General features: G+C 43.8%; 1 protein-coding gene across 7 annotated transcripts; it reads left to right on the top strand.

Annotated features, from left to right (window-relative positions):
* Nucleotides 1-17,047: 17,047 nt before the first annotated feature.
* On the top strand, nucleotides 17,048-96,798 carry rtkna (rhotekin a). Of its 7 annotated transcripts, XM_066711926.1 has the most exons (13): nucleotides 17,050-17,425; nucleotides 69,245-69,444; nucleotides 70,109-70,170; nucleotides 71,404-71,457; nucleotides 72,444-72,561; nucleotides 72,704-72,928; nucleotides 73,104-73,198; nucleotides 73,703-73,809; nucleotides 74,014-74,145; nucleotides 76,227-76,392; nucleotides 82,512-82,616; nucleotides 87,536-87,635; nucleotides 94,496-94,608. In XM_066711926.1, the coding sequence occupies exons 1-13, from the start codon at nucleotides 17,315-17,317 to the stop codon at nucleotides 94,500-94,502; spliced, it is 1,482 nt and encodes a 493-aa protein (XP_066568023.1). In that variant the 5' UTR covers nucleotides 17,050-17,314; the 3' UTR covers nucleotides 94,503-94,608. The 7 variants fall into 7 exon arrangements, with proteins under 7 accessions (XP_066568025.1, XP_066568020.1, XP_066568024.1 ...); XM_066711928.1 differs by lacking the exon at nucleotides 94,496-94,608 and having other exon boundaries at nucleotides 17,048-17,425; nucleotides 74,017-74,145; nucleotides 87,536-87,639; XM_066711923.1 differs by lacking the exon at nucleotides 87,536-87,635 and having other exon boundaries at nucleotides 17,049-17,425; nucleotides 74,017-74,145; nucleotides 94,496-96,798.
* The last annotated feature ends 16,296 nt before the right edge of the window (nucleotides 96,799-113,094 follow it).

Below are 113,094 nucleotides of genomic sequence, written 5' to 3' on the forward strand. Positions count from 1 at the left end.
AAGCATACACTCTGGTGCAAAAGTGGTAGGACTGATGTCCATCTCTTTCAACTTCAGGCATACTGACAGCACCCCTCTTCAAAAGACCTCTGATCAACAAGGACTGGGACTCTCCATCCTGGACTAAATACATTTTTATCACAATTTAACTATGACTCTCATTGAGAAAAAGAACCAGTTACAAAACTTGTACTTATCATTGGAATAAAGTATGCATTGCCAGACTAGTCTGCTCAAAGGGGTTTCAGAACTCACCTGACATTACAGGCACGTCTTTGTTTCTTTGCTATATAACTTCCATCTTAAACCACAAATCAGACAAAGTGCATACTATACTGGCAAAAATACTTTGCACTTTGAAGTTTCCCCAACCCCTGGTTAATAACAATAATGACAATTGGAACACAGATTGAGAAGTCAGTCTATTTTTTTCTGCACATCTTGTGAGGATCTTGTGACAAAGAAATGTGTCAGATTTAGCTATCCTGGGAACAAAGGAGCCTGTGTTAATTAGATTCTGGTGATGCACTGAACAAGGTTGCAGGGGAGATAAAAGATTAATCTGTGCTCTTACAGTGTGCTGGATCCTGAGACCAAAGAACAGTGATTATTTATAGGTACTTATAAATGTGGGTGTATATAGTCTGACATTTTTTTTCTTTTTGATTAAACTCTGCAATGGAATTGGGATGTGTACCTGAGCAATACAGACCATCCGAGAAGAATCCTCAATCAGACAAGCTTTGCTGTCTAGTTACTGCATTAATACTGGAAAATGTTACAGATTGTCAAAGCGCGTTGCTCCACTTTTTTTCCAGCTCCAATTAAACTCTAGCTAATGTTGTGAAGTGAGAACATATATCAATTTCATTTCATTGCTTTTTTTATTGTGGCTAGATTTGCACTTTCAACTTTCACAATGCACTGTGGAGTTAAACAAACAGGGAACTCATCCTGAAAATAATACATTAATACTCAGTGATTCAATGCTTCTGCTGCGGGAAGCCCTAACCAAAGTAGACATTAAATCAATATATTTAGAATAATTTCTGCTCCAGTTTTCTCAGTGAGTTTTTCTTTTTCGGTTGTCAAAGATGTTGCTGTGGTGTTGGCAGGGGCAGATCCAGGTGTTGCCAGATGTGTTGTTTCGGGTTCATGTCAGGGCTAAGGCAGCCACAGGGGAGGGCTACTGGCCTCCCTCTTGCTGTTCTTGGGCACTTGTTGTTTTCGGTACTTTGTTTCAGTGTGAATGTACAGTTTAACTGTGAGCGAAATGTGCATTACAAAACAAAAGCTGAAACAGCCTGGAAGGAGATTCTTAACACCAAAAAGTGTTCTGTTAAATCCCACATTGTTTTGAACAGTCACTTCCAATCTATTTGCAGAACATGTTTGTATGTCTGCCATCAGACACAATGGCAAAAATTTGCAAACTGATTCCCCAGACCTCAGTTTCCTTTACAGTTTGTACAGCTGGCATTAACTTCATCGCCTGCTGTGATCTCGTGTGTGCTTATGACCCACAATTCGAATGGCAGTAATCCCTTGCATTACCAATTGAAGCCACAAGAGGGAATCTCTGTCCTTATGTTGTACTGAGAACAAACAGAATACAGGGTGGATAGTATTGGGCCATGTTAAACAATGCAAAAATATGTGTCTTCACCCCCACAGATTAAAATCTTGTATGTTTTTTTTTTTCAATAACAATAATATTTACTTTTTACATGTATAAATATTATATTTTTTAAATGAATTCATACTTATATAAATGTGCTAAATCTCACTTTTGAAAAACATACATATTTTCAGTTTGAATAAAGATGTAACTAAATCCCAAATCAGGGTTTTGCATAATATATTTAGCTTTGACATACATTTAGCTTAAATCATTTTAATTTTAATTTTGCCAAAAAAAAGAAAATGGTATTTAGCCAGTATTCAAAGGAGCCCCACCCATTTCCCACCCACCTGTGACTCATAGGATGTTTAAGAAGCTCGGGGGAATGATTCAGTCTTGAAAGCTGCTATTTGTGTTTTTGTTTTTATTTTTTGGGGAGGAGGAACAAAACAATTATCTTCTTTATTCCAACCCTTGGCAGTACATTAATGTGTTTCTACTGATTATCACTATAACATTTAATACAGAACAAACTTTTTATTTCAATCTGTCCATATACTGCATGTGTATTGGAAATTAAACAAATGCCCTTAACAAAAGTCCTCTGCAGTCCAGGGGCAGCTCTCCAGCTCTGAAGGAAGATTGTGATTCACAAACCCTAGGTCCCATCACTCCTACGTTCTGTGTTGAGACTTGCTGCAAAATTACACGGTGGCGGAGTGAAGACAGCTTAAATACAGGGCTAAACTGTTAGTCTTAAAGAACTTTATCTTAGGGCATCACCAGAGAGACTCGCCTGTGACAGTTCACACAATCTTAACTGCCCTAGTGTTTAATTAAAGAGCTGTGGCAAAGAGAAAGTGCTTATTTGTCGTGACTAGTTCAGTAATAAACAACCCTGTCTTTGTAACTAATAGATAAATATCTGGGACTGCCTAGGAAAGTGCTCTGCAATATTGTCACTCTGATGACTTACTGCATGAACACATCAGAAAATGTAATAAAAGTAAAATAAAGGAACAATTGTCTCCAAATGTATTCTGGTACACTGGTCAGGGATAAGGGATAAGAAGAAAGTGGAAACATGTTCTGCGCCAGAATCGACACGGAGTCTGAATTTCTCCTACACAGCAGGTCTGTTTAAAGTGCAGTTTTGATTTGATTAACTCGATTAAACATTCTACAGACAAAATAAGCCACTTATTGGGGCCAAAGTCCTCCTGGTGTTTAATCACAAATGGGGGTGTCTCCTCTGTTACTGAAATGCTGACGAAGAATGTAGCTGTTAACATTATGCAGTGATGTGGAGCGAGACAAGATATTCCAGTTAAAAGTTAAAAACTGGCTTTGGTCAAATTTAAGAACAACTTGTGTTTGTGGCTAATCAGTCAATATATAATCTTGAGCAAAGGGCAGCCATATATTTTACAGTAAAAACGCAACTTGGACTGGCCTAAAATATTCCACTTTACAAATGAGTTATACCCAGTGAGCCATTATACGACTCTGTGACATGAAGTACTGTGTGATTTATTGATTTCAACTGCATTCATGGTTTTGTGAATTAACTTCCAAGCCCTACATTTAAATGCACCATGTTAGGATAGGTGACTTTGTATCTAATATTACATGTAGGTCTAATTCCATTGCCAGTGGTGATTACAAGACCATCTTGTTCCCAGAACTACACCCAAACTGAAAATGACAACACTTACGACAGTATACAAATGGATTCAATTCCCACAATGGCCAACAAGCTCTCAATTATAGACCTGGTTCCAGAGTTTTCAATATTCACTTATTTTGCTGAGTTTTGACACTACTCATAAGCATTACAGTGAGGGAAAAAAGTATTTGATCCCCTGCTGATTTTGTACGTTTGCCCACTGACAAAGAAATGATCAGTCTATAATTTTAATGGTAGGTGTATTTTAACAGTGAGAGACAGAATAACAACAACAAAATCCAGAAAAACGCATTTCAAAAAAGTTATAAATTGATTTGCATGTTAATGAGGGAAATAAGTATTTGATCCCCTATCAATCAGCAAGATTTCTGGCTCCCAGGTGTCTTTTATACAGGTAACGAGCTGAGATTAGGAGCACTCTCTTAAAGGGAGTGCTCCTAATCTCAGCTCATTACCTGTATAAAAGACACCTGTCCACAGAAGCAATCAATCAATCAGATTCCAAACTCTCCACCATGGCCAAGACCAAAGAGCTGTCCAGGGATGTCAGGGACAAGATTGTAGACCTACACAAGGCTGGAATGGGCTACAAGACCATCGCCAAGCAGCTTGGTGAGAAGGTGACAACAGTTGGTGCGATTATTCGCAAATGGAAGAAACACAAAATAACTGTCAGTCTCCCTCGGTCTGGGGCTCCATGCAAGATCTCACCTCGTGGAGTTTCAATGAACATGAGAACAGTGAGGAATCAGCCCAGAACTACACGGGAGGATCTTGTTAATGATCTCAAGGCAGCTGGGACCGTAGTCACCAAGAAAACAATTGGTAACACACTATGCCGTGAAGGACTGAAATCCTGCAGTGCCCGTAAGGTCCCCCTGCTCAAGAAAGCACATGTACAGACCAGTCTGAAGTTTGCCAATGAACATCTGAATGATTCAGAGGAGAACTGAGTGAAAGTGTTGTGGTCAGATGAGACCAAAATCAAGCTCTTTGGCATCAACTCAACTCGCCGTGTTTGGAGGAGGAGGAATGCTGCCTATGACCCCAAGAACACCATCCCCACCGTCAAACATGGAGGTGGAAACATTATGCTTTGGGGGTGTTTTTCTGCTAAGGGGACGGGACAACTGCACCGCATCAAAGGGACGATGGACGGGGCCATGTACCGTCAAATCTTGGGTGAGAACCTCCTTCCCTCAGCCAGGGCATTGAAAATGGGTCGTGGATGGGTATTCCAGCATGACAATGACCCAAAACACACAGCCAAGGCAACAAATGAGTGGCTCAAGAAGAAGCACATTAAGGTCCTGGAGTGGCCTAGCCAGTCTCCAGACCTTAATCCCATAGAAAATCTGTGGAGGGAGCTGAAGGTTCGAGTTGTCAAACGTCAGCCTCGAAACCTTAATGACTTGGAGAGGATCTGCAAAGAGGAGTGGGACAAAATCCCTCCTGAGATGTGTGCAAACCTGGTGGCCAACTACAAGAAACGTCTGACCTCTGTGATTGCCAACAAGGTTTTTGCCACCAAGTACTAAGTTGAAGGGGTTAAATACTTATTTCACTCATTAACATGCAAATCAAGTTATAACTTTTTTGAAATGCGTTTTTCTGGATTTTTTTGTTGTTATTCTGTCTCTCACTGTTAAAATACACCTACCATTAAAATTATAGACTGATCATTTCTTTGTCAGTGGGCAAACGTACAAAATCAGCAGGGGATCAAATACTTTTTTCCCTCACTGTATATAAGTGGAAATCAGAGAATGAGTTTTCCTAGAAATCCAGGCAACTTACAGTAATGTGGTGAAAAAAGTGATGCGCAGTATTTTACTTTAAATAATACAGTAACATACAAGCATATTTACACTACTTTTTCCACAGTGTATCATTTACACATGCAACAAGCAATTTGTCCTATGTTAACCACTTCAGCTGCAGGACATTCACATGGAAAGTAAGTTTGTTTTTTGAGTTTATTCAATGGGGTTTATTCTTCACCTTCATTGTAAATCTACATCAAAACGATATTTGATGTGACCACCCTTGAAGAAGAATTGATGCTGTTTTTAAGGCAAAGGGTGGTCACACCAAATATGGATTTGATCGAGATGTTTCTTCTGTTCACTCACTTTGCATTTAGTTAATTGATAAATATAATCTATTAACATGTCTATTTTTGAAACCATTTTTACTTTACAGCATTTTTTCACACCTGCCTAAAACTTTTGTACAGTACTGTACAAATATATATATATATAGATGTATATATTTTATAATAATATGCTTCATATTATCTGCTTATTGTCTAACATTATAATCCTTCCTCCTAGAATAAGTGCTCCCTGTGAATTTCCCTTTCTTACAGATGCGTGTCGAAGCAAGAGCTCTGCTTACCGTGGTCTTCCTCATTTGTCAATCTGAAGAAAGTCAGCTGGAAGATTCTTCTAAAACCTGTGTGGCCGGGATACCAGGGCTTCCAGGGTCTCCTGGACATCCTGGACCAGCAGGCAGGGATGGCAGAGACGGGCATGAAGGACAGAGAGGAGAAAAAGGAGAAAAGGGTACCTGTACTGATGGCTTAGCTAGCTCTGTGATTACTGTAATGTGGCCAAGGGCCTCAAAGTCTAATGAAATTATGGTTAATATCACATAGAGCCACCAATTTGTATTTTAAATTATGAGTAGGACGCACTCACAGAAAGCAGCTCCAGTTATTGGATGTCGGCTGCCTCTTGCTGAGTCTGTATTTTCTTTCTCATGCCTGAAGGCCACCAGGGAGAGACAGGGGCCCCTGGAATACCAGGGAAATTCGGACCCCTGGGAATGAAAGGAGACAAAGGAGAAGCAGGTAAGAGTGGATGACAACCGTCCACATAGACACAACTGGACAGAAGGCAAGACTATATGCAATGGACAATATTCATTTCACAGATTATATATTTTAAATTAATAGGTTTAGATTTTTTTTCTCACCTCAATGTGAACAACTCTGCATAATAGATATATCTAACAGAGGTAGATGTTACGTTGCATTCATCACTGTCTGGTTAAAGGGAACTACACAATCCATATTTTCTCAGGTTATTCTGTAAGTAGAAACATATTCTGTGCAGTGAGATTTTCATGTCCAGCTCATTCTATGTACCACAAATCAGAGATTGATAAATATTCCTGGTTACAGCGATGTGTGAACTTCACACGTGCGGGGATTCCCCTTCGGAGAACATGTGTTGTAGCAGTGCCTGAAATAAAATAAGCATGTAAAATAAGAGCGACAGTTCATTTTATGACTACAGACCAATGGATCTTTCGGAAAAATAGGGTGCCATCGAATGTGCATAAAATATAATTTTTTATAGATTTTCATTACTTTTCTGATTTTCCCCATTGAATTCCAGCAAAGCAGCTCCAGATTTCGCACCCCGTGACATCATGGCATATTTTTCGATCTCTGATTTCTGGTACATAGAATGAGCTGGACATAAAAAAGTCACTGCACATAGTATGTTTCTACGTATAGAATAACCTGAGAGAATATGGATTTTCAGCGGAGTTCCCCTTTAAAGGAGTAGTTACTGTTTGTGAGACCTACATGTATGCTCAACAAGGCCAAACCATCTCAAGGGTGGCTGTAGTAATGAATCGGAAAACAATAAGAAAAAATATGCTTAAATATAATTTGGGACACAATAGGCTGATTTGATTTGGGTTTAATTCTATTTTTCATGCATTTTATTTTCTCAGAAATGGGAATTATAATAAATAAGTAAATCTTAACTAATGGTAGAAGCCACTTCATGTGTCAGCCTCTAAGAAAATACACACAAGAGCCAGCACACCTCAAAGTGTAAAGCAGGCTACACAGTAACTCAGTCGTTACCTTTCCTTTCCTAACAGGACCATGCAGCTTTCCTGGAGTGTCCGAAAAGAAAGTCGCTTTCCATGTTGGCCTGACAACTAAGTTTCCTCCTCTCGACTCTCCCATTAAATTCACTAAGATTTTCTACAATGACCAGCAGGCCTATATTGACACAACAGGACAGTTTACTGCCCCTTGGAAGGGACTGTACTACTTCACTTACCACCTAACAGTGTATAACAAAGATGACAAAGTTACCCTGAGGAAGAATGGAGATATTGTACAGTACACACAGTTTGATCATGTATCAGAGAAAACCCAACAGAGCTCGGGAGCGGCTCTGCTGGTGTTGGATAAATCTGATACAGTTCACTTGCAAGGGCATGAAGCCAGTGGTATCTATAGTGACAGTGACGATGACTCCACTTTCACTGGCTTCCTTCTGTATGTATTGTAATGAATCCTGTGAAATTAAAATTAAAAACAGTGGCATTTAAATGGTTGGACATTTGTAAGCTAACTTATTTTTCCCCCTCCAAGCTTTCAACATAAGGAAGAAAAAAAAAAAAAACTTCTCAAAAACAAATATAGATTTTATGAGCCCCCCAACAAAACAGATTTGGACAAGAACAGTTCTCTCTCTTTTTGGTCACTTCTATGTTTGCAATAATTTATAATATAATTTAACATATAATTATGTATTCCAGGTGTTATTTATGAGGTTTTCATACACCAGAAACCCACAGAGTTAATAATTCAAGAGTCAGTCAGGGAATTTCAGAAGTTGATTCCGGTACTGTTAATAATTACATTTCCGGAAAGTTATCTTTGTAATTCCTAAACAAAACACTTCTCGTGTCCAGTTAATGCTAAGAGAGATCAGCAGGACTGGATTCATTCCGACACTATAAAAGCTTTGAGATACTTGTGATAGACACTCCAAGGAAGCTAAAGGGGCTAAAGAAAAAAAACAAAATGGTAAGAACAAATCACATTATAAGGCTTAATCACAAATTATTGTTATACGTCTTACTGTTTACATTCTCATTTTAAATAATTACACATATATGATCAGTAGAGTTTTATGATTTAATGAAATCCTTTAATAATATACTAACCAATATCAGGAATCACATTAACAGGATCTAAACACTCAACAATGTCTCTCAGTGTTTCTGTTTTTGGTCCATACTTTATCAATAATGGATTTTGTTTATTTAAAAAAAAAAAACTTAAAGTAAGTTAAAGAAATGCCTCCTGAAATGTAAACTACATTTCTGTAAAATTCACCAGACACTATGGCAAGCTGTTGTGACATTTAATCTATAATTGCTGATATCCAGAATTGAATTTCTGATATCAAAAATGCATACTAATTAACATCCGGTTAAGGATTAAATGTCTCAACGGCGTACCATGAATTGCTGATATCAGCAATTATTGATTAAATGTCACAACGGCTTGCCATAAGACACAGAGATACAGTTCCTGAGTCTTTCACAATGATAAAACTGCTGCAAAATTAATTTAGATCAAGTTCCTTATAACATGCTTAACTCCAGTTCTCCAATTGCCTTTTTATTTGAAGCTGTGCAGAAAATAGAGGCTGGGCATCTAAACAGGATGATTGAATGACAGTGCATGTAGTCCCCAGAAAAACCTGGAAACTCTGCTTCTGATTTTTTTAAACCATAATAATCTCACACCATTCATAACATGACAACAGCGCAATTTAAAATTATATGTCAGTGTATTTCCATGTTTACACTGAGGGAGTCCTTAAGCTTGGTAAATTAGGAGAATGTATATTAGTCAGGCCTGCTAATTGATCATGACATATATATTACATGTTCTTAGGCAGTGAAGGGGACTCCCACCCACCAGAAAATGTTAGAAAATCATGTACATCACAGAAGCCCCACTTCTGTGCCTTTCATCTAATTAAGGGCTTGCGTGTTGGCAGAGGGTGCTGTGGGCTTTGCCATTGTTCAGTGTGTTGCTGCTAGACGCCGTTGTGATGCTCTCCGCGGTGGAGACTCCAATCTGCCTGCAGGGGCCCCCGGGATCCCCCGGACTGCCAGGGCCACAAGGAAGAGACGGCAGAGATGCTGCCCTTTGCTCGAAGGGGGAGAAAGGGGACCCAGGTATGAACAAATGACCAGAGCTTGTCTACACCTGTGTTTTTAAATTGATGATCATTTTATATTTTTAGGTACACAACAGGTAATCTTATTGAAGGATTTTCAGCAGCCTTCTCTCCCTGCTCTTTCTGGTGCACCAAGTCTCTGCTTTTAACATCTCAACATCAGTGAAGCTTTCTGCAATTCTTCTTGGCTTTGTTGAAGTGGTGTTGTTTTGTGGTCTGTTGATGTGATCTTAATTGCTTAATTGAATCTTTAGTCCTTAATAATGACCCAACAATGCAATATAAGGCTCAATTATGTAAGTAAACCAGCACAGCAGGTGGTACTCTAGGACCAATTTGGGAATCCCTGCTCTTTGGGAAGGGAGACAGATGCTGTCTTTATTTAGGTATTTAAGGTAAATTTGCCTAGAGATGGCAGCTGAATTCTTACACTATTAGAACAATCTTATCTGCAATTATTAGGACTTGTATTAACTGTATATTTTCTTATGCACTTATGTATTTTTGAACTTGTAAATTGTACTATGCCTTGACCAGTATCTCTAGACTGTATTGCACCTTTATAAGAGCATCTGGTAATAAATAATCATAATAAAAATAACAATGAATATCAATGTTGCAGGTGAAGAACCTTTATTTTTCATTGTATTGTTTAGGCCCAACAGGTCTACAGGGTGTAAGGGGTCCTCCGGGAAAAATTGGACCCCCTGGATCCATAACATCTTGCTGCGAGGAAAACCGCAGCGCTTTCCATGTGGGTCTGGAGAAGTCTTTCCCAGAGCCTGATTCACCCATCAAATTCAAAAAAGAGTTTTACAACGATCGCCAAGTTTATAACCCCAGCACTGGTAAATTCACTGCTCCAGTAAAGGGGCTCTATTTCTTCACGTACCACTTTACGTGTTATCAAAAGGATGTGTGGGTGACGCTAAGGAAGAATGCGGACATCGTCCAGTTCACTTTCATGAACCATCTTCAGAACACCGTGCAGTCGTCGGGCTCGGCGGTTGTGCCCCTGGCCTCTGACGACGAGGTCTGGCTGCAAGTGCACAGCTCAAGCAACGGGCTGTACGCCGACTCCGATGATGACAGCACCTTCTCCGGCTTTCTCCTGTAGCAGCTGCAGCACTGGACTGCGCCAAGTCTGCGGGCCGCGTTCGTGTTGCTCAGATTTCCGCAGTTCTGCGCGGCTCCACCAATGGGAGTGGTGGAATTCTGTAGATCTGCGCAGAACTGCGGAACTTTGTGCTCCAAGAATGAACGCAACACATATTGATTATACTGTACAATGCTTCTATATTAAGGGTCTTTATTGACCGCAAACTTTCTAATTAAAAGAATGACAATATACAGTTTACTCTCCGTTTTATGTATAATAGAAAGTATAATTACTACAATACACTCACCTAAAGGATTATTAGGAACACCATACTAATACTGTGTTTGACCCCCTTTCGCCTTCAGAACTGCCTTAATTCTACGTGGCATTGATTCAACAAGGTGCTGAAAGCATTCTTTAGAAATGTTGGCCCATATTGATAGGATAGCATCTTGCAGTTGATGGAGATTTGTGGGATGCACATCCAGGGCACGAAGCTCCCGTTCCACCACATCCCAAAGATGCTCTATTGGGTTGAGATCTGGTGACTGTGGGGGCCAGTTTAGTACAGTGAACTCATTGTCATGTTCAACAAACCAATTTGAAATGACTCGACCTTTGTGACATGGTGCATTATCCTGCTGGAAGTAGCCATCAGAGGATGGGTACATGGTGGTCATAAAGGGATGGACATGGTCAGAAACAATGCTCAGGTAGGCCGTGGCATTTAAACGATACCCAATTGGCACTAAGGGGCCTAAAGTGTGCCAAGAAAACATCCCCCACACCATTACACCACCACCACCAGCCTGCAGAGTGGTAACAAGGCATGATGGATCCATGTTCTCATTCTGTTTACGCCAAATTCTGACTCTACCATCTGAATGTCTCAACAGAAATCGAGACTCATCAGAGCAGGCAACATTTTTCCAGTCTTCAACTGTCCAATTTTGGTGAGCTTGTGCAAATTGTAGCCTCTTTTTCCTATTTGTAGTGGAGATGAGTGGTACCCGGTGGGGTCTTCTGCTGTTGTATCCCATCCGCCTCAAGGTTGTAGGTGTTGTGGCTTCACAAATGCTTTGCTGCATACCTCGGTTGTAACGAGTGGTTATTTCAGTCAAAGTTGCTCTTCTATCAGCTTGAATCAGTTGGCCCATTCTCCTCTGACCTCTAGCATCAACAAGGCATTTTCTCCCACAGGACTGCCGCATACTGGATGTTTTCCCTTTTCACACCATTCTTTGTAAACCCTAGAAATGGTTGTGCGTGAAAATCCCAGTAACTGAGCAGATTGTGAAATACTCAGACCGGCCCGTCTGGCACCAACAACCATGCCACGCTCAAAATTGCTTAAATCACCTTTCTTTCCCATTCAGACATTCAGTTTGGAGTTCAGGAGATTGTCTTGACCAGGACCACACCCCTAAATGCATTGAAGCAACTGCCATGTGATTGGTTGGTTAGATAATTGCATTAATGAGAAATTGAACAGGTGTTCCTAATAATCCTTTAGGTGAGTGTATGAATATACTTTATATAACATGATGACCAAACTCAAATGAATTCATTAAAATATGGCCTACTATGTTGAAAGTGATGTGTTTTTTTCTTGTCATTGTCTCAAACATTGTCATGTTTCATCTGTTACAAAGTATCATTACAGATTAGAAATAAACATACAGAATAACATACACTAGGCTGGGGCTTGCTACACCACAAGGAAGGAAATGCATTTCCTCAGTGTCCTGTTTTATGGGGTAAATTACTTCACAAACAGGACGAACCCTACAGTGACACAAAGGTGTAAAGGACACAGCACTATATGCGAAAACCTATATTTATATTTTTGGGAGGGTATTGGTTGAATAGTAATAATACATTATAACACATTAATTGACAGTCTACTCTGTTACTAATTAAGATAAACCCTTAGCCTTTGTGCCTCATGGATAACTGATCAGATCTAACGGTGATTATAAGAGCTGCCACGAGAGGGCGCTGTTGCTCAAACATTCAGTGCAAAATGTACTGGAACTGGGTTTCTCTTGCCCAAATCTTTAACTTGTTCCTCATATACATATTGACTTATGTTTAACTCATTTTTTTGTTCATGTTGATGGAAAAAATAATACTGATTGAATTAACTATACAAACAATATCAATTTACCATCAGTTTGAGGGTTGGGGTTGGGGGTGATGTTAGAATTAGGTTAATGATAAGAATAATTAGATATTTTCCAATACCTGGGGACCCTGAAACAATAGCAATTCATGGAAAGTTTGCACTCAGACAGCGATGGAGGTGCACTGAGCTCATATCTACAAAGATTTGTCTTTATTTGTTATCTTGCTTTCATTCTCTGAGCACAGAGAGGTTTTGATCTCATTATTATCTTGGAACAACGGAAGGGGTTTAATCTTGCCTGGGAAAGAAGCAAAATGTTTGAATTTGATGTAAGTTTGACACAAATCCAAAACCATATTTAGAAGTGAATTATAATAAAACACATTGCCTGTTATTAATCATGAGACGATCTTCAGTCTACAGAAAGAGCGGCACCTGCATCTCTGTATAAACAGCCGCATTACACCTCAATAACATTCTCCCATCTCTCTTCCCAGTTAGGATTAGGGATCACTCTATGGTTAGGGTTAGCACTGAAGAGCGGTGTGTCCTGCACCTGCCAGTTATGCGTATGATTATACTTCTTAGCAGACACCCTTACCCAACTTACAATTGTTACTATATATATATATATTTTTTTTTTTGTTTGTTTTGTTATTTACATAGTTGTTGTGTGTGCTGTTATGAGGAAAACCTGCCTTTGTAGGTTCATTTCCCTCAGATAACACCCTGACTGGCTTAAGAAGGAGTCCATTGTCTCGGAGGAACCGTTGACCTTGCACTGAGGGGGCCGGACTGGCAGAGTACCAGGCGGTGGCAGGCGGAGCTGCAGTGGACATGTGGGCTGGGGAGAGAGAGGCATTTCTCCCAGCTGCTCTGAGCATCTTCAGCATGGTGGTGGGGTCTTGGGGCCGTGTGTGTGTGCGCGCTGACCCAGACTGTGCCTGGGAAACTTCTGTCCTGTGTTGACTTCCCAAGATGTAAATAAAACACTTTAGTCACTCGTGTGTGGTCCTCAGGGGTTTCTTATGTACACACTGTCTCTGTGCTTTCAGAAACCACAGGCAGTGTATTTTAGTGATATTTGCATGTTGTTCTACCATGCAAAGCTTAATGAGATGCACCAGGATCTCAGTGGCCTAGTGCGTTTGCCAGAAGTTTCCCATGATTGACCCACACAGCAGTGTTTTTCTGTAGTAATCTCTTCAAGTTGGCTGACCACCACTAACATGCTGGTCAGTGCTCCTCCTTCACAACACTGCCATTGCACACAATAAGTGATCTATCTGGAACTCTCACAGAGAAGGCAGGGAAATGAACTCAAGGAATGCATGGAGTCAGAGGTCCTTTAGAGATAGTGTTATGAAAGTACACAAGAATCACAATGTGATTGTTAGTGATTTACGAATGCAGGATGGGACTTTACAGGAATCCGAATGCCAGCAATTGAGCTCTCTGTTCTTCAGTATCCTCACTGCTGGCCTCCTCTTCAGTGCTGAGTTGGCATCGGGTCAAAGCCAGTGCCTTGAGTCCCACACAGCTGATAAATGGGCCAAAAGCAACCCAAGCTTTGATTCCAGTGACCAAAGCTGCTGGGTGTGATGGTGATGGGTGCGACACTCCACAAAACTGAATGTCCCACTTAACTGGAATCAGAGCAGCACGGCATTCCAGTCCCCACACAAAACAACAGGAATGTCCGATCTGACACTCCGCTTCCGCCCACACTGAGACGTGCTGGTGCGCTCCACATGGGGAGAGGGAGGGCCCTTGTGCTTTTAATGGAGTGCACATTCCTTTTTCTTTATGGGCCATTAAAAGCAGTAATGAATCCCATGCTTTTGGATCCTGCGGCCTCCACATCTACAGCTCCACAGTTCTGAGGACTGGGCTACTGTGGCTATGTCTCTCCAATGAGCTTTGCAAGCCATGTGCTGTGATATATAGAGGCCCACCACATTATAATTAGCACCCACGATCCAGTGATGTTCCTGTGGTGTTATTATCAGCCTCCTGCACGACCGTCTGCATCAGCCCCTGAGTGCCACCTGGAGCTACCCTGGAGCAATTTTAGTACATACCCTGTTTTTGTAACTGTTTTTATTGGAATAGAGACATTGTGTACACACACAAGCAGAAATGCATGTAAATAACTCATCCTTGTGACTACTTGAGTGATCCCAAATACATTATTTATAAATAAAGTACATGCTCCCTTTTATGCTTTGTGTTGTATCACATCGATACAGTTAGGTCCATACATATTTGGACAGTGACACAATTGTCATCATTTTGGCTCTGTACTCCACCACAATGGATGTGAAATGAAACAATTAAGATGTGCTTTAAATGTAGATAATGTAGGCTTTCATCTTTAATTTGATGGTAGTTACATCCAAATTGGGTGAACGGTGTAGGAATTACATCATTTTTTAATATATGTTCCCCCCAATTTTAGGGGCTCAAAAGTAATTGAAGAATTGGCTGCTCAGCTGTCTCAGCTGTTCCATGGCCAGGTGTGTGTTATTCCCTCATTAGTTAAATTACAGGTAAGCAGATAAAGGTCTAGATTTGATTTCAAGTGTGCCATTTGCATTTGGAATCTGTTGCTGGTAACCCTCAATATGAAGTCCAAAGAGCTGCCACTGCGAGTGAAGCAAGACATCATTAGGATGAGAAATCAAAACAAACCAATCAGAGAGAGAGCAAAAACATTAGGTATGGCCAAATCAACTATTTCATACATTCTTAAAAAGAAAGAACGCACTTGTGAGCTCAGGAACACCAAAAGGCCCGGAAGACCATGGAAAACATCTGTGGTGGATGACAGAAGAATTCTTTCACTGGTGCAGAAAAACCCCTTCACAACAGTTGGCCAGATCAAGAACACCCTCCAGGAGGTAGGCGTATCTGTGTCAAAGTCAACAATCAAGAGAAGACTTCACCAGAGTAAATACAGAGGGTTTACCACAAGATGTAAACCATTAGTAAGCCCCAAAAACAGGAAGACCAGATTAGAGTTTGCCAAAAAACATCTGAAGAACCCTGTACAGTTCTGGAACAACATCCTATGGACAGATGAGACAAAGATCAACTTGTACCAGAATGATGGGAAGAGAAGAGTATGGAGAAGGGAAGGAACTGCTCATGATCTGAAGCATACCACCTCATCTGTGAAGCATGTTATGGCATGGGCATGTATGGCTGCTAAGGGAACTGTCCCTTGTATGTATTGATGGTGTGACTGCTGACAAAAGCAGCAGGATGAATTCTGAAGTGTTTAGGGCTATATTATCTGCTCAGATTCAGCCAAATGCTTCAAAACTCACTGGACGGTTCTTCACAGTGCAGATGGACAATGACCCAAAGCATACTGCGAAAGCAACCCAAGACTTTTTTTAAGGTGAAGAAGTGAAATGTTCTGCAATGGCCGAGTCAATCACCTGACCTGAATCCAATTGATCAGCATTTCACTTGCTGAGGGCAAAACTGAAGGCAAAACACCCCAAGAACAAGCAGGAACTAAAGACAGCTGCAATGCAGGCCTGGCAGAGCATCACCAGGGAAGAAACCCAGACTTCCAGACTTCAGGCAGTCATTGACTGCAAAGGATTTGCAACCAAGTATTGAAACTCAATTACTAAAATTGGGGAGACCACATATAAAAATGGGTGTAATTCCTACATCGTTCACCCAATTTGGATGTAACTACCCTCACAGTAAAGATGAAAGTCTACACTACAAATCCATTGTGGTGGCGTACAAAGCCAAAATGTCACTGTCCAAATATTATTGGACCTAACTGTATGTATTAATCTGTAAGTTGAGGCTGCATGTTTTAACATGACAGGTTTTTTTTTTTTTTTGATGGTCAAGAGGTGCAGACATTGTCTCGTCCCGAGGTGTCTGTTGGTCAGAACAGGTCAGCCAGGGCTCCAGATCAAATGATGCTTTGATAAATGTATTTCCCAAGAACTCCTTCACACAATCCGCTCTGCCTCAAAGTACTTTTCACAAAGTGTCTTGTTTCACAGCAGCTAAGCCTAAAATGAAAATGATGGACTGTATTTGACTTTGGACAGCCCCAGTTCCATTGTATTGTCTCTTCTTTAATGGATCATCTAACTCATGCCAGTTTGTGGCTCAGGGTCCGGGGACTCTACTGTACCATTGCCTGCAGCTGGTGGGCCCTGGAGTGACTGCAGTTTATTTAAAGGACGGGGGTCAGTGAATGTGCTTTGTGGACATCTCGCATATCTTTGCAGTTCATGGCTACTGAGCAGCATGCACGGCCAATACAAGGTAAATGGATCGCCCTCCTGGTTATTCTGTACAAAGTACAATTCATTATGTGTTACACACGTGAAAATGACATCATTGCATTGTATTTGTAACAGACCAAACGTAACGAACGCTACACAGTAAGTCACAGATCTTACACGGGGCGCGCAGTGCCGGGTTGGGCCGGGCGGGGGCGCTCTGCGGGCTGCGGCGGGCTGTCCGGGATTCGCGCTGGGGCTCCGGGGAGTCGCGTCTGCTCGGGAGATGCGGGAGCGGAAGAGGACGCTGCGCTCGCCTGCTGTGGCCGCGGTTTATTACCGAGCGCTTCCCGAGTAATACCAGCGCCACAGAGCGGGGGACCAGCGGGAGCGCCGCCTGCGCCGCTCGGACCGGGGTTTCTGTTATACAGTGCTTGTCCTGCCTTTTCCCCAGAGGATCAGTGCCGAGGGTACACATTCAGCGGGACAGAAAGAAGACGACAACAGCGAGCGCGATGTTTTGTCGAAACCAGACGACCAGGGCTACGGTGGCCAGGGGCTCAGCCTTGGAAATGGAGATCCGGCGGGGGAAGTTCAGACGGAGCATATTCCTGGACACGCTGCAGGTAGGCTGGGGGTGCCAGGACAGCGGGGTGCGGGGCAGTTTGGTTAAAGAAAGAAAGACAACAATCTCTGTAACAGGTGACATCTTTGTGTGGGATTGGCGATGTTCCCGGTGGTGTTGTCTCCCCCGCTAAGGTGAAGTGCACTGGGCAGACTGGGCAGACTGGGCAGAAAAGCGACTTCTGGGGTCAGACCCGAGTGGGGGTGTGGGAATCAAACAAACCACGCGTTTAGATGTTGGCTGTGATTTCTGCTACATATGGATACTGACTCAATGGGAACTTCAGGAGTTTAGCAACCTGTTCCAGTATCCGGGATGTGCAGGACTGAAGCCCGCCGAGTCGACCGCACTCTGCACCTATATGGTCGCGTTGTTGTAGCGCAGATGTCCGCAGTTCTGCGCATAGGTGCACAATCGCACCGATCCCATTGGAGGAGCCGCGCAGATCTGCGGAAATCTGCGCTGCACGAACACGACCTGTTGCAAAAACTCAATATATGCGATTCAATACTGCTTTTAGCAGGGGAAGAAGAGCCCTCCCACTAAATGTTGGTTTGCCACTGAACGGAGCTACCGCTACATGCGGTCGGCTGAGCTGGCGGGTTGTGCCTTTCATTAAACCCAAACCACTTCCCAACGATGCTAAAATATAGGAAGACAAACTGTGTTTATCCGACGTATGTTAGTCGGGCGGCGCACTGCATGAGACTGTTATGCTGAGAAATGGAGAGTAGAGAGAGAGAAATAATCCAGGAGCACTGAGGCATGTTTTGAGGCTATCATTGCTAAACTCACAAGCGCAATGGTCTGGTCCTTCACATACCAGAGATGATATGGACCTGAGGTTTGAAATGTGGCAGTGGCTTTTTTGGACTGCAGTTTTCCAAAAGCACTGAAAATGGGTCACCCACTTCAGAGCAATCCATGCTCAGCACTCCCTCAGAGCCACTGTGACCACAGTAGGGGGGTGTAGTCCTCAGACCCGGTCATTATTGTGGAGGTAGGATATCATTAAGCTCTACAAGCCACTTTGTCCACAGGCCCGTTCAAGCTAAGCACTTTATATATCCGTGCTGGTACTGAAACTCATTGTCTCGTTCTATTTTTGAAGTGGTCTGAACTTTTTTTTTTTTCCCTTTTCCTTCTTCAGCTTGGGTCCTACAGTGGAAACAGTTTCATTGAGCAGCTGCTCGTGATTAGTGTTGTTTGAAAGTAACAGGCCATCCTCGAAGCGCCTCTTACCCTCTAATTAGTTTTTGTGTGTCTAAACATATATTCTGCTTCGCTGCAAGAAGCCCAGTCTGGTGGAAAAATAAGACTGTGTGTGCCAGAGTGAATTCTTGTGCACATGGTCTAGTTTGTGGGTGTGATATTATGATGTGAGTTCATCGAGCCTGAGCCCTTGGTCAGTGTGGACATGTGGATGGGATGGAGAGAGTTATTTATGGTCACCCTACTCTCCTTTTAACTCGTAACACATTTCTGTTACTCTGAGCCTGTTTATTGATGGGTAGATAGGAGAGAGAGACACGCACACAGAGAGAGAGCTGGCAAACATTAAAGGAACGAGAAGTGAAATGTGGATTCAACCAGCTGAGGATGATGAATCTCTCAGTGTGGTTCCATACTGTTACGTGGTTTGGAGCTGGTTGGGGAGGAACCACACGATGCAGTGTAATACTGTATTGCAAACCATGGTTGGACTCAAAGAGTCATTTGGGGAAGTGTAGGATGAGCTGTTGTGTGTTTTAGAAGCAGTTGTTACAAAAGGTACATTGTATTTTCTATTTTTGGATGCAGTCTTTGATCTTTTAAGTTGGTTTTTGGGAAGCGGTATTGCTGAACTTTACCTAGATTGCTCCAGTAAATGTGATAAAATAATGTGATATCTTGTAACAATTGTAAGTCACCCTGGATAAGGGTGTCTCAGAAAATCCAGTAATAATGAATGAGTCGCTGCAGCTGGCTGTGTCTGGGAGCAGTAGGCTGTGGGTAGGACTGTGGCTGCAGGCTGTCTAGAGCTGGACTGGTGATTGTGCCACAAAACCCAGCCCTGGCAGCCAATCACTTTCCCCCTCAAACCTGCCTCGCCACTCCCTGATAAACACACTTTTTACTCTCAAGAGTTGGGATAAAAACAGACGGCAATATCCTCTGAGACACCCTTGGCCCAAAAATAAACAAACAGTGAACCTGTTGTCTGCTCACTACTGAAGTTTGTGTATGTGTGTGTCTTGTCTGTTGTGTAGTGTAGGTCTGTACTCTGTAGACTTTCTGCGCCCTGTGCTCAGGAGTCCGTGTATCCACTGTGTTATTTCATCTGGATTGTCTATTCAGACCCGGTCTGATGGATTGGTTTATTTTTTTGGCCTCAGCAAATTAAATCAAATAAATTGTTACCAATCATTTTTAGACTCGCGCTCGGATTCAGGAAGTGGTTGTGTTGGTGCTGATAATAGCGCAGGACTGTCCTCAACGGTGAAAGGCCATTTGGCCCACCTAGAATCATTAGCTTTGATGCTTGACTGCTTCTCTAACACATGGGTTAAGGTGGCTTGGGTCTATATCTCTTTGTAGTCCATTGTAAGGGTATAATTCAAAATATTGTAGCCAGTATCACCTCCTATCTGCCTTTCTGCTCTCCTGTTGGAGACAGTTTTCTAGGGTAGGAAATTCATCCAGCGCTAGCACTTTGAGTGTCCCCCCTTCCCCAGCCCCCTCTGGAAATATTTACACTGCATGTCTGTAAAAGTATTACAAAATGTTTTAATATGCGAGTCTAGTGTTTATATTGGTCCTGTGCAGACTTGCATGTTGCGATATTGTGAGATCAGTGTTTCCGCATGGCCGAATGTTTTTCTTATTAGGTAAACCTGTGTGTTTCAGCCAGGCGGAGCTGGCATCGAAGGCATTGACTACATCTGTATGATTGAGCAATGGCTCCAACCAGACAGAACACATGTGCCCCACTCCCCGGCCTTTGGCCCAGTCCTGGCCCGCCCCCCCCCACCCCCCTCCAACAGCCTCCAGCCTGTGCTGTATAGACCCGAACCCAAGGCTCCAACACTCATATACACCCCACTGCCCTGCCCCCTCTGCACTTATTCACTAGTGAAACTGCATGGCCTTTGAGAGACTCACGCCTCCAGGGAAGATTCTAGTTCAGTCATTGTGTCAGTCCCTCACCCCACCCCCTACCCCGTGGCATCAGGCTACAACTTGGCATTTATACTGGAGGTGTCGGGTCGCAGATGTCCAGAGAGTATCGGACTGCAGGCATGTCCTATGGGGGCTATCTGTCTTTCTCTCCCTACATACGTTCATATCCATTAAACCACTCCGAGTACAAACAGAGCCACGGGCATTGATTAATGGATTCTGCTGTCATTTGCTGGTGGGCTTCTGTTCGAATCCTCAGTACAGTAAGGCAAATAATCCCCCCAAATAGAAAAATGCTTGTAGATGAGGCAAGACCGTTCTCCCCCTACGAACAGCCCTGTTGCTGGCGTGTGCAGGCGAGCTGGACTCTCCCTCCTGTGTGTGTTGAGAGAGCGCTGGCTACACGCGGAGGGCATGTGCCCGTCTGAGGGAGGGCAATGGGGGAAGCTCTCACAAAAATGAACAGAGCCGAAAGACTCGCAGAAGGGCTGTGTGCAGAGGAGTCGTTGCAGAGAGCAGAACAATCAAAGGATTTCTTTAAAACCCACGAATAACAACATCCTGTCATTGTCTGTCGTTTGGAGGGTGAAATAAACAGTTTTTAAATAGAAGGCAAACAAAATGAAAACAAAATCCAGGAGCCATCATTACTAAGGCCATGCCTCACTAGAGACACAAGCCCTGTTCTGACCGAGTCGTCACAAGTGGTTTCAAGTCAGGGTCAGCCGGGGAGGAAGCAGTGATGCTGGACTGAGCAGCACTAGAAACTCACTCTCCTCTCCCTGCTGCTGGAGGGGTGGACTAACAACGAGGAAAATGAGCCTGTCAGCTTTCTATGCAACGGTCTGCTGAAGATAGATGACAGTGATCTCTTTTAGTTCTCTGAGTGACATTTCAGAGCCTGGAATCCTTACTGCTCTCTCTCTCTCTCTCTCTCTCTCGTCTCTGCGTTGGTTTCGCCCTGCTGTGTGTCTGTCAGTGCTGCAGTGTTTGTGCAGTGCGCTTCCCCTCTCTCTCTCTCTCTCTCTCTCTCTCTCTCTCTCCACCGGTCCATTTCTCCTGGCTCTGCCCTCCGACCCTCTCCTGGCACGCTGAACGCAACCTCTAGCTTCCTTATTGACGGCGGGGGTGACGCTGACAGGATACCCCGACAAATCCTAGAATCTCTGCAAGGCTTCCAAGGTGACGGAAAGAGATGCCGTTTGGACCTGCACACTCCCGAATTGCCACGATTAGTCCTGACCTTTGTGAGAGGTGGCAGCAGTGTGCCTTGCACAGTATCTGTGCATTTTAGTGTCGATTAGGATGAGAGAGGGTTGAGCAGGGAAACTGGTGTCTGTGGTCCAGTGTGCCCTGGGCTCGCTGGTTTAAGGCTGGCAATACAAAGTTGAGCATGCTAGCGACTGGAGTCAAGTTTGTGGAGACTTGTGGCATGTTTTCATGTTATAGTCCTCTTTGAAAGTGATCTAAACTGTGGTGAAAATGTGGCACTCATGTGATGGGATGCAGCCACATGATGTGCTACACACATGCTTTATAGCTTTTCAAACGGGAGAAAATCTGTGGTTTTTACATTATCTCCGGATGGCTTAGTGGTGGTGTTGTTTTTATTAATGTTATTTTCGTGCTTCCACTCATTGGCTCCGCCCCAGATGCCGTGTGGGTGAGTGGTTAACTCTGAGCTGCTGTAGAGACTGTAGAGTCACTCTGGCTGTGGTCCCACACCCTCCGCACACTGGCTGCGAACGGAGCCAGTGCAATGCGCACACACTTCACTGAGCTCTGGGTACGCTGTTGTCACAGAGACCTTGAGAGGGCTGCCAAAAAGACAGCGGTGCCAGGATCCACTTCAGACCGCTCCGGGAGCTGAGACGCCTCCCCAGCTAATTGAGATAACGAGCTGGAGCGATCCCGGAGCTCGGAGAGAACTTAATGTTCTGTGGACGGATTACTTTAATATCCCTCATTAATTCCGAATGAGCAGCCTTTGATTTGGGTAATCCTCTGAGCAAAGCCAGCCCGGAAATGCCACACTTTCACAGGCTCCTTAAACCCTGACCGCTGCTTGGAAAGCCTTTTGTTTTTCCAACACCGTATGATCGCTGCAGCAGTAACAGCAGACTTGGAAAATGACTTGTGACTGAGTGAAGCAGTTTCCCATCACACTCACCGCGGTATTCAGATTTTTGTGCTCCTAAGCAGAAATATGGGGTGCTGAATGGAAATGGGCTCTGGGGAGCTTCCTTCGTGTGGTTTCTACCATTCTAACATGCGGGGTCATGCATCTCTCGTTAAAGCCCTAGTCACAGCACAGTGGCAGGAAGTGTAGAGAGGAAGCTAATCAGCGCCGCACACAGCTGTTTGTTACCATCACGTTTCCTCACATTGAGCTGGAAACACCCTCTTCAGACTTCTCCTGCATAAGCACCATTCTCTTACAGTAGAAACAGTGCCCTTATATTCCCGTTGTTGTGCTTTGGGTTGGAAGTTGATTGTCCACTTTCCCACGAGTTAATTCAAATTCCATGTGACCTTCACAGTCCTAAAACTCCCAAGTACAAATGAATGGGTGATGAACACATAAAGTGAATACTTAACTCCACCCCAGTATCCACCCCCGATCTCCTGAACAACCTGAATGTGTTTCTTCTGTTCCCATTCTGAAGTTCCACATAATCTGTGATATCTCCATTTCACCATGCAGGTAATTAGAAGCTTCCCAACATGCATCTTATCAATGGCATCGTGTTCTCCTCGGGGGCGGTACCAAACGGATGAGGTAATGATCCAGTCTGGCTTGCTTCTCCTCAACCGGTCATTTGTTGACTTTTAGGGAAACAAGTCTGCCTTTGTGGTCGTCATTATGGCAGTGTTGCAGGGGAGAGAGGGGACAGTGCGGGACCCAGTCCAGAGGGCAGTATTGTTCTGTCTCCACAGCAAGCCACTTCATGGAAATGCTATAACAGCAGCTTATTAATAGAAGAGCGCGTGTTCCCTGAAGTCAATTGGTTATGAGCACAGTTACTGGTGCCGATCTCTTTGTGCACAACAGCTCCCTTCTCTTTGAACCCCAAACAAACAGTGAAAGACCTGTATCTGTTGAAAGCTCTCCTTCTCTCCTCCCCCACTCTTGTAGATGTGGGGTGATTGTGCTGGTCAGCTTTTCCCTGGCTGTGGTGGAAAGCGCTGGGCAGAGCAGGGCAGAGCCAGCTCGAGGAATGATTGAATCAGCCCAGCTTAAAACGTGAACGTTTTTCTCCAAAGTTAGTGTTGGCGGTGACATCAGGCTTCAAAACCTGTCCTGCTTTAAAGTCTTCTGGGATTCCAGGCCCAGGATGTTGCCCAAACATAAAAGCTTAAGCACTATTCACCTGGGAGTCAGAGAGGCACACAAACGCAGCCCAACTGGACCGTACAGACATTTATAATCACTCCCCCACCACAACCATTCTCTCCCACACTCCTAGATATCTGGGACATCCTGCGCCACTCGCCAGTATTGCAAATCAAATTACCACACATTCCCCTACAGACTCATAGCATCAGTTGGCACGGGTTTAACCCCGTAGGGAAAACCAGCTATGTACAAGCTATGTAAATACCATAGTAATGCATAAGCAAATTCTCACTCCAATTATCAGCTCCCCCCACTTCCTTTTTTAAAAGAAATTAGTGTGGTAGAGTCACGCTTTGCAGATGTTTGCATGCACAGCAGGGGGATATGCTTATATGCTCCTGCAGAAGCTTACCTTGGGATTCTTGGTGTACTAGGCTTGTAAAATAACGAAGCACTGCATGTCTAATTTAGATGTTTAACTATAATGTAGCTAAGCCATTTCGCTAGGTCTGCTTAGATGCAGAAAATTGCTGATGCCTGTGTGATGCACTTATCATATGAATCCCAAGCTGGATAGCTTTGTCAGTTTTTATATCAGGTACTTACTCACTTGCTCATGCTCTTCAGCTAAGCCACTAAGAGAAAAGCAAAACCTGTCATATTCATAAAGCATTTGCCACCATACAAATTTGTTATGGCTTTTTATTTTACTCCTAATATTATTAAATACAAAATGAAACCCCTCATTTAAGAACTTGTAAATGAATATTAATATGATGCTGCTTTCCTATTAGTGAAAAACAACACACACAAAACACATCAGATAAACATTGGTACATTTTTAATGCATCCAGTCAACGGAGGCATTCACACGGCCAGGGATCTGTGATTAAAACTCAGAGAGCTAAGCCGGGGCTCTTGCCAGTGCGTTTGTTCACAGGGAGACATTCGGTCATCCCGGGTGCAGAGGAGGGAGGGAGTGACGGAGCTGTGAACAGTCTGCCCTTGCACTGTGTGAGTGACAAGGTACTGGGTATTTGTTGGTTGGTTGATTTGTTGTGCATGTTTTGTTGTTGTTGTTGCTTGAAGACTGGCCTGTGTGGTCATCATTCGTTTTTTTTTTTGTTGTGCCTGTTGTTAGTGCCATGCTTTTGGATGTTAAGCATAGTGTATTTGAATTGTTCACCATTACAGCAGGAATGTCTGGGCAGCACATGGGAATCCCATGTAAGGCTTTTCTGAACCAGTGAAAGCGTTTTCTAACCCCAGTGTTTGCTAATGAGATCCTTAATTAGAGCCGAGAGCACAGCCTGTTCAACTGGATTACTGTGTCTGGAAAGAATGTGAGCTTTCGTTAATATTTAACCTTGCTGGTTAATAATAAGCAGTTCCAACCCTACCTGTGTCAAGATGGGGACAGGTGGGCTGTTTCCAAATGGCGAGAGCACCCATTAGCAGTGTGTTTATTTGCAATAGAATGAAATCAATGGAATTTAATGTATTAAAAAAGCAAAACATTTGTGGTGAATATTAGAAAAGTTAGGGAAATCTGTTCGGATCTCCTTGTTTATTAAAACCATCATCTCAAAGTAATCCAAAAATAAATTAGCAATGAATGCAACACAAAACTCATGGTCACACATGCAAATTAATATATTGTTTCTTCCTGTGACATCATAGGTCGTTGCTGCTGTGTTTTGCATGTTCAGGGCTGTGGGCAATAATAAACACGCCAAGGTCTGCTGGTTTTTGTTTGGGCTGTGACACATGTGGTGCTCATTTACTCCTTACCTTTCACAAGAACAAGCCTTTCATCTTTCTTTTCATGAGGGTGTTGTGCACTCCTGTATACAGTGCAACAACACAGTGTTTGTTCAGTTTGGACTTTCTATCTCCAGGTGAACAGACAGTGGAAATATGACCCTGTCAGGGGCCTCTGCTGTGATTCTAGACGTCAATGGAGCCTTTTCTGAGAAGATTGCTCTTTCCTTGCTTTGTTTTCTCTGTGTTTGCTGAGCATAATTGTTCTCCACATGAATTTTTGTGGTTGGCCAGTGTGTAGTGAGGAAGCTTAAAGTGGAGACCAGCACGACTGGGCTTGTATCTCCATCACCTCGGCTGCTGGGAAATAGTCTGAGGTTCAAGATCTCTATGGTTCCAGACATTGTCAAGTCAAGGAAACCACCTGATGCAATCGGAGTATTGTGGTGTATATGTATTTAGTTATTTTCTCTATGGGTTTTTATTGTATCCTGTAAATTTCTATAATATAATTTTTTTAGAGCTCATATATATTCAACTAGTGGGTTTGACTAACTTAAGCACCATTGAAAAAGCTAGAATACTCTTCATATGGACATATGGGTGGGACTCATTTGAGGAAGGGTCCCCAGCCCAGTTCTTTAACTGGAGATGCAGCCCTGTGTAGATAGTAGTTTTTGGAGCTGCTGACACAAAAAACTACACGGTGTTAAGGAGATTAAGAACTGTGAAAGCAGCAGTAATAATAGGGAATTTAGGCCTAAGGCAGGGAAGTTGTTTGTGATTTTATTTTATTTTATTTTGGGCTACCAAGTCAGTTTTCACTTGTTTATTTAATCCGTAAATAAAAGTTCCTCTCATTTGATCTGACTATTTCACCTGTCCATCTCTCTTCAATCCCCCTTAGTAAACAGACAATCCATTTTGAATAGGGGGGTGGGTTTTGTTGTGCCAGTTTGGGTTATTTCACAGGAAGCAGGAAAATGAAACAAATCAAAAAGCTTTACTGAACTAGAGCACAAAAGGCAAACGTGTTCACGGCTTACCACGGCACAGCATGAAAACACACTACGAAGTGTGCACATGCATCAGTATGTAGACGGCAGCAATATCAATATTTATCTTTAAAACAACTCGTACAATAATAAAAATGTTGCTTAACAAATGAGAATAGTTGGTACTGAGTGCTTCAGGGACCTTTAATCCTAACTTGCTCGGGCTGGAAGCCGTCTGTGTTGTGTAAGACGAGAAACCGGAGATCAAGGGGTGTGACAGGCCTGTTGCAGAAATCGCAACTATTCAGTGTAAAAACCTCAGCCTGAGGCGCTGCAAAAAACATTGATCTCAATCCAGCAGTGAACAAATACCAAGACACAAGTTGTGAAAAAAAACAATGAATAGTGCTGGGGGAGCGACTACTTTTCCTCCCCAGAAGCCACCTCTCACTGCCCAGGCGTCCAACACCATCTGGACACCCCCAGCATGATCAGCCCTAGACCTCACTCCGACTTCTGGCTGCGGAGAGGCTGGTAGAGTTAGGGCAACGGGAGCCCTCCGCTTCTGCGCAGACAGAGACGTAGAGGGAGAGGGAGGAATGAGGCTCTGCTTGCTTTATAGGAGAGCGGTGGAGAGGGAGATGAGTCCACTTGCTTCTTTCCACAGAGGCAGAGAGAGAGAGAGGGGGGGAGAAGGCCTGGCTTTCTTGATGTCGAGAGGCAGGCCTTGCATAGAGCCCGTTCCCCGAAGCAGAGTGGAAGCTGATTCATAACTATTTGGGAAGAAATGGCTTAGTGGTGTGTGTGAGTCAGAGCGAGTGGCTAACATGGACTGAGTATGAGTCCTGGCCTCTTCTCTTACCCCTCCTGTCTTGGGTTATTTTCTCCTGATCCCCAGAACAATGGAGTGACTGTTTATTTTTTGAGCTCCACACCCTCGGACCACATGGCAGTGTTGCTCTTCATTCTTGCTCGTTCCACTGTGCCTGTTCGCTCATTCACGTTTCAGGTGGAGAATTTCGGCTCATTGTGACGCATTACCTGTAGATCTTGTGAAATAAGCCTTGATTACACTCCGTGGAGTTGCTCAAACCATGCCCAGAGCAGAGGGGAATTTATAGACTGTGGTCTAGGTGGCTGGGGAAGGATACAGAGGTGGGGAGGAGCAGGGGGTGGTGGTGAAGTCATCGTTTTGTGTGGAACTCTCAGCAGGACCCTCCCCTGCCTTGATTGGTCGGAGATGACATCACTGAGTTTGCTGAGCTCAGTCACCTGTGGCTCTGGATTCCTTTGTCTCTGAGGTGCTCTCACCTGCGCCCTCCCTCCCTCCCTCCCTCTCTCTCTCTCTCTCTCTCCATGACTGTTCCCTTGGGGAGCACTGGGTCGTCTTGTGTGTCTCCTGATCCCACTGGCAGGGCTGTGCCGATCCCTTAGTGACCCTGCAGCCCTGACTATATCCGTGGAGCTGTGACGTGTTTAGGGGATTTGCTCTTTGTTCTCTGTGAAAGCCAGGTGTTGCCTGTTGGAGAATGGATGGTTAGGTGGAGCCCTGAACAGACGTAATGGAAACCTCTTGGTAATCTAAGCAGTATTGTAGTGGGCTGATGTTGTTTGCTGGTGGCCTTGTCGGCCCAAGCTACCACACCGAGGGAAGGTTAAAACATGAGAGCACAACCCTATTCCTGGAGAGTCATAGTCATGGAGGTGTTTTAGCCTATATGAGAGAAACATATCGTCTACTGTTTTATATAAGATTATATACGACTATGATCCTTATAGTTTTCAGATACCAAAACTGTCCTCTTATCTGCTTCCCAGTCGATCCCAAAACCTTGCCCAGCTGTAAACGGCACTGTCTGAGCCTCTCTTCAATCTCTTATTGGGGGCAACATGAGCCATCCAGCCCTCGAAGGTGGGGGCAGGGTAATTACCACCCGACAGGAACGTGTCAGCCTGCTGGCACTGAGGCTGCCTCCCGCTGTGAGCTGCAGGGGGTCGTCCATGAAGCAGGGTCCTTTAAAACCACTGCACTTTCACAAATGCTAGTAGGCTGCATGCACTGCTTGAAAGTGGGCCAGTGCTTTCAGAGAGAAATGGGGCAAACCCTTTCCAGAGATCACAGTGCACAGTACAATTCCCCACGACTTTATTTGTGCTGAACACAGGGACGGGGGAGGCCTGGATTTAGGATGTGGTGGAACTGCCTCTATCATGGGCACTTCCCAGTCGTCTCCACAGGTCTCTTGTGTTGTGGAGGAATTTCCCACAGAAACATCTGGCCAGTTTGTTGGTTTGTTTTTGTTTTTTCTCCACCTGTGGTCTGAAACAAGAATGCTGCCCGGTGCAATTTTTGGGAGAGCCGTAAACCCTCATCCCTGGCGAGACACGGGCCTCACGCTGAGACAGGAATTCACTAGATCGCTTTGGCAGGTTTTTGACTTTTATAGCTACTGTATGGGAAGGCAAGGATGGACAGACATTTCAATTAGGATAACAGACCTGTTTAAAGAGGAAGCAGATCACTAATGTCTGCTCCGCCCAGCAGTGCTGAAGGTCGGGCCTCACACTTGAACACAAAGCAACGTGATCAGAGTGCCACCCTCCGCAGAAGTACATTACGCAGATGCCTGGCGGCTCAGATAATGTCTGAGAGCTTCCATGGTCATGTGATCAACCTTGTGCAGAAAAGTGATTCAGTCTTTCTCTGCTGTGTCACTTTTCTTACATGAATGGCCCAAAAGTTAGATTAATACTTCTCCCATATAATGTAACCTTGATGTGACCTTCTCCAGGGAATACTCTATAAAAGTATAAGAAGTGACTGAGGCTGTTTTAACATTGAAGTTAAACTCTAAAATGCAGGTGGTGTGGCTTGCCTTGTGTGTCTGGTTTTTAATGCCAGTTTAGTTGCGAATCTGTGTTGAAATATCCCAGTGAATCAGAGTCCACAGCCTGATTAGGATATTTTCAATGAAAGCTCTTTTGTGTCTAGACTCTAGAGCAACCCCTTCTGTCCTCACTTTCTAGGTCTACTGATGACTGGTCTAGAAGCTGCTCAGATCCCTTCAACTCATGCTGGTATCCCACCTTCTATTTATTTATGTATTTATTATGTAAATTAATTTTCAGCATGTTTTCATAGAGCAGCCTGTGGCTATCAGTTCTGCTCTTGTTCCGGTCTATTCAGAGCAAGGTTGCATTGCAGATCGTTCACCGCCCGGTCACTGCTGACTCCCTGCGAATCAGGGACAGAATGTGCAGACCGTGTCCTGACTGAGACGGTATGTGAGCCTGTGTCACAACCCTCCGGGGGGCTCCTCTTACCCTCGCACGCTGCTGTGCCACTGTGACTCACCCTTCCATCGCACCACATCCGGAGACTGCATAGGATTCCAGCACCTCTAACAACATTAGGATGTGGCCTGGATACAGCTAGGATATGGCCCCCTCTGGTGCTTGTCATTTGTCATGACATCCATTTGCTCAATTTCACTTTAAGAGCTGTAGTAGTAATTTTTTCTACTGAAATGGGGATTCATCTACAAATTAAGTTTTTGGAAGATTCCTCATGCACCCATTCTTTACATGCCTCTTCCAGATTTATATACAGACTTTGAAGACATGAAGTGGTTTCTATCCGGTGCAAAAGTCCATTATTCTCGGCTAGATTAATTTCAGCCTTAGTGCTACAATACTATTTAATATATATTGCAATATTACGCACTTGAAGCAGCCTTGGGCATAACTTTAAAAGTGTGGGCTGCTAATTATACATTTTAATGGAGCTGTTCTCTTAGAGTTTCCAGATCTGTCCAGCAGAGGGCACTATAGGCTTGCTTCGTTTGCAGGCGGCTCTGAGATTGTTTCCGGAAGGCCCCGAGTATTCATTAAATACTGTGCACTCTGTGTATACAAATACTCATTTGGCATATATGTCTTTATGTATTTAAGGACAGGAGCTGCTGAGATTCATTTTCTTTGTTCATGGGTTTCGGTCAGATAATAACTGCAGTCACAGGGACAGAAATGTAGCGCCAGGGCACACTAGACCCGTATGCAGCCTCTCTGTAAGCAACAAATTAATAAAACATCAGGACTCTGCGGCCAATTACTCTGGGCTCGGATCTACAGCGTAGTGCACTCCCGGGGACTGCAGTCTGTGAGCTGGAAAGTGCCTTTGACTGTATGTAAATATTGGCCTGCACTGTACTCTTTATCTGCTTCATTTGTGTCTGCACTGTATAAACTTCACACTGTAAATTATTTCATTCCTATGACTACAAAGGATCTCCTTGCCTTCGTAATGTGTAGCAGTTTGATTCTCTAGAACTCTTGTACAACAATTTGGATGAGTGTATCAACCAACAGAAAACACTCAAATAAAATGTGGTTTCCATGTGACGGTTATTGTTTGGGGTTGGTGGGAATGTGTGTTCAGCTGATTCCATGAAGGCTGGATGGTTTTCTTCCTGGAGAGTCAACTGGCCATGAGCAAATCTCAGCCATTTGTGTGTCGCTGGTGGCTGGGTTAGACCAGGGCCGACTGGTTGGGGAGTTTTTGTGGACTCTTGAAAAGCAGGACTATTTTTGAGTTCCGAGACAAAGGCGAGTTCACGGAGATGTTGTTTATCTAGGTCTGAGCGATCTTGTGGCATTGGAGGATGTACAGTCTTTAAAGGTATTTGTCCTTGAGAGACTGCGACGCCATCGGGAAGGAAGGGAGGTTTTTCTTCTCCCAGATATGAATAGTTTCCAAATGTCTGCTGGATAGCGAAACGTCTGGGATGACTGACCACAGACGTACTGCAGACAACTACTCTGAGGTGCTCCTGTTGAGGCACAATCCGTTTGAAATGCTTCGAACTCATTCAAAACAGAGGTCTATAGCTTGTGCCGCAACAGAGAAACGCAGGATCTGAAATCAAATTAAGAAACTAAGATGCAAATTATGATTGATTAAAGTTCTGTGGGAAGTTAGTGTAGCTCCAATACTTTGGAAATGGAGAGCACCCCTAGTCTGTTTGACTAACCCTGGTTGTCCCCGGCTCCAAAAGGGGGACTTCAAGGGGAGCATTGTGAGAGATGCAAAGAGTTTTTTGATATTCAATTTTTCCGCTGTCTGGAATCTGGAGTTTGTTTCATCGTACTTCCTGTCCTAGATATTTGGATTTCTGCAGCCTTGGTCATTTCCTCATCACCTGCTTGCGTGTCACATTGGAACAGCTGGAGAGAGAGAGATGGAGGGAGGGACAAAGTATTGTGTGTGTGAGTGAGAGTGAGAGAGAGAGAGAGAGAGAGAGAGAACAGGCTCAAAGCTTTGGATTGTAGAGATCTTGTAATCTAACCAGTGTTTTTTTACACAAGGGGAGATGTAATCTTGTCCAAAATGATGTGTGTGTCTGTTTGTACACCTGCAATGTGCATCTTTGTCAGTTCTCACCCTGCTTGGAGATTGGAGCAGGATTTCTGGTGCCTCTGTGTCTCTGTTCAAGTGCCTACACTTCAGAGATGTGTGTGTGTCTCTGCGAATGAGTGATGGCGGCCGAGAGAGTGCCTCTGTATAGGCAGCATCTCTGATTTATTGCACGAGTCTGTCTTTCATTTAATATCTGACTGTCTTCCAGTAAGTGCATGTGAACCCCTGTGATTGGAATAGAGAGTGCTTAACTGTTTCGAACGGTATGCGTCTGTCTTTTAGCTGAACTCTGAATTTGTGTGTGTGTATGCATTGCTCTGTGTTTGAGTTTGTGTTTTTGTCTGAATAAAGACTCTGCTCCACCTTCTAGTCACGGGAGCTCCCGCAGCTCGCTCGAACTTCCCAACCCTTGTTAATCCTTAATTAAACACTTTTTTTTTTTTTTGTCGTCGTCTTTTCTTCTCAATGGTTTTATTTCACTAAGAGTGCAATTACAATCGATCTAAACATGTTATATCTTGAAACCTCTGACTGTTTATGAGCAGTAAGTGGCCATAAAAGTGTAATTAAGCAAATTAGCTCAGGGGTTGATATAAGTGCATAAGAATTTAGCTGGAATTAAAATAAATAAAACCAACACAAACCAAACCAATACTACTCACACCAGCTGAGGATTTGTATCTGCCCATTGTGATATAATAACATGGTGCCAGTTGTGTGAAAATGTAATGTTCATGTTAGATGGTGCAGCACTTTGGAATCTTTTATGTGTAATGAAAAATGACAAGTTAACATTTGTGTAAATTTGTCTGCAAGAAATGATTTTTGTGGGGAACATCTTTTGGTCAAACATCGCCCTGTGTTTTCAAGGGTCAGTTAGGGATATATATATAATAAATGGCAGTTGAATACAGGGAGTCTGCCTTCCAGTTGCCACCTGCTTTCATAAACTCGGAAAGCCTCTCCCAGAGCGATTCGGTTTGTGTTTGTTCCTTTCACCCGTCTCGACCCCCCCCCCCCAGAAGGAAAGGATAAATCAGTTGGGTTTGCTGTGTGAAGCATTTGAATGTGTTGGCAGAGGAAAGGTCAAGTCATTGAAATATATACAACCTGGAGACTCAGACCCTTAGTGGCAGTATAGGGAGTGTGTAACTTTGTGTGCCTCTCTCTGCATGTGGGAGTGTGTGGTTGTGATGTTTTATTAGTGTAGTGTTAGTACCTGAGTGTGCATTCTTCTGCTCTACAACCCTGCAGAGGGGTGAGTGTGTACATTTAGTAATGTTGGTGTGTGAGTGCCTCAGGCATGCGTGTTTGTAGAGTCAGATTGAGTTTAATGGTCCTGGGACGAGCTGGGTCTGCGTGACGCCAGTTTCCTGTGAGCGGCATGGGCGAGTGTTACTCCTGCGCTCCGCTGCCTTTTGGTGCCGGAGAGACCGACTCGCACAGACGCACAGGGCTTTAAAGCGCACAAACCAGCAACTTGAACAAGAGACTTGAATCCCAACCAAGTACAGATACGCGAGCTGTGTATTTGTATTTCTTTTTTGTACTAAGGTGAATGCAGCATTTTGGAAATCCACGGGACTCGCTATCAACCCGTATAATGGAAAGCATGAACAATCCTGGCATCAAGAGGAATTCAACGCGATGTGATGCAGTTTCAGCACTTCAGCCCAGAGGAAACGCGCTCTAAATAACGTGTGGGGGGAAATGTACCCCAGTAGGGGCCGGCGATGCAGAATTAAGTCAAAGTCGCACTGAAAACGGGACGAGGAGCCCGTCGACCCGCCCTGCCCGCCGCTGCCCGTGTGGGCTTTTCAGAGAGGACCACGGCCGGGACGGGACTCGGTGCCCCTCGCCCAGCACTTTGCGGACGCGGACGATCTGGCCAGTCCTGGAGAGCAGCCCCTCGCCAGTCTTTCATGGGCAAAGTATGCGCAGTGATCTTGTTCTCAGGTTTGACAGGCTTCACAAAAGCGGAGGAAAACGCACTGCCTCTTCCTAATTGCACTATATATCTGTCTGGATACATTGTTCCCATACAGAACGTTCCACCCGCCACGTTTACGGGCATTATTATTATTCACGGTGTAATTATTATTATTATTATTATTATTATTATTATTCTGTTTTGCAATAAACGAATGACTTAATGTGTGTGTCTGCCTCCTGCCAGCAAGTGTGACCCGGCAGATTGATGGGGTATCCCCCCTCCAGCAGTACTGCGGCGGGGTCACTGTTAAATTGGCACCGGCCGCCTCCTGCGCCAGTATGAATTATTGAGGCACGCTGGGAGACTGATACTCCGGGTGGCACCCGGGAGCCAAAATTGGCAACAAAGGCGAAAGCTGGTCACAAGGGCAGTCTTGTGACCCTGTGAACTATACACTACTGACGACCCTTCTATTGCATATTAATAATAATACATATCCGTAAAAGTAAGGATGTATGTGAATGATATGCATGCACTTATTGTATATATAATTGATAAAGTAAGATCATATTAGTTTTACGAATAATATTTAATATCTTGCAAAAGATTAAAAAAAAAGTTACAATATAAGTAAAAGGTTTACAATTGGTGCTTTCTAATATATACAATTGTTCCTTTTTAAAAAGTGTTGCAGCCCCATGATGCGCTCCTTGGTGGTTAATTTAGCGCTAAACGAGTTTAGGTGGGACTCTCCCCAGTCCGGACAGATGGGGTCTTTGTTTCTTGTGGTTTAAAGTGCATTTAGCAGGGCAGCGCCGTTTTGGGGCAGTTACTGTAACACTACAGCACCGAAAGCAAACTCGCACTTAGTGTGAAGCGTTTCAAAATGTAAGTATAAAAGAACATTTTGTAATAGGATGCCTAGAAGTGAGACGTGCGATTGATCATATTAAACAAAGAGCAATCGGCAATCACTTGTAAAGGGATTTCTATAGCTGCTGCAGCAAACGAAAACCAAACCGCAGCTTCAGATCTGCAATATGTAGCTTTGCGTTTATTTTGTAATAGCGGGTGTCCTTGCATTGCACAGGGAGCCTGAGCTTAAAAAGCAAAAAACACAGCAAAGTTTAACAGACCGTGATAATGCGCTGTCTGACTGTGCTGTAGGGGATCTGACACGATGTTTTAATTTCAGCTCTTTGGTCTCTCCTTTCCAATTACGCCGTTTGTGAGCGATGTTATTGCTGCTAATTGGCAGTTTTTCCGCTTTTGTTGGGGTCTGAGGCCGTGGGGTCTGCGAGGTTTTGCGTTTCTGGTGCGATTCCCGCACTGCCAGACGCGCACAGAGGGGAGCTGGTGATGTCCTGTCAGGCGGACAGACGGCACTCACACGGGGACTGACCGACACAAAGAGCTGCAATACATTAAACAGGACCTTTTCTGTTTCTCAGCAGCTGGGGAGGGAGAGAGGGAGGTGTGGGCGCGTCAGAAGCCCATTGTTCTGGTAAGAACAGAGCAGCGTGGATCTGGAAGGGAATCTGGATTATTAATAACAGCACGGATTAAAGGAGTCGGGAGGTTTCCCATACCGTCCCGGGACAGCCTGCATGCGTGTGCGGTGCAGGGAAGAACTTCTCCACTAACCATAAAGTTGCTCTCTGGGTAGCGAGCAAGGACACTGCAACTCCAAGGCGATGCTTCTTGAAGTCCCGCATTGGAGATCCTTCAAGTCTTGAAGAACACGTGAAGCTAGTTGTACCCGTTTCATTTCTACAATTATTTTTCATATTTGTTTTTATTCATCTCTTACATTTTTATAAAAGCATTAAATGACCTGGACCTGATCTGATCATTGCCTAATATGATGGATATCTATAACCGCCTTGTTCTGGAATCTTTCTAACGTCCTTTCCAAAAAAAGACGCACACAAATAAGAAACTCAATATTTAGCCTATCTGCTCTACTGTGGTCTAAATAAGGAGTGGTGGACTTCAGGACAGTTTAAGGACAAGATAGCAACATTGTGGAATTAAGTCTTCACTTGACCCATGGATTGATCTTCAAGGGATGCCAGTGGAGAGGTTCATAGAAATGGAGGAGAAACTGCGAATCCTGGAGGATCTGAACATGATCTACATTCGGCAGATTGCCTTGAGTTTACAGGTAAAGCAGCCTTTACAATATCATAGCTTCACCCAAACAGCTTGGCCAATTTGTATTGATAAAACCACTGATTAAGAGTGTTTTGGGTCAAAACCAGCTCTTAAAGAGATATTTGTAGTATTAGTTAATTGCCTTTAATTGAAAAACAAAACCAATCTAAATGAAAAAAAAACATGAAATGTAGGGGAGACCGGTTGAAAGATTGTTTTATTTAAAGCATTTAAAATGTCAAACTTCACTGGGAGTGAATGAAATTGCTTGACTAGACTGCAGTTTTTGCAGAGCTGGAGAAATTGATGTGATGGTCAATGTGAATTTTGGGGTTTCAGCTTTGAGGTCTTGGGTTTTGCAGCTTTTGCAGCTTTTGCAACTGTATGTGATACAAAGACACTTCATGCAGGGTCTTTTCTATGGAGGCACCTCAAGACAGATGCAGAAATTGTGAGGTATTGTGGAATAGTGGAGCCAGATTCCTAATAGTTTCCTAATGTTTCCTGTAGGAATATTTAATATGTCCTGTGGTGAAAGGACCAAAGGAATCCTGCAGGATTATTTTCGGGAACCTTAAACGTGGGTTTAGTAGATCACTGGGAAATACACTTTTCAGTGAAGTATGAACAGATACTACACACACAATTAACAACCAGCCCTACTGTGTTTGAACCTGGTCTGATTCTTAAAAAATACAAAACAAAACGCACTTGTGTTTTGATTGATTCTGGACAGATTAGCTGGGATTATGTTGTTTCCTTTGAATGCATGATTCTATATTATTGTAGTCCTTCAGATCCTCCTAAAGCACCGTCTCAGAGTCCCTCCCCAGCATACAAGATAATAATCCTGTATCTTTGATGCAGAGAATAAAGGGTTAAATAAGCTACTTCAAAGCGAGGAGGCTTAGTGGAAGAAGAGAAGCTAAGTGGTCAGTGAAATCATAGTGAGATTGAACATTTCAAAGGATTTGAACAGATTTTTCTTTCCCAGAAACCATTTTGCCTTTTGGTCCACAGCTGTGGTGTGTTATAGATGGATGGGATTTGGGAACTTCTATAAGTTTCATATTCTGCACCTCTGTTGCCAATATTTCGTTCCTAAAATGTGCATGCAGAGGCACTTATTCCTTTTGCATTTTAATAGTGTTCAGATGAATAAAACCTGATCTGTCTCAGGGTGAGGGAAGTGGGAGGGCAGTGTCTCAGGGTGGGGTGCTCTTTCTAAACCAGAGTGTGTCTGCACTTTCAAACCCCTTGAAATACACTGTCTTATTCATTTGAACCAAGCATATCCTGGGACTGCTTTCAGCTGAGGATGTTTTTCCATTAAACATCCAAAGCATCCTTTGTGCCACAGTGTTGCTCATCTATGGAGGGACACGGCTGCCTGTCCCACACAAGGAACCCACCAGACTGGCTTGGTGCCGCAAATGGAAAAGACCTTTGCATACTGAACACTTAGAGATGAGGAATTCAGTCAGCTAGAGTCATACATGCATAGGACTACCTTAAGCCATGAGACAAAGTAGAATATTCACATTAACTCCCAGCTTCAAGACAACAAGTTACATTATTATATAGATTTGTTTAAGTGAATGAGAATGCAGTCCTTTTTCATCAGCTGTGAAGGAATCCAACTGTTTGCACGAATACAACATTTTTGCATTCAGCTAGACACGGGCAGCAAAATTTTTGCGGTAAAAATTGTCGGCCATCCTAATTTTGCCCTAATGGAGTTAACCGCATTAGCTAAGCGATCCCCGCTCCGTGCCCTTTTTGGTGTCCATCTCGAACACTAACTCATTGTGTCCCATGACGCAGCGCAGCCCACAGTGTCTCCAGAGGAATTTTGTCCAGAGAGCGGAGACTTGGCTTTTCTCACCCGGAAACTCGGCTTAGGGCACTGGGCGGTGTCAGGCCTCTGCAGATGTCACGGCTTCAGTGTAGACCATTTTCCACAGCGGCTGCCCTGTCTGTACTGCTCCCCTGTGTTCTGTACTGTCAGTCCCACTTAGAGCACAGGTACGGCACGGTATGGGCTGCACACTGACCCGAGCTGGCCTTCTTGTATCCGGAAGGGCAGTTTGAACCCTTTCAGGATTTACAAGCTACAGGCTATTATAAGGCAACACTAGGCGCTTAATATTTGACGTTTTGGTGTGGTTTGGAAGCTACACAGTTAAAATGCGGTCTGTTGCTTTCCTGCTGCAGTAGAATGTAAACAAGTTCCTGAAGCATTAAAACCTTACACGCGTGAGACAGAGATGCAGTGCGATTCTTTGGTTGCTGCTCTACAGTAAAATTAGGAATCACTGCCAAAATGAAGCCTGCAGAGCCCAGATTGTGCAGCTGTGTAGGCTCTCTTCTTAAGTTCTTTAGTTCTGGTCTAGCTCAGGTTTTTGCAGAGGCCTGAGTCAATTAGCTTTAGCAGCCTGGCCTGACCACTGGACTGGAATGGCTCCTAAAGATTGTGGAGCCGAGAGAGATTGTGTGTGTGTGTGTGTGTGTGTGTGTGTTTGTGTTCAGGAGGCCTTTATCCCTGGCTTGTCAGACAGTACATTCCATTAGGTCTGATTTAATGTAGGAATTAGCGTGTTAATGGTGCAGCTGGGCGGACGATTTCCTTCACGATGCTCTTGCCGTTCATAAAATTAGAATTAACAACTTATTGGGCATTACAGAGCTCCCTGCCTGCTCTGCTGTCACACGGGTATGCCCGGGCTGCGCGTGGCAGAGGAGAGTGTGCGCCTGATTGAGTGGCTTTTCAGTGAGCCTGATTCACGGCCCGGCACCCCTCCCTGCTAGACCACAGTGACAGTCGCATTAGGAAGTGATTCATGCCTGGCTCTCCACTGTCCCCTTATTGGATGCAGCTCGCTCAGAGAGCTGAGGGGAGCTGGCAGTCCGAGCTGCAGCAGCCGTCCCCTGTGATTTGCAAGGAAGACGTCAACCATCCACAGGGATAGACACCTTGCAAACACATAGCACCCTCCGGGTTGCATTGTAAAACCCATTTGGGTCTACTTCCCATGGGAATTTCTCTTTCCACTGGAGAGTAACCCTTTGCCCGCTGTATTATGTTTTACCGGCCTAGTATTGGTAATTGGCATGGTTGTAATTCACTTTAGCGAGTCTGATCAGGATATTGGCTCTTGGCAGTCTTTTCTATCAATGAAAGGACCGATTAGCCTACTGGTGGACCACTAATTTGTGGTATTCTTATTAGTCTGTCATTAGAGTTCTAATTATGTGTGATTAAGGTCTGCATTATATCCAAACTTTGAGCCACCCACCAGTTTTCAAATGTAATAAACCTAGAACCTAGTTGCGGCTTTTTTTGTCTGTCGACTCATAACTACGCTTGTAACTTGTCCGCAAGTTTTTTTTTTTTTTTTATGTATTCCTTTCCATTATTTTTGTTTTAAAATTGAACTGTTTTAGTCAGAGTAGAACAACTCCACTCAGTTCATAGCGTCAGTGATATTTGCTTTCTGCCATGTCCCAATTTTAAATTCAAATGACTTCGAGAACTACTCGGCCCTGTGTATCCTGCAGGGCTCAGTGCAAGCGCTTCGGTAAAAGTCTGATATTTATACCCTGGGGACGTTTCGTGGGACAGTTCATATATGTTCAGGAATGCTCATTTTGATATTACAGGGCTGTGCATTACAGTCTGTGGAGCTGATGAGATGCTTTGAGGTCTGACAGGATTATTCATTCCTTCTCCCTGGATTTCATTAGCATCCTAACCAGCTGCTGCAGGAGAGTTAGTCTGCAGTTGCCTGTGGAATCTTTGCTGCAAAATTAATTCAAAAATATTAACAACCAAAACGACCATTCACATAATTCATATGCCCACAGTGTACACCCACCCATATACACACTGTGAAACACAATGCAAGACCCTATTGGCATGCTATGAGTTTGCATCTGACATTATTGTTGTAATGGTTATTATTATTGTCATTATATATTTTAATACATTTCTTTTGCTGTTAAGTAGTGTTTTGTTTTTTTTGGTTAGTAAAATTCTGCCGTGTTTCTGCCTATAAATGGAGTGTGAGCCGTCTGGTCTGAGCACACGTTCACTATGACCCGTGTCCTCCCCAGGGCTCGCATGCAAGGTCACTTGGAGACGGCCGCAGTTGTCCCCACTTAAAGAGTTTGGGTGACACCGTAATTGTGTTTTGCAAACAGCCCGAGTGGAAATGTGACGGTGCGTCATCTGCCTGGTGAGGCGCCCGAAGGTGAATGCCGCGGTGTTAATGCAGCTGCTCGGGAGCGGTATATAAAGCTTGGTCCGGACAGCGGATACAGCTGACCCCGGCTCCCCGCACGCCCCGGCACCGGCGGCCCAGAGCCGTGTGGATGTTCAGCTGTTTCACAAGTCGTCGGAATCCGGCTGGATTTTCAGCTGATTCATAGCTGTGCTCTGAGCTAACACTTTAAATACTGCAGGCATGGGCGGCGTGACTGTGGAGGGGAGGCTGCAGCTCTCTGTATGGCACTGGCATCCCATCAGTCAGGGAGTGTCACAGCCTCGTGCTCCGAAGACCTCGGCTGCGGATATATATATTCTTTGGTTCATTGGTGGCCTGTGTTCACTGGGGGCTGAAGTAGTAGTTGTAGGTGTGCCAGGAGGTAAACTTGGCAGCCATAGTGGGTCTTTGCCTCCTGTGCTTAGTGGATATAGAAATGCATAAGTGATGTGCGACTTTTGGAGAAGGAAAGCCTTTTGGAGAGAGTTGTTTAGTTTCCAAAACCATCTGCATGTATCTTGTAACTGTGTCCTTTTTTATTAAGTGTTGACAGGTTCAAATACGGACTTATCCTGAACGACGTATGTTCCCAACTGTGTGTGAGTGTGCGTGTGTGGCTGTGTTTTCTGCAGGCTGGAAGTGTGAATGTGGGTTGCTATATGGCTTTGGCAATGTCTGTTGAAGGGGTATTAGGGGAGTGGTGGGTGGATGGGAGGGCACAGTTTGCTGGAGAAAGGGGGCTTTGTATTCATGCGGTGCTGTCACCCTCCCCCCTCCTATAGGAACTGCACTGAATGGCCACTCTGTCCAGGAGCCTCGATCTGCCGCCAGAGAAAACTCACTTATGGGCAGCTTCTATTGGAAAACCAACAGAGAGGCACTGGGGGCAGTAGGACCGAGGCCCATCTTTGCCTTCTTAGGGGGACGGAAGTTTGTCCTTTTGTTTCTGAGAAAACGGGCACCGAGAGTTAGCTGCAACTGTGGAAGGAAACTCAACCCTTTTAATAAAAGGCCAGTTTCCTTCTAAACATACAATGTTCTGCCATGTTTTTAAATGACGCAATACCTGGAAGTAAAGGCTGCCGAGATAAAGACCTTTGTTGCTGAAACTGCTCAGTGTGACTCCGGTGTGATTTGTGGGTTCCAGGAGGGCGGGTGTGGGTGAACGTGGGTCAGGTCCAAGTGACAGTGTGCCGGAAACCTTGTGTGTTGTGGTGAGTGTGCAGATTGAGTCGGACAAGACCTCAAGCAGAAATCTGCAAGGGACACTGACTGTACAATAAGCACGGGGCAACACTTCAAGAGTCTTAACATTGCAAACTGTTGCTCGCGTGTCGATTCCTACTGGAGTGAATGTTGAAAACTGGTGCAGTGTGCTTTTTCACTCATGCGCTCAACCTAATCATGCCTGAGTCCATAGTGACCCGTGCAGGCTGTCTGCGCACTTCCCGTGTCCTGGATCACGCTGTGTTCACAGCTCCTCTGAGTGAGTTTTTCTTCTCTGTGATTATTCTTTTCTGTTTGTTTGCATCTTTCCTGCTGCTGCTGTTTGAATGGCCCTGCACACCCTTGGGAGTTGAGGTGTTTGTACAGTACTCCCTACCGGGGGCATAAGGAAGAGGGAGTCAGCGCTGTTTATTTTCATGAAGACCCATTACAAAAGCATGAAGGAGCGCTAATACAGTAAGGAGACTTTAGTGTTATAATTCAATGCATGATGCAGTATTCAGAAGACGGCAGCGTGTCTCCTGCCTGTAAAGCTGCATCTCAGTCCCTGTACTTTTTCAGCTCTATTTATGTGAAGCACACATGTGGCCGTAATTGCTGTTTTGCGTCTTCAGGAAGCCTGTGTCAGGGTGGGAAGGCCTATAATTTGCGAAGTGCCTGTTTTCTTGGCAGCGTGTCTGCCCCTCGGATTCGCCACTGCAGGCTGAGCAAAAGGAAACAAATCACGGGGGCTGCGAAATAAACAAACCCCCCGTCATGAAAAATAGCTCTCTCCTGCTGCTGCTTCACATGGTCAAATCATAACGTCGTTTTAATTTTCGGCAGCACCGAACTGTAACAACTTGAAACGCAGCCAGGGCTGATTTCAAACCACACTTCGATGGTCCGGCCTAGAATGGTCTCCCTCCTGGAGTTGACAACATGCCAGGGTGTATAAGCGAATAATGCCCGGCTTTTCTGTAGAACAGTGTTTATAAACAGCAGGAGGGTTGTTTTAGCACAAATAACAACCCCCCTCCCCTGCTGAGGGCTGAGCCTGTGATTATTGATTTTCGTTTCTCAGATTTGTGTCTGAATTCAAGAATAACATTCTTATTCGGTTTTAAGTTGGCCGAAGTCTGAAGTAGTGTACAGAGGGGCAATTTTCCTACCCGTTGATCCAGTTGAACTCAAGTCTGAATATTTAGCAAGTAAGCAAATAACTGTTGCAAGTCACTGTACAAAAGACAGTCAGTTGATGCTCAGCCACCGTCCTCTGGCTTCCTAGCCTGGTTTCCATGTCCAGAGAAGTGGGGAAATCGCTCAGCTTTTCTTTTTTTCTTTTTTTTTTTTTTTTTTTTTTTGCATCTTGATGTTGTTGCTTCAAGAAGAAAATTTGAGCTTTCCTATCGCCATGAAACCCAGTGAATCGGTTCCCTGTTTTGGCCTGGGCTGGGGCACTGGTTTCAGTGATTCACAGTACACCTCTTTCTTCCAAGTTAAATGTCAAACAGCTAGAGAGTATTGGGAATAACCAGTCACCACATTTTACGCTAAAGGGTCCGGACCCAGCAGGTTCTCGTAAACACAGCCCTACTTCCTTCCCAGAAAGCAGCGTTCACAATGGTGTTATCCGTGGTCGTCATCACTGCTGCCTTTACTGTGCCCAGCTTATTATAATCTGAAAAAGTCAACGCAACACTTAGTGATTTGTGTGTAAACAAACCAAACAATCTGAAGACGTGAGGAAGCTATTTAGGTTGCATTCATCTTTTAAAAAAATGTGTTGCCCCTCCTTGAAATGGATGTGAAATTGATGTGAAATGGATGATAGTGGGGAATTGTTTTCAGAGTTCGTGGTGAAAAGCGGCTTTGTTGTGAAGTGCCGAGAGACGGAGACGGCCTGCTCGGGCTGGTGATGTAAGGGAGTCTCACTGGGGGTGATGTCACACTTTCCCAGTAGCTCCTCTTACAGCAAGACCGAGAGGGGCAGAGGTCAGGATGGAGAGTCTGTTTGGGGACCAGCGCACAGTTTGTTGTTCACAATTCTGAGACTCCGCCCCCTCCTCTGTCTGGATGCTCTTTCATGTTGTCTAGCTGCATGTTGGGTGCAATGTGGCTAGTGTTGTAGCCTCAGTGGAAGGCTGTTAATCCATCTGGAGCGTGCGTTAGTGTGAAGTTCTTTTTAATTATGATGGAAGACATTAAGCGGGGGGGGGAAAAAAACATGTCTTGTTACTTTTGATGGTATTAATAGCACACTTCAGAAGCCAGGTTGCATCCAGACCTGTGCACTATCTAATTAAATCTGCTTTTAGAGGCAGTCTGGTTAGCACATTTGGCAACCCCCCAACCCCCTGCCTCCCTCCACCACACAGTCGTCTCTGGAGTCTAAAAGGTTAAGCTTACTTAGTATTGGATGAGGAAACCCATTGCACAGCCAAAATAATCTGGAGCTCACCCTCGTTATCTCTCTAGCTGATCAGAACACGGTCAGAGACTTCGAGCTTATGTTTTCATTACATGTTTTTTAGTCCTCTGTCATCCGATACCTTGTTAACAGTGATGCCCTGGTTGCAGCAGCAGCAGTGTGAGAAATCGATTACAATTGGAAAATGGAAGGTTAGAGGTCTTTTCGAAGATGTTCACGACACTAGCATTATATTGATTTAATAAGTGTGCTCTCTCTCTCTCTCTCTCTCTCCCCTACCCAATCTAAACATGTCTGTTCTTCACAGGCCTCTTGAAAGAGTTGAGGACTGCACACTTCCAGCCTATCTGGCGTTTACTCTGACCAGTAGTTATTTTTTATGCTGCAATTGTAGGGCACACGCTGTGGGATCTGGGCTGCAGCCCATTCAACCCCACCCGTCTTCAGCAGCAGTTGTCCGTGATGTCTGGCAGTACCATGGATTGGAATGTGCCTCTGCATGTGAATATGGACACGGGTCTGTGGCGTTCGGCACTGTTTATATTTCAGAGACTGGGAGAGAGGCACAGAGAGAGAACGAAACGGAGAAAGATAGACTTAGAGAGACGCAGAGAGAGGTGTGGCCGAGCCAGGGGGCATCCCAGAATGGAGGGTCAGAGAGCAGCTTCTCTCAGTAAGGCAGATAACCGCAATGATTGTAGGCGCATTAGTCTGCTTCCTGTCCCAACAAAGCTCTTCCTCCAAGGAAAAGGAGCTTTCCTCATCAGACTGGAGGCTTGCTTGTATCGGGGAGTAAAATAAACAAACCAAAAAAAACCTTAAAGCATTTTGCAGTAGAGGGTTGGTGCCCACGTGATGGGTGATGTATTCTGTGAGGAAGGAAAGGCGCACTAGAGAGAGAAGATAATCACAAGAAAAGTCTTTTAATCAGAAGAAACTTCGCCAGAATGCTGCTGCTGAAATACAATTTCAATGTGTATCAAACGCTTTCCCACAGAAGGACTATGTGCATGTACACGCGTGTCTGTTTGTAATTTAAGTTGTTGGTCAGATCCCATCTTTACCTCCGAGTGAGGGTGGACATTGGGGACGTGCACTCAACACAGTCTGAGATGGGAAGGGATCTGCAGTGTGGGATTGTGTGAATGAATCCCTGGATTGCGGGAAAAGCTGGTTTACCGCAGCATTCTGCCTAAAAGCTGCCTGTTTTTCACATGCTCAGCACAAAGGCCTTTTCTGGAGAGCTTTGGGTAGAACGAACTGGCCACACTTCGCAGGCCTGCATCTCTGTGCTGAATTGATTTCACTTATTTATTTGCTGAAAGGAAGGACGTGAAAAAATGAGTCAGGAATTTATTCCGGCTCTATTCAGTTAACTCGGCTTTTGGTTTTGGTGGCCTGCTCTGTGTGCGCACGCTGTGAAGTGAATTAATATCACAAGAACCGTGCTGCGTAGGGTTCTAGGTATTTGCAGCTTTTTTTGTGTGTGTATTTCTTCAAATATATGCCCAGGGCGTAGAGAACTTTCCCTTGGCGACTGTCACAGTGAACTGTTCAAGAGTGTTTCTGAGTCCTGGCTATTTATAGCAGAGGCCCTGCAAAACTCGGAGGCATGGAAACGACTTGACTAGCTGGTAATCTAAAGAATGCTTAAGTAACTTACTTGCACTACGGTTAAATAGTCCCCACAATCAATGCACGTTTGAGCTTTTCTGCTTAACGCATCAAGCTCAGTTGATTTTGTGTCAAAAACCGCACAACAATTTGATTGGAATATCTTTTCCCAGATCAGGAAATAAATGAATCAATAATCAATAATGCAGGGAGATAGATGTCTTTTCAAAAGCAGGGTGTTTGCTCTTAATTGACATCTGTCTATGCAAACTCCCAAGAGGAAAAAACAAATCAACTATAAAAGCATGAAGTTGTATTTTAATATGATAGATTTCGAAATAAATCTCAATTTAGATTTGTGCTATACGTCTCTGTCCCACTGTCCTGTGTTTTGCTTCATGTATGACCCCACCTTGCTGTCCCTGGGTGTCTGCCTCTAAGCCGATTTGCTGGAGTATATTTATTGTATGGAGTCCCAAGGTGAACCTGTCTGATCCATAAGCCTCCAACCCACACACAGTCACCAGGTCCTGCATTTATGCAATAACTTATGTCACACACAATTAAGTGGTGTACTGTTTGGCCACTTAAGTGTTTATTTATATGATATGGAATTCTGAAAAACGTCTTGACTTAAGTAATGTTATTTTTTCTCTGCTTAACATTGAGACACATAATCTTAAGTAGAACAAGTGTGAAGATGTATGATTGTTGCTTCTTGATGATGCATGTACTGATGATTTTAGTTCTGGAAAGTAGGACTATACTAAGAAATGTGGGGAGCTTTTTTCCATTGATTAAATGCACTTGACATTGACAGCGAAGAGATGTATCAAATATCTGGAGTGGACAGTTTAGGTGATCTTTTACAAGACTCATTTCCCCCAGTCACCCAAAGAAATCGGACCATCCTTCCTGCTCTGAAAATTATTGTTGTGCTGCTCGTCTAATTCAGTGACTGGTGGAAACTAGCATCAGCAGGAGGAAAATGATCTCATGAAAGAAAGTGGTCAACTGTTAATAGTAGGACTTACTGTTATTTGAAGATGTAAACAATATTTTAATATGGTATTTGTGCAAGTAATAGTTGATGGCTATAGTATAGTTGTGTAGTTATAGTTTGCCTATACATGTGTTTGTGTGATCGTTTAGCAATTAAAATCTTCATACTGTGGAATAAATTGCTGTTTTTGATTACTCACCCTTGTATTGTATGTATGTATGTATGTATGTATGTATGCATTTATTAGCAGACCTCCTTACTCAAGGTGACTTGCAGTGGTCAGTTGTTGGCTACTTCCTGTATTCCTTCATCATAGCGCAGCACATTTTCTACCACTCTTCAATTTGTGGCACTGAACAATGCACAGCTGGGCTTAAGATGTTAAATGTTGCTTATTTCCAACACAAGCATTATGCTGCATTCTTTGTCATTGTATAGCAAAATTTCTGATAAGCGTTGTATTTTTTTTTTTTTATTCCTCAATTAAAGTACATTTCAAACATTCAGGAAAATTGGGATTCTCATTTTCCAATCAGGTTGCGTTGTGGTTAACACAACAGAGGTATGAAAAATAAAAAATATTTCGGAGTACAGTTTAGCGTATGCTGAAATTCTTAGCAACTGATAGTGTGGTGCCAAGTTAAGCAGTGCACTTACGAATGTTTATGAATACACAACTTAGAGAGGCACTTATCTCGGTAAGATACTTGGTAGTTTGGTGAACTTAAAATAAGACTGGGCCCAGACTCTCTCTGTCTCCTCTGTTGGAACAATTCCCCTTCCCTCTGTGCTGCCATGACTAACTCAAAACTATGAGACTGATGGAGGGGGGTTGATTTGTTGTCTAACAAAATAAATTCTGTCACTGTTGAGGACGTGTCTCAGTGTTTTCCACCCATCGATGTGCTTTTAAGAGGAAACGCAAAAATCTTTATTATGCAGGCTATTCTCATGCTTGTAATGAGATGATGCACGTACAGCATTACTCCGTTCACACTGTGATGTATTGTGTCTCACAAGCAAGAGGTGTTTTATGTCAATGGGTTCACCAAGGACATCTAATTAACCTTTTAGGTGATTTATTATGCCTCCCAGTGTCATTCACAGCATCAAGGTCAACCCATCATCAGGTAGAATGGTGGAAAAAGCTGAAGTAGTCTCTGCTTTAGGAAAACAATTTCTTCTATATGTTGGCCATCTCGTCATTGTGCTCCTGCCGGCGCTGGTGTCTGAGGTTGGAGGTGATGGTGAAAATCTCCCCTGCGATTCCATTTCTTTGTCAGAGCAGTGAAAATTGGGTTTTCTCTTGCCTTCTCTGTACAATGCAGCAAGGTCACTTTTTCCTTCTTATATTGCCCTCTTTTTACTGGCAAAGGATACAACAGTTAATTGGAGGTGACTGGAATTGAAGATGCCATCCCAGTATCCCCTTCCCTGCAGCTTCCCTCTCTCAAGCTGCTCCCAGACCATTCCAGGTTTTGTCTCTCCATGATGAATCTCCTCATTATCCTCCTTCTGAAACGCATGTTAAAAGGGGTAAGAAAGCAGTAGGCCACATTATATTCTGCCAAATCAACCATTTCAATTTAATCTCTGTTTACTCTGAATTCTGGAGAAATGCTCTAACACCTGCACCAACCAATGTTAAATACATCTTTATTATAATAATATCATACTGTTTGATATGCATGGGATGAAGTAACAGACTTTTGGGACCCATTTTAATGTCTATTTCTTGTGCATCTGCCCTTGTGCAGCTCTCTGATTGTGACAAGGTTACATCGAGGAGTTAATGAAGAGATTTATCATCAAGACAAACCTGGAATTATCTTGGTACTTTGAAGGGGTGGGGGGTACGCAGGGGGCTACGTCTCTAATTCCTTCCAGCTGCTGCTTTCCCAGACTCTCCTTTCTCTCCCATCTTTGTCGTCAATTGCTTTTATAATTACCCATCAGATTAATTGCAGTTAGGTGACTTTCAATCACATTACATACACTTTTCATAAAAGTATCAAAACTGTCCTAAATTTTACCAATCAGTAGGTTGTGTTATGGTTGGAAAAGGCTTCCTGGTGCTGTAGTCTCTTGTACAGACTGTAGTGAAATGTTATTACTTAATTTCCATGGCTTTCTGTGTAAATGTATTCAAAATAAGGCAAAAGTCCCACAATCCCCAGTGCCTGCTGTAGGCTAGTAAACAAATACCCAGTGATTCTGAGGAGTTTTGTAACAATATCTCTTCCATGAAGCATTTTTATTTAGTTTGGTCTCTATTCCAGCTAAAACTGATACTGCATTCTTTTCCATGCAAGAAAAAATTATACATATTTTTCTAATTTTGTTTTTGCTTGTAACATTGCATGCAACACTGTACGTAGCATCTGCTGTAGTCTGTGCTTACTGGAGTTCAATAGCAGCGCAGCTACAGCCAGAAGATGCCAAACCAAGACAGGTGCTGCCCACTCCCTTCCACACCCAGCGGCCCCCCCATCTGCCCCCTGCAGCCCTGCCCTTATCCCCTGGATCTGTATCATAATTGATAAATACAATAACTGCAGCAGTAATGGCCCCGTGTGGAGAGCAATTGTATGAATACACCCTTGGGCAGTGGGGTGAGCAGCGGACCACATGCCTCTGGCCATTGAACTCGCTTCTGTGCTGTCCAACCCTGACTGGGGATGGTGTGTCGTATGACTGCTCCTCTTCGTGTGTGTGTGTTCTGATCAGAGCCTGAACTGACTACTATAAACAAGTGTAAATATGTGGCTTCTATTCTTTCTGCAGGACGATGTTGTAGTACTAATGGATGATTGTGTCAGTACATTAACATATTAATACGTATCGTAATGCGAGTTAACATCTGCTATACTGAATATTAATATGCATCTACTTCACTGTATAGGCTATTAATCTGTGCCTGTAAATGGTGTCTGCATGATGTGTTTGTATGCTGTAAATATACAATGTCAATCCTATTGTTGGCTTCTAATGGCTCTCTGTGTTAAAGAACAATATCTGTTGATGTGCTTTTGGGTGCCTTGATGTGTCAGTGTGTTAACAGAGTGTCTTCTAACACATGCTGGAGTACGTGTCGCTGATTGATTGTGCTAATGTACGTGGTTCATGTGTGATATGAACAGAACAGGCATAGAGCGAAGATGGAGAGAGAGAGAGAGAGAGAGAGAGAGAGAGAGAGAGAGTGGAAAAGCCTACATCTAGTGCTGGGCTGTCATTTCTTGCCAGGACTAGAGTTAATTCCTATAGCTGTGAGTAAAAGTGAGAGTCTTAATAGTCCTGTTTGTTTTTCCCTTTCTTTTAACACACATCCTCAGCTGTAACCTTTCATGGTACCTGAAATAGCTGCCTTTCTTCCAGAGGAACTGTATTGCCACGTTAACTAGCTCATGAAATCTGCCCTGAAAGTATCTTGGTGGCAGACATTTAACTTTTTCTCTGTGTGTCAATTGTTCACAATGCCGATGGGTGTATCAATAGTGTTTGTACTTTGTGCTGCATTGAGTAAGAATTGGAGGACAGGGTAAGATTAAGCGAAGGAAAATGAAATATCTCCAGCAAAAGGAAGGTTTCAAAACCTAGACATGTAGACAATCTCCCTTTCACCACCAAATACTACTCTCTTTCTTCCCCAGTGGGTGGACCTCATCCTGCCACCACGAAGATTCCTTTAATTTACTGTCTGCAATTTGCATTATTTTTCAGACACTCTGTCACACACACACTTTATCTCTCCCCCCCATCCTTCCCTCCCTCTCCCTCTCTCTCTCTCTGTCATCCCGATTCTCCACTGCTATTGTTAGCTCAGGATGATGTAATCCCGGCTCCTCGCCGAGGCTGAGGAGAGGACCGAGGCAAGGCTGCAGCTGCTTGTACTCGCTCTCTTCCACCAACTCGTTTTTCTCCCTCTCTCCGGAGCCTTTTTTTCACCTCTGTCAGCCCGTCTTTCTTCTGGGATTTCGCTGGGAATGGAAAGGGGGATGGATGCTTTTAACAGAAGTTAATACTGGAGCCGCCGCTGCTCAGGCTGCACGTTGCGAGCCGGTGTTTATTGGAGCTTTTGGACGAGCCGGCTGGGCTGGATTGGCTCCTTTCACGGATTTCCTGACTTATCCCTCCTGCATCCAACTCAATGCAAATCGGCTCCCTGCTTCCCTGCCGGTCCCCCCCAAACACCACACACGGCCAGGGGGGTCTCTTCACTGGCTGTTGCGTTCAATCTCAACTCCCCCGGCCGGCAGCGCGGACCTGCGGAAAGATGGACTGGGTCAGATGACAGATCGGCTCCTCCACTGCGGGACACGCTTGTGACGGGACCCGTTTCCTGTCGGACAGGACCCCCTCCCTCCACACACACTCACACACTCCGCCCCGTGTTTTCTCCTTCAACCAGTACTCAGCATTTTGGGAAAAACTGGATCGGGGGTCCCCGCAGTTCATAGGATTTGTGCGGGGGGAGCTTTGCAGTTGCACGGAGTGACGGAACCGGCCGGTCGGTAGTTTGATCAGGACCCCTAACCCCAGATCAGACATGAACAACTGCAGGAAGCACAGAGTAAGTCTGGTTTATTGTCCAACATATAGATCAGAAGCGTGCATTCAGTCTGGTGTGCATTGCTGTTTTTAATCCTTATTTTGCACTATACTTTGTATCGCAATCAAAGGTTTTGTTTTATTCAGCAACAATTGCAGTGCGTTATATGCAGCTGTCATAATATAACGCTTTCTAGGTACCTTAGTGCGGCGGTGCAAGAGGGTAAACTTTCACTGTTGCGCCTGACAGGTGCTCTCTGCTACCGCAAGGTCGGGGATGTGTGTATCAGCCTGGCTTTCCGCAGTGGAGTTATGACAGCCTGAGACAAATCTAACAAACGGCACTATGGGGCAGTTTTACACATTATAGAGAACATTGTATGAAGCAATATAGAATAGTGCTCTCTGCTAATGAGGGAAGATGTGAGTGACTAGGTTAAGAATATGTATGCATGTCTATAAGTATATATATTCTGGATACAATATGATCATATTTGTAAAGTTTTTTTTTTTTTTATGCAACTGCTCACCGCATATCAACCTCTGTATTGAAATAAGAAACATAATTAGTGCATACTGCATTTGCTCAGAGAACTTTATTTTCTCACATATTTGTAGTGTTTTATTCCTTTTTTTGGCATGGAAGACGGAATGTATTCCTTAATAAAATAATAATGGTAACTTGTGTAAATTGCAGTCAGATGTGTAGGGAAAACCCCCCGATATTTCAGTGTGAAAGATGTCTCCACTAGACTGTAAACAAGTGATGTCATATCATTTATCATGAACGTGCCTACGAACTCTGTGATGTAAACCATGATGGACTTAAGTCTTCTGAAATCTGTAGACCTGAAATTATCTGTGATGGCACGCACCCAAAGTTGTGGTGCAGAGCTCAGGAGTAAAGGCACCTCTGCTGTAGTGAAGGCACAGGTTTTGTTGTCCGTGTCAGCTGAAAAGACTTCAGTGCCGCAGCAGTTGACTGCAATAACCCTGTACGCCGTGTGCATGTATTAAACGGCAGTCTTCCAACAAGCTCCTCTTGCACGCCAGTGATTTGAACCAAAGTACACCTTTATTATTACAAACAAAGTACAGCTTCAGGTCTGCAAACATGAGCCGGTCACAGATCTGCAGCTAAAACGACAGAGCAGTTCTAAGCAGTATAAATGGTTTTGTTTCACTGGTGTGTAAGATCAAGTAAAGCCTACAGCCTCCTACATTAATCATGTGCTTTTATCATAAGATAGGCTGCAGTGGATTTTCTTGCATGATGCAGGGCCGGAAAATCTAATTCGGTGTCTGGCTACTGTAACAATGTATCCTTTCGTCTAATTAGTATGCATTGTGTGTGGAGGCTGTCTTGACTCACTGCAGTCACAGCAATGGGGCGTTCTAGAAAGGCAGATTTTGAGTGTTGAAAAGGGCAGTCTAAAAAAGGCACCCTATGGGAAGTTTGACACCACAGAGACTCAGTATCTCAAGACTGACTGTATATCCTGCAGTAAATCTGCCAGTATAGTAAACTGCATCTCTTCCAGTATTGGTGGGAGACTTTGAGTATCATGATCAACAACTTCAGAAGCTGAGAGAATACACGCACGCACGCACACGCACACACACACACACACACACACAAACTCACACAAAGAAGCTCAGAAAATAAATGTATTCCAATGAGTGGGAGCATAATACTTGAGCCATAATATGTGTGAGGCTATAAGTAGCTTAGTGGAGTAAGATAGTGGTACAGCCTGCTCCTATTAGATCCCATTGAATGAGCTTGCAGAACGTGTTTCTTCCCCCCCACCCCATAAGCCTGTATGTGTGGGGCTCCTGTGTGCAGCCTGCAGTGTGTTACAGTGAGACCACTTTGATTTCTTGGAGCCCTGTATAGTTGGGTATGGACAGTTAACGAATCAAACAGAGAAGCTGTTTTTGGTTTGGCACTGCTGCGGTGCCGTCTGTCGTTCACACACGCTCAGTCACCCACTGCAAACCTGAGAAAAACAAAACTGTTGCCGCCTGCTGCCCATTTAAGATGAAACTATTTAATGTAGGACAACATTAAATAAGACTGGAAAATCTCAGCACATGCAAAATTAAACAAAGTGAAAACATAATAAATATTCTTGATTCAAAAATTAAATTTCTCCTGTGAGGGTGTGCCCTCCCCCTCCCCATAGTGCTAAGCAGAGAGGGAGCTCACTGTGGTGGCAGGTGACGAAATACCTTCACATACCCCGCTACACTCAAGGCTTTCCTCCGTGCTCCAATAATGCACCAAGCCAACCAACAGAGCGCTTGGCACACTGGTGCTGGCATTCATCTGCCACCCTGCTGGTGCCTGTCCCAGTGGTGCCAAGATGGTCTTCTCGGGGAGGAGGCCCAGGGGATAGAGAAGGGGGGGGTGACCTGGGATTGGCATCTCCCTCCTCGTTCTGCTTTCGGGCCCCAATTCCTCTTAAACTGGCCTTCGTAGATCAGTGATCGCCAGGGCTCTGCCCATTTGGAACAAAGCCTATTTAAAATGTTTTTGTCTATAATCCATAGATTTATTTCTGTATCCAAAATATATGATGAGGTTAATTTCTTCCATAGGCCGTTATTTTCAACATATGAAGAGAAAATTAAGGATTACTGACTATAATACATTTCTATAATAATATATCCCATCCATTTTAAATATACCAAAATAAGGACAATGTTTGTATTTTTTCTTTTCTGAGCTGTAGGTTGTTGCATCGTGCGCTGGAAATGTAACTCGTTACTTTATTTTGACTAAATTAGCATGTACACATGGAGTTTAAATGATTTAAGAAATATATATTTAATTTTCTGTCTCATTGGTACATTGTGAACAAAAATCTTAGTCGCCTAGTTAGCAAAACCTGAAATGTGTCAAGCAGCTCTGCATCTGGAACCTTCTTTTTCTTCCCGACTCCCTAGACTTGTATTGGAATCCCACCCTGGGGACTAAAAGTTTAATTTGGTCCTCCATTTTTTATTAGTACTTTTATTTAAACACTCGATTCCCTCATGAGCAGTCCGTGAACGGCGATTTGCTCCGACCCCCTCCTTTCCCCCTCTTTTCTATGCACTGTGATTGTCCCTATGAACACAAAACAGACAATTAATTTCCTCTTAACCTCTAACCTCTGTGTAAGATCTGGGCCACATGATCAATTTGTACAACCTAGGATTTATTTTAGTGAGGCCACTGAGTAGGGGGGTGTGTGTGTGTAGTGGGGGGGCGGGGGATGGGTTGTCCGTTTGTGTCCATGTGTATTGTGTGTTTGGGGTCGTAAGTGCTTATATGGACATTTATGTGCATGCTGGCGTGTGACTGATCATTGACGTGTGTGCTGTTTTTCAGTGTTTTTGATTTCTGACTGGCTTTCCAGTGCTGCTTTTTCTGTATGAGAGCGAGAGACGCATGCTGATGAGGGTCATACACTCCTATCTTCACTGATGCAGATTACAAGGCTCTCTCCTTCACGGCACCGTTACTCAGAAATCGTTACGCAACAGTAAAATGAGGTAGTTCCTCTCCGAGGTTTGCACCTACTTATCAGTGAACCGTGGTTGCTAAGTGTGCCTGATCTAGGAGCTGCGTGATTTTATAACAACAGAGATGAACATGAAAAGGGTTGCTTGAATCTTAAAAAAATATATCATTATTGCTATATGAACATTCTACAAAAGCACCAAGGCCTTGAAGAATGACTGCTGCCTTCCCAGATACTGTGATTATGAAGTACGTCAATCACCTATTCATTTTCTAACCTAAAGGCCCAGTAATAACAGAGCCACCTCACTGACATCAGCAGGAGTTCAAGGATTATATTCGTCTATAAATTGAGGTCATTGTGGAAGCTAATAGGGGCCATTAGGTGCGGCTGAGCCTGACTCAAGCTCTGGCATAGCGGTGGCGTTGCAGTCTGCTAGCGTTTGGGTACTGTGCCTGGCCGATGCTGTCAAATATTGCTATGTCGTGATATTAAATTCGCTCAGACCCACCGGGCTTTCTTCCCTGTGTGAGTATCAATGTTTTTTACTATTTTCAATTCAAGCGATTATTTCGGAAAATAGTTTGTCCCACTTATGTGTTTTTTCCTCTGTTCTCACGAGGTGAACTAGGGACAATTTATGTGTGTATGTATGTGTGTATTTGTTTATTTATGATGGAATTTTATTTTAAATGTATGAATCGGTTGCAATACCAGACGAAGCCTCCACTACACTTTGGAGAGGCCAGTGAATGCAATAGATGAACAGTGGCCTCGTTGTTAAAAACCCACTGGTGCAAAAGCACATGACAAGGGACCCGACACATCTACAGAGTTCCTTGGGTTTCATTTGATTAAGACATTTTTGAATTTGATCTCCATTAACATAAATTGCAGTTCTGCGCAAAGAGCCTAAAGAAACACTCTGCTAGTCTCATTAGACTGTAAACAAAATTATATCTCTACTGCATGACTGATCAAATTAAAAAAGGCGTTTCTCTCACACATGCTTGACTCTATAGCAGTGTTATTTGATCCAAAATACTCAACCAGCCCTGGTCACACGGACAGCAAAGATGGAGAGAAAGTTATTAGGAAATATCGTACAACTGCTTTTCAAATGGTCACCAAATGACAGTCCCCCTTTTCCTGACATGTTTGTTATCCTGCGCTTATAAAAGGGCAGCGTGGGTCTCCTTTCCCCCTGCAATTTTAAAGCATTAAAGGATGTGGAAAGCTGCTGTTTTATTAGGTGAAGGATTGAGTTTAGCAGCTGTAATAAATGTCAAGACCCAGCATCACACCTGCATAGGGTCTCAGTTTTTTTTAAATCCCTCTGTGAGAATTACTCAACCTTTCCATGCAAAGCACACAGTCCAATATTACAGAGCATCTCAGCTCATTGGCAAGGAGGAAGTACCTTGCAGTACCTCGTCTGTCACGTTCAATGTGCTTTACCTGTTCTAGCATTGACGGAGATCCTACCGTCGGTACAATTCTAGAGTACAAATTCTATTAAGGCTGAAGTAAATGCAATATAATATAATACACTTTAGTAATGCAGTAAAGTGCTGTGAGGTGGAATACAATACTTTATATTTTTTTTTGTTCCACTCTTTCTGGCGAATCCCTCAACAGTAATGAGTGGGGTGTTGTCTTCAGCTTCCCACTGCCAAAAGACAGCAGTAAATGAAACATTAGGCTATTAAAACTCACTCAGAGCATCTAACCACAGTCGGGCCAAACGGCACTGCGGGAGCCAAGCACCGGAGAGACGGGGAGACGGCCTTGTGTGTGAGGGCTTCATCAGGGATCGGGGCTCAGCGATGAGGGAGTCGCTGGGCTGTGCAGACCCGTCACGGTACGCTGCCCAGCCCTATTAGAGAGCACGGAGCCATTATCGGGGATTGTCCAATTAAACAGAGTTTTGTGCAGGGTGTGAAATTGCTGCCGATTAAGGCCGATTTAGTCCTTGAAAATGAAGAACAGCTGTATGTTTTCTGGTGTGCGAATGCTTAGCAGACAGAAACCTCCTTCCTCCCCTCGCCCCAATCAGCGTTTGAGAAGATTTGCAGGTGTGGTTTGTCGGCTGCGGTCAGAGCAGGACTGCGTTCAATTATTTTCAAATAATCATTTTTGCTTGATTTAGCATGATTGAGAACACACACACACACACACACACACACACAGCTGCTCGCGCTCAAGGCAGTCAGGACAAACTGAAGCACCTGTCATTTCACTGAAGCAGCAAATTAGCCACAGTGGCTTATGCTTCTTCGATGAAAGCCTATTTTGAGCGGGTGTATCCTGTTCCCACTGCTGTAGTCTCTGTGCAGACTGCCTTGGTATTAAGGCAAGATTCACTTGGAAAATACAGACAAGGACACGACTCCTTGATTCCCACGGTGTGTGAACTGGGGGTGGATTTGCCGACAGAGCAAAACTGGCAAAACTCGGTTCTTGCAGTCACGGCCTAAATTCCACTCCCAGTTGGCTCCTTCACTGTTGCAGCTTGTCAGTGAACACAAACTGTTTACAGTTAAAGCGTACCTGTGGCATTTAGCGCTATCTGCAGTGATGCTTTTAGTTAGAGTGGATTTCATACTCTTAAACAGTCTATAGGTTCTGTTCATGTGCTGCATGTGCAGTGAACTGAGTTATTCATGGTGACGGGTACATGGGTTTTGCAGTTGCAGAATGACTGACTGGGGACAGGCTTTGCTGTAAACACATAAGACAAGACAACATGGATAGATTCTGTCCTTGGAAATTAATCAAACAGAAGCCTTTCGGTTTCAGTGTATTGTTTATCTCCCCTGTGGTAGAGAGGCCAGCCCTTGTGTGTGCTGGATGGCACGTCGGTGTACTCGCCATCCTGGTTGTGTTGTCAGCGGAGTTGTTTCAGCCAAGTGTGGACCTGCGGGTGTAGCTGGAGGAGCGAGATAAGCTGCCAGACTCCGAGAGCCTCCCCGTGTCTCCTCGGAAACACTCATGCAGACCTTTCCCCCCTCCTCTCTCTCTCTTCATCCTTAAATGATCTCATGCTCTCACTTCCTGCACATAATTGTCTCCCCTCTCTTCCTCCCTCTTTCATTTTCTCCTCTAATCTGCCTACTACCTTCTGTCTCCCCTCTCTCTCTCCCTCTCCTTCATCCCATACCCTCTTCCCTTTCTTCCCCTGCTCTCTCTCCCTCCCTCACCCCTGTGCCTTCTCTCTCTCCCTTGCTCTTGCCAAGTGTGTGTGTATATATATATATATATATATATATATATATATATATATATATATATATACACACTCACCTAAAGGATTATTAGGAACACCATACTAATACTGTGTTTGACCCCCTTTCGCCTTCAGAACTGCCTTAATTCTACATGGCAACAAGGTCAAGGTCAACAAGGTGCTGAAAGCATTCTTTAGAAATGTTGGCCCATATTGATAGGATAGCATCTTGCAGTTGATGGAGATTTGTGGGATGCACATCCAGGGCACGAAGCTCCCGTTCCACCACATCCCAAAGATGCTCTATTGGGTTGAGATCTGGTGACTGTGGGGGCCAGTTTAGTACAGTGAACTCATTGTCATGTTCAAGAAACCAATTTGAAATGATTCGACCTTTGTGGAATGGTGCATTATCCTGCTGGAAGTAGCCATCAGAGGATGGGTACATGGTGGTCATAAAGGGATGGACATGGTCAGAAACAATGCTCAGGTAGGCCGTGGCATTTAAACGATGCCCAATTGGCACTAAGGGGCCTAAAGTGTGCCAAGAAAACATCCCCCACACCATTACACCACCACCACCAGCCTGCACAGTGGTAACAAGGCATGATGGATCCATGTTCTCATTCTGTTTACGCCAAATTCTGACTCTACCATCTGAATGTCTCAACAGAAATCGAGACTCATCAGACCAGGCAACATTTTTCCAGTCTTCAACTGTCCAATTTTGGTGAGCTTGTGCAAATTGTAGCCTCTTTTTCCTATTTGTAGTGGAGATGAGTGGTACCCGGTGGGGTCTTCTGCTGTTGTAGCCCATCTGCCTCAAGGTTGTAGGTGTTGTGGCTTCACAAATGCTTTGCTGCATACCTCGGTTGTAACGAGTGGTTATTTCAGTCAAAGTTGCTCTTCTATCAGCTTGAATCAGTCGGCCCATTCTCCTCTGACCTCTAGCATCAACAAGGCATTTTCTCCCACAGGACTGCCGTATACTGGATGTTTTTCCCTTTTCACACCATTCTTTGTAAACCCTAGAAATGGTTGTGCGTGAAAATCCCAGTAACTGAGCAGATTGTGAAATACTCAGACCGGCCCGTCTGGCACCAACAACCATGCCACGCTCAAAATTGCTTAAATCACCTTTCTTTCCCATTCAGACATTCAGTTTGGAGTTCAGGAGATTGTCTTGACCAGGACCACACCCCTAAATGCATTGAAGCAACTGCCATGTGATTGGTTGGTTAGATAATTGCATTAATGAGAAATTGAACAGGTGTTCCTAATAATCCTTTAGGTGAGTGTATGAATATACTTTATATAACATGATGACCAAACTCAAATGAATTCATTAAAATATGGCCTACTATGTTGAAAGTGATGTGTTTTTTTCTTGTCATTGTCTCAAACATTGTCATGTTTCATCTGTTACAAAGTATCATTACAGATTAGAAATAAACATACAGAATAACATACACTAGGCTGGGGCTTGCTACACCACAAGGAAGGAAATGCATTTCCTCAGTGTCCTGTTTTATGGGGTAAATTACTTCACAAACAGGACGAACCCTACAGTGACACAAAGGTGTAAAGGACACAGCACTATATGCGAAAACCTATATTTATATTTTTGGGAGGGTATTGGTTGAATAGTAATAATACATTATAACACATTAATGTGGTGTTAACAGGTGTTCCTAATAATCCTTTAGGTGAGTGTATATATATATATGGAGAAAAAAGGCTTGTCTGAAGCCACTTATTCTCTCCTTCCCAGAACAGTTCCTCAAATCCTGGTGCTGAGCGTGTCAGCAGTGTTTGACTGACAGCTCCGATCCACTGGACTGGCGCAGTGCAGATAGCCGAAACAGACGCAGCAGCAGCAACAGCTGCGAGCTCTTACAGCTACTGTTGATCTCTTTTTACAGAATCAAAATTGGAGCAATTGAAAGTGATAACCCCAAGAGGATTCCCCGGTTCTGTTATAAAACATTTCAGCAAGACTGAGACGATCAGAGGCGACACAGGAGGGAAGGAAAGTGAAGGAAGAAAAGGAAAAAAAGCCTTTTTGGGGGTGTGGGAAGGAATTTAAATCAGACGACGGCGTTCCTATACCAAGCCTGGCACAAGAGCTCCTCTGTGCAACTATGGTCCGGTTTATCAATTGGTTTATCAATTAATAAAGGATAGGAAAGGCTAAAGTCATTGCAAACCGTAGATCTTTTTCCAAGCGTTTTTCTACCCGAACCTAGTCTTTGGCATGTTATGACAGTTATGTATTGTTTCTGAACATGCAATCAACAGTATCTTATGGTGCAATCTGTGTATCTGCAGAAAATGGATAAACAATGAACAAGCAAGTCTTGAAATGTCAAACATGCTAATGAGGCAGATCTGTTCTGGGCAAAGCTGTGGCGAAATTGCGAACGCATCAAACGGAGGGAATCTGTGATAAGAAACCCTCCAGTGATATAATATCCAAGCACAAACACAGAAGCAGAACAGGGTGTGGTGGGACTGGGCTTCTCCCGGTTCTGTTGGCACTCATGGCACAGAGAGAGAGCCCCTGTAGCTGATGGAGCAGTATGCCAGTTTCTGCCTCTTTGAAGTGTGAAGCTTATTGGCATTTGTATTATTAGCTCTCTGGCTGGGGCAGCAGAGAGCCTCTCACAAGAGACTCAGCACAGTACCTCCCAACTCACTGAGACTTTGAAGGCGGGAGAAATGCAGCAAAACAGCAGATCTGTAGTACAAATCAGTATTTGGCTGGTGCCTTTTTCCAGGGTGACACACGTTCAAAACACAGATGCATTAGAAGCCTTGTAAGAAACTCTACAGCACAAGAATTTATGCTGGGACATATATGGAGGGACATAGATTCAATAAATCAGTAGAAGAAGGCAGGACAAAGTTATACACAGAACTGGAGGAAGGGGGCGAATGCCTTGCTACTGAAAAGGCTGTCTGCCCTCTGAAGAGACTCCCCTGCTCTCTCCAGTCGGCCTCCTGGTTCATTTAATTTCTGAGCAGGTCGATGGCCTGTCCAAATGAGGATGATAATTCTCTCTGCTCCTTTGCCAACCCTGCCATTTCATAAGCATGCTAATAAAGCCCGCTCCATGGCAAGGCAACGCTGCCACTGAGCGCAATCCGCTTTGCCAAGGGTCGGTGCTGTCAGACCCCCAGTGGCCCCATGCGTCCCCAGCGTCGAGGGGAACAGCGCTGGTGTGTGGACCCGATGGCAGCAGTCCATCAGCACTCAAGAGTGGCTCAGTTCTGGCAGGCGTTGTGCGTGTTTATAGGCCATCTTTCAGTCTTGCTGTTCTCTAGATTGATTCCATAGCAGCACTTTTTTTTGTGTGTTTTTAGTTTTTTTTTTTTTTTTTTTTATAACAATGCAGTCCAAGCTGAACCCTGTGGAAGCTGATGGAGAAATATAAATAGTTTCATGCTGTACATCTCCTGAGATCACATGAAAGCGGGGTTCTGCACAAAAGCAGCCCAGCGGCTGAAGCTCGCCCTCCCAGTATGGCTGAAGACGCAGGAGAGACCACACAGACAGTTGGAATAGACGGCGCGGTTAATTCCACGCCATGAGATCGCCGCTTCACCCTCGGCCTCATTCACAGCCTGCGAGTCTCTGCTTTAATCTAGTAAGCGGCGCTATTGATACTCCACTGTATGCTTACCCAGCCGCGCCAAGACAAATTAGCCCTGCAGACGTTAACTGGGGCCGACGCTCGGCAGACTCGCCAGAGCAGCCGCTCAGCCGGAGCCGTACGTGATCAGCCGCTCAGACATTTCAAAGCTGTGGTGGAGCGCACAGCAACAGGAGGATTCGGCCCTTCTGTCCTGTCGATATCAGTTCAGCTTTAGTTTTTTTTTTTTTTAAATTCTCCTGTTATTATCCTGTTGTTTTGTGTTTATTTTGTTTTTTTTATTCAATTTCATAAACAGTGAATAAACTCCTCATTACTGCTCGCTCCAGTGGTTCTCTGGAGAAACTGAAAATGAACACCCTGACCTCTGACATTGTTCCCAGGACAGGTCGCTAGTTTCCATACTGCGCATGCTAAAAATAAACAGCCATTGATTGGACGGTTAATTACAACCAGTCGTGCTCATTGGCTGGCTTCAATGATTCTGACCTTCCATCTGTCCAGCCCACTCCCACCACCCCCATTCCCCAGTACTACCCTACTCTGGAATGTATTCAACCCCCAGGAGAAATGCAGGAAGAACATAATGAGAAATAAGAACAATTTATGAAACCAGTGGAATGAGACATGCTAGACAGAGATGGAGAGTAAAAGAGAGAGGGAGTGGGTAATGCAGGGGAGCAAATAGATCTTGTCTGTATGTGGTAAAAACGTGTGCGTTTGTCAGGCCTAGGAATACCGTTCCCATGCTCTCCATTGTGAGGGGATAATTGCATGGCTTTGCTAATTGTTGTGGAGGAGCTAATCGGCTCTCCAGTGCTCTCCACTCGAGTGCTGTGTAGTACGGGAGGGTGAGGTTGAAGTGGCCGGGGGGTGCGAGCTGGCGGTTCCTCTGATGCTGGAGAGCTGACGGTGTGCCCTGATTGGAGACCCGCGTTGTGTCGCTGGGCTCTCAGTGGCCCCTCTTCTCTGCAGGGCCACTTGTCTTGGCCCAGCGGTTCTGTTTCAAAGATTAGCGAAGGCTTTGCCGTGTTTTTTTCACTCCTGGGCTGCCTCTCTTTGTTCCTGTATAGAGGCTGTCAAAAAAAGAAGAGTGACTGACATTAATGAGAGGGGTAAAAGAGAGGGATAGACCGCGTCTCCTGGGTTAGGCGTAGTGCTGGTGAGCGGTACGGCACAGCTCTCCTCATTGAGAAGACTGCATCCCAGCCCTGATCTGGGCTCCAAGGTCATCTGACACGACCTGGCTGCCAGGGTATATTTGGAAACGATTGCAGCTGGGGAGGGTTTTAACTACTTTTAGGCCCTTTGATCTGATTAGCACAGATTTCTTGATCCCGTTTCAACCGCGGATAAACCCCTTGGATTAGGGAGGACAAAGCGGTGCTGCCCAACAGTAGTGAGGGCCCGTCTAGCCCCTGAGCCGTCCTGATTAGGAGATGAGCGCCATTGAGAGCGAGCCGGTGTGCCAGTACTGATATGGTCTCTCCATTGAGCAGTATCGACCCTCTAGTTTTCTATGGCTCCTAAAATCACCTGTGTCTCAACTTCTAATACAAAATTCCGGAAAACAAGATAACAATTTGACCTTTTCCTGTATGAATTAAAATGTTAAAATGTTTTTTTTTTTTTTTTTAATATATCATAGAGTGTAATTTTTTGAATGAAATGAGCTTTGTTCTTGATTGAGGCAGTGCCTAATTAATTACCACCACCTGTCCCCAGGCAGCCGTTGTTGGTAATTCATCTCATTAGATTATTCAATTACTGTATGAATCTCAGCCTGCAGTCTACAGCAGGGGTTCTCAGCCCCGGCGCTGGCGACCCACCATCCTTTCTGTGCCAGCCAAACTCTCAATGACTTCACTGAACCACTAATTGGACTAGTAATTTGTCTAATCAGAGCTTTTCCCCTGTGAAATAGTTGGACATCAAGTTAAATACAACATGGCACAATTGTTTATAGGCAGAACTATTGAAAAAGTGCAAATTAAGGAAATGATTAGTTTAATTAAGTTTCAGTTAAGTAATCAACTTATAAAACCACCAGCACAGTGTTTCCCCGGGACTATACAGGCATCCAGGTTTAAAACTCGGCCAAGGTGTCTGACCAGCAGTAGAGATAGTGCCATATTGTTTCGGCTATATATCTGCGATACCAAGTTACAGTTGGTGTACGGATTTGATCGATTGATGGACGAGTCCCACACTTCACACAGGACCGAGATGACAAACGCACAGACCAGGCCAACATGCCCAGTTCCACATTCCCACCCTCCCCAACCCCAGCTACAGCACAGCTGGACTGGAACACATGCTGCCTTTGTGTGTGAACAGCTGGAGTAGTGCTGGGGATTGGTGTGGGGGGGGAGACTGTAATCCAGAAACACTCAAACCCACACACAAATAACTCAAAACACTCACACACAAATAACTCAAAACACACACACGCAGACATATACATATATAGCTCAGACACAGACAGACTCACTGACACAGATGCACTCTTCAGCAGGTTGAATCTGGTTTGTGATGTTTGACTTGCATTTTGATACATAGCGTGGTGCTCGTCTTGTTACAACAGAGACTCTCTGACTAATTCATGATTAAAATAACAATACAAACAAAACATGCACATCCACTAGGGGGCATCACTGTGCCAGCACTGGCCTGCAGCTGGGGCTGATTGTTGTGCAGCTGCAGCAGGGGAGTGTGTGAAAGGGGACATGAAAGGATCTTTTTATCTGCTCTTCAGCTGGGGGAGGCCCTGCGTGGGAGAGCAGTGGGTTCTGGGTGAATGGCTGGCTGTGATGTGCGGTCTCCTGGCCCAGTGGCTCCCGAAGCCTAGCTTTCCCCAGCCCCTCCTGGACCGTAGAGAAGACAGCATGCCTATTCACGGCTGTGGGAACTGCCTGCCTCACCAGCGTGTTTCGTTTTCCTAAACAATTGGGCACAGAGAGCGATGGAAGCGCATATTTGTCTGTGGGCGGGTAATTTGTAGCCTGTGAAAAGAGGCTGATCTAGGGAAATCCACAGAGCAGGCATATGATACATGTGTGTGTTTGAGTGTGACTGTGTGTGTGTAGATATGTGTGTGTCCTATTCTCATCCTATCCTGTTCATGTTCTCCACTTCCCGTGTGTGTGTGTGTGTGTGTGTGTGTGGTGACCGCAGAAACAGACTATCCTGGGAATGTGGTCAGGAGGGACTGCCTGCAGGCCTCTGGCCACACCAAGGCCTCCACCTCGGCCTGCTCACATTCTTCTGGTCTTTCATCTTATTGCTTGTTTATTGTGTTCACTGTGATTGTGGTTTGACTATTTATTGTTCTTCTAGCTCTCTCTCTACCTCTCTTTCCCTTTGTCTCTGACTCCACATTTTGCTTCACATCTTTTCCCTCTCCTCTCCTTCTCCCCCCCTTTCCTCTCCTCGGTCTCCCTGGCACGCAGCTGCTCTGCCTGTCGGCGCTGCACATTCAGCTGACGGGAAGCCCAAGCTGGGAAGCATAGGAAGTGACTTCACAATGGCTGGTGCTCCCAAGAAGCCGAGTCTGGGGTCCAGATCCGCAGGACTGGATTACCTCTTGGCACCCTAGTCCTCCACACACTCCTAGACAGCAGGCAAACCAATTGGAAGCATCTTTCCAAACTATTGGATTGTCCCAGAGCTCACGCCAGGTTTGATATGGCCACTCAATCAGCCCAAGAGCACTGAGCACTCCTGCTTTGTCTCACCGACAGCTTATTGGGTGGCCTCCCCATCACAGAGCTGTTTCTCATGATCCCAGAATAGCACTTTCTACAAAGAGAAAGTCCTGGGTGTGACAGTTGTGCCGATGTTTGCTTCAGCTCCGTCCTGGTCTGACTAGGGGCCTGCAACGCTGGGTGCGTCAGTCCTTCGTGATCAAGCTGTCACCAGTCAGTGGCCTTCACTGTACTGCTGCCTACATTCCCAGGGCTGGCCTGTGCAAGCCTAATGCCTCAGCTTTTAATCTGTGCTGAAGATAGCTGGCAGCAATGCAGACTAAAGTAATGTAATACCCCCCCACCCCCCCCACCATACACACACTCTCTCCAGCTATTGATGGAAACCATTGCAACTCTGTCTCCCTCAATTACCCCCATCTGGGCTCATTTGCGGAGCTCATGGTTCATTACCTGGGAACAGCCAGTCGCTGTGTCCGGGTCCCACCCCTTGGCTCCCTCTCTACAGCAGTCTCTGCAGCAGGCGGGGGCCGTGGCTCTTGGCTGGCAGCGGGAGACCAGGCAGTCGAGGCAGTGTGTTGACATCGAGTGTGCCAGCGCCGGCGGGCACCAGACTGTGTCAGACTGCGTGTGCATTAGAGACCGTGTGTCAGGATGCGCGAGGCTGAGCATCGGCAAGGGGGAGGCGTTTTTAAATCCTGTGCTTCAGGCTTTTTTGAATCTGGGGTGTATGTATTCAAATATGTCTCATGATACAGGCATCTTTACTTTACCTGCATAGTGTGTAATGTCTTTTTTTCCTTGTCTTTTGGGTGAAATTTAAGTATGCAGTTGGCAGCAAGGCTTTGGCATTTTGGTGGGAGTTGTTTTAAATCTGTCTAGTTGTGTGTGTCAGTGTACTGTAAGTGTTGGCTCGATGTTTTCAAGTGATTTTTAGCAGTGTGTGTCAGTATAGTCTAAGGGCTTGTTTCACAGACCCAGATTAACACCAGCCTTGAACTGTTTTTGGACGAGTGCTAATGGAGCTGAAACCTGTGAAAACAGCTGTAAGTGTTTATAGCATTGCTTCACAGAGCTCCACAGTAGTGTGTGTAAGTGTGCTGCATAGTACTGACAGTACAGTGTGTAACGGTACACTCGGGTCTGTAGAGGAAATAATTTTTAAAACTCGAATGCACTTTGGAGAAGGAGTGGAAAATTGCTAGCAGAGGTCAGTTGTTTATGGAATTGCATGAGTAGTTTCTGGAAAAAACAACAACCCAACAACATGGCGTTAGACGGGTGGTTCTTCAGGATAAGCTGATGCCTGGGAGCCGCACTCATGCAGAGCTGTGCTAATTAATTGTTACAGAGTGTCCATCCACCTGGGCAAAAATCAATTACCACTCCTGCTCACTGGGGGGGAGGGGAGGCCAGACTTGAGGATCAGAACAGGACGTTTCAGAGTATTTTTAACATCCTGCACTCCCTGGAGTTAACCTCTTTTTAGAAGCACCTTTCTTTTGATTTGATTGGTTAACTATCACATGACTGCAGAGGGTTGTGAATTATACTGTCGTATTGCATCCTATGGTATAAATATCAGCCTTTTGCAAGAACGTCTATGGCAGACCCTGCAGGAGCAACCAGGCCAGCTCAGATATGGCGTCTGTGCTAAAGTCGTGTTCTGCCAGTCTGAGGGCTGTTCATTGTATTGCAGCAGGGCTCTGGAAACTGGCGTGTAGTCATTATTCGGTTTTAATGGGGATGCAGGTCAGAGGTTAATGAGCTTGAAAGTGGTGTTCAAAAACTGTTTTAGAGGGATGGGGGATGTTACCATGGTGATGGGAAATGTCAAACACTAACTATAACTCGAATTAAACATCATTCCTTTTAAACCAGTCATTAGAACATAAACCCTTAATGGTTAGATCCCCCAAAACACAACCAGGTTATTTTAATTGGGGGCAAATAAAACATGGATGTAGCCTGATTTTATTCCACTTGTTCCTGTCTGCTTGCCTTGTCATTTTGTCCTCCAGCTGCAACATTTATATTACCAAATTATTTCACAGGAGCCACTGAGCTGGTACTTCATTTGGAGCAATATTAGCACGAGACTTAACCATCCATCCCTGCAGTCAAATGCTCCATTGTGCTGTATGTCCAAATCAAATGGGCAAAACCCACAGTTACAACTCTTAATAAACACATACAGTACAGTACACATACTCAATCACATGTTTAATACTCCAAAATGCACTGCAAAATTGAATACTGCAATATTCAATACAATAACTAGAGCTAAAGCTGAGAAGGTTGAGAAAAGGTGAGGATTTCCAACAGGCAGGATCCAGCCGAGTGAAAGGTTAAAGAGCTTAAAGACGCTCCCGCCCGCCCGTGCTGTGCTGACAGCTCCCAGCAGGTAACTTCTTCCTGACCCACATTTTAGTATTGCCATCCGTAGGCGAGACTCCCGCCGCTGCGTGCTTCGACTTGGCAGCCCCAGAGAGAGAGCCGTGCTGCAGTGCTGGCCGGGGAGGTGGTCTGTGATCGTGAGTGGGACTCACTGCCGGCCTCCGAGTGGTCTGCAGAGCCTGGCAGGGTCTCACACACACCGCTGCCTGTTCTCTACCGTGCAGGTCATTGCAAGGGCAGAGTTTGACAATCTCCCTGACCACCTGCATGTTCGTTCCAAGGGTGGCACGTCCTTCCAGTGTAGTAATCAAGCAGTGACTGGTGATTGATGCTTTACTGAATTGTCAATGTCATTTGAAAGGGAGATTGGTTAAGAAGAACAAAGACCACTGATTGTAGTCATCATTTAGCAGTGATATAGGTTTATAATATTGTATTGTGTAGATCAGGCGTTGGAGGAAGGGGTTGGTGTCTGATAATGTCATTCTGATTAAATAAGTGGGTTTACACGTGGGCAAATGAGGAGGGGGATGGGAAAGGCTGTGTTTTAGTTTGCCCGTTGACGGCCTGCTGTCCTGGGCACCAAGAGCAGGCCTCATAAATGATTAGTGTCAGTTAGTCTTCATGCCAAGGTGAGTCAGATAAGGAGAGCTTATTATCTTCAGTCATTTTACTGTACATCATGGAGTAAGACTCTCCTAAAGATAAAGTCAAGATTGATTGCATGTTCACTCCGATATTGTCTGGCCACGCCGTCAAGTTTTGAAGGGAGTGCACTGTGGCCTTTGTTCTATTATGCGGCAGCTTGACTAGATCTTCCTAATTAAGCTTGGTGGCTGCTTTCTGTAATCACAGCCTGGACCATGATTGAGAATCTGAGGTGATGATGCCATCTTGAGGGAGATAAATTAGTCCAGTGCTTGATTTTCAATTTCGCTGTGTGACGGGGTGACAACTGAGGGGCATTGTCTGTGGCCAGAGAAGTGGCTTGATTGCATCACAGTTGAGCATCACTGGGCCGTGATCTTGCACGACACATTTTTTTTAACGGCTGTTGCCGGCCTCTCTCTCCACAGCCCTTGGGTGCAGTGTTAATTGTGAATAATTGAGTGGTGTTGTCTCTCCAGAGGCTTTCCATCACATTGTGGAGTTGCGGCTCATACTGCCATTAACCAGAAATTGCACATAACAGAGTCTGCAGGGTGTGGTGAGACTGGAGGGAATGGGATCAGAGCCAGGGCATTTCCTATAGTGATTGATGTTGATTGATATTAAAGGTGAAGTCTGGTATTGGCTCAGACACTTCATAGTTTCTGCTTTACACATACACTCAGGGCTGGGCTTACTTCAGGAATCTGGCATCAACCGAAGAATCAGGAATGTGAACTTGAAATCACACCTGCTTCTTAAAATATTTGTTTCGGTTCATGTCGCCTCCATCCTGCCTTGGGACATCCCTCATGGCAACGTAACTGATGTGTCGCTCTCCTCCCCCCTCTCTCCCCCCTGCAGGACAGCGACATCCAGAAGAAGATCGACTATGAAATCCGTATGCGGGACGGTGCCTGCAAGTTGCTGGCTGCCTGCTCTCAGAGGGACCAGGCCCTGGAGGCGGCGAAGAGCCTACTGACCTGCAACGCCCGCATCATGGCCTACATGTCCGAGCTGCAGAGGATGAAGGAGGCGCAGGTCATGCAGAGAGTGGCACGAAGGTCAGCCCAAGGGAAGGGCTAGGGAGGACCATGTCTGAGTGTGGTCCTGGGTAATGAAGGGAGTGGGGAAGAGGCCAGGTTCCTACAGATCTCATACACACCTTTGAATTACCAGTGTGGATTAGCAGTCTCTGTTAGATCAGATCCTCCAAGATTCCTCCATGATTCCTCCAAAGGTACTCGAGCATCTGAAGACCATAGACAGTCCAGCCAGCTTTGTAGTTGGTAATCGTCCAGGGAACAGGCAAACCATGGAGCACAGTTACATATCGACCCTACACACGATTTAGCCTGGCATCCGAGAGTTATGCTTGCTCTCCAGCAGTGTGTCGTACAAGTTAGCTTAGTTAAGACTACAATTGTGATAATCATCTTCTGCTCCTAAAGTCCTATGAAAGAAGTAATCTCGATGTGCAAATATTGTAATTCAATCACTGGGCAGCTTCGAGGCTGGGTCTGTGGCTCTGTAGATCAGAGGCGTTTAGTGACTGCTGAGTCAGGAGTTGACTGACTGACTGAATGCCATGGATTGCAGGGTCTTATTGTGTTTCCTGTGAGCCCGTCACGCTGTGATGGCTCCCCACCTCAATCTGGAAGGTGGTGATTTAGCAGAAGAGAGTAAATCACTGCTGACTGACTGACCTACTGCTTCCCTTTGCCTCAGGTCCTCAGATGCTGGGCCCATGGACGACCGACTGCCTTGCAAGGGGAAAGTGGCCATCTCAGGTTAGCTCCGAGTTCAGTTCACTCCTGCACTCACCACACACATCTGCTGCAGTCTCTCCTTAGCATTACATAGTTGCACTCTCTTGATACTTGCATGAATATTTTTATAGTCTTGATTTGCATGGACCGTTTGATGCTTTAAATTGCTATTCGTTTACCGATTTGTTTGCATAAATAGCCCATTATTATTGTGAGATTTATTTCCACATACAAGTTACATATTATGGTGTTTGTTTTATTCTGTCCATTGTCCATGGCTAAACACGATAAAAGGAGTAATTGGGAAGATATAATGAATGGCCCATGCTGAAGGAATCCCTGGCTGGGGGTGGGGGTTGGCATAGGGAACAAGGTTGTTAACAGATAATAATTAACTGCACTGTTACAGCAATGTTCCATTACATTACAGTAATGTTCCGTGTCAGACTGTGCCCCACGCCTCACAGCGTGATCACAGCCAGGGGGAAGAAATATGACAGTCTGCTTGGGCCAATGCACACGCACACACAAACACGCACACACAGGCTCGCGGTCTGTGCCGTGTATCAACTTGCCGTCTGCCGTCTGCCCTCTCTCCTGCACGATTCTGTGATTCCTCAGTGAATTATAGATGGCCGCAGACTGCCAGCCAGCCTCGTTCCATTAGCATGGTCTCCAGGGAAAAGACCCGCAGGCCGCTCTAAAACTATTGAAAGTAAACAGAACAGTAACACAGTGTATGGCACGGGGCAGCGCTCAGAGGGGCAGCAGTCAGAGCTGGGAACCAGGCAGAGTTATTACCCCTCACTGTTTAACTGCGGGAACTGCATTGTTTCTTTTCCCTCTGTATGTGTGAGTTTGTCAGCTCATACAGACTTTCCTTTCAATCTTTCAGATGATGCATGTTGTTTTATAGTCTCTGTGTCATGGTGTGTGTGTGTGTGTGTGAGAGAGAGAGTAGGGGAGGGGAGTCGACTGTTATGAGTTTAAAGAGTATATTATTTACCTTTACAGTAATCCCACAACAGAAGCTTCAGTAATAATTCTGTCGGTCCCCGTAATACGATGTAACTGGGCCCTGGTTACTTATAAAGTTCAATGCATAGCATTTATGTGTGATGTGGATCGTTTGCATTGCCGTGCGTGTCGACTCCCAACGGGGTGTCCCGGAGCAGAGGGGGGGCTGCTCCCGTGTTGCAGTGCTGAAATCTCCCACACAGCCGATTTACCGACATGCTGTCGCTCCCTTTCTAGATCTGCGAATCCCACTGATGTGGAAAGACACGGAATACTTCAAGAACAAAGGAGGTGAGCTGCTCTCTCGGGCTGGGCTTTGGGGGGGGGTGGTCATTTAAAAGGCACATCGGGAGGTCATACTGACTATGCTGAATAGTAGACCCACGTAAAAGTCAGTCCATTTGTGTTTTGTTCAACTTGGTATAGCAGTGGCACATACCAGTGCTCTCCCTATGTTAAGAGCATCCTTCCTTGACCTGAAAATGGGCACAGTTCTTTGCCTGCACTACAGTATTGTTAAAGTGTCAGTGTAGGTGCACATGGGAACAATCCAGACCAAACATGGAATATACTGAACTTGAATTCCAGATTCCAGATTCTCATGGATGGGAATTGCATCACTTCCTGAGCCAATGTTCAGCATGGCGTAGTTCTGTGGGATTCAGGGCAGGACTCTGGGCAGGCAGTGATTTGTTACACTCCCCATTGCGTTGGTAGAGTCCTCACCATGAAATCCAATCAGTGCTAATACACTGTTGTCCAGAATTTCAAAATGGTAGTCATGGTTGCCTTTCATCATAAACAGCCGCTATGTCGATCCTGTAATGCTGATAAGTGTCTGAGGACAGGCTGCAATACATCACTGGATGTGCACAGACTTTTATTTGATTATGAGTCATGTGCATAACCTTTCCAATTAGCGCCATCCGACAGCTAAACAAACTTTAAGGCCGATCTTGAGAGCCTGTCTAAAGCCTTGCCGGAGCCTGTTAATGAATGCATTTGCATGTACATGCATGCTAATGCCGGTGCAGACAGGTGACACATTTCTCCTGAGCTTAATTAAGCAATTATTCGAAGCGGGAGTACAGCGTGGTGCTAATGAATCGGTGGACTGGGGGGCGAGATTGCTCTGGCAGGACATCAGAGGTACGATGAAAGGGAGTACACCCTGTCATATTAAAATGAGCAAATCCCCAAGCCTGAAGGGATTGTTCGATTGTTATTGATCTCCTTCTCCCCTTCACGCGGTCCGTTTCTCTCTCCGTGTCTCTCAGAGCTGCACCGCTGTGCTGTGTTCTGCCTGCTGCAGCTGGGGGGAGAGATCTTCGACACAGACATGGTGATGGTGGACAGGACACTCACCGACATCTGCTTCGACAACACCATCGTCTTGTGAGTCTCCTCTCCACCCCCCTGAACTCCCTGTCACTCTCTCTCTCTCCCTCTGTTGGCGACCCAGTGTGTATCCCTGTCAGTGTCTTTCAGCCCGTGTCTGATGCTATCTTTGTCATGCTCACTTTCTTTGTATGTGCAGTGCGGAGGCCGGCCCCGGGTTCGAGCTGCGAGTGGAGCTGTACAGCTGCTGCACAGAGGACGAGTTCTCAGTGGGCAACACACCACGGAAGCTGGCCAGTAAGCTGAGCAGCTCGCTGGGCCGCTCCTCAGGGAAGAAGGTCCGGGCGGCACTGGAGCCGGGAGCGGGCAGCCCGGTCAGTAACGGAGGGAGCAGCCCCCTGCTACTGCCCTCGCCCTCTGTGCCGTGAGTATAAGAGACATGTTGACTAAATGCAGAAATCGATACTCCATTGGAAACTCACTGCCACGTGTTTTTCACCACACTGATAATCCTAACCTGATCAAAGTGCTATTGGCCAGTCTATCCTCCTCCTGGCCCGCTGAGTTCAGTCTGTTGTGTATCTTTTGTCTTCCTACAGGGGCCCCAAGTACCATCTCCTGGCACAGACCTCTCTGACGCTGGCACACGTACAGGACAGCTTCCGCACCCAGGACCTCTCCATCTCTGGCAACGGTGTGCACAGTTCGCCTTGCCCTGTGCTCTGTGGCACAGCCGTGTGGATGTTTTTCGTATTTCTTCTTGACTGTCTACGTAGGCCCTGCTGAGGCACCAGTCCCAGCTCTCAGACACACAGATCTGTTTGTTCACTTTCCATTTTGTCTTTGGCATTTTCTTGTGGTTGTTGTGGCACAAATCGAGATGTACCTAAACCAAGACAAGATGGTACTCGTCTCACATGACTATGCTAATAGTATTGGAGTCTCACTCTTTCTGACGAGTGTGTGTGTATGAGCATGTCTCCGGCTCTGTGACTTGAGCCTGTTTCACACTAGCCTCCCAGTTGCAACACGGTCGGGTATGCGCTTTCACACTATAGTTTCAATAAGTGCGTTAAATGCAGCACTCTGCTGCCACTCCGGCCTGGTGTGCTGGTGTGAAAGGGTTTTTTGGGGGTTTTGTGCGACTGTGACTCTGTGAGATCCGTGTGTGACGGCGCCTGTCTCTGGTGTGTTGCAGAGGAGTGCTCGTACTGGCTGCCACTGTATGGCAGTGTGTGCTGCCGCCTGGCTGCTCAGCCCCTGTGCATGACCCAGCAGATGATGAGCGGCTGTTTGAAGGTCAAGGTGAGTCAAATTCTGTTTTCTGTTACTCTTTGGTAGTGCACCATCCTTGCAGTGGTTTAATCTATTGATAGCTATTAAATGCATGTTTGATTTCTGTTTAATTGATCTCCAGATTTTGAAGATGGATAGATTAAAAAAAAGAGAATCATCCTTGTCTCCCACCCTTCAACACCCCCTCAATATCTCCCTCTGTTTCACTCGCAGCAGCTCGGCGGTGATCATCAGAGCTGGACAAAGGTCTACGGTGTCCTGAGAGGGACAAACCTCTTTTGTTACCACCGTCAGGAGGATGTGGAGGCCAAGGTGGAGCCAGTTTTCACCATCGCCATCAACAAGGTGAGTGCTGGAGAGACTGGGCACAGGCACACTCATGCACGCACAAACACACACACACACTCTCTCTCACACATGGACCAGTGAAGGTCAACTGCGAGGTCCCTGGAGTGATCAGCTTGCAGGGCAGCCTAGACATAGATCAAGGTTCAGCTATCACTTACAGTTAAGTTTTTTGTGGGGTACATATGGGGACACACTGCCTCTCTCCACTGCTGCTCTACGCCACCCCCCCGCCAGAGCACCAGTCCCAAGGGCTCTGAGAGGAAGCAGCCTATTGATCGGGTCCCAGAGAGAGACTGACCAATCTGTTCTGTCTGGTCTGCTGTGGGTGGATCGCTGAGACTGTTCCTGTGGGGGGAGGGGCGAGAGAGCAGGTGATATAAGTGGAAGGGAAGGATTGAACTGCCCCTGACACAGATTGTAGCCATCAATAGTTGTTCAATCCAATGGTGCTTTTTTGGCATGGTGTGCGTGATTGTGTGTGTGTATTCATTGTCCAAAAATATTTTTATTTTTATTTTTTTATTTTTATGAAGGTGTCTCCCTCTAGTGTCTGGAAAATGTATTGCAGCATGCCCGACAACAGAGGGATCTTCATAACACAATCTAATATTTTTAAAAGAAAATGCTTATATTAGTATATTGCTATTAGTATATTAGTTTTTTCCCCCATTTTGTAAGCTAATGCATTTCCCAAGTGAACCAGAGGCATTCAATTTACTGTATACATTTTGCACATTTTTTTTACGCTTTAAATGTGTTTTCCGAGTAATGCAAATACCCTGACTGTAGAAACAAACCTGGGTCATTTATAAAATCCAGTGGGTTTCTGGGAACTCATGACAACCTCTCATACATACATATACGTTCTTACTGACCTTTATTTACACACTAGTTTCTATTGCAGTTTGACTTGTTTTGATTTATTCATATTTTTCTGTTACTTTTTCTGGTCTATTTCCATGGCTTTCTAAAGGATTATCTGATGCTCTTATCTCCAGTATTAATCTGTCTGTCTCTCCAAGGTGATGCTCTATGTTGCCTGTCTTCCTTGTTTGAGCGCACAGTAAATCCCTTAATAAACAAGATTGCCCTTTATTGCAAGTGTAAAAAGCTTGTTTTGTAGCCTGGGGTGGAAACAAATAATAGATGGCTTGTCTGAATATCTGGGTGTGTGTGTGACTTCTTCATGGTGCGTTGCTTGTGGTTTTCACTGGTATGGCATTTGAGTTTGAGACGCACTTATCGTCTAACACACGGGGGAGTTTTGGCATTTCGTAAGACTGCAGTTGGATCTTGTGCACACTGGGGGGCAGGCTGTGTAGAGTATTACAGAAGGGATTTGAAGGAGTTTAGATTCAATTTAATGATGATAAGAAAGGTTGCCAACTTTCAGTATTTATTAGTAATACTTCCCTTCATAATGTGACAAGCAAAGCCTAGTTAATCTGTTTTCATTCTGGGTGAACAAAGGACACTAACAAACAAAGATAAACAGCACTGTGACTGAACTTTGGCTAGTTCACTTCCATGCTGTGTCATCTGTGTGTAAATTATATACCCATTTGAAAGGAGGAAATCTCCCATGAATCCTCACAAATTGTTTTGCCGTGTCTCCAATGTTAATATGTGCGAGAGCCTTATTTTCTTGCCATCAGATAGGCTTGATTCAATTTTGAGAAGAATATGGATAAACATGAATCCTTCACATCAGTAACCTTCCAACTTTCGCTTGCTGTCCCTCGCCTAGAAGATACCTTTATTTCTGAAACAGTTACTAAATCTGCTGATTTGCACCCTGCACAGGGTATGAAAACAACCACAGCAATGAAACAAGTCATATTTTGCCTCTGCTTCCCGCTCAGCTACTTCAGCTTCCCAGAAAAAATGTAATCCAACAACATCAATGAAAACAGACCTAATTGTGCCTGTATTTACCAGAAGCAGAGAACTTTTAACAATTGTTGGTATTATAGGAAGGGATTGGATTGATTTTTATGGACCCTGACTTTTTTTATTTTTTTATTTTTTCCTCCACGTGCGTCTGTGTGTGCATCTGCATGCATCTGCGCATGTCTCAGGAGACGCGGATCCGTGCCACAGAGAAGGACCCCCAGAGCAAAGCCCAGAGCATCTCCATCAGCAACCAGTATGGCGGGGAGGAGGTGACTCACACCCTGGTGGCCGAGAGCCGCGAAGAGACGCAGCGCTGGATGGAGGCTTTCTGGCAGCAATTCTACGACATGAGTGAGTGTCTACTGGTTTGCATCCTTTTCAGGTTTTACCAGCCCTTGTGCAAGCCAGCGGCAGGCATATATAACACCAAAGGACATAGCTGCCAATTGGGGGTTCACCTGCTGCGTCTTTGAACACTTCAGCCCCAGCGTTGGGTGTGAGCTGAATGTGTCAATCTGTGTCTCCTGGTTGTGGTCTAGAATTCCCACAACCTCTGCTGGTCCCTGGAGTTCTTGCAGTGATAACACTACTCGGCTCACATTTTGTTTCCTTGATGTTTTGTTTTTCCTCATTCGTAGCCTTCATATTTTTAAAATTGCTCTTGTTCTACATGTGAACGATTTATCTTTGTTTTCCTGATGACGGAATATTTGCCATTGTGACATGATCTCGGACTTGCTTAACTTAATGAATTTAATTCCTGCACAAGATTGAAAGTTTGCCCAAGGAAGAATTTGCAGGGGTGGAGTTTTTACTAGCTGTGGTTTACATGTCTTATAATTATTATTCTTTTAATGAACAGTGTGTTGAGGTTAGGTTCCAGCTCTTAATGTTGACAACAAATTGGACATAATAGTCCCAATGACTCAGTGGAGATACAAATCAGTTTCAGTCTAGAAATGACAAGGTAATTTAAGTGAAATTGAATCCTTTGTTTGTGTACTCGCATAGATAACAAAAAAAAAAACATATATATCTATAGCAGAATCATTTGAAATCTTTTCCTGTTACCCAACACATCAGACGCCATCTCCAGATTAGAATACAGTTGGGACGTGTATTTTTTTTTAATGTTTATCATGTCATTTGCAACAGGAGAGCCAGGTAGCAGACAGACCCCCTAATGCCAACATGACACCCGGGCTAGTCTCAGCCTGGCAGACTGGCAAAATGGACTTAATGGATTTAGGACAGACAACACGATGGGTTGAAACTCTCAAGAACCTGTTGGAAAAGAAAGGTTGATTGATTAAATGATTTAAAAAGGGAAGTCAAAGAGCAGGGGGCGTTAGGTTAACATCTTAAACAGGCTTTCTTTTTTTGTGTTAAGAATTAAGAGAAGTAGGTTGGTACAATTCCTGTGATAACATTTCAAATTGCTAACTGAACCCTGGCAGTCATACAGAGAATCTAAATAGTGAGGAACAAAGGGCTCTCACATCTCCCCCGGGACTCCTCTTTAACTTCTTATTAGTTAGTTACCTGATATCTGATTTTCCTTCAAATAGGGAAGAAAACACAAACCACATTTTTCCACGGAGCCATCACCTGCCACAATACAATATTCACCTGCTAGGAATGTCGGTATCGCACCATTGCGAACCATTGCTGATGGAGATGCTCTGAGGAACAGGTCGGACTGTGGCCTTATTTATGAGCCCATCTGTCGGGGTATTGAGCTCGGTTAACGTGCAGCTTTCGTCACCTAGAATATAAAGCAGCTGCACTTGGTCCTGCCCAGCGCTGGCACAAGCTACTCCTTTGTTTTCTGGACACACATTGCAGAGGTAGAAATAGGATGTGAAAGTGGTATTGGGGTTTATAAGCACAACTTTTCCCACCCCCCCCACACACACACACACACACACACACACACACACACATTAGCTCAGCCTTAGAGTTGACTCACCTGGTTGACTCCTTATATGGTTTCAATCCCGTCTCTTTCCTATTCATTAAAGCCCTTTTTATGGCCCTTACTTGAGCTGGGCGATCCCAAGATCCCCACGCAACGGGGAATTAGAATTTTAGAGGCCAAGGGCCGGTTGCACTAAAAAAGACTTACCTTAAGTCTTAGGCTTCGTCTATGTCCTGACGATTCTATGGAGCTGCAGCAGAGTTTCTTTAAAAGCGACAGTGTGCTCAGTGAGTTGTTTTTAACACAGTATAAAAGCAACAAAACATAGGTGTACACACAACTCGCTGACATCGACGTTTAATAAGCATGTTATGCTATTTTGCTCATTTCTTAACCCTCTAGTTACTGGATATTTTCTGCTAACATACCTAGAGCGACAAACCTCACTTTGCTCACATAATCTGATATTATAGTTGAAACACTTGAAATCACATAATATGCTTATTTTTTGAGTGGAATGGTGATTAATACAAATTTTAACATAGGCCTGTTTGTATAGTTACAATTATTCATATATATATTGCTTATTTTACAGCTGTTTTAATGACTACATCACTAAAAGCAATTTACTTATTTAATTGCAAATTCTGAAGAGGTCAGCCCCATTCAAACTAAGAAAAGAAAAACTGGCATATGTGCTGCCATGTTGGTTACATGTCAGTTTCTACCAACAAATACCCATTTAAGACTGGTGTAGGGTAGGCTTAAATTTAAGACCAAACTGATTTTCTATTGCTTTGTGTAACAGGCCTCTTTATTTTGGGCTTAAATGGAAGTCTAAGACCAAAACAAACGGTCTTAAAATAATTTAAGACTTTTTGTGCAACCGGCCCCAGGTGCTTACTTAGCAGGTACATAGAGGGTGTGTGTGTTTAGGTGCATAGAGGATGAAGGCTTATGATTTCTGCAGTATAGCATAGGAGGAAAGTGCTGAAATGGAGTACAATATCAAGAGATGAATCCAACCCGAGGGAAGAATCAATAGGTGAATTGAAATCTTTCACCTGCATTCCTCGGGTGGCAATCTCGGGGCGCAGTGTGGCGGGGGTAGACATCTCATTAACACCTGTCTGTACAGGATCACTGGAGTGGCAAAGGAAGATACACGAGTCATAAACGAGCATCAAACAATATGGTGCTGTTGGCAGCAGGCCCAGATTTCTGGTTCATAGCCAGGGTTATCAAAATTCTGTTCTTTACTCAGGAATAAAACATGACAATTTATCATCGGCAGCTACCAAAATAAATAAACTGCTGTTGCTGAAACTTTACAGATGAATAACATGACTTTTTTTCCCTTAATCTCTTCCTGTATCTTACAAAATTAGACGGGACACGCTCTGAAATAGGTTGAATTGAATATTGGGTCAGTCATGTGCATGACTGAATTATGACTTATGACTTATTATGATCCTTCAGTTAAGGTTGGCGTTTCGTTTCTCAATTCTGTTATTTGGACAATGGAATGGATTGGTTGTAAGATTAAAATTGGCTTATGCGACTAACTGAATAAACATCAATGTAGGATGAAAATCGGGTGGATTTAATGGTTTATCTTTTATAGTAATTCACTTGAACTAGATGAAGCACTTGATTCGTATCAGTGGAATGTATCTGGGTGTACACTACCGATCAGACATTTTAGAACACCTCAATTTTTCCAGTTTTTATTGAGATGTATGCAGTTTCATGTCTCAATGTATGTACTCTGAAATAAAAGCATAGGACAAATAATCAATTGGCGATCAAAAATAAATAATGGAATAGATTTGTTTAACAAAATGTAACCCCTTAAACTGACAAACCCCTCTGGTACCCTTAACGGCACCAAATCCATGTGCTTCTCTTTAATCCCATGTGTACTCTTCACTCTTGTGTTGTTTGCCAAGTGTTTGGAATCCCATGAAACGATGTGAAGCATTCTCTGTGAAAAATGTGTTTTTTATACCCCCCCCGCATTGATGCCTCGCATTCTGAAATGGGGGGTGCTGGGGGGATACTTGGTCTGAGTAGGAATACTAAATCTCAGAAAATATTGATAATTATGGCATATTCTGAAACCAGACAGTCTACTGATCAATAAGAGCCAAGAGAATAAGCTTTCAAAGGATGTGCGCATTGTAGGAATACGGTGTAACTTCTATGCACAGGAGCTGCGTGTAACACTGGCAAATAATGCTTAAGAGGGTGTAGTAACACAATCTAGAACTTAGAATGTACATTAATTTTCAGTTTTTGGTAACCTAAACTTTTTTTATTTAACCTCAGGCAGTTTACCACTTACCTTTGTATCATTTCAGGTTATTCACTGAACTTGAACTGCTTAAATTTCAATAAAAACTGGAAAAATGGGGGTGCTCTATAACTTTTGACCGGTAGTGTATGTATACCTGTATAAAACCAGGAATAATGTATATAATTGCATTTACAGCTCAGCATACAATTTTCTGTCCCCTATTCAGATTATTTTTAGACTGGTCATTGAGATAACTAGACAGGAAAGCATGCTTAGGTTGGAAAATGACTACAATCCTGCATGTGCACTTTTTAGGAAGACTATTAGGGTTAAAATATTTCTCATAAAAAAAAAAGACCAAAAGAAAAACTAAAACTAAAAACGGATTGTAAGTTTGCATTTATAACGCCCCTGGTTGTGGCTTAATGCAGTGATACTTACTGTGGCAGTGTAGGAGACCTCGCTGTGTGTGTTGTAACAATGTCGGTGGCCTTTGTGTGTCCGTTTCTGTGAGCTTTCTGCATCCTCCTCACATTCTTCACACTTCAATACATATTTCACTGTGACAAATCAGCTTCATACATCCATATATGTACACAATAAGTTCTCTGTGTCAGATACCTTTTGAAAAGCAATAAAAAAATAAAAAATCTTAATTGTAATTCTCGTAATCCCCTATGGGGCTAAATATGTATCATGTCACTCAATCCTTTAGATTGGAATGTGACCAGCCCCTTTTCAGTTTGAAAGTGGCCAATCTAGTTTGTATATTAACATTTTATGTGATAATGAGAAACTAATGTCTGGCTTGCCTGACTGGGACTTTACAGATACTTTGTCAAGTATAAAATCAATATTGGCACTGGCTTCATTCAGTGATGGTTTTTAACTTATGGTGACATGCTTTGTGAAATCATATATTCTCTAAATCACTCAGTGTTTGCTTAGAAATAATCAAATTATTGAAATTTAAGCACTTCTGTGGTTGAGCTCAGCATTTCCTGATCTCTGCTGGAAATCTGCAGGAAATCAGATCCTCAATAATCAGCCAGAACGATAATACATTTTTTTTTTTTAAAAGAGGAACATGGAGCGAGATTTTCTAGTCGATACCGGACTGTGTGTAAGCAACCCTGTTTGGGAACCACTAGTGTGTGTGTGTGTGTGTGTGTGTGTGTATATATATATATGTATGTATATACACGTGCAAACTTTTGTGAACGTGTATGTGTGTGTGTGTTTGTGGCTTTGTGTGCGAGTGTGTCTGTGTGGGTATGTGAGTGCGTGTGGATGGTTGTGTGTCTTTGTGCGCATGTCACTGTGTGAGGGCATGTGTGCTGTTGCCGGGTCCATATATACAGGGCAATGAGTGAGGTCTTCGTTGGGACTGCCTTTATGCAGGGGGGGTTGTGGGGTTCTGTTTTTTTCCCATTAGGCGTTTGTCTGAAGCTGTGTAATGTGTTGTGGTCTTGTTCTAGGAAATATCATATGGATCAAAATAAGGAATTGCCACAGAGTATGAGAGGGATCTCCAAATTGATCTTTGGCTTTTGTTTTTGCCTTTCCATTATTTTGTGCAAGTCTTTAGATTTGAGAGTTTTGGCTGAGTTCCTTTGAACAATGGAGTCTTTAAGTGTGTGTCTGTGTGTGTGTGCTGATGTGCACGCATTTGTGTAAGTGTGTGTACGTGCGTACATGCATGCATGTATGTGTGTGTGGTTTTGTGTGTGTTTGTGGGAGGGTGGTGTACTGCCACCTGTTTTTCAGATCAGCAGTACTCACTGAGTTCTGGAACTTTCTAAAACTATTACACCTGCTTGGTACAATCATACTGATTTGTATCTTTAAATACCATATAGATATTACTGGCATTCCAGTGCTTTAGTCCTTTTTGCGTGTGCATGTGTGTATGCACGTGTGTATTATGCAGCACCCTTTGGGAAGTGCTTTGTCTTGTTCGGTGTGGGACTCCAGATCCCTGAAGCTCACATACTGTGTAAATTCACGGTATGATCCATTATGGATTCAACAAAGTGCTTTAAAGAATTTTGCATATTAAATACTCATACTTGCAACAAATGTATTTTTTTCTTGTATATCGTTGTTTTATTGTTTGGTTCCATGATATATTTTAATGTATATGCTGTAACATTCTGAGAAATATATTCAAATCATCATTGCACACAAATCTGCAGCCATTTTAAGCTGTAAAGTGGTTCATGGCAGGCTGATTGATGGCGTGCGTCTCCCCTGCAGGCCAGTGGAAGCAGTGCTGCGACGAGCTGATGAAGATCGAGGTACCATCGCCACGGAAACCGCCCATCGTCATGGCGAAGCAGGGTTCGCTTTACCACGAGATGGGTAAGAATATCTACTTGCATCCAGACTGTGCAGACCCTTATCTGTACCTGTGCTCCCCATACCATAGAAAAGCACAGGGTCTTCGCCATATAGAGATTACACATCGCATGGTCATTCTATTGGGAGACCTCTAATGTAATGTACACTACCGTTCAAAAGTTTGGGGTCACTTACAAAATGTCCTTGTTTTCCATGAAAACATATATGAAATTATATTGAATAGGAAATATAGCAAAATGATTAGGAAATCTAGTCATTGACAATGTTAAAAATAATGATTTTTAATTGAAATAATTGTGTCCTTCAAACTTTGCATTCTTCAAAGAATCCTCCATTTGCAGCAATTACAGCCTTGCAGACCTTTGGCATTCTAGCTGTCAATTTGTTGAGGTAATCTAAAGAGATTTCACCGCATGCTTCCTGAAGCACCTCCCACAAGTTGGATTGGCTTGATGGGCACTTCTTATGTACCATACAGTCAAGCTGCTCCCACAACAGCTCAATAGGGTTTGAGATCCAGTGACTGTGCTGGTCACTCCATTATAGACAGAATACCAACTGACTGCTTCTTCCCTAAATAGTTTTTGCATAGTTTGGAGCTGTGCTTTGGGCCACTGTTCTGTTGTAGGATTAAATTGGCTTCAATCAAGCACCATCCACAGGGTATGGCATGGCATTGCAAAATGGAGTGATAGCCTTCCTTCTTCAAGATCCCTTTTACCCTGTACAAATCTCCCACTTTACCACCACCAAAGCACCCCCAGACCATCACATTGCCTCCACCATGCTTGACAGATGGCGTCAAGCCCTCCTCCAGCATCTTTTCATTTGGTCTGCGTCTCACGAATTTTCGTATTTATGATCCGAACACCTCAAACTTAGATTCGTCTGTCCATAACACTTTTTTCCAGTCTTCCTCTGTCCAGTGTCTGTTTTCTTTTGCCCATCTAAATCTTTTCTTTTATTGGCCAGTCTGAGAGATGGCTTTTTCTTTGCAACTCTGCCTAGAAGGACAGCAGCCTGGAGTCGCCACGTTGAGACTGGAGTTTTGTAGGTACAATTTAATGAAGCTGCCAGCTGAGGACCTGTGGGCCTGCAGTTTGATCCGCATTGAAGTCTGTTTATTTGGAGCTATACAGTGAGGGAAAAAGTATTTGATCCCCTGCTGATTTTGTACGTTTTCCCACTGACAAAGAAATGATCAGTCTATAATTTTAATGGTAGGTGTATTTTAACATTGAGAGACAGAATAACAACAAAAAAATCCAGAAAAAATGCATTTCAAAAAAGTTATGAATTGATTTGCATGTTAAAGAGGGAAATAAGTATTTGACCCCTTCGACTTAGTACTTGGTGGCAAAACCCTTGTTGGAAATCACAGAGGTCAGACGTTTCTTGTAGTTGGTCACCAGGTTTGCACACATCTCAGGAGGGATTTTGTCCCACTTCTCTTTGCAGATCCTCTTCAAGTCATTAAGGTTTTGAGGCTGACGTTTGGCAACTCGAACCTTCAGCTCCCTCCACAGATTTTCTATGAGATTAAGGTCTGGAGACTGGCTAGGCCACTCCAGGACCTTAATGTGCTTCTTCTTGAGCCACTCCTTTGTTGCCTTGGCTGTGTGTTTTGGGTCATTGTCATGCTGGAATACCCATCCACGACCCATTTTCAATGCCCTGGCTGAGGGAAGGAGGTTCTCACCCAAGATTTGATGGTCCATCGTCCCTTTGATGCGGTGCAATTGTCCTGTCCCCTTAGCAGAAAAACACCCCCAAAGCATAATGTTTCCACCTCCATGTTTGAAGGTGGGGATGGTGTTCTTAGGGTCATTCCTCCTCCTCCTCCAAACACGGCGAGTTTAGTTGATGCCAAAGAGCTTGATTTTGGTCTCGTCTGACCACAACACTTTCACCCAGTTCTCCTCTGAATCATTCAGATGTTCATTGGCAAACTTCAGACTGGTCTGTACATGTGCTTTCTTGAGCAGGGGGACCTTACGGGCACTGCAGGATTTCAGTCCTTCACGGCATAGTGTGTTACCAATTGTTTTCTTGGTGACTACGGTCCCAGCTGCCTTGAGATCATTAACAAGATCCTCCCGTGTAGTTCTGGGCTGATTCCTCACTGTTCTCATGTTCATTGAAACTCCACGAGGTGAGATCTTGCATGGAGCCCCAGACTGAGGGAGACTGACAGTTATTTTGTGTTTCTTCCATTTGCGAATAATCGCTCCAACTGTTGTCACCTTCTCACCAAGCTGCTTGGCGATGGTCTTGTAGCCCATTCCAGCCTTGTGTAGGTCTACAATCTTGTCCCTGACATCCTTGGACAGCTCGTTGGTCTTGGCCATGGTGGAGAGTTTGGAATCTGATTGATTGATTGCTTCTGTGGACAGGTGTCTTTTATACAGGTAACGAGCTGAGATTAGGAGCACTCCCTTTAAGAGAGTGCTCTTAATCTCAGCTCGTTACCTGTATAAAAGACACCTGGGAGCCAGAAATCTTGCTGATTTATAGGTGATCAAATACTTATTTCCCTCATTAACATGCAAATCAATGTATAACTTTTTTGAAATGCGTTTTTCTGGATTTTTTTGTTGTTGTTCTGTCTCTCATTGTTAAAATACACCTACCATTAAAATTATAGACTGATCATTTCTTTGTCAGTGGGCAAACGTACAAAATCAGCAGGGGATCAAATATTTTTTTCCCTCACTGTATGTGAAACCTCCGCTAATGACATGATCCCATCACAATGGGGATCAAACCAAAAGTCTCAGTTCATTGGAAAGGGAATTTGGTACATTTGTGACATTGTTCTGCCAATGTTTTTGCAATGTGAAAGAAAACACATCCTGCTTCACTTGGAAACGAACCACTCCAAACAGCGAACCAAACTGTAGAAGTGACTCACATACAAAGCAACTGTTTGTCGAATTCATTGAAGCACTACAAACTGCTGCCAGACGGTGCAATACACTGAAATACGCAGTAATCTTACTATGTGCTGTTCCTTCTGTGGTTATACAAGAAAGCACCAAATAAAGGAAAGGTAGAGAAAGACCACAGCATTTTTCATTGTTTTTTGGTGGGGTTTTTTGGACAAAATATCTGCTCAAGTAAACTGCAAGAGAACTGAGCGTGTTTGGAATAGTAAAATTTGAAGTCAGTGGAATTCTGGTCCACACAAAGCTGCAAGTGCACGACACACAAACAAACTTGAATTCACTTAAAAAGAAATTCAGGTTCCATGTAATTTTCCTTGTGTGAAACAAACCAAATCAAAACTGAAAAAAACCCTAATGATTGCAAATAAACCACAATTTGAATAATTTGCAAATGAACTAGGTGTGAAATAGCCCTGAGTGTTGAGAGATGCATTCTGTCAATTCATATTATCACAGCTGAATCCTGTATTAACAATTAGTATCCTTAGCAGTGCTTTATGTTTTGGAAAACAAACAAGCAGAAAAAAATAAAAATAAACCTTCCCAGTTTAATTTCGGAGCTGGATGGACAAAATATTAGAATAACTGCCGGTGTTGACTCTGGTGTCCTGAATGTCGAAATTGCATTTTACATGCAATAAAAGTGTAATTTATGAACAGAACTAGTTTAATATGCTATCAATTATATTGTTTAATTTGCACATATTTTTACACCTTTGCTGCACCTCAGTTCAGACTTGTGATTGTTCTAGGTGTTGTCAGAGACACGCTGCACTGAATTTATGGCTGCTGGCTGTTCTAGAAAGTTATCTCTGTCCTGCCATTCACGTTCCAGGATGTCACAGTTGCTTAATAAAGATAGTGTTTCCTTCAGGAAGAAACAAATAAAATAACTAAAATGTTTTTGTTAAGCCTCTGAGTTGATCCCGCGATGACAATGCATTAGTAATGTTAACTTGCAAAACTAGTGAATTTTAAATTTATTTCACATTTTAGGAATGGCTGTCTTCCCCCTCACGTAGCCCTGGGGCTTTTCTTCTCAGTAATTCTGTCAGAACGGGAACGAAAGTGGGAGGAATGAGGAAATGTGTGTTAAAATAAAAATAAAATTAGTTAAGACGTCTTTCTCAACCGATCATAAATTCACTATGACGCACCCTAACAAAGCTATTTCAACAGTCCTTTTTAAAACTATATATACTATATATATATATATATATATATATATATATATATATATATATATATATATAATCTCATTCTCTATATAACAAAAATGTGCCTAATGAGAACTTCGTAAGGGAGTTTCCTTTGCTAAACGAGTTCTAAGGAAAATGTTCTAAGAGCAAAATAAATACATTTAGGTCTCCTAATCCTCTGAGTGGCATGTCTCTCTCTAACTGTGAAATTGCCTTCTTCTTAACTGGGTGCCATCTCCACCCCACCCCAAAGCATGCAGTTTCAGCTCAGACTAAACCTTGGACACGCTGACTTGGGGTTTGCCAGTCCAGCTGTATCTGTATTTTTTTTTCCCTCTGTGCTGCACTGTGTATGTGAGTGTGTCTTTCTCTAACGCACTGACTCTTGGATTTCTCTTTCTTTTTCCCACCCTTCCTTCCTCCTTCCTGTGCTTTCCCTGTCTCTCTCCCCTCGAACCTTCCCCTCCCTGTCATTTTTTGTGTCTCCACCCAATCCATCTCCCACTCTTCTGTATTCTGCTTCACCTGACTACATCTGGCCCTTCCCCTCCATTTCACCTCCTCTTTTCCTCCCATCTACTTCCCCCCCCAACCACAAATTCAACATTTTATTCCCTAAATCAATTGTATGGATTCCCAACCTTACATACTCCCCCCTTCATCCAATCCCCCTCTCTTCAATATAATTTTCCTGCCACGGACCCGGCTACCCCTCTTTCTCTCCGTCTCTCTTTCTCACTCACCCCACCCAAAACCCCTGCCCACCTCCCCCCAGCCTCCCCTCTCCCCACCCCTTCCTGCGAGGGATTGCTACTGCAAGATAATGCTGTGTCTGCTGAGATCCGTGCTCTGCTCTCCTCCTATTACAACGACAGGTGAAGTAACAACACCCCCCCAGCCCCCTGTCCCACCCACTCACAGCAAACCATGCTGATGTTTAATTATTATAAGTATTATTCATCATTTGGCCTCCATTCCTTTATTTCACATTTGCAAAGTTGTTACATGCAGACACACAATGCCGAATGATTTATAAAGATACAAAACTGTCTCAAATTACAAACTGCATTTGAGTAATGTCCTTTGGCCTACACAGAAGTGGGCCCTTAACAGCAAGACTAATGTTCCTCAGTGGCTACTTAAGAAGTTGTTCATGAGAAGAATGAATCCGTTCCAGTTTGTTTTGGAGGACAGAAGAACCTCAAAGGGGGGTTTAGATAAACGAGAAAACAGGAACATGTCAAGAGAATGAAGGTATTGTTTTCAGCCAGGCCGTAGACCTGATTACTACTTTTGGCGTGCTATGTCGACATTTGCACAAAACGCAATACAGTGCCTTTAGCACCTCATTCCTTTAAAAACTGGAGAATAATTTGGAAAGTGCTCTGCAATAACGATGTACAATACAGCTATTGGCGATTTGGTGGCTTCATCAAAGCCAACTGAATCCTTCCAGTTACACATGCCGTTTCCTGATAATCAGTAGATTATAACCACATTCACACTGAAACAATTGCCAGAATTTTGTTGCCAGCAAGGTCTGCGTGAATGGACAATTTTCCGGCAAGTGTCCTAGTCTAATTGCCGGCAATTTTCTGGCAGTGGGTCTGTGTGAATGGAGCAGGAAAATGATTGCCGGCTAATGGCTCGTCGCGCTAACTACGTAACCGATCAAAATAAGGGAGCATTTTTGCGACAACAACACAAAGGTTAGCCACCTTTGACCAATAACTTGTCACCATAACGAGAAATGGACCGGGTCAATAGAAATGGCGGAAGTTGAAAATAATAGTCACAGCAATTCTGAGTTATTGATGAACCAACAGGTTGGCGTATGTAATGCTATCTATTGTCACACATATGTCAGATGTTATAAATCATACAAAATATAGTCTGTCTATACAGGCAAACATGTTACTCCCTCACACCCCCTGGTTCATTTGCTGTGACACAATGTATCAGTCAGAGCTGCTGTTCACTGTCTTGAGTACAAACTGCTAAGCTCGTCACTCGGGGTCGTTTTCTTAATTCACTGTGTTTTCTCAGGACTCCGATCATATTGCAATAGTAAAATGAGCTCGGCTCCTTTTGTATTAATAAAACACCTGTTACATGATTAGTGCATATAAGAAATGGCATCATAACGCATACAATAACAAATACATATGACAGCAATAAAGTAACTGCATACAAAACACATTTGACAGCCTACTTCTGATACAACAAATAATACACTGGTGTGTTCACATTGTGCAGGATGTGCGCAGATCTGAGCAGCCAAGCGACTCATTTTCATAATCTGTGACGATTGTCTGTTTCATGAACACATCCACTATTTAAACACACTGTATGCCATTATTGAACAAAACAATAGGCTGCTATACTTGTGAATATTATAATCAGTGTTGCGCTATCGAATGGTGATTGTTTTGCCTATATGAAAATATAGAATAACACAGTGTGACGTAACCTAAAAATCCATCTAGGAGTATTTTACTGCTACTGCCATATCTTTAAACATATAGTGCTACTTTACATAATACATTAAAAGAAGTGTTTTTCTAGCAATTTGTTATTTCTGACACTTATTTTCTCACACAAACAAAAGTACACATAAGCCACAAAATGATTGAAAAATTACTCGCTCATACGCAGCATCTTTAGATAAAATTGTACTCCGATGTATTAACTTTAATTTGCATTTAGAAAACAATGAGAAATATCTTTGTAAAGCCCTTGATGAATATACCTCAATATCCAATTGTTGTCAGGATTACTATTGTTACCATTAACAATAAGTAAATGAACAAATACAAATGCGCATGTTATCTTAACTGGTACTGTACACGTTTTTGGGTGAAATGTGGAGTTTTTCTTTTTGAAAAAGAACCAAGACTTTCAGTGTCGCGTCACAAACTCAGTTTGATTGACGTATCGTTGCCTTTCCCTCCTGACTAGTTGTTGGTAGTGAGACCGAACCGAACCGGCGCCCTGGTTAGAACCAACAGCCCAGTAAACACCATGGCAGGAACTGGCAAAACTGAGAGATGATCGCACTTGTAGAGACACGTCCAGAGTGTTGGTCCGAGTCTGCTCTCCGGATCCACGGGCTTCTGTAGCGTCTCGATCCCAGCGCTCTCTGTTTTCTGTGTGAATGGATCCTCGCTGACAATTTTCTGTCATTCAAAGCCAGTGTGAATGGGGGGCAACGGGGAAAAAAGCCAGCATTTCAGTGGAATGGGGCTTATCACATGTCTAGCTTTAAAATTCTCCGTATTTGTATGAGCATGCACCTGGTAGCAGTGCTATTCTGGGGCAGAAAGTCTGCTGCTGTGCTAAATCTATTGCAGGTGTTTGTATTTAAGGACAGGTCTTTATCATGCACTAATTGGGAGGTGCTGTGGGATCATTAGCTGTAATGAAAAGTGCCATTATAGCTGATAATGAGCAGCCACTGTGAAAGCACTTTTTTGTTAAGTTGTATAGTTTTTCCTTTTCTTTATCTCTTTAGTGTGCATAATCTGTGTTGTGAGTTCCAGTCAGTGCCAGTAAATGTCGGTGTCTCCACACATTAATCGATTGTTGTGACGTGGGCTCTCCTACCTGTGTGTTGGGTCACTGCTTGGCCCAGGTAAGAGTGGAAAGCAAACGATCGGATTGAGCTCATCCCTTCTCACCGCACATTGCCTCCCTGGCTTTGGATATTGTTCAGATATAAAAACGATGATACTCAGATTGTCTTCAATGCAGATTCACCCTCTAGTTGTTTTCATGGCATCTCACACTTTTTTTGGATGGTTCTCAGGTGATTGTTAGACAGGGATCCCTCCTGACACCCAGAGCAGTTGTTCACAGCCTCACAGGGTGTGAGATCCCAGGCTGAGCCAGCAGTTTAGCATAATTTTCTTACTGTGGTTTGGCTTTCTATTTTAGTTGAAATGCGGAAAGTACATTGTTTGATTACTAGAAATTCATGCATATTTAATGCAAATGTATAGTTATTGTTCTGAAATATTCATAAAATATATTTGAACATTGTGTGGCTTACAGATAATACTAATTTAATAATAGGGTGGTATGTCCTGTGAGATGATTTGTCATAGTAATAACAGTCATTCAGAAGTGTCACCTTATTTTTTTAATGAATACCTCGCTGTAACAGGGAGATGGGAACATGGAGGGTTCGGGTTTGTCACCGTCTTTATTAAATCAACGGGTATACACACAAAATAAAATAAACAATATCCGCCGTGCAGAGGAGCCTTCAAACTCTGTGAGGAGTTAAGAAAAATAAATAAATATATATATATATACACTCACCTAAAGGATTATTAGGAACACCATACTAATACTGTGTTTGACCCCCTTTCGCCTTCAGAACTGCCTTAATTCTACGTGGCATTGATTCAACAAGGTGCTGAAAGCATTCTTTAGAAATGTTGGCCCATATTGATAGGATAGCATCTTGCAGTTGATGGAGATTTGTGGGATGCACATCCAGGGCACGAAGCTCCCGTTCCACCACATCCCAAAGATGCTCTATTGGGTTGAGATCTGGTGACTGTGGGGGCCAGTTTAGTACAGTGAACTCATTGTCATGTTCAAGAAAGCAATTTGAAATGATTCGACCTTTGTGGAATGGTGCATTATCCTGCTGGAAGTAGCCATCAGAGGATGGGTACATGGTGGTCATAAAGGGATGGACATGGTCAGAAACAATGCTCAGGTAGGCCGTGGCATTTAAACGATGCCCAGTTGGCACTAAGGGGCCTAAAGTGTGCCAAGAAAACATCCCCCACACCATTACACCACCACCACCAGCCTGCACAGTGGTAACAAGGCATGATGGATCCATGTTCTCATTCTGTTTATGCCAAATTCTGACTCTACCATCTGAATGTCTCAACAGAAATCGAGACTCATCAGACCAGGCAACATTTTTCCAGTCTTCAACTGTCCAATTTTGGTGAGCTTGTGCAAATTGTAGCCTCTTTTTCCTATTTGTAGTGGAGATGAGTGGTACCCGGTGGGGTCTTCTGCTGTTGTAGCCCATCCGCCTCAAGGTTGTACGTGTGGTGGCTTCACAAATGCTTTGCTGCATACCTCGGTTGTAACGAGTGGTTATTTCAGTCAAAGTTGCTCTTCTATCAGCTTGAATCAGTCGGCCCATTCTCCCATTCCATTCTCTCCATTTTCACACCATTCTTTGTAAACCCTAGAAATGGTTGTGCGTGAAAATCCCAGTAACTGAGCAGATTGTGAAATACTCAGACCGGCCCGTCTGGCACCAACAACCATGCCACGCTCAAAATTGCTTAAATCACCTTTCTTTCCCATTCAGACATTCAGTTTGGAGTTCAGGAGATTGTCTTGACCAGGACCACACCCCTAAATGCATTGAAGCAACTGCCATGTGATTGGTTGGTTAGATAATTGCATTAATGAGAAATTGAACAGGTGTTCCTAATAATCCTTTAGGTGAGTATATATATGTAATCTAACAAAAAAAGGCAAATCAAATAAACAGGCACAGGGAATATCTCACAGATGCTCTGAAGCTCAATGCTGGTTGTGGTGGAGTGGGTTCTCCCTGAAACAAATGAAGGGGGTTAAATAAGGTGATGCACAACTTTGTGAGAGAGCTGATTGCCATCTGCATCATAGCCACGGGTGTGTCCAATTTCCAGATGCAAAGCACCTAAATGAGACCGCCGCAAATGAGATGAGATGATGAGATGATGAGACAATCACCAATCACCATCAACTGTGCCGTCAGGGCTGACCTGTCGCACTTTTATTATTATTATTTTTTATTATTTCTTGGCAGACGCCCTTATCCAGGGCGACTTACAACATAAGTTCAAACAAAGTGCAAAAATACAGAGAAGTACAAGACATCAATCATTACAAATTCAATTTGGCTACAACAGCAATTCAAAATACATTTTACAAATTCCAATTTACAATTTACACAAGTACAGTAAGAGACTTCCTACATCCTGGACGGTGAAAGCTAAGTGCTGTCAAGATGTAGGGTTACAGACGAGGGCTACGGGAAAGGGAGCAAGGAGGAAAACAATCAAGAACGCGAGAAGCATAATAAGAACTGTGAAGTGCTATCTAGCAGGGATAGAGGACTAATATTACATGTGCTGTCGGAAGAGATGTGTCTTGAGTAAGCACCGGAATGAGGTCAAGGACTCTGCTGTTTTGACTTCGGTGGGAAGGTCGTTCCACCATTTAGGGGCCAGGGATGAGAAGGAGTGGCTCTGGAGGAAGGAGAGTGGAGAGGAGGCAGAGTTAGTCTTCTGGCGCTGGAGGAGCGCAGTGGTCTGGAGGGGATGTATGGAGAGACGAGTGACTGAAGGTATCTTGGTGCAGTGTGGTCAAGACAGCAGTAGGTGAGGGTCAAAGTCTTGAACTGAATGCGTGCCGCTATCGGGAGCCAGTGGAGGGAGCGGAGCAGTGGAGTAGCGTGTGCGAATCGTGGCAGAGAGAATACCAGACGAGCCGCAGAGTTCTGGATGAGCTGGAGCGGACAGGTAGTAGATGCAGGCAGGCCGGCCAGGAGGGAGTTGCAGTAGTCCAGGCGGGAGAGGACCAGTGACTGGACAAATAGCTGAGTCGCGTAGTTGGTGAGAAAGGGACGGATCCGGCGTATGTTGCTCAGGAAGAATCTGCAGGTGCGTGTCAGCGTGGTGATGTGCTGGATATAGGAGAGCGCAGGATCGAGGGTGACTCCTAGATTTTAAGCGGAAGAAGAAGGAGAGAGTGTGGTGGATTCCAAGGGGATCGAGATGGGGAGGTCAGCAGAAGGTGAGGAAGAGTGGGGGAAAAAGAGGAGATCTGATTTGGAGAGGTTGAGCTTGAGGTGGTGCGAATGCATCCAGGCGGAAATAGCAGACAAGCAGGAAGAGATGCGTGAGGGGATGAGAGGGTCAGAAGAGGGAAAAGACAGGAAGATCTGGGCATCATCAGCATAGAAGTGGTAGGAGAAACCATGGGAAGCGATGAGGGGGCCCAGGGAGCGAGTGTAGAGAGAACAGGAGCGGGCCCAGGACGGAGCCTTAGGGAACGCCTGTGAGGAGAGGTTGGGGGGTGGATGAGGAGCCTCGCCATGTCACTTGGTAGGACCGGTCACTGAGGTAGGAGGAGAACCAGGTGAGAGCAGTCCCAGAGATCCCAAGGTCAGCGAGGCAGGAGAGGAGGATGGAGTGATCAACAGAGGATGAGGACTGAGGAGAGGGAGGCCGCCCAAGCACGGCTGAGGGAGTCAGTGACAGCCAGGAGAGCTGTCTCAGTGCCGACATCACTGCAAACATTAACGGGGAATGCCATTCATCGCAAAGTGCCATAACATAACCGTGGCAACAAAAACTATGCTTGCCGTAAACCATACCAGTGCCAACGTCATGCCAACTATAATAGAACCAGCCCGTTACAGTGCATGAAGCCTATTAAGACCAAACAACTGTATTTATTATCGTTATTATTGACGTTTCATGTTAGACACAGTTTTGCTGAACAGCAATTGCTTTTGACTTGCCTGCAGTCCTGCACAGCAGAGCAATGTAACTAGGAAACGTCGAAATCAACTGGAATGGCGGAGCAAGTACAATATAGCCATTTTTAAGAGTACTGTGGGAGTGTTTGCATACATGACATAATCCTTATGCTATCGTTTCTCTCCATCTCTCTCTCTCTCTCTCTCTCTCTCTTTCACTATCTTCTGCAGTTATTGACACCTCTGATGACATCGGGACAGTGACGGACATCCTGACCCGACGGGTGCAGGACTTTGATTTGCGGGGCCCACTGGGAGAGCTCCCCCCCTGGATGGCGCTCTTCGAGGCCTCCCCTACGCAACAGCACTGCCCCCGGGTGGCCGGCCACAGCCCCCGCTCCCACTCCCGGCCTCCGCACAGCCCCCGGGCCGGCCCGCCCTCCTCGGACGCCAGTCTGACGTCGGACAGCGACAGCCCCTGCAGCGCCAGCCCCTGCTCCCGCCACGCCTGGGCCGAGTCCCCGCTGCCCCGCACCCGTCCACGCACGCTCTCCCTTGACGCCAAGCTTAGCAGCCTGAAGGGCCGGGGCTACGGGGGCCTGGCCTGCACGTGCCACTCCCCACCCCCCCTCTGCCCCTCCTCCGCCATGCAGGCCCCCCAGCCTGGCCTCTCCTGCGCCAGCTCCACGTCCAGTAACAGCTCCAGTGAGGGCAGCACCACCCCCGAGTCGGATGGCACCCCCTTCCCCCGCCCCGCCCTGGCGCGCCGCAGCCTGAGGAACCTGCGCATCAAGCTGGATCCCCGTAACTGGCTCCAGACACAGGTCTAGCCCCCACGGCCTGTTGCTCTTCCAGATGATGAGGAGCCATCTCACACACCCCTAAAATCCTGTCATCATCACCCATGATCACCAACCAGCCCTGGAAACTGGTCCCATACACCTGTTGTCAAACTGTCCCAATGCCACCGAAGGGGAGGAGATTTCCTGACTGAGGGAGGGCAGAAGAGGACAGTTCCACCCACCAAGGTCACCCACCCTCATCTAGCAATAAAGAAGGGGACAGGGAGTACAAGACATCCTGACCTGTCCTATATGATTGGGTTTAGATGTGTCCTGCTCCAGGAAGTTCATCCGGTGAAATGACTTGCACAAGCCAAATTACAAGAACAAATATATATTCTAACCGTTTGGGTTTTTCCCCTCCTCCTCTTGGGATTGTAGAAGTTAACGATGCCAAAGACTCTGTTTAAGATATCTGGTTTGGATTGATGTCATTGGCAGACACCAAATATGTCTGGGAGAGCAGTTTTTTATATCGATCAGGACCTGTCGTAAATCTGGAGGAGCTTGTGTTGTCAGAAATGATGTGGGATATCTGAGATTCCATACCCGAGGAGTTACAAATTAAATGTGCTGTTTTTTCAGTCGACTGATGAAGCAGGAAATTCACCATCACTGTCCAGGGGAGGCCTTGTCAGGACCACACCTCCGAGCTCAGCTAGAGGGCAGCTGTGTGGCAGCCACTCCCCCACTCTATGCCCTCTCCTGCACTCCACAGCCACGCACAAACCCTGCAGAGCTCCTGACATACAAACAAAACTCCTCGTCCTGCACTCGAGATGGCTGTCCACAACAAACTGGATTAAACTGGATCTGCTTTGCATAACTCCTTGATCTAGAGGCTGTGTGTGGGGTGAGGGAGGCTGTTCCGGGAGAGGTAAAGGGGTCACCCCAAAACGTCACAAATTTAGTTTCCACGCAGACTAAAGCTAGGGCACTGCTGCAGCATGCTAACTGCATGCTTCTGCATTTGTGAGAGAATAAATAGAAAAGTGCCCCTTCGTTGATCAAAGATCAAATCTGCTCTGTACCAGTTCAAACTCAGCTGTTATTGTGCTGCCTCTTCAGAATGCAATTTGAATGTTTCAGTTATTTCACTTTTTATGACATTCTTTTTAAATGACTATTAACAAGACTGACATGAGATTGAGGGATCATACCTCGGTCTAGAAGATATGGACCCTGCTCCGAGGGCTACCTCAGTAAAAGCAGGGGGTGTCAGGAATATGGTCCAATCTGCAGAGACGTGGGCGATGGGTGAGCGAACACATGGGTAACCGAGCTGTGAAAAGAGCTGCAATGTGGTGGTCCTCATCAATGGGCGCCACATAAAATAGGTGCCATTTTTTCAAGGCCATATAAATACCCTTGCCCCTCTGGGATCTGGGAGGGCATATAGGGGCAAAAAACAAGAGCGGATGTGGGGTGGGGATAAAGACAAACAGCTGTATTTTGTGGAAGCTTGGTAAGTGAATTTTGAGGAATATTAGTACCTTTTCCTCTGTTTACAGTACCAGTAGTAATTCTATATGAATATATACTAGGTAACTTTGACTCAGTCTATCCTGTCTGTTATACCAGCCCATGCCGATGAGATGTATGTAGTACTGAACATATTTGCATGAAACTGATTCTGGATTTAAATAGTTATCATTAAAATAAATGGTACAAAAGCTTATATATGTCTAAATATATAGGAGGTCAGTTTTTTTTTTTTAGAGAAAGTTTGATAAAGGCTGGGCACATCCAAGGAGTGAAAGCAATGTCAATAATTGAAAACTGGTCAGATTCACCTAATAAATGGAATTTCAATTCAGGAATAAGTTAGTTTAAAAGGTACAAAAGCTCCACCTTCACTCAAAATGCGCTTACCAGAGTTTTCAAAAAAAAAAAAATCCATGGAGGCTTCGCTTGGGTGCGCAGTGAGGCTGGGAGGGGGTGGAGGGGGTGGAGGGGGTGGAGTGGGGCCACGAACGCTCAGTGTCGTGCTGTGAGGCTGGCCATGGTGCTGCCCCAGGGGCTTTGAGACGTGGGTAGAGCTCGGACCTGACCCCTCCACCTAGGTGTTTCTGAGTACTCTACTCCACTGTAAATACTTTACATAAAAATACCAAAACAAAACTTCTATATGCCAAGTATTTATGTCACACGTGTCACCCTAATGAATCGACTTTAACCAAAGCTGGTTACCGCAGCCAAGAACCCAGACTGCAGGAGTCCACAGCATATTTTTTTTAATTTTCATTCAGCCTTAAATCCTAGAACCCTTTAAAAAAAACACCTAAATCACGCTCCGAATGTAAACCAACTACACCGGCCGCCTCAGTATGATTTCTGCGTGGCTTTGGCCTCCGTTTCCCACCGCTGTCAGATGTTGCTCTGTGCTCTGTTCTGTACTCTGAAAGCCCAGAGCGTGCCCTGCACAGGCACGCGCACACACACACACACACTCTGCATGAACCTGCACACTCAGGTTGTTTGGGATGAATCGGTGGGTTTGACTTAAAAAGTGTCATTACCAAACTCCTGGTGGACCGGTGAGCAAATGTTTGCAAATACCTCGACAGGGAGTCCCTCCCTACCCGATCAGTGAACTGCTTTTCAGTGACGCCAGTTCTATTCCCAGCTTTTTAAGAGGCCATATTTGGGTGAAGGATTTGAGAGTATGGTGCATATCTGTTTTTCATAAATATCTTGTTCAGTGCTCTGCCGAAGGAACAGCAGTGATCACTGAGAATCTGTGGTCATGGTCTGTGAAGGCTGGCCATTTTGAATTCACCCCATAATCTATCCTCGCATTACCTCGCCCCTCTGCCTCCCCAGTGTCCCAGTGTCTTGACCTCTGTGTTTCATGTTTTGGTCCTGCAGTTGCACGGTGAGTGTGTACGATGCCCCTGGTCTAGATATTGTGTGTGATGTGTGACATACTGGCCTGGAGTGACTAGTGTGTCCCAATAAATACATATAGGCCTATATATAGACAAACACTCATTTCAACATTCATAAAACCAGTACGAATGTTTGCGATGAGGGTCAGTTCAAGGTTGATATACTACAGCTGCTGATGGACATTTTGAGCATTTTAACCCTTAAACTAGGAACTGTAACAATTTCCCATCATCAATTATGCAGTATGATTAATTACATAGGTGAGTAATGTGTGAATACATTATTTGGGACTGTGTTTTTGTGTGTGAATATACACACCCACACATTGGAAAGCCTTTCCCTTGATGAATGCCATGAATTGCTCCATGCTGAATTCAGTGACCGCAAAGTGTGTTTTTCTGGAGTTCGGCTGCCCATTTATTTTCTTCTCCGATGACTGTAAACTATGCCACTGTTCTCCCAGGAGTTTAACGAGCTGTGCTAATTTTACTAAATAGTAAATATTTAATGCTGAAATGCAGCATTTGTTACTGTAAAGTTTTGTAATTTAACTTTTTCTTCTTTTTGAGATTGTTAAAAGTATTTTGCATTGTTTTTGTTATAAATACAGCTATATTGATATATTATTTTAACAGAAAAATACAAGTCTATTATTGGTCTGAGATAACCCCCTGAAGTTTGTAATCTGATCTCAGTGTGATAGCAGGGTGTGTGCATGCAGAAGTGCAATGGGAGGGGGGGAGTGTAAAAATTAATATTTAACTCAAAGTTAAAAATAATAATAAAATAAAATATGAAATTGTATTGTTCTTTTTTTCTGATCCCTGCCTCCTGTCAGTCCACAGTTACTTCAGCTAATCTTCAGAATCTTTCAACAAAACCACTTTCATTTGTATGTTTGTTTGAACTAGTTTCACTTGATTTTGTTTTAAATTCATTCTTACATTTATATTCTTGAATCCCCAAAACTACATTTTTCACCTTTCCATTGCTTACTTCCCAAATCAGAAAGCAAGATGCCTCAATGTTTGAGAACCTCTGTCCCTATAATCTTGCTGTTTTCCAGGTTAACCAATAATAACCAGTGCTGTCCCTGCTTTAGCAAATAACCAGTTTATCCAGTTGTTCTAGCAGCCCAGCTGAAGTCAGAAGCCTGCAGGAAAGTGCAATGGTATGCTTTCTTTTCTGAACTGAAGGAATCCACACGCACTCAGTAAATTCTCTGTGCTGCTGGGGGATGTATTGCGAGTATTGCGAGTGAGAAACTCTCCAGCACACACGTACAGGACTTCAGCTCCTCCCAGAAGCAAATTGAGGCTGAATGTCGACATTTCAGTCACCAGACCTTCAGCACTAATTACACAGACACAATTTCAAACCATTGACGCATATAGGCAATAATTAACTAGTGAACACAATTAAAGTAGTACATCTTAAAGCATAATACACTTATTAATTGCACAATTAGAAGTCCTATACAAAATCGTTAAAACAACTGTAAATAATAGATGCACAATAGGCTAATTTCCTAAGAAGATGTAATAATATATAGGTAGTATATACCAAACCAAATAGGGTTTTATTTCATAACAAGTATCTTCTACCCTAATTACAGAACATTCTGTAATCCGTGTCTTAAATCATTCCTCCAGGTAATTGATAAAACAGGATTTTGCCTGGTTGCGTGAGGATAATAGCAAAGTTTAAACATTCTTGATGGGGAAAATTTGTATAAAGACTGAAAACAGTAAAAGTACAAAGTGTAGTATTGTCACTAACATCAATAAAAACAAAGATTTTAAAACATCAGTTGTGCATCTTACTAATTAGGGTAGTTTCGACACTTCATCTATTGATCAACAAAAGTAGATGTAATGCCTGCGATGGGTCAATAAACTTTTGGCAAATTGTATACGAAGTCCAAATATTTTTGGAAATAATTATATTTCTTTGCTCCTCTTCTAAATTGAGATTTGGTTTCTCTTTGAAAATCAATGTTGGATCTCCCTGTAGTTTGATTTTGTTCCCCCCCCCCCCCCCCCCCCCCATCTCATATTTATCAATATCGTGCATCTCAACAGCTCCAACCTTATCAGCTGGTTTAATAACAATAGATTTGTCAGTCTCCCAATCTCGAAGAGAATCCAGTTCTGGCTCATCGGAAGAAACTCCTGTTTTTTCAAATGCGCACAGAAATACTGATCTGATCAGCAAGTCGTTTCTGGCCAATTAAATTGAATAGAGGATTAATGCAGTATCTGCTTTACTGTTCATTCAATTGTGTTCTATTTTTTTTAACTCTCATATACAGTACTATGCAAATGTTTTAGGCAGGTGTGAAAATATGCTGTAAAGTAAGAATGCTTTCAAAAATAGACATGTTCTTAGATTATATTTATCAATTAACAAAATGCAGAGTGAGTGAACAGAAGAAAAATCTAAATTTGGTGTGATCACCCTTTGCCTTCAAAACAGCATCAATTCTTCTAGGTTCACTTGCACACAGTTTTTGAAGGAACTCTTCATGTAATCCCAGACAGACTCGATGATGTTGAGATCAGGGCTCTGTGGGGGCCATACCATCACTTCCAGGACTCCTTATTCTTCTTTACGCTGAAGATAGTTCTTAATGACGTTCACTGTATGTTTGGGGTCGTTGTCATGCTGCAGAATAAATTTGCTTCCCTGATGGTATTGCATGATGGATAAGTATCTGCCTGTACTTCTCAGAATTGAGGAGACCATTCATTCTGACCAAATCCCCAAGTCCATTTGCAGAAATGCAGCCCCAAACTTGCAAGGAACCTCCACCATGCTTCACTGTTGCCTGCAGACACTCATTCATGTACTGCTCTCCAGCCCTTCAGGTACAATCTGCTACAGCCAAATATTTCACATTTTGACTCATCAGTCCAGAGCACCTGTTGCCATTTTTCTGCACCCCAGTTCCTGTGTTTTCGTGCATAGTTGAGTCGCTTGGCCTTGTTGGAGGTATGGCTTTTTGGCCCCAAGTCTTCCATGAAGGCCACTTCTGACCAGACTTCTGCAGACATTAGATGGGTGTACCAGGGTCCCACTGTTTTCTGCCAGTTCTGAGCTGCTGGACATCTTCCGATTGCAAAGGGAAGTAAGCATGATGCGTCTTATCTGCTGCAGTAAGTTTCCTTGGCCGACCACTGCGTCTACGGTCTTCAACGTTGCCCGTTTCTTTGTGCTTCTTCAAAAGAGCTTGGACAGCACATCTGGAAACCCCTGTCTGCCTTGAAATGTCTGCCTGGGAGAGACCTTGCTGATGCAGTATAACTACCTTGTGTCTTGTTGCTGTGCTCAGTCTTGCCATGGTGTATGACTTTTGACAGTAAACTGTCTTCAGCAACCTCACCTTGTTAGCTGAGTTTGGCTGTTCCTCACCCAGTTTTATTCCTCCTGCACAGCTGTTTCTGATTCAGATAATGATTGTGTTTCAACCTACATATATAATTGTTTAATCATACACCTGACTATATGCCTACAAAATCCCTGACTTTGTGCAAGTGTACCTAGAGGAATTAATGCTGTTTTGAAGGCAAAGGGGGGTCACACCAAATATGGATTTGATTTTAGATTTTTCTTCTGTTCACTCACTTTGCATTTAGTTAATTGATAAATATAATCTATTAACATGTCTATTTTTTAAAGCATGCTTACTTTATAGCATTTTTTCACACCTGCCTATAACTTTTGCACAGTCCTGTAAAGACGATATAAGTACATAATCCAAACATTTGTAGTAAACTCTGAAGGAATATGAGTTTTTCAATGCCTCTGAGACAGTTATAGAAGGAAGACACAAGGAGTTATAAAGAAACCTTTTCATTCTTACACAATGGAGTGTTGCTCAAAGATTGAGGTGCCCATGGAGATGCAGCTGTAACATAATACAGGGATCTTTAGCAAATGTAGCAGTGAATCATCTTATTCTTAGTATAGTTTTTAAGCCATTCAGTGTTTCCTGAAATATGCCTTTTTGCTATAGAAACTAAATACCAAGACCAGTTTCTATTGAAAAGCATACTAATTGTAACACAAATTAGTGTCATCTGTCTGTTCTAACATACTGGTTGAACTGGTTGAAAAAAGGAATAAAGAGCACCTTTATCATGTTATTGTGTAACTCAAAATATTGAGTGGAATGTAGGCGAGAGGCTCAGATTACTGGAATGCCTTCCATGATATTTGTTATTGAAATTTGTGTGGTATATTTGGTTCTGCAAAAATGCTGTTAATTGCTGTATTTGTAGGTTTGCATTGTTTGCATATGCAAGAAAGGCGATAATAGATTAAATTCCTTTTTTATGACATTCTCTTTGCATTTGTCCACATTGACACTAACTAAACCATAAAGGACATCTTTCTCACGATTTCTACAAATATGGCTTCTATGTCTTTGTGTGTTGCTAGTATAGTATCTGTGATTTCTCTGTTCAATTCAATCATATCAGGAACTTTTAGCCCTCAGCAAAAATGGCACCTGTCAAGTGGTGTCTTTTTGTTAATGTCTTTTTCATTGATGATGATGATGATACTACTACTACAACTAATAAGAATAATTGCTGTTAATTAAAAGTGTTTAACCTTCATGTCTTAGAAGTTGTTTATATGATAGATCTCAACAGAGACATCACTGATACTTTACTTTTACATGCCTACCAACACAAGAGGACACATAAACCATATATGATTTAGGAATCGGGATAGACGTCCTTTAACAGAAATGTAAGCTATATCTTTACATATATATTGTCTGAAAATTGGCCTTATTCTTCGATTGACCACGACAGCGTGATTGTCTTGGGCCATGATGATTAATGTTTGGTCCCTCACTAGTTGCCTAAAACATGCTCCTGTTTTGTCCTGGTGGTGTCTTATAAGTCAATCATGAACTCAACCAGGCTGTGCCTCACTCACTGCCCTCTCTTAGGCCACATCCCTGAGGTAGAAACCTGTACCTGCCAGAGTCTTCTCTGAGTTGATCACTTGGATTGGCATGGGACTTGTGTTGAGTTTCTCCATTCTTGCATTCTTTAAAGCACGTTGTCACTGTAAAGTAAGTGACATATTTGTACTGCACTGTGATGAAAGATTTCTATTGTTAATGTATGCGTTGCATTCCTTGTCTCACTGTAATTTAGTAGGAATCAACTGACAGTGTTGTGTTGGCTGCTTGTTGCTTCCTGAACTATGAGTCTCTGTGTGTCTGTTGGGGGCGATGCGGTGGGGGCTGAATGTAGGGGAATACAGTTGCTGTCTACTATCAAATCTGGTCTATCCAGTTTGGTGCCTGATGGCTGATAAAGCACGTGCAGAGCACTGACAGTAGAAGCGTCTGACACCTGTGTTACACCGAAAGCCAGGGGCCAGTGTCTGTGTGTGCGTGCTTGCTGGGGGCATTCTCTGTCCAAAAGCAGCGGGATAGGACAAGTGACTGGCTCATACCTAACAGGCAGTGACAAATAAACCAGAATCTCTCACTCAAGATAACTAACTGCCTGTTGTATTACTATAATATTTATTTGTTGGTCTGCTTGTTTCTTCTGCACTTTCAGACCTATTGCACTTCAGCCTGCTACAATAATTGCTCTTAAATGAGCTGAATGGAGCTCAAACTCCTCTCACTCCCCTTTACTCACAGAGCCTATGTGATGAACTCTGCATGCTGCTTTCAGGCCATTGTGTTGAAGAGTCTTATGTCATATATCTAAAGGGTAGATAACTGCTATCTAATAATATTTATTATCATAATTGTTATTATTAAAATAGTAATCATACATACATACAGTGCCTATAGAAAATCTACACCCCCTTTCAATAGATTAACCTTTTGTTGCCTTGTAGCATGCAATTAAAATGTACTATATTCAAAGTTTTTTTTCCCCACTATATCTCCACACCCTACCTCACAATCTCCATGTGAAAACAATATTCTAGACATTTGTAGAAAACATATTAAAATGTAAAACATTTTGGTTGGATAAGTGTCCACCCCCTTGAAATAGCAATTCTAAATGAGCTCAGTTGGAAGCAATTGCCTTGCAGTTAGCAGTGGCCTTCACCTGTGTTTTATTGTAGTGATTCACATGATAAGTTCAGATACAGATCAGGGGTTGTGCATGAAATGAAATGCCTAATTTATCCCTTGGAGCATGGTCAAGATGGTTATTAAGAAGTGTAAGGTGTAGATCAGGTCATCACTCCAAACTGGATGACCGAGCAAGAACGAGACTGATCAAAGAGACATTCCCTTCAGATCTGGAATAAGTCTGGTTGCTCTCCTCTGCCTCTAGAGCAGCGATATCTTTCTTGAAGTGTGGAGCCCAGAACTGTACACAGTATCCAGATGAGCTCTAACTAGTGCATTGTACAGTCTGAACATCACTGCCCTTGTTCTCAATTCTACACTTTTGACAATATACCCTAACATTGTGTTTGCCTTTTTTATTGCTTCCCCACATTGTTTGGCTGGAGAAAGTGAGGAGTCCACATAGACTCCTAGGTCTTTCTCATGCGTTACTTCATCTAGTTCTATTCCTCCCATAGTGTAATTATAGTGGACATTTTTGTTACCTGCATGTAATACCTTGCACTTATCCACATTGAATTTCATCTGCGTGTCGGCCCACAGCTGAATATAATCAAACTCCCTTTGAATAGCCTGTGCTGCCAAGAATGTATCTGCTGAGCCACCAAGTTTAGTATCATCTACAAATTTGACAAGTTTGCTAACTATCCCAGAGTCCAGATCATTAATATAAATTAGAGAAAGCAAAGGCCCTAATACTGATCCCTGTGGAACTCCACTAACAACCTCACTCCAGTTAGAAGCGACTCCTCTAATCGACACCCTCTGTTTCTGAAGAACCGGTATAATTTATATTAACATTAGCATTAGAAATAATAGCATGTATACAGACCTAGCAAATTGGATTTATCAAGCTAGCGAAAAGCCAACAAGGCGGTTGTTAAGGGTACATCCTCTAGAAGTTCCTCTATCCGCTTTCACATCTGTTTTTCTATGATAAGAGAACAACCCATGGATGTCCAGCCCACAGGTTTCTATCTGTTTGCTTAGTGTCCATTTGTGGATTTCCTGTTCTTCTCTGAAAGCTGAAGATGTTACGTCATTGTCCATCGTTAAAGAAAACCGTGAGACCAGCACTTTGTATGCTGTAACAGGAAGACACCTGTTCTTATGATGACCACCCCCCTCTCCCTCTGGAAGAACAGCCTACAAACTTTGCAGAACCTGCACCTTTTGAAGCTTTTGATTGGATAAAGTCACAGTACCCTACGTAATTTTTCCTTTAAAACTGTACTCATTTCTGTTAAGAATTAAGTTTCACTGCGGGTTTGCCCCTTGTACGTGATTCTTCCGAGCTCGGTAAATAAATACATTTATCCTCTGTGCTTCAAAGACTTCAATTCTTTATGGGGCTCTTCAGATTCCTATACATCAACCAGTTCATAATCCATCTACTTACATTACCCTGAATGCCTACAGCTTCCAATCTGAGGATCAGTCTTTGGTGTGGAACCTTATCAAAAGCTTTCTGAAAATCTAAGTATATCATATCATATGCTTTCACATGATCTACAACTGCAGTTGCATGTTCGAAAAACTAATAGATTAGTAAGACATGATCAGCCTCATCTAAACCCATTGTTGACTATCTCCAAGAATATGGTTTTCATTAAGATGCTCCTCTATTTTCTGTCTAATCATTTTTTCCAACATTTTACAGGTGATGCAGGTGAGTGATTGGTGTGTAATTTCCTGGCTCAGTTTTGTCCCCTTTCTTGTGGATTGGTATGACATTTGCTGTCTTTCAGTCAGTTGGCACATCCCCTGTTATAAGTGTCTTTTTGAATATTTGGGTTAGCGGCCTATAAATAATTTCCCTCATTTCTTTAAGTACTGTTGGAAATATACCATCTTGCCCAGGTGATTTATTTGATTTTAATTCTGCTAATCCCTTTAGTACCTCCTCCTCATTTATCTCATGATCTCTCTTATGGTTTGACTGGACTGGTTGTTAACCTGTGGCATGTTCTATGTTTTGTCTTTTGTAAAAACCTCTGTGAAATACTAATTTAGAACATTTGCCACATCTTGTTCATGTTCTAAGATACTTCAATTTTTGCCCATCTGTTTCACTTCCTCCTTTATTGACCTCTTGCTGTTGTAGTATTGAAAAATTGTATTGTATTGTATTCGTTTTAGCTCCAAGAGCTATGCTTTTTTCCATTTCCCTCTTTGCTTTCCTGATTCCTTTTTTAAGATCTCTTTGCAGCTCAACATATTCTTTGTGTTTTGTTTAATTCCCTTTTATATGCTCTATACAACATTTTCTTTCTCGATTTTATTTGCATACTTCTACTACACCAATTTGGCCAATGTTTTTTTGGTCCTTAATTGCTACGTTTTGGTACAAATTTCTCTCGGGCCTCTAGTAGTATATTCTTAAAATATAACCATCCATTTTCAACTGAATCTGTATCCAGTGTGCTCCAATCTAACTCTTCTAAGTGCTGCCTCATACCTTCAAGGTTTGCTTTTTTTAAATTGTAGACCATTGTTTTAGACTTGGTCCTTGTTTTTTTAAAGAATGCCTCAAAGCTAACCATATTGTGATCACAGTTTGCCGTTGGTTCTCTAACTAGTGTCCCTCTGACTCTATCTTGGTAATTTGAAAAGATCAAATCAATGCATGCACGGTCTCTGGTTGGTTCCCTGACAAATTGAGTTAGAAAAGCAGTCATTTGCCATCTCAACCATTTCTATTTCTGTTTCATTAGTCCCAACTGGGCTTTCCCAGTCTATGACCGCCATTATAACAGCCACATCCTTGCTACATGCAGTCCTGATTACACTGTACAATGCAACATCTTTCTGAATATCTGAGTTGGGTGGTCTGTAACACACTCCTACCACTAATCCTGCAGATCTTTTATTCAAAAGTTTGACCTACAAAGATTCTATTTTGTTACTGGGATCTAATTTGAGTTATTCTGCCACAATGTCATTTCTGACTTATAATGCTACCCCACCACCTCTTTGATTTTGCCTGTCTCTCCTAAACTGTGTGTATCCTTTCAACTTGTATTAATCCCCATGTTTCCGTCACTCCTACAACATCATAGTCATACGCCAACACTGTGGCTTCTAGGTCTAACATCTTGTTCCTTATACTCCTGGCATTGAGGTACAAACATTTCAGGACTTTCCTACTGGTAGTTTCCCTTTGTTTTCTTTCCTTAGAAGAACATCTCACATTGTCAGAGCTCCCTGCCCCCCTGGTCCCTAGTTTAAATTATTCTCAATTACTCTGCACATACGCTCTCCCAATGCATTAGCCCCCCTTCTGTTTAGATGTAGACCGTCCGCTTTGTACAGGTCCCATCTATCCCAGAAGAAAGACCCCAATGCCTGATAAATCTAAACCCTCTTCCCTACACCATGATTTTAGCCACGTGTTGAACTTTCTAATCTCAGCCTGTCTCCCTGGCCATGCACGTGGTATCGTGGTAACAATGCCCCATAATGACAACGTGAAAGAAGTTTGTTTGAAATCTTTGCAAATGTATTAAAAATAAAAAACAAAAAAAGCACATGTACATAATTATTCACAGCCTTTGTTCAATACTTTGTTGAAGCACATTTGGCACCAATTACAGCCTCAAGTCTTTTTGAGTATGATGCTACATGCTTGGCACACCTATTTTTGGGCAGTTTCTCCCATTCTTCTTTGCAGGACTTCTCAAGCTCCATCAGGTTGGATGGGGAGCGTTGGTGCACAGCCATTTTCAGATCTCTCCAGAAATGTTCAATCAGGTTCAAGTCTGGGCTCTGGACTCAAGGACATTCACAGAGTTGTCCTGTAGCCACTCCTTTGTTATCTTGGCTGTGTGCTTAGGGTCGTTGTCCTGTTGGAAGATGAACCTTCGCCCCAGTCTGAGGTCCAGAGCGCTCTGGAGCAGGTTTTCATCAAGGATGTCTCTGTACATTGCTGCATTCATCTTTCCCTCGATCCTGACTAGTCTCCCAGTTCCTGCCACTGAAAAACATCCCCACAGCATGATGCTGCCACCACCACGCTTCACTGTAGGGATTATCCTAATTTAAATGCATGAAACTGAGACACTGACACAACAAAATGTGAAAAAGTTCAAGGGTGTGTAGCCTTTCTATAGGCACTGTAATAGAGATGCTAAGCCCTGAATGACTAAGATCTACATGATAACATTGTTTAACATTTTTCTTCACAAACATTGTAATTATACAGTGCATCTGGAAAGTATTCACAGTTTGTTTAAAATCTTTGGTCACTCTGACAGAACTCCAGCGTGTCTCTGTGGAGAGAGGAGAACCTTCCAGAAGAACAACCATCTCTGCAGCACTCCACCAATCAGGCCTGTATGGTAGAGTGGCCAGACGGAAGCCACTCCTCAGTAAAAGGCACATGACAGCCCATCTGGAGTTTGCCAAAAGGCACCTGAAGGACTCTCAGACCATGAGAAACAAAATTCTCTGGACAGATTGAACTCTTTGGCTTGAATGGCAAGCGTCATGTCTGGAGAAAACCAGGCACTACTCATCACCTGGCCAATACCATCCCTACATTGAAGCATGGTGGTGGCAGCATCATGCTGTGGGGATGTTTTTCAGTGGCAGGAACTGGGAGACTAGTCAGGATCGAGGGAAAGATGAATGCAGCAATGTACAGAGACATCCTTGATGAAAACCTGCTCCAGAGCGCTCTGGACCTCAGACTGGGGCGAAGGTTCATCTTCCAACAGGACAACGACCCTAAGCACACAGCCAAGATAACAAAGGAGTGGCTACAGGATAACTCTATGAATGTCCTTGAGTGGCCCAGCCAGAGCCCAGACATGAACCCCATTGAACATCTCTGGAGAGATCTGAAAATGGCTGTGCACTGATGCTCTTTCACGTTGTCATTATGGGGTATTGTCTGTAGAATTTTGAGGAAAATCATGAATTTAATCCATTTTGGAATAAGGCTGTAACATAACAAAATGTGGAAAAAGTGAAGGGCTGTGAATACTTTCCGGATGCACTGTACCAATAAATTGTTTAATATGTCTTTCTAATTCAAGAGTCCCAATGCAGTTCAGATGTTTCACTTGCATTGTATAACTTTGTTTTCTCAAGGGTAGCGAGAGGTGTCGGGACATTTACCACTTTAACTGCGGAGACCACCTATGCCATAATTTATGTCCTGTAAGGCCACCCAGCCCAATTTGTCCATTCAGCTTGGCCGGGATGGGACCTGCTTTTACCATAATGTCATAACTACTGAATACCTGCTATAAAACACCTAGCACACAATGAAGCAGACCATGCTACCAAATCAGAATTCAGTGGAAGCTATTGAGGAGCACTGAGACACTGGGTGACAACCCCACTTTTGAAATGGCTGTGAAATACTGTTGAAAGTGCTATTGCCGTGAAGATCTCCTGCTCTTGCGACTTTCCTTCATTGATCTGTGCATTGTCTTTCTGTGCTCATAGATAATGTGCACAATAAGACGGCAGGTGCAGTTTTATTTTTTTTAGAAACGTGTTTGCAGAACGTAAGCCAGGAATCCTCACCATCAGTATTTTAAGGATTTGCTGAATCCATCCAGTTTCCTCCCTCATGGAATAACATGATGGACACAAACAACAAAGTGTTGATCCCAATCAGTAATTCCACATACTTCTGTGGACGTGAGACCAAACGTCTGGCAAAGTCAAGTGTGTTTTACAGTTTGAGGGACTTCTCACCCCCTGCTGGTGAGTTCCTCACTAAACACAGGGAATGAAGCAGGCGTTTGTCATTTCTCTGGTGGTCAATGAAATAAGTAGGACGTGGTGTTCAGTAGAGCTCAGCTGGTGTCTATCTGTAGTGCTGAACTAGATATGCAAGATCCTCTAATCTGATCCTGTAATGTTCTCTGGCTCTATAGCTCTAGCCTTTGTGATTCACTTCAAGGCTGGGAGTGCTCTACTGGTTCTTGTGTACTTTATTGTGAAAACTCATAAAACTCATTCAGTTACTCATGCAATTGATCCACTCTTTCCAGCCATCACAGTTTGAGCACTTTAATAAGAAATATTGTACAGGTTAAACAAGTTAAATGTGCATAATATACAAATAGAAAAGAAGCAACTGACTGGCCCGTGTACATGATATACCAGCTGCTGGGAAGAAGTCTTTCTATTTGAGTGTGGGAGGTCCAGGGCACCTGCATGAATTTCAGATGAGTCATTTAAATTGTGAAATGGTGTTCTGTATTGCTCTGCCCATATTGTATTACAGTTTTTGTTTTGTTGTATTTTTCTATCAAGATCTTCCTGTTGTATGGGATTGGACAGACAAGTGACATGAAGCTGGAGAGAACCTTTCAAAATATTTTATTTTGTTTTAATAAGTCATTGAGGTTGAGTCTGGCTGTGTGTTTAGGGTCATTACCGTGCTGGGAAATATTCCACTTGAAAAGCATCGGTAATCATTGACGAAGCCTGCTTGAAGGTTGTTAGGAGGCTACTGGGTGGTATTGCAAAAGGTTGGAGAATGAACATTTGAAAGCAATACGTGAGAGCCTAAGAAAACGTAGCAAGAGGCCTTTGTTTTTGGAAGATGGTTTGAGGTGGGGGGGTTGAACTTTGCCTCCCTCGAATCCTTTACATGAACTGAAGCAGGAAAGCACACACCAGCAGTTGATAATTCCACAAATGCAGAAACGTACAATATTGTATTACCAACCGGTACAACTGGTTAATCCACACATTTCCTGTCAATGTGCACTAGGCAAAGAACTTGACACAATTATTTGTAATATCAGTGCCCTTAAGCAGGGAGACAGGTTAGGTGAGCTTATGAGGAACCAACTGAATGCATCTTATGCATCAAATGAATTCTTTGTCCTTTATGAGGGGAGTCGGTCATGAAACTTGGATCCAGTTCCAGATAATCTGAAAAACAACAATAGCAGAGCTCTGTTTTGGAGGCAGTGTATAATTATCTGCTTGTCAAGGTGTATTTATAGTTATATGTGTTATTAAACTCGAGTCTGAGCGCAGCAACTAGGTGTCAAATACACAATGTGAAGATGTCTGAGCCAGTTCTCCACCCCTTAGACATTGGTATGACTGGCAACACCTCCCAGTAGTGTTCTATCCTAGTCATTTGATCATGGATTGCAAACAGCAGTTGTTGCAGTGTAGGTATCACTGTCACCATTGCCAGCTATGACAAGCCTTTCCCTGCAAAACAGCATTACTGTGCAACACCACACATGCCGGCACGCAGTGTTGAAATCGGTGGCCTTCTGTGCTTGTAGCTGCTGTTGAGCTGATTTCTGTCTTAAATCAAGATAAACAAAATGTCACATTGTCTTGACAAAACCTGTAGGTGCCACCAAGACTTTTGAATCCGAAAACCTGGGTATGACTGTCAGACCCATGAGCTCCAGTGAGTTAACACCATTAGAAATTGTCACTTGATTGCCCAATGTACATGTTCCTCCCCACGTCATAAGCAGAGGATGTTTTGATTTTGATAAAGCACAATGTTTTAAATTCTATGAAATAACTGAGAAGCTCTACAGGAATTATTACCAAGCTGGAATTGCAGTGCATTAGAGCTCCCCTTCATCAGCCTCTAACTGGCAGATTGGCCTCTAATTGGCCCATTATGCTCCAATTGGCACATTAGTCTCTACTGGCCAGCACAGGTGGCTCCCTGTGTCTCTGATGTCTTACCGTGGGCATGTCTGTGAAGAAGGCAGACATCACTGGCGCAGGTGCGATCCAAACAGGTAAGTGAGGGACTCGCACTGATGATGTCAGCCAAAAACATGGCAGGTAGTTTCTTAACATATAACATTTTCAAGAAAACCCTTAGTATGTTTGCTTCATGGCCAAGGGGTTTGAAGTCACAGGTGGGTGTCAGTGTTGTTCAGATTGCAGATAGACCCTATGATTAATCTGTCTGCTTTGTCACCAGGAATCTACAGTGAGGGGAAAAAGTATTTGATCCCCTGCTGATTTTGGACGTTTGCCCACTGACAAAGAAATGATCAGTCTATAATTTTAATGGTAGGTGTATTTTAACAGTGAGAGACAGAATAACAACAAAAAAATCCAGAAAAACGTATTTCAAAAAAAGTTATACATTGATTTGCATGTTAATGAGGGAAATAAGTATTTGACCCCTTCGACTTAGTACTTGGTGGCAAAACCCTTGTTGGCAATCACAGAGGTCAGACGTTTCTTGTAGTTGGCCACCAGGTTTGCACACATCTCGGGAGGGATTTTGTCCCACTCCTCTTTGCAGATCCTCTCCAAGTCATTAAGGTTTCGAGGCTGACGTTTGGCAACTCGAACCTTCAGCTCCCTCCACAGATTTTCTATGGGATTAAGGTCTGGAGACTGGCTAGGCCACTCCAGGACCTTAATGTGCTTCTTCTTGAGCCACTCCTTTGTTGCCTTGGCTGTGTGTTTTGGGTCATTGTCATGCTGGAATACCCATCCACGACCCATTTTCAATGCCCTGGCTGAGGGAAGGAGGTTCTCACCCAAGATTTGACGGTACATGGCCCCGTCCATCGTCCCTTTGATGCGGTGCAGTTGTCCTGTCCCCTTAGCAGAAAAACACCCCCAAAGCATAATGTTTCCACCTCCATGTTTGACGGTGGGGATGGTGTTCTTGGGGTCATTCCTCCTCCTCCAAACATGGTGAGTTGAGTTAATGCCAAAGAGCTTGATTTTGGTCTCATCTGACCACAACACTTTCACCCAGTTCTCCTCTGAATCATTCATGTGCATGTGCTTTCTTGAGCAGGGGACCTTGCGGGACCTCACTGTACTATCAGCAGCACTGCATTGCTTCTCAATACAGAGCAGCTTCTTAGTGTATATGTACACTCACCTAAAGGATTATTAGGAACACCATACTAATACTGTGTTTGACCCCCTTTCGCCTTCAGAACTGACTTAATTCTACGTGGCATTGATTCAACAAGGTGCTGAAAGCATTCTTTAGAAATGTTGGCCCA

The sequence above is a fragment of the Amia ocellicauda genome, chromosome 8 (genome assembly GCF_036373705.1).
Source record: "Amia ocellicauda isolate fAmiCal2 chromosome 8, fAmiCal2.hap1, whole genome shotgun sequence".
NCBI classification, from domain to species: Eukaryota; Metazoa; Chordata; class Actinopteri; order Amiiformes; family Amiidae; genus Amia; species Amia ocellicauda.

Coding starts and splice junctions, on each gene's coding strand:
- rtkna (XM_066711922.1), top strand. CDS start 17,315: ATGTTTTGTCGAAACCAGACGACCAGGGCTACGGTGGCCAGGGGCTCA. Junction 70,171..71,403: donor GGGGAAAGTGGCCATCTCAG/GTTAGCTCCGAG, acceptor CTCCCTTTCTAG/ATCTGCGAATCCCACTGATG. Junction 76,393..82,511: donor GCAGCAATTCTACGACATGA/GTGAGTGTCTAC, acceptor TCTCCCCTGCAG/GCCAGTGGAAGCAGTGCTGC.